General features: G+C 44.7%; 1 protein-coding gene across 1 annotated transcript; it reads left to right on the top strand.

Annotated features, from left to right (window-relative positions):
• The first annotated feature begins 33465 nt into the window (after window positions 1-33465).
• RYBP (RING1 and YY1 binding protein) lies at window positions 33466-109067 on the top strand. Its single transcript, XM_004268021.4, has 5 exons — window positions 33466-33676; window positions 34421-34546; window positions 104216-104392; window positions 104487-104585; window positions 105028-109067. The coding sequence occupies exons 1-5, from the start codon at window positions 33645-33647 to the stop codon at window positions 105278-105280; spliced, it is 687 nt and encodes a 228-aa protein (XP_004268069.1). The 5' UTR covers window positions 33466-33644; the 3' UTR covers window positions 105281-109067.
• Window positions 109068-144179: the final 35112 nt, after the last annotated feature.

Raw genomic sequence — 144179 nt, forward strand, 5'->3', positions numbered from 1 at the left:
TAGAAGAGGAAGGGCTTTTTGGTTTTTTTGGTTTTTTTTTAAATAAGCGTTATCACAGCCTCTGTATTTAGCTCATCATTCTCAAGAAATGCAAGGACATTTGTTGTTTGTCAGCTGCGTCTATTCCTCAGCTAATAGCTCTGCAATGTCCTCCGATTGAATGGTGAGCCAGGTTCCGTCCCTCCCCAGCACACGACTGCCAGCGAGGCCAGTGGGGGCTCCTGCTCGGAAATCTGAATCACGGATTCAGGTCCAAAACAGAGAACAGTTGGAGTATTCTCATTCCAGCCGAGGCAGCTAAGTGAGATTTTTGAGCATTTTCTGCTGCCAAGAACCTTCTGGAGTTGCTGGGTGCCTGATGGCTGCAAGCCTGAGTCTTTAGCCTTCCCTTTGCTCTAGTGTACTCTCCAGTATCCTTCCAAGAAATTCTCTTTTTTGCCTAGATCAGCCAGAGTCCGTTTCTGTTGCTTGCAATCAAAGCACCCTAACAGATAAACTATTTAACCAGCATAAGATTTTGAGTTGTTATTTTGAAATGATATTTCATTTCCTGAGTCTGTGTGTGTGTGTGTGTGTGTGTGTGTGTGTGTGTGTGTGTGCTAACTAGAAGACCACTTCATCACTTAGGCTGAACCCATGGGTGCTGCCTTTACACAGCTTACATTTGGGGTCCACGCTGAGTACTGTGCCTGAGAGAAATGCAGTAGGTGCTTAATGAATGGGCATGGAAAGAATGAGCAGTCACTTCACAGCATCTGCGCTGACCCCTGGCATCTGTCAGCTGCCCCTGTGCCTGGGGACATGTTAGATGGCCACCAAGCACTAAAATAGCAACAGCTTATAGGAAAGCGTGTGCAAGCTTGCAGCAGCACTAGCTAATAAACTGCTGACCTTTCCCTTGGATTTTCTTTCTCCCCGTATTTTTTACAAGCAAAGAGCTACAGAAGGTCAGAATGGAGCGAGGTCTTTGTTCCGTCAATATGTGGTGGTTCGATTAAAATATTCCCATTTAAATGAGTAGCACGCCAGCAGTGGTTAAGAATCCTCCTGCCAATGCAGGGGACACGGGTTCGAGCCCTGATCTGGGAAGATCCCACATGCCGCAGAGCAACTAAGCCCGTGCGCCACAACTACTGAGCCTGTGCTCTAGAGCCCGTGAGCCACAGCTACTGAGCCTGTGTGCCACAACTACTGAAGGCTGCTCACCTAGAGCCCACGCTCCACAACAAGAGAAGCCACTGCAATGAGAAGCCCGTGCACCGCAATGAAAATCCAATGCAGCCAATCAATCAATCAATCAAATAAAACAACAAATGAGTAGCACGCCGGTATTTCCACTGTGGCATTTCCAGTTGTGGCAATTACTGCTAAAAAGAGGCAAACACTGTATACACTATAAAGCCCAGCCTAGCCTGTGGAGGCAAAAAGATTTTCATCCAAGCCCATCCCAACTGTGCTGTGGACTAGCTGTCCTTGGGCAAGTTATGGTCTCAGAGCCTCAGTTTCCTCATCTGTAAAATGGGCACAGATGGTATTAGCATCTTCCTCAATGGTTTGTTATAAGCACTGAACAAGGCAATGCATAAAAGGATTTATGTTCCTTAAGGCAATGCATATAAAGTGCTTGGAATGATGTCAGTACTCTGCAAGTGTAGCTATTATTAAAACACATTTTTCACTAAAACCAGCATGTGTAATCCTTCCCTCCCACTCTTAAATAGAAGTCTTAAAAAAAGTTTTTGATCCAATTATGGTTAAAAAAAATTATCATATACATGGGGAAAAGACAAAGAAAACATACTACCATTTTAATGTTTGTCTATGGGTGTAACATTATATATAATTTTTATTTTCTTCCTTCAGCGTTCTGTGCTTTCCAGGTTCTTTGGCAATGAGCATGTACATTACTTTTATGACCAGAGGAGAAGCCCTGACAAAGGCTGTCTTTAAAAGAGAAGAAAAATACTGAAGTAAAGTGCAACATGATTTTGTAGGAACTGGGTGAAAAAAAAAAAAATTCCCAAGTTAGATGGAGAAATAGATGTTTTCTGGTCAAGAGCTTATTAGGAGGGAAATGACATCAATTTGGGTTCACATCAGCTCGAGTGGCAAATCATATTGCAAAATGAAAGTACATTCAGTGGGGCTGAACCCACGCTGGGATTTTGTCTCGTGAATCACCGAGCTAGAAATGACCTCAGGAGGACATGTGACCCTGCCCCCTCTCCTCACCTTGGGAAAGCCAGCCCTGCAACTTCTCAGGACAGATGAGCAATGGTCCTATTTATAAGCCCTCTAGGAACTAACTCTACATACATTACCTTCCTCCTAAGCTCCAGGCAGTCTTGATGTAGCCTCTGCAGGTGTCCCCAGCTAGCGGTCTCCACCCCAGTTCTCCTCCTGCCTGGGAGAGGCCTGGGAGTTGGCCCAGGTCCTTCCTGTTCACCATGGGTCCTTGCACAAAACCTAGTCCCCCTGGAAGTCCATTTTGACAGCTGTATGGCAGGGATAGGAAGGACTCGAGAAGATAAGGCAGAGCCGGGAGTTAGATATTAAATGGGGGAGGAGCGGGGGGCGTCTCTTCCGGCCTCAGAGCCCATGTGTTTTATCACGTCTCTATTACCCTGGTGGGAAAAGTGACACGTAGCAGAGGTAGCCTGTCTGCAAAAAAGGTGATGGGAATTAGGAGTTGGGGGTTGCGAGCCAGTGAAAAGGAAGTGAGGGGGGCCTGGGGAGGGAGGAAGGGAGAGATTGAGGGGAGAGGGTCCAGAGCGATATAAAAAGCATCTCGGAAGAGCAGTGATCAGCAAGGGCATGTGCAGAGCAAGAGAAACCCTGACAGCCGAGGAACTCAAGGACCAGGCTGCTGGAGATTCCCTTTTAACCGATGCGCTGTGCAGGACTGTCACTCCCCTCCCGTCATCCACAAGCTTTCGGGAACCAGCCTTGTGTCCGTGGTGCTCTGGGAGGCGTGAAGGAAGTGAGGTGGTCCAGGGGTAACAGAGAGCAGGAAAGGGGGCGACAGCCTCAGGAGCAACGGATGATGGTTAAGGACCAGGGAACAGTAGTGACCAAGGCTGCAGCCCTCACTGACCTGAGAAGGTAGATCTTTCTGGAAATCTGTGGAGGTTTTGAAGGAGACTTGTCAAAGCACTACCATGGAGGTTCAAACTGTTTTCCCAGTTTATTCAAGGAAAGGGTGATTACTGAATTCCAAAGAACCTGGGGCTCTCCAAGGGGGAGGTGTCTGGGTGACAAGTATTAGCAGTGCTCATATGAGTAGTAGTGAAGAGTATTACTATTAGCATTGATATTGGTATTGGCATCAGTATCTTTATTCCTTTGCCTCCCTCAAGTCCTCCACTAGCTCCTGCATCCATTTTCCTGAGGCCAAATCAATGAACCACCAAGACTCTGCCTCCAGGCATGCTGATGAGCATTGCGTGTGGTATCAAATTAAAAGCCCTCCTGAGGTCAGAGAAATACACTTACTGCTCTCTCCCACCCCTCCCGTATTCACATGCCAGGTCACTCCATCCCGAAAGTGATGAAATGAAATTGGCTTGGAATGAATTGCCCTTCCCAAAGCCATGCAAGTCCCTAACCTTCCTAGATGGCTGCCAGCTGAAGGGCTGATTACCTCTTGCTGCTGTGATAAGAGATCACCCCACAGTTCAGTAGCTTAGAGTAACAATAAACCCTTAATTCTCTCACACAGTTCCTGTGGGTCAGGAAATAGGCAGCGGCTTAGCTGGGTGGTGGTGGCTTGGGGTTGCTCAGGAGTTTGCCGTCAGGATGTTACCCTGGGCTGGAATCATGGGAAGGTTTGGGGCAGGAGAATCTGCTTCCAAGGTGGCTCGCTTACATGGGTGGCAAGTTGGTGCTGTCAGGTGGCCTCAGTTCCTCGCTCCAAGGCACTCCCCCTAAGCACACTTGTGTGTCCTCAAGACATGGCAGCTGGCTTCCCCCAGAGTGAGTGACCCAAGAGAGAGGAAGGCGGAGCCACAGTGTCTTTTATGACCTAGCCTCAGAAGTCACACTCTGTCATTTCTGCGGTATTCTATTGGTTACACGGGTCAGCCCTACTCAATGGGGGAGAATCCAAGGGCATAAATGCCAGGAAGTGAGAATCACCGAGGCCATCCAGGGCTGGCTACCACTCCCTGGTGTCAACTGAAACTGACTAAGCTACCGTTCACAGATACACTTGTTTCTTTCTACAGGAATGCGAAATTACCCAATTTTCAGTTACATGAAAATGATAATCCCACTTGACATTTGTGCATCATTTCATCTTCTGAGAGCTATTTCTGCTCCATGCTGCAAGTGAGAAAATGAAGGCTCACGGAAGTAAAGTGACTTGCCCAGTGTCCCAAAGTTAGAAGGTTCTAGAAGCCTGGGAACTGAACTTGTGTGTTGTAGCTCCTAATCCAGTGCCCTTGCCATCATACCACACAGCTGCCACCAAGCCTCAAAGACACCACATGTGTCCCTATCTTCCAGGGCAAATGTGAACTGGAGAGCAGTTGTAGTGGAGTGCAGGAAATCTCCTTTTTATTTTTAATTTTTTTTATTACACAGCTGATCCATGCTCATTTGGAAAAGCTACAAAATAAAAAATGATTTTTTAGAAAAGGAAGGAAGAAAAGACATTCCCCCATAATAATACCACCCAGATCTAGCGCTGTTAACATCTTAGTGTATTCCCCTAAGAACAAAGGAAACGGTTTTAAAATGCATTACATTTACGGCATCTCCAGGGCTGACGCTGAAGGAAACCCCATCCACTTGGCTTTGCCCGAGGAGAGGAAGGATGTGAAATATGACCTCGTGAGTGCGGTGGGCTGTGTGTGTGTGTGTGTGTGTGTGTGTGTGTGTGCGCGCGCGCGCGCTCTCTCGAGCGCACTTGTGTACACGCCTGGTACTTCTCTGTCCAGGCCAGGGAGGTTTGGCACACCAACACTTAGCCAAGTTGCTGGGGCATTTGTTACAACCTTAGAGAGTGTTTCTTCAAGCTAGAGGCAGGGCAGCCATGGCTCCGGGCGGCAAAGTGGCTCACCCTCTGGTTTGGTTCAAGTTCCTCCAGGCAGGAGAAGGTTGTTTCAGTTTAATTCTATCCATTTGGCCTTCTACTCTGCCCGCTGAGAGGTTGGGGCCCTATGTGCTCCCAGGGCACCGCAAGGCCCCCTTTCATCATGTTCCTTACGCGTAAAATGTCTTATTTGTGACCCGCTCCCTTGCCCCTCCCCCAACCAGAGGGTCAGCCCCCAGGAGGGGGCCTCATCTGCCTTGTTCACCTGTACCTACCTCCCAGCACCTGCCGCTCTGTCTGGCAGGTTGTCGTACTCAAAACATGTCTGAATTGACTGCAGGGTTTGGGGTATACACAAGAGAGTTGCCAAGGGCATTCACAATTCATATCTACTAGGAACTAGATCCTGCTCAAGGGGGGCAGTCAGTGTCCCAGGCACCTTCTCTACGTCATCTGTTTGTGACACAGACCCACCAAAGTCAGATGGCCACCACCTGGAGACAGAAGAGGCAGGCCTACATTTTTCCTTTGAAGAACTGTAAGAAGTGTTCCAATGTATTATGCACCTGTCTGTCCCCAACTAGAGAGGTGGAATAAAATTGAGTGAGACTGATGAAATGGAGTCAGTCACAGCTTCTGCAGATTCCATCCTCCAAGTACAGCATCTAGGAGGTAGTGAGAAGCAGCGTTACGAGCAGCAGACTTGGAGTCAGATGACCTGGGAATCAAATGCCGTGTCATCTGCATTTCAGCTGTGTGAGTTGAGGGAGTTTTGTCGACCTCTCTGAGCCTCAGTTTCCTCATCTGTGGAATGGGAACAGCAACACTAAATTTTCAGTGTTGAGCTACTCCAGTGAGAGTTGCTGGCGTAGTGCCTCGGCAAACTGTCTGGGTCTGAGTATATATACTTTTCCCTCTGGGAAGATCTCCTTTAACCTTGAAACTCTGAAAGCAGTGCCACCTACACGACTCCTGAAGCTTTTGCATGAGAAGTGCATTGATCAGTTTTGCCCCTGGACAGCTCCCACTAAACTGCATCTCTATTCATGGACGTAGAACCATCTCCTCGTGAGATTAGAAGATGCTGGAGCACAGCTCCAGGCAGTGAGGCTGAGTGGCCCTCCTGGAAGTTCCGGAAACCCTCTCTCAGCATCAGTCAGGACCAGTCAGGGCTGAAGGAGAAAATGAGCGGGCTCTGACTACAGGGATCCCCTTTTTTCTGCTTGGGTTGGGTTGGAGAGTCCCTTCTCTAGCAGAAGTCCAGGTTTGTGGGCTGAAGCTGAAGTCCAAGGTTTCAGACGATAATCCCAGAACCAGGACATTAGGAAGTGCCCTGTGGCTCCCCTGCCGCTGGACTCCTTCCCTCTCTTTGGGCATATTTCCTGTCGAAGGGACTCTGGGTGCTTCAGGCCCTCTCACTGTGGTTTCTTCTCTCCCCATCACAAATTATCGCTACCAAGCATGACTCGCTAAACCTAACTGCTTTGACAATCAGATCCATGTGAAAAAGTTACTGGGTCACAGTTTGCAAGGTGTGACAACTTACAGTTAACTAGGGTCTTCCTGCAGATCCCACCTGAATTCTCCGGGCGGGAGGACTGGAAATCGTGTCCATCCCGCCTCCGGGGTCTTCCCGTCTTTCCACAGCATCTGGAAAAGCAGTCACAAATGTTAAGTAGTTGTCGTCTTTGATCGAGACCGGTGTCCCAGCCCCATTTTATGGATGAGAAGTCTAAGAATTTGAGGGGTGAAGTGACCTCTCCAAAGTCCCTTGGTAACTTTATGGCAGAACGTGGGGTAGGGGTGCGGATACAGATCTCCTGACCCCTTTCCAACTGCCTGTCCCTAGTGCTAGAATCTTTCCACTCAAACTGTGATCTGTAGACCAGCAGCACTGGTGTCACCTGGGAGCCTGTTAACAATGCAGAATCTCAAATCCAACCTGAGACCTATCGAAACAGAATCTGCATTTTAACAAGATCCGCAGTTGATTCATATGCATTTAGACTTTGAAAAGCCCTGGTCCAGAACTCACTTTTTCCCCCTGGTTCCTTTCCCACTATTACTTTAACTCCAAGGGTCTGTGAACCTCCGAGGCTGAATTTAGCACAATCTCAACACACAGCGTTCCAGTCCCGGTGCCATTACATACAGTGCAGTTTTCCAGTGGAAAAGATTTCTACTCTGTGTCCGACATTTTTTCCTTTGCCTTATTTAAAATTCTAAAAAGAAAAGCCTCATTAATGGAGTCCTTTTTAGAATGGGCAGGAGAATCTACCATCTTAAATTTCTAGCAGAAAAGGTATGATAGACACTTAATAAATAATCGTAACTGGGTGGTGAAATGTATGTGAAAGTACTTAGTAAATTATAAAACAGCACACAAATGTTACTGATTATAATTCCTCGGCTGTAGGAGCACAGAATGAGATCCTTCATGAGCCCATTCAGGGTGAAAATGTTTTTCAGGAATATGATGTGAAACTTTAAAGTTTTCTAATTATTTTCATTTTATTAGACATCAGGGAGCTAGACTTGTGGTTCTCAACCCTGGCCATGCATCGGAATAATTTGGGGAGCTTTATTTAAAAACATATGACCCGGGGCTCTGGACCTAGATTCTGTTTCTGGAGGTCTTGAGGGTGGGACTGGGCAAGGGTCTATTTTTAAACTCTCCCAGGTGATTCCAATACACAGTAAGATTGGAGAACCACTGAGCTGGAAAGTTGTTATTTCCAGGTTTATGGTAAATATATTCGAGTGAGCATTTTATCCATAATGATGATATGACTGAAGTCCAAGTTTTCTAATTTCTACATCTTAGTGATAATCAGACCACCAGGAGATATAGCTGGAACTGAAATACTAATGGCTGCTGATTCCAAAGGGTATTAAATTGGTAGTGACCATTTCGTCCATCATTCATTCTTTCACCATTTCATGTCCTCGACCAGTTAACATAACAACATCAAGGACTGAGTGAAATCCTGACAGTCTGTTTGTGTACAGACTTGTACCCCGGCATCAACAAACAAATTCTCAGATTCCATGTGGTCTTTACTCCAACGATTAGAGATTTTGACAACGCAGGTTTGAAAGAATATTGATGAGGATTCAGGAGGCCTAAGTTCGAGGGAAAGTTCCTTCCTGCAGTTGTCTGATGCTGAGTCAGTTTCCTGCTCTGAAAAATGAGGGTGTTGGACCAGTGGTTATAGAAGCTGGCTGACCATCAGATACACCTGGAGAGCTTTGTAAAGCCACAGATTGCAAGATCCTAGAGTTACCGAATCTAGACAGCTTGGGAGGGGAGAGGAGTGTTGTAAAGAAGGAGTTTTAAAAGAATCCTGAAAGCTGATTGGACGATTACCTGTGTTTGGAGCCATTGAACAAGATAAGCTCCTAAGTTCTCGGCTCTGAGAATCTATGACATGACACCTATTTAGCTAAATTCTTTTTTTTTTTTTTTTTTTTTTTTTTTGCGGTACGCGGGCCTCTCACTGTTGTGGCCTCTCCCGTTGCGGAGTACAGGCTCCGGACGCACAGGCTCAGCGGCCATGGCCCACGGGCCCAGCTGCTCCGCGGCATGTGGGATCTTCCCGGACTGGGGCACGAACCCCTGTCCCCTGCATCGGCAGGCGGACTCTCAACCACTGCGCCACCAGGGAAGCCCTAGTTAAATTCTTATATCAGAGGAAACTGGTCTGGGGTTGAGGCCTGGCCAGAGGGCAGGGTCTACAGGGGGATAAAACAGAAAATAAGAAAAACAGTAGGAGGCCTCATCTTTGACTACCTCCTGTGTGTGTCTCAGGATTTTGTGTTCACGAAGCTTCTGTTTAGGTCTTTTCATCATAGTCATATTGCTCAGTGATGAGCGTTCATCTCATCACGTTACCTTTGAAAACTGTTGAAAAGGTGCCCCTTGGGAACAGTGTTCTTGTAGGGAATAGTCGCTTTTCCTGCTACCTACCGCACCTCACTCCTGCTCTAAGTCTGAGTTTCGTTGTGCAAAAGAATCTCCTTGAAAAGCTGGTTTAAAATACAGATCTCTAGGCCCTCCTCTGATTCTCACTCAGGAGATTTGGGTTGGGTCTAGCAATCTGCATTTTCATGAGCATCTGAGACATCCAAACTGCTTTTGATCTCCCTGTAAAACTTAGTTGGCAGCCTTTCTCAAACTTCCCTTCTGATAAGCATCTCTTGGGCCCTTCAACGAATGAATGGATCAATAAAATGTGGTGTATCCATACAATAGAATATTATTCAGCCATAAAGAGAAATGGCGTGGGCTTCCCTGGTGGCGCAGTGGTTGAGAGTCCACCTGCCGATGGGTTCGTGCCCGGGTTCGTGCCCTGGTCCGGGAAGATCCCACATGTCGCGGAGCGGCTGGGCCCGTGAGCCATGGCCACTGAGCCTGCGCGTCCGGAGCCTGTGCTCCGCAACGGGAGAGGCCACAACAGTGAGAGGCCCACGTACCGCAAAAAAAAAAAAAAAAAAGAAAACTAGAAGTACTATCTGATCCAGCAACCCCACTTTTACGTATATATCCAAAAGAATTGGAAGCAGAGTCTTGAAGAGATATTTGCACACTCATGTTCACAACTGCAGTATTCAGAATAGCCAAGGGGTAGAAGCAACCCAAATGCCTATCGATGGATGAATGGATAAAGAAAATGGCGTATGTACATACATTGGAATATTATTCAGCCTTAAAAAAGAAGGAAGTCCTATCACATACTACAACACGGATGAACTTGAAGACCTCCTAGATTAAGTGAAGTAATCTAGTCACAAAAACCAAATAACTGTCAGCTCCACTTATATGAGGTCCTTAGAGCAAATTCAAGTAGAACGGTGGCTGCCATGGGCTGAGGGGAGTAGGAAATGGGGAGCTGTTCAATGAGGATAGAGTGTCAGTTTTGTAAGATGAAAAAGTTTTGGAGATCTGATGCACCACAATGTGAATATACTTGACACTACTGAACTGCACCCTTAGAAATGGTTAAGATGGTTTTTTTAAAAAAAAAAAAAAAAGATTGCAGCTTCCATTTCAGGCTCTCTCACTCCCTCTTGGTGTGCTCACTCTCTGGCTCTGGCTCTCGTTCAAATCATGAGCTGCCATGTTGGGAAGACACTCAGACAGCCTATGGAGAGACCCGTGTGGTGGGGAGTAGAGGCCTGCCAACAACCATCTGGGTGAACTTGGAGGTGAATCTTCTGAGGCCTGCCAACTTGTGAGTAAACTTGAAGTGGATCTTTAACCCCCAAGTCAGGTCTTCATAAGAAACTGTAGCCCCGGCAAACAGCTTGACTGCAACCCCATGAGAGACCGAGGGACACTCAGCTGAGCTGCATGTGATTTGTGGGATAATGGAGTCTTGTAGTTTTAAGCTGCTAAATTTTGGGGGTAATTTGTTATGCAGCAATAGGTGACTAATACACCATCCAATGCATTTTGCTCAGTTAGATTGCAGTGCAGACCCCCCCTTGTTTCTCCAGCTGTAACTCTGCTTTTCAGGATATGAAAGAATATATATACATACACACACACACACACATACATATTTATATGTATATATATAGTGATAGGTCAAATAGTAGGACCCCCAAAATGTCCACATTCTAATCCCTGGAACCTGTGAATATGTTAGGACGCATGGCAAAAGACCATTGCAGATGTAATTAAGGTTACAAACTTTAAAAGTAGAGAAATTATCCTGGATGATCCAGTGGGCCCAGTCGAATCACATGAACCCTTAAAAGCAGAGACCTTTCTCTGGCTGCAGGTAGGAGAGATTTGGCAGAAGTCGAAGTTGGAGAGATTTGAAGTGTGAGAGGGACCCCGCCATTGCTGGAGGGGACAATGTGACCAGCATGAGAATGAATGTGGGCAGCCTCTAGGGGCAAAGACAAGCTCCCAGCTGACAACCAGCAAGGAAGCGGTCCCTGAGCCCTACATCTGTCAGGAACTGAATTCAGCCAGAAACCTGAACGAGCTTGGAAGCAGTTTATCCAGAATGTCTCCAGGAGGGAATGCAGCCCTGCTGACACCTTCATTTTGGCCTTGTGAAACCCAGAACGGAGAAACCAGTCCAGCCAACTGGGACTTTGGATTTACAGAGGTGTGGGATAATAAATTTGTGTTATTTTCAGTTACTTAGTTTGGGGTAATTTGGGCAGCAATAGAAAACGAATGTAATTATATGGCTATGATATTTATTGGTTTTGAGTACTCTCCTATCAGGTATCATAGCTATGCAGATGTTTCCCGATGCTATTTATCATTTTCCACTTATCCCACTGAAGCACTCATTCACTATCTCAGTGCCTCTCTGTACTGCAGGCTTGAGTGTTCCATGCATTGTTTTTCAAGGCTCTCTGGGAAAGACACTCCTTCTTTGGGAGCCCAGCGTCTGGCTGGAGAAAGACTGAGTGCCTGCTGGTTGTTTCTGAGGCTACTAATCAATACTTACCATTAGGACGACAACTCCATGCATCACTAAGCTTTGACCTCTGTGCCCCAGAGCCGTCCCAAGATGCCAATTGATGTACAGGCAATATACATATTCCTCAAATGCAATATCCCTTTCAAAGACTTCCCTGAAATAAATTTTAGAGGCTTTAGCCATGGCAAAATAATGTTGCTAATGTACCAGCAAGCCCAGAATGTTTAGAAAGTGTGCTTGGATGAAAGAAATTGTGTTTATGCTTTCTAAAAAGATGTTTTGGATGGACACTGCCTTTGGACTGATGGCCAGCTGTTCCTGTCTTCTACACAGCTGGGTGGTGCTGGCATAAACTGTCTCTTAAGTCAGCCGTGAAAACAAGTACATACCTGCAAGCCCAAGACCTGAAAGCAAGCAGTTTCCCCCCTCTAGAGATCACAAGGCAGGCCTGAAAGAGCCTGAAATAGCCTTAACTGCACTTTTCTTGTATCTACAACTTTTGGAATTTTATTTCCCCAGGAGTATGCGTTTTTCAAGGAACTCTTCCTAATGGTCTGCTGTCACATAACATTGTGGTGCTCTGAGCAAGAGGGGAGGATCCTCCTGGTTTCCTGGGTCTGTCCAAATGGGATCAATGGCCAAACAGTTGTTTGGATTAAATCCAAATAGTTAATCTAATCAGGCTTTCAAGAGGCAGTTCTTCTGATGAAAGGAGTCATATCTGAATGACCTTTGGCAGCTTTCTATATCTAATCAGTGGGTCCCACACATTTAGCCCTTCTGTGGAACCAGGGGGTGTTGATTGTTCAGGTGAAAAGGGGTTTATCGGAAGAGAAGACTCATGAAACCCTCTTGAAGAAAGGATAGCTGAGCCTCCAAGGCACTGAAATGCCATTAAGAATCCAAAAGGGCTACTGCCTCTGTCTCTTTCTGGAGCCGCCTGGCCTCCCCTCATTGCTTTACTGTGGAATTCTCAGCTTACTAGTTGGTGTGCGCAAGGCTGAGAATTCTGTTAGCCTTGAGTTTACATCACTGTGAGTTCTGTACCCATAACCATCATGATGAACTCCATCCTGAGTCTGAATTCTGATCCACTCAATTTTAAATTCCCAGGAGAGAATCTGATTGGCTTGGTGTGGTCACGTGTCTAGTTCTGGTCCAATCAGCTGTACCCAGGATGAGTCGGGGTCACAAGACATGAAGGCCTGGCTCCTCCAGGTGGTGGATAGGGCAGGGAGAAAATGATGCCTCCAGAATTTTTTCTGAACTGGTAATAGAAGATGCCTCTCTGCTACTTCTTTTCTTAACCAGTCTGCAAACTTTTTAAGGGTAGAGGGGTTTTCTCATCTTTGTCTTCACCACCATACTTAGCTCAGTGCCTTATATAAAGATGATCAATAAGTTAAAAAAAAAAGTTTTTCATGCCAACTTCCAGTCATATGTACTTCTCATAGTCCTTACCATGCGGGTCTTAACACATCTGGGTGTTTAGGCAAGAAAAGCAGGGTCAGATGGGCTGAGCACTCCTGCATTCTTTCTTCTAGCACTGCTTAGATTAATAATAACTGTTATGTATTGTCCATTTTCCATGAGCCTAACATAATGCAAAGTGCTTTATACATCATTATCCCATTTATCTGCTATGATAACCCTATAAGGAAAGTGGAGTTCAGAGACGTTCAGTAAGTTGCCCAAGATCACATAGCTCCAAAGAAGTATGGTCAATTCTAAACCTAGATCTATAGCCCTGTCCTCTTTTTTTCTTTCTTTTACATCTTTAATGGAGTATAATTGCTTTACAATGGTGTGTTAGTTTCTGCTTTATAACAAAGTGAATCAGTTATACATATACATATGTTCCCATATCTCTTCCCTCTTGTGTCTTCCTTCCTCCCACCCTCCCTATCCCACCCCTCTAGGTGGTCACAAAGCACCGAGCTGATCTCCCTGTGCTATGTGGCTGCTTCCCACTAGCTATCTATTTTACGTTTGGTAGTGTATATATGTCCATGCCACTCTCTCACTTTGTCACAGCTTACCCTTCCCCCTCCCCATATCCTCAAGTCCATTCTCTAGTAGGTCTGTGTCTTTATTCCTGTCTTACCCCTAGGTTCTTCATGACATTTTTTTAAATTTATTAAATTCCACATATATGTGTTAGCATACGGTATTTGTCTTTCTCTTTCTGACTTACTTCACTCTGTATGACAAACTCTAGGTCTATCGACCTCATTACAAATAGCTCAATTTCGTTTCTTTTCGTGGCTGAGTAATATTCCATTGTATATATGTGCCACATCTTCTTTATCCATTCATCCGATGATGGACACTTAGGTTGTTTCCATCTCCAGGCTATTGTAAATAGAGCTGCAATGAACATTTTGGTACATGACTCTTTTTGAATTCTGGTTTTCTCAGGGTATATGCCCAGTAGTGGGATTGCTGGGTCAGATGGTAGTTCTATTTGTAGTTTTTTAAGGAACCTCCATACTGTTCTCCATGGTGGCTGTACCAATTCACATTCCCACCAGCAGCCCTGTCCTCTTAAACACTGTCTTTGCCTTCCTCCTGGGATAGGAGGAGTTGTGAATGAGGCTGAGAGATGAAGCTAAGAGGAGAGGTGTTGGCTGAATCAATGCCAATTTTGTGAACAAAACAAAGTTGTTCTGTGCTAACAGGTTTTGAAAGCTTTTTGAACATGGCCTTGTACCTTTCATGGTTCTGAGGTTTTCCTACAACTCTTCTTAATTGAGTCTTTCCAGGCTGAGCTGCAGGATTTCAGTAATTCAACAACAAGAAAAGAGTCCTCAGAATTCTCTTCCTTCCCCTTTAAGCTGGGTGAGAAGGTGTCCCCCAGCTTTCTGCTTTTAACCACTGGAAAACATTCCAGGGAATCCGAGACAAGACCTGGATCAGGGCCGTCATTTTTTATTGTGCTTTGCACAGTGAGGGCTAAAATCCAGGCTGCTCTCCACTCATCAAGTCATGTACCCTGGCACCAGGCTGGCTGTATTGCTTAGAGGGAGAGGTGCCCTACTCTAATTCACATGCTAGGGCACCCTGTGGGTGCACTGTGGTCCAGAGGCAGCCTCGAATGGATTTAACATTGTTTCAGATCCCCCCCTGCTTTAGGTTCGGATTATGATTTGTGATGATGCCATTTCTGGATAATACCTCTAATCTCTGTATTGGTAAGAGGAATCCAAATTCTTTCTCAAGGGAGAGAGGGGTTGACATTGGTGCCTAGAACTGAGTTTTCACATGCTGGTGGGAAGGCGGGGTCATCTCCTTGACACTTCCCAGCTGGTCTCTCCACCCACAACCCTAATCCAAGCCACAGTGGGTAATCTTAGCAGTCTTGGGAATGGTGGGGAAAGAAACGGAAAACTCAGTTAGCAAAACAACGGGTCCCAGCCTTAGAGCAGGCCAGTGTTAACCCCGAGAGAGGCTGGCTTGCCTTAGAGCTCTTTCTTTCTGAGGAATCTGAAAGTCCTTCCACCCAACCCCCAGGACACTACAGGCACAGCTAAAGGGTTACATAGTATTTATGCCCTCTTTACTTCTGTTTCTAGATACTGTTAAGATGCCTTTCCAACATGCTGCCATGATTTAAGTTAGGCATGTGTGCTCATCCTGAAATATACACACTGGAATATATTTGGAACAGAGAGAGGATTTTAAAGAAACAGAGAGATGATGAGTTTCAAGATCCCCTTCCTCCTGCCCCTCCACCAGGCTCATTCGATACCTGAAGATATTTATAACGCGGCATTACCTTGGTAGTAATGCATAGTGGTGAAAAAACAATCAGTCTAAAGGGACAGACCTGGGTGGGTTCAGATCTTATCTCTGCCACTTACTAGCCATATAACCTTAAGCAAACTGCTTAAACACTCTAGGCCTCATTTTCCTCATCTGTAAAACAGAGATAATAAGTTTCTTCTCCATAACCTCATTGTGAGGTTCCATGAGATAATGCATGTAAAACAGTGAGGACAGGGCCGAGAACATAGCACCCGTAAATGCCAGTTCTTCTCACGTCTCGAGATGGGAAGCCAAATGCTGGTTGAGAACTTGAACACCTGAGACAGTGTTTGTCATCTTTTGTTGGAGGACCCCCTGTACTCCGTGTGAATGCTTTCAGAATTCGATCCTAGTTCCCAAAATCTTGTCCGCGTCGTTACTCCCACCAGGAAGAAGTTCTGGTTACCATGACGTGCACTTAGCCGTCAGCATGCCTCTCTGTCTCAGTCTCCAGGCCCCAGAAGTGCAGTGTTAGGCCAGGGAGCTTGTCACCAAGGGTGCAAAGCTGAAAGGAATGGGCCGTCCATTGGACGTACTTTAGTTGCAAAGTTGTGTGGAAAAATGAAATACTGAAAACTCAGGGCACTGGTGGAGAGACAGAGCCCGTGGCAGCAAATTTTCCATTCTTATGCACAACTGCTTCTCTGTCTGGGATAAGACAAAACTTCCCAGTGGCTTCTTTTTAATCTAAGGAGTCAGTCAGTGGATGCCGGGTTGAGGCAGCCCTTGGTTAGCTGCTACTAGGAACCTCTGGCAAGTTATTGAACCGCTATATAGCCCAGTTTTCTCCTCTATAGCATGGAAATATTCATAGCATCCACCTATCTCACTTACGTTTTGAGGATTAATTGGGGTTATGAATGTAAAGTGTCTGGCACACAGTAAGCACTCAGTAGGTATACTTTGTGGCCAGCATCGTCGTAATTATTACCTACATCTTGGTGATACTCAGTATGTGATCTGCAAAGCAACCAGCCTTCTGTCCAAAGTTGGTGAATAGATGGTGGATGTCATATCTCTGTTGTGAATATCAACTATGAAATGTAATCATTCTTTTCAAAGCTCTCTAAGGGCTTGTCCCATTCTGTGAGCTCTCTGGTTTGCTTCCCCACGGCCCATGCTCACCCTATGAAAGGATGCTTTCCTGTGGCAGACACTGCTGCTTACCACCCCAACTGCCTGTCCCCCTTCTTTCTTGTGAATAGAAGACCAATTCTGTTCAGGCAGCCACGTGCCATGTGCCTGGCCCCAGGAGAGGAATCATAATTGGTGTAAGCCATTTCTGGCTGTCCCCTTTGCCTTTATCTTAATCGGTCTAGGAGAAGGCATGTGCTTGAGTTTCCGGTGAGATATAAGGGAAAGTCTCCCACTAAAAGGAGAGAGCAGTGTGGGGTGAGCCTCATTTTGGCCCCTGCTGTCTTCCTTCCTGCTTTAGGTACCGTCAGGTGAGAATGTGATGCTTGGAGGTACAGCTGCCATTTTGTAACCACGTGGTTGTAAGCATGAGGATGACAGAGCAGAAAAATAGCGAGAGGCCAGCTTCTTGATGACACCGCTAAGCTGCCAGGCTGACTCTGGGGATGCTTGCCTCCAAACTTCTGTTTTAGTGTACAATAACTGTTCTTATGATTTGCCCTATTGTGACTCTGATTATCCGCTGCTTAATTGATACCCTCCTTTTCTGTTTGCCAAGTCTGGAAAATGACTGCTGTATAAATTCTGCCCAGATATAAAGACATTCAATTCCCATTTTCTTCCTCTATATTTGGATAATCAAGTGTCTTTAAATAAATTCCACTCACCATTATAGTGAAAAGGCTCTTGAAAAGGTCACCAATGACCTCTTGATTGACGTGTCCAACAGCTTCATCTAATTTCACATCTTGCTGAACCCCTGATCCACTGGACAGCTTGACCACTTTCTTATTCTTAAAGTGAGTCCCTTCCTTGGCAGATGTCACTGTTCCTTCTACATCTCTGGGCCCTCTATTTCCCCTTCTCTTTCTGCCCTTCAACCGGATGAACCCCGACACTTTGCCCTTTGCGTTTTCCTTCTCATCTCTCACTAGGCGCTTTCCCTGAATGCTTTCTCCACTTCTAAGCCGCCACGGGCCCGAGTGATCCCCACATCTGTGTCTCCCATGGAGGTGTTTCCTCAGCATCAGATCCACCTATCTCTCTGTGCACAGAACGTGCCCACTTGGACGTCCCCTCAGCACTATAGACACCATTATTTCTAAACTGAACTATGTCCCCTACAAACTACTTGTCCTTTATGAAACACCTCGCCACTCACACTAGCCCTCAGCTGGAAACCTCAGAGTCATCCTCAGCAATTCCTTCCCTCCCAACATCCAGTTAATCACCACCAAGTATAAGAATGTCTCTATTCTCAGGCGTCTGTGGCAGCTTCCTCATGTTCACGGCCGTGGCCTCTGTTCGTCATCTCTGTATCACAAAAGCCTCTCGTGCACCTCGGATCTCTTCCCTTCCCAATCATCTGCATTGCTGTTAGAGTGGATTTTTTAAAAGCAGATTGAATCAGATTGTTGGATTTGAAATTTTCCAAGCGGATAAATGTGTGTGTGAGAGGTGGATGGGCGGGGAGACTGTATCAGCCCATCATGCCCTCCAAATAAAGTCCACACTTTAAAACCTGGACAGAAGACCCTCTAGTCACTCTGGGAACAGACTGCATTTTGTGTTTCGTCTCCTACCGTCTCCCCTCCACTTTCCCTGCATCCTCAGCTCGACCTCCCAGGGACTCCTCTTTCCCTCTGCTGTGTCCTCTGATTGGGCGCCAGACCCCCATTCCCCAGCATTCTGTACTGCTAGCATCCTCTGGTTCTCACATCAAACTGCACTTCTTCCCCAAAGCATCCCCTGAGCCTCGGACTAAACCGGAGTCTCTCATCCTCGGCACGGTTAACGTTCAGGGTTGGAGAGCTCTTTGCTGTGGGCCGTCCTGGGCACTGCAGGATGTTGTGCAGCATCCCTGGCCTCTGCCTGCTCGATGCCAGGAGCTCCCTTCCCCCACAGCTGCGGCAAGGAAAACACGTCCAGAGACTACAAGATATTCTCTGGGGGACAAAATCGTCCCACCACCCTCCTTGAGAACCATTGAACTAGACTGAGTTCCCTTCTTATCACCCCATAGCTCCCTGTTTTTCCCCGATCATAACACCCATGGCGCAGTTTTAAAATGACTCGTCTGATGGTCTCATCTGTTTCAACCGACTGTCATCTCCAAGAGGGCATCTCCCAGGGCCTGGCACCCACTAGGCATGCAGTGTAGCTTCATGAAAGAGACGGCTCCATGGTGGGAGCAGCCTTGCTTGTCCTCTGCCTAGCGCCCAGCATGGTGCTAGCGCACAGTAGCGCTCATAAATATCTGCTGAGTGAAGGAACGACCGAAGGATCCCATCCAAACACTCGTTTCCTTGTGAAACTTTTAAGTCTCCGAGTGAACGTTACAATCTTTTCTTCTCTTTACCCTGTAATATTTTGGGCATGCCCCTGTCCTCCAGCACTCATTCCACTGAATGATAATTACAACCAACTTGCTAAGAAATGTTGGTAGAAATTAAACCATGCTCTCTCTCTTCAGGCCTTTCTCTAGAAACAGTAAAACTAGGTCCATTCCTGTTTCCAGGGATCGCATGGTCTCCCTTTTCCTTAAACTGCTACACCTGTTCTGCCCCCGGTTGCTCTCAGCCACACCCACCATACACCCTCATCCATCTTCCTCGGCTGACTTCAAAGAGGAGGACGGTCTCAGAGCTGCTGAGAACGAAGCACTGACTTCCGCTTGAAGGCCCCCTTTTGCCCTGCTCGCTCACAGCCTCTCCCGCTGGGAGATGGGATGGGAAAGACCACCTCTTCAGCATGCCCATCCCTGATGACTTGAAATGCAAGAGGCTACAGTGGGCTCCGCGCTGGAAAGGAGCCTTGTACTATTCAGGTGAACAAAGCGGTGGTCAAAAAGGAGAGCAGCCTGCTTGGGAAAAGAGATCAGGAGTCAGAGAAGAGTTGGGTGGCTTTTTCTGCACAGTAGACGGTTAATATGCATTTTTTAGTCGCAAAGGCCTGTAGGGAGAAGATGCCGAAGTTAATATTTATATTTGGCACCCAATCCTCCGTATAAATAGCAGCACGGGGGCCCGGTGTTTGGTTTGAGGTCAGCTCCGTTTAAACAGCCAGGCCAGGTGCAGACCCACACGCTGGACCTTTGAACTCACTGTGTAGCAATCCAGATGTTCAGCGGAGGTGATGAACTTGGGTCACTGATGATGAGAGAGTGTGCAGTGTTCTTCTAGCATCTTCCACGGGGAGCCCTGGACAGTAGACTTGGCCCCGAGCCCATTTTCCTCGCTAGAGTCAAGAAACAGTAGCAGCTGCAGTTGTTGCTAGGGATGAGGGATCATCCACTGGGGAGTTGAAATAGCCAGGCGGGGGAGGTGGGTAGCAGGAAGGAGGTCATGAAATTGACCGTGCTCAGCCGCTGCCCTCGTTCGGATTACTTGGAGCCATTCTGCAATGGGAAAAATATTAGGCTTTAAATGACAGCCCTGACAAACATGATCCGTATGAGCAAATCAGTCTCAAAAGCAACTGCTATCATTTATTAATGGAGGACTTGCCAAACTGCATGGTTCTTCTAGGGTTTTCCAAGTCCCACACTTTGCCTCAAAAATGTGCAGAGTGAGAGGGGTTTGAACTTTTTGAATTTAATGCAAAGCACACATGTTGTTTGGGGTTGGTTTGTTTGTTGTTACAGTTGCAAAATATGTTATATAAAAAAGAACCATATAGCAATAAAATGGTAATGTAAACACAAACCCTCCGAAAGGATGCAACATATTTCTAATGAAAGGAAACAACCACCTTCGCTTGATCCACAAAAAAATAAAAAAGGATGAAGAGGGGCCGTTTCATTCACAGATTGTGGAATCCTACTGTCTACTGCTCTCTGAATGAGTATTTTTGAGGCAAGACTTAAAAAAAACGGGAATTTTCCGAACGAAGCAGCTCCTGGCATAGCGGAAAGGGCGCTGACGTTGGCAGTCACGCAGCTTGAATTCTGGTCTTCACTGCTGACCCCCTGCTTCCTGGCTTCCACCCCCAGCACTCCATTCGAAGTGCTCTTGTCAAGGGTACCAGTGACCTTCTAATTGCTAAATCCGAAGGGCATTTTTCAGTCCACTTCTGACCCGACCTCTCTTCAGCAGATGACATAATTGCCCACTCTTTCCTCCTTGAACTCCTCTCACCCTGAGCCTTCAATGACACCATCCCATCCCGGTTATACTCCAGCTTTCCCTGTCACTCCCTCTTAGACCCTCTCTAGGCTGTTTTCTTTTCCACCAACGGCTACCAGCAGCTGCCGTGTGCCGAGGTCATGCAGGCTCAGGCTCTGTGTGCATTTTCTTGTCAACTCCTCACAGCAACCCTGGGAGGTAGGGCTTAGTGGTTCCACTTTACAGACAAGGAAAGTAAGGCTCTGAGCGATGAAGCAATCCTCACCCCAGGTCACACAGCTGATAAGTAGCTGGACTGGAATTCCCATCTAGGTTTCTTTGAATCCGCAGTCAAATTCTCAGCGACCACAGTGCCGTTTATCTTCCCCAGGTAGCCCCCTAAATAGGCGTGTTCCCTGGAGCTCTGTGTTTGGCCCCTGTTTCTTCTGTCTGCCCCATCCCTGTAGAGGTTCATCTACAGCCTTCCTCTCATAGCCCCTCTATGACAGCTTCAAAATATAGCCAAAATCTGTCCTGTGCTCCACGTTTCCAGCTGTTCCCAAGATTTCTCCATTTGCACGTGCCACAGTCACCTTGTAGAGGTGGTGATGGTGGGCTCACTAACGACCATTCCATTCCCGATGTTTCACCAAAGTCCATGATTGCTTAAGGAGTGGGCGCATGACCTGATTCAGCCAGGAGAGATTGCTGGGAATGTCTAGCGATAAGGGGTTATTCGCTCTCTTAAATAGACACATGAAAAGTGGTTCCTTTTCTCCTTCTAGATGATGTTGTGCCCTGTAATACTGGAGTGGTGACAGCCATCAGCAACCATGAGGGGTAGGTTGAATCCAACAAGAGAAGGAGGGAATCTGGGTCCTTAATGACCAGCTGATTGTATCTTACTGGGACAGGGGCTTCCAGCTATGTTAAATAACACATCTTCTCATTGTTTGGATGGGTTTTTGTTTTTGTTTTGTTGTTGTTTGCAGCCAAAAGCATCCTAAGTGACACATCAAATTCATCATCTCTACGACTCAACTCATCATCTCCACCTCCAAACAGCCTCGCCTCCTATGACTCTATCTCTGTTAATAGCACCATGGTTGACTCATTCACCCAAGTCCGAAACCTGGACATCATCCTTGACTCCTCACTCTGCCTCAGCCCCAAAAGTGCGATCATGAATTACGTCCAGGAGAGTCTACTATTGAAAATCTCTCGTGTTTTCTTTCCATTTACCCTCTCCTTGTTCTTTTCAGTTCTTTGCCATTTTACTGGTTTTCTGCCCCGTTTGTCAGTTTGACTCAAGCCACCACCATCTGTATTGCTCCCAACGAGACTTTTAAAACTCAGTACCAATCCAGCAACTTCCTTGATTAAAATGTGTCGACAGTCCCCTTGTCTTCAAGATGAAATCCATCCAATCCACACGGTTTCTAAGATGCTTCAAGATGGTGCTTACCTCTCTGAACTCTCACTCCCACCGCACCACACATGCTCTAAGTTCTAGCCCACTGATTTTTATGGTCCACGAGCCAAGTGTCGCTGCATGTGTGGTTCCATGGACCTGGGATGTCCTCCCTGACTTGTCTCCCTGGACAATCCTGGTTGGCCGGTAGATTCTTATGCACCTTGGCTTGCCACTCATACAACATAGCAGGTGTGAATTTCAGGCATGCCAGAAATAGCTTGCCTTATTTTCATCTCTCTCCCCTTGGTTTTTATTTTGAACCCCCATCCCAACTCAGTCTTGGTCCATTTGGTGCTTCCCCTTTCTCTGGCATTGTATCCAAGTTCTAGACTCTCCGGCATTGTATCCAAGTGTCAGGGTGCTGAGGGACCTGTCTGCCTGGTCTCAGGGCATCTGTTCATCACAGATTGCCATAGAGACATCCCTGGTTTTCTGTTCATGGCCCCTTCCAGTCCAGGAGTCATCTTGGCAATGCCCACTCCATGCTGGGTCCCTGAAATCTCTACAAGGTGGCTTTTTCTGTGCCCGCGTAGGCACCCCTCTGCCTGCTCTGAGGTCTTGCCACCTTCCTGGGGGTTTGTGGACGGACACCCCTGCTCTCTGGCCCTTGCCCTCTCCATCTCGTTACCTCCTTGCCATCTCTCCCTCCCTCAGCACCTGGGAAGTTTTCTTGTCTCAAAAAAGCACTTCCATCTGCTTTCTTCTTCCGAACATTTGCTTATTCCTTACTTCCCCTAAGCTCCCCTGTGGGAACGTGGAGGGCTTAGAATTAGGGAACGTGAGAGGCAGAGACTGACAGGCCTTATTTGCTTGTACTGTATCACGTCGCTTCCTTCAGACAGAGAATTAACTGCTTGGGAAAGAGGAAAATGCCAGGAGACAGAAGAACACAGAGGGACCATTACAATCACCTGGCCACTGCTGCCCTCCCCACCCTGCTGTCATTATTGGCTTTTGGCCCATTTCTCCCAGCCCGTGCGTTCCAGCGGCCCAGGCCCGCCATGGCCTCCCCTTCCCAGGGGTTGTCAGCACCTGGAAGCTGGCACATGGTAGGTGCCTCGTAAACAGCTGTCAAATCTAAAGCTAAAAAAGTAAGACGAGAGTAGACGTTGGAGCCAGGGAGAGCTGAATGAATCCTGCCAGCTGCCTTCCTGGGGGTGTGACCTGGGGCCAGTTTCCACAGCTCTGTCTGTGGGCAGTAGCCACGGGGAGGCGAGGACTTGAAGAGGAGGTGAGAGACAGTGCTCCTTAAAGCCCTGGCGTTTGTACGTCCCCTCCTCCTCACCTGCCCACATTCTGGCTCAATTTTAATCGTCTCCCCTCACCCTAGTCATGTGGCCCAAACTTCTGTATCAGACGCCTCTCCTTTGCAGATGCATTTGGTGAGCCCAAACGTTTGTGCCCTGACCCTTCCAGGTGGGTCCCTACTCTCCCTCCAGTGAATGACTTTCAGGATTCTTGAGTTCCAGGGATTCAGTGTGTGATAAAGTACAGAGAATTTGGAATTCTGGTTCTGCCATGCCCTGGCTGTGGGAAGTTGGACAGGTTTCTGAGTCTCAGTTTCCTCATCCGGAAGATGGGAGTGATGATAACTAGACGCAGGCTGCCTGGGTTCACATCCCAGCCCTGCCACTTTCCAAATACGCAGCTCAGGGCAAGGGACTTTTGTCTTCATTTCCTGTTTATAAAAGAGGCATCGGGCTTCCCTGGTGGCGCAGTGGTTGAGAGTCCGCCTGCCGATGCAGGGGACACGGGTTCGTGCCCCGGTCCGGGAGGATCCCACATGCCGTGGAGCGGCTGGGCCCGTGAGCCATGGCCGCTGAGCCTGTGCGTCTGGAGCCTGTGCTCCGCAACGGGAGAGACCACAACAGTGAGAGGCCCGCGTACAGCAAAAAGAAAAAAAAAAAGAGGCATCATCATAGAAGCCATCTCACAGGGTTATTGTTAGCGTTCACTGAGTTAACAAACCTAAACTGTTCAGCACCTCGCCTGTAAGCGCTCCACGTACGTTGGCTATCATGATCCCGCGGTGGCCTCTCTTTAGCTACCTATGAACTCATGACACTTTATTAGTCTGCTTGGGCTGCTGTAACAAAATACCACAGACAGGGTGGCTTAAAACAGCAGAAATTCATTGTCTCACAGTGCTGGAGGCTAGAAGTCCATGATCAAGGTGTCTGCCGGTTTGGTTTCTCCTGAGGCCTCTCTCCTTGGCTTGCAGACAGCCACCTTCTGCTGTGTCCTCACGTGATCTTTCCTCAGTGCACATGCATCCCCAGTGTCTCGTCCTCTTCTTATAAGGACACCGGTCAGATTGGATGAGTTCCCACACTAACGGGCTCATTTTAGCTTAATCACTGCTTTAAAAGCTCTCTCTCCAAATAGTCACGTTCTGAGGAATTGGGGGTTAGGGCTTAACATATGAATTTGAGCGGGGGACACAATTCAGTCCATGACAACGTGTAAAGAAACCCCACCATTAGACATCTGTTCTTCGGGGGAGCCTCTTTCTTAACCTAATTCTTGATTAATGAATCCCAGGGTGTTTGGGTTGAGGGGATTTCTTTTGTGGTTTAGTAGAGAGACCCCGCTCTCAGAGAAGCAGGTTTTGAAGCTCCAATTTAAAACCTGCTCATGGGTTTGAGGGTGGCTGTGAGGACCAAGAGTGCAGTGTGGGTGAAACCCTCCACAATCTCCACATCCCCAGGTTTTTGCCTCTGACCTAAAAAGACAGAACTAGATGGATCGTCTTGATTCTCCTTTGCATTCTCAAAACTCTATGACTGTGATTCTAAGGGTGGAAATTCAAGCATCAAGAACAAGCTGCTGGGGAAGCAGTTTCTGGGCCCAAGGCATCAGCAGATATTGTTGAATCAATGAAGGAAACCATGCCCATTAGGGAAGCTCCCACTCCGCACCTTCCCAAGGCCCAAACTGCAGCAGTGCCAGTGTGTATCATTCAGTCCCTGGGTTCTGGCACATGGGGCTTGTCTGCTTTGGCAAGAACTCCCAGTAACATGGGCCCATTAACTAGGTGTGCAAGGGGCAGAAAACCTACTTGTCTTTAAGAGGACCCCGGGATGCTCGGTCAACAAAGACCACTAAAAAGAAAAAAAAAGACCACTTGAACTTCCACGTCCGTCCACCTTCCTCAGGCTCCCTCCAAAACCGACTGGTTCTTTTTCAATGCAAGGTGTGCTCTAGAAGCAGAGATGAAGGGATAGAGTCGGAGAGTCAGACGCCGAGTTTGAATTCAAACCCTGTCCCTGGCTCTGGGCACATCACTGACTCCTGGCTCTGGGCACATCACTGACTCGGTTTCTTCATCTGTCCAATAGGGTCATAATAGTTCTTGTCTCACTGGATCATTTGCAATTTCAATGGGGTAACAGGTGTAAAAGTGCTTCATTCATTCCACCAATTATTTCTGAGCTCCTGCTACGTGTAGGAACATCTCCTACACTGTTCTAGGCACTAAGGATACAGAATGAAACGAAGCAAAGCCATCGTCCCGAGAGAAATTAAATTCTAGTGGAAGAGTCAGGCAAAAACAATGCACCATGCGATGCCAGATCATGATAAGGATGTAAAGAAAAATGAAGCAGGATGAGGGGATGGCACTGACTGGGGGTGATACCACGTAAGATGGCTCAGCCGGAGAGGTCCTCCCTGAGGAGGGAGCATTTAGCAGCCACCTGAACCATGAGAGACACGGAGCCATGGGAATATCTGGGGGAAGAACAGGTAGAAAGGCCCTAAGAGGTGGCTGCACTTGGTAGGAAACTGCAAGAGGCCCGTGTGCCTGGAGCTGAATTGGGAGTGGATGAAGTCAGCGGGCCTTGAAGACTAGGGTCAAGATTCTGGATTTTAGGGAGTTCCCTGGCGGTCCAGTGGTTAGGACTCTGCACTTTCACTACCGAGGGCGGAGGTTTGATCCCTGGTCAGGGAACTAAGACCCCACAAGCCACATGGCGCAGCTGAAAATAAAAAAGGATTCTGGATTTTATAACCTCTAAGCATTATAGGTAATGTTTAGCTATTAATTCCATTTAGCTCGTGAATCTCTCAGGAAAATGTATGATTTATTAATTTTTTATGCACTGTGAGGTTGGAATAAAAACAGAACATTTACTCTGTCATCTCAAAATTGATTAAGAAGAAAAGATCAACATCCTTGATACATTTTATATTGACATAATAAAGAATATTAAATGTAAAGACAGAAGGAAAATGTTAGAGGAAAAAAAGAAAAGATTCTGGATTTTAACCAAAGTGTCATGAGAAGTCATTGGAGGATTTTCAGCAAGGGGAGTGACTTTGTCATCTACATCTTAGAAGGATCCTCTGGTGGCTGTTTGGAGAAGAGACTTTAAGGAATCATGGTAGTCACCAAGCTGATAGCCAAATATTTCCTGCACCTCTCGGGCACATGGTGGGCTGCACTTCCTGTTGCCAACTGACCAGTGAGCTGGGGGCAGAAGTCCACGAGTGTCATTTCCAGGGCAGGCACTCAGTTGCCAGTCCGAGACCCTCCAGAGTTCCTTTTTCCTCTGTGTCGGCAACCAGTAATGTTGGAGGTGAAGCCTGGGTTGCAGGGGGAGGAGACGGAAAAGAGCTGCAGCTGGCCTGCAGTGGGCACATCACTTCAGCAAGAAGTCAACCTTTGTCAGGATAAATCATGAAGATTTGGGAGCTGTACCATAACCTAACCTAACCTATCCTAACAGGTACCAGGAGCAAGAGAGGAAGTAGGGAGCCAGTTAGGAGGCTGGAAGGTGATCGCAGCTTGGACTGGAGTGAAAGCAACAGAGAGGATGAGGAGTGGTCAGGTTCAGGATATACTGAAGGTTAAGTACAAAGGATTTGCTGACGGACGGGAGGTAGGGTATAAGGGAAAGTAAAGAGTCACGGATGACTCCAGGGATTATGGCCTGAGTAACTTACTGAAAAGAGCACCCAGGACAGCACAGGGTTACCCACAGCACTAGGTGCACAGCAGAGCTACAAAATGCTAGCTCTTTGCTTAGTACTATGAAGGGAGCAGGCAATGTAGAATGTAGAGGCTTTGGGACCTTTTCAACCCAAAACGATCAAGAGTCAGGTTTATTGAGGCATAATTTACGTACAGTGAAATGTGCTCTTTGGGGTGACTAGGTATGAATTTTGACAAATTCGTTTTGTCTTGTCACCACCCGCACAGTCAAGATGTAAACTGCTTCCATCACGCCCCCAATTCCCTTTTTGCTGCTCCTCCCTTTGCACCCCTGACGCCTGGCAACCACTGATCTGTTCTCCATCCCTGTCGTTTTGCCTTTTCCAGAATGTCACATGAATTGAATCACACCCTGTGGGACCTTTGGAGGTGGCTTCTTTCACTTAGTTGAATGCATTTGAGATTCACCCGGGCTGCACAGATGTGTCAATAGTTTATTCCTTTTCCTGGCTGAGTGGTATTCCATGGTGTGGAGGTACCTACCACTCTTTGTTTCCCATTCACCAGCTGAAAGACATTTGGGTTGTTTCCAAATTTTGGTGATGATGAATAAATATCTGAGTACAGGTTTTTGTGTGAACATATGTCTTTATTTCCCTTTGTAAATTTCTAGAAGTGGGATTGCTGGCTCATATGGTAAGTGTATGTTTAACTTTGTAAGAAACTGTCAAACCGTTGTTGCAGAGGACTCATACCGTATTGCACTCCCACTGGTGTTGTTTGAAGGCGGCTCCATGTCTTCCCCGGCACTTGGGAATGTCAGGATTTTTTGATTTAAGCCATTTGAATGTGCAGTAGTATCTCACTGTGGTTTAATTTGCATTGCCCTAATGAATAATGATGTGGAGTGTCTCTTCATGTGCTTATTAACCATTCATACCTCTTTTTTGACAAAATGTCCATTCAGATCTTTTCCTCATGTTTCACTAGGTTGCTTGTTTTTTAATTGTATCCTAAGAGTTCTTCATGTATCCTGGATACAATTCCTTTATCAACTATGTGTTTTGCAAATGTTTTCTCCCGGTCTTTGACTTGTTTTTCATTTTCTAAAGTGTCTTTGAAAGAGCAGAAGTTTTTAATTTTGATGAAGTCCAAGCTACCAACTTTTTCTTTTATGGGTCATGTGGTTTTTTTGGTATCATATCTAAGAAATCTTGCTCTATCCAAAGCCACAAAGGTTTCTTCTGTATTTTCTTCTGGAAGTTTTATAGTTTTAGGTTTTACACTTAGGTCTCTGATCTGTTTTGTTTATTTATTTATTTATTTATTAACGGCTGCATTGGTTCTTCGTGGCTGCGCACGGGCTTTCTCTAGTTGCGGCGAGCGGGGGCTACTCTTGGATGCAGTGTGCAGGCTTCTCATTGCGGTGGCTTCTCCTGTTTCGGAGCACAGCCTCTAGGTGTGCGGGCTTCAGTAGTTGTGTCATGCGGGTTCAATAGTTGTGGCTCACAGGCTCTAGAGCGCAGCCTCAGTAGTTGTGGTGCACTGGCTTAGTTGCACCGAGGCATGTGGGATCTTCCCGGACCAGGGCTCGAACCTGTGTCCCCTGCATTGGCAGGTGGATTCTTAATCACTGCGCCACCAGGGAAGCCCTCTGATCTATTTTGAATTAATTTTTGTAAATGGTGTGAGGCATAACCCAGGGCAAATGTGACTTGTGATACTTCCTACTTGCGCAAGAAGCAGATCAATAGAACTTCCTATCTCTGATGAGCACATGCACAGGTGACAGTGTGGCTCATTGCAAAATCTGGTTAAGGTTCAAACACAGACGGTCAGGGAAGCTCCACCTCTTTCTGACTCCGGGGCTGCTTCTTTAGAAGTTAATCCTGTCTTCAGTAACAGCTCCACAGATGTCGCCAGTGATCTCAGCACAGGCCTGGGTTTTTCAGTGAAATGAGCTAGGTTTTCCTCAGTTCCTAAGATACTCCAGGTAGTTAGATGCTTCAAGACACAATGTTCTCTCTTAAACCACTGAAGGAACATTCAGTGCAAAGTAGGGCATTAAAGCTTTGCAATTACGATCAAAATCTTAACCTTCCTAGCTTCCGTCCTTCGTGGGTGACTTTTTCAGTCACTAAGTGATACTGTTTTTTCCTTACTGTTCCCCTCAATAACACCATCTTGAGAAGTTTCATTACAATTATTTAGATCTTGGTACACTTAAAACATCAAGAATAAAACTGGATGAGGAGAGGGGGTTAGGAAGCCAACAGAGAATTGTCCACTTGTGATTTGGTCAACTGAGGACATTCTAAGCAAGGCAAGTACCGTCTACTATTGCCACCGCTCCATTGAAAAAGGAGGATTTAAGTTACCCAACCCTACAAGAAAAGAAAAAACTTGGAAGGACGTAATCTCAGAATAAAAAATAGTCTTTGCTGAGAACCAACTAATTGGTAATTTACTTGAGTGTAGGAAAGTATTCATACATTTCCCCTTTAGTTTTCTCATTTCACTGCAGGTTGGTGAAAACCTCACCCCAAACCACAGTTTGGACTCAGACCATAGGAAGGTGTAACATGGGGGGGGGGGCGGGGCGGAGTAAGCCCTAAGGTATCTGGAGAAAGGCTTTTTTTTCCTCTCACTTGTGCGTAATACCCTTATTGGGTGTTGCTGAAGTTCAGAGCCCCAGTCTTAGTGTTTAGGTTTTCTGCCTGGAGTAGCACTTGCAAATGTAAAGGCAGGAGGAAGCTGAGTTGATAACGTTCCAGACCCTTCCTCTGACAGGCACCAGTAGGTTTTGCTTCTTTCTGGAGTATAAGAAAGGGGGGAAGCTCTTTTCGAACTGCACTTCCCTGTCCAACTCCCAAGCTAATCTAAAGATCCTCCCCCTGCCTCCCTGCTCTAAGGGGTCTGTCTCTCCCAGTCCCTCATTCTTGAAGGCAGACCAAAGACAGTCCCAGGCAGACAGAGAGTCTTGGTAAACTCATCAGTGGTTTCCATGGCACTCAGGATAAAGACCCTGCTCCCATCTCAGCCCACCCTGCCGTTCAGGACGTAGCCAGGGGCTACCTCTCTGGCCGCATCTCTCCTCTCTCACAGGGCTCCTGGCACAGCTGCTCACCTCTGTCTCCTCCAAAGCCCCACATCCCTGAATGCTCTTCCTTTCTCTTCTCCTAGGCAATCTTGCCTTGCTTCCCGTACTTTGTAGCATTTGTCACAATCATAATTAATTACTTTGATGAAGTCTGCCTGCTGAAGTAGAATGTAAACTCCAAAAGATCAGGAATTAAGTCTATCTTGCTTATCTGATCTTCCCATCCCTGGCATGGGGCAAGGCATGGAGTTGCTGTGCAATAAATTACTGTTAAATGAAAGAAATCCTCTTCGATGCATGTTTACCAGGCACTGTTCTAGGCATTTATATATCACAGTGTGTGTGTTTTGGAGGGGGGGTGGGGTGTGGTGAGGAGAAAAAGAGGAAAAAAAATCCTTGCCGTTACAGAGCTTCTATCCTACTGGGTAAAGATCTGCTAAACAAGATAAGCAAACAGCATGGTATGTCAGATGGTGATAAGTGCAAAGGAGACAAAAGAAAGGCAGTTAAGGGACACACAGGGAGCTGGTGGACGGTACTTTTAGATTTGGTGACCAGGAAAAACCTCACGGAGAATGTGACTTTTGAGCAAAGACCTGAAGGAGGCAAGGCAGCTGAAAATGTGGTTATCTGGGAAAAGAGCATTGCCAAGCACAGGGAACAGCAAGTGCAAAGGCCCTGTGGTGGGAGCACGACTTGTTCCTGGAAGAGCCCATGTGACTGAAGTGGAGTGAATGAGAGGGAAGGAGGCAAAATGTCCAAATGTGGTCTTTTAATCTGCCCTGTGTATCCATGGACTCATTTACACCAGACATTTCTTGGGGAGTGCTTCTAACCAGCGTCTGTTCTAAAACCACGGGCTTCTCATAGATTTTAAAGCAGTAGCACCCTTCCTTCCAATGAAATACGAAGTGGAAGTTCAAGATAGGAAACAGAGGAGCAGCAAGGCAGCTCTCTGTCAACTCCCACTCATCCCTTCACCCCACACTGGTTCAAGGTTACGCTGTGGAGGAAGATTTATTCCCCACGCAGCTCAGGTTGAAACCGCCGCTCTAGGATCATCGTCTGAGGCTCTGCCTAGAGTCATGCTGTTCTCCAGCATGAAGGAGTCTTGTCTGGCTCCTGTAACTACAAGGAGACTTCCAGTAGATATTTACGTCCAACATGTGAACGAACTTAGAGCTTCTACAGTTACAACCACATGGTGATGTGTGGGTCTGATATGTTCCTAGAAACTAGTTCTCTATTCTGGAACTTCTTTTTTCTTCAAACCAGTTTTTAAACTTTGTCTTTTTTTGAAGAGATAAAACAGGTCAAACACACACACACACAAATACACTAAAAGAGTCAGTCTCCTATGGATAACTAAGTGACCGTGTATTGGCAATGGAATTTCACACCCTTAAGCAAACAAAAAATGAATTACTGAGATAGCCAACAGTATGGATGAATATCACAAATATTTTGTTGAGCAAAAGGTGCCAGCCAGACACTTCAGTCCATACCGTGTGACCCATGTGTACGATGTTCAGGCAAAGCTAATCTGCAGGGAGAGGAGTAAGTCGCCGGAAAGATGAAAAGATTCTGTATCTTGATCCAGATGGTGCATGCAAAGGTGCAGTGGATACACATAAAAATTCACGGAGCTGCAAAACAATTCGTGCGTTTTACTCTTGGTAAATAGTAATGAAGTCCGTCTCCTTCCCACTACCTGTGGCTTCCAGCTACCCAAGTTTCCGTCCCACAAGGCCACTTCTTCAGCCGGGATTTCTTAATGCCCCTTTTCTCGCAGTACCTTCACGCTAGGGGCAGAATCCTGGGAGCATGCCAGGCAGACATCAGAGGCCAAGGCTGCAGGCACTGTACCATGGCTTGTGTGCATGCCCCTTGCCTTCCTCTGGCCTCTTTGGCCCTCCTCTTCCTCCTTTCCTCCCTGGAGGGTTGCGGGAGGTGGCTGACCCTGGCTGAACAGCGTTGTTCGTGCTGGCCCTCCAGGGTGTGCCTGCCTGGGAAGGACAGCGTGTGCTTATCAAGCTTATCCGTTGACACATTCCCTCCCTCTTTAATTCTCTCCCTTCTGATCCCTGGACTGATCCTAGGACTTCTTGCTCCCTGGGCACTCTGTCTCAGGGAAGTGAGCTTCCCTGGTCTACTGCCCTGGAATGCTTTCCCTTTTATGGGGCAGTCTTGACAGCAACCCACTTTGTGTTTGCATATAAACTGGGGGGAGGGGGGCTGTCTCAGTAGAAGCTGAGGGCCCGTCTTATCTTCCCTCCACACCCCTATCCCCACCCCCCAACTTCTAGCATTATCCCTTGAGCCTGTCCCTTACCCCACCCAGGGCTTTAGCCCAGCCAAGCCTTTTATCTTATCATCTGTGGTTTTCCCCCTACCACGATTCCCCATTGCCTAAGGCCAGAGGGGCCTGAGTCACGTTCAAGTCAATTTGGCAAGCGTCCTTGGAGCAGGGCAGAAAGTAAAGGGTACTACTTGTTCCTCGCCTCTAAGAAGCTTCTGAAGCAGGGGAAATGGTGCACAACCCAGGCCCAGTTATAATCGTTCTCAACCCACTACTTTGTGTTGGTCCTTCCTAAGTGCCAGGCGCTGACCTGCCTGCTTTTCGTGCATTACGTCTCTGAATTTTCCAAAGAACCTATGGAGGATGATTATTAGCCTCATTTTGGAGATGAAGGCGCTGAGACATAAGGCTTAAACTGTTGGCATGTGGCTGCCGGGATCTGTACAGCAGCTTCCCTAGGGGAAACGCCCTATTTAGGCTCTCGGGGGGTTCAAGCAGGAGCTGAGTGTCGGGCCTTGGGGGACACTGAGCTGCGCCACACCCTTTCCGCACGTTCCCTCCGGCGTCAGGGGCCTGGGAAGGGGCTTCGGGGCGGTGTATCGGCTGGAAACAGGGACTTCACGAGAGGCAGATACAAAGGTCCGCGTGGCAGAGGAGCAGAAGGGCGCGGGGGAACCCGGGCCAAAAGAGGCCCTGCCGGCTCCCGGGGCACCGCAAGCCTCGAGGCGTTGCGAGCGTCGCGGCTGTTGCAAGCCCCAGCGGCGCGCGCAAACTGCGCCCAACTACTTCCCCGGGGCGGCTTCGGGGCCCGGGGCCCGGCGACAGTCCCACGAGGCGGCCGCGCGAGGCCAGAAGCCCAGACCCGGCACCCGGGCGCGGCCACGTGCGCCCCGCCGGCCTCGCACGCTCCACCGCGCCGGGCCGCGGGGCCACCGGCAGGCACGCGCGCCCCCAGCGCGCACACACTCCCGGGCACGCACACCAACGGCCCGGCCCACGTCCGCCCCGCCCCGCCCTCCCCCGCGCCCCGCCCCCGCCCTCGCGGCGCCGGCCGCCGCCTTCCCATTGGCCGCCCGGCGCGTGACGCGCGGCGCCCGGCCCCGCCCCTCGTCAGTCACTCGGCGGAGGCGGCGCTGGTGGGGACTAGTCTCGTCCGGAGACTGGCAGCGGCGGCGTCGGCGGCGGCCGGAGCTCGAGCCCCAGCGGCTGAGGGCGGGCGCGGGGGAGGGAGGGGGGCCGGTCCGCGACGACTCCCCGGACGGCGTTTCTCCTCCGAGCAGCGCCGGTTTCGGCTTTGGGGGGGGCGGGGGTACAGCCCATCCATGACCATGGGCGACAAGAAGAGCCCGACCAGGTACCTGCTCCGAGCCGAGGGGGCGGAAGGGGAGGGAGGGCTGGGGGCGGGCGGGGGCCGGCGACGACTAGGCCCCGGAGCCACCCGGGGCGGGGGGAGGCGCTGCTAAGATGGAGATCCGGGGGCGGGGGGAGGCGGCGGCGGCGGGCGGTGGCGGCGGCGGCGGGAGGCGGTGTCGCTCCCGCTCGGGGCCGGCGGCCGTGCGCGCCGCAGCCATGGCGGCTCCTCCTCAGCCGCCCTCCGCCGCCGCCGCCGCCGCCACTCCTCCCAGACAAAGGGAGATTTAACCAGGTGGGGAGGGAGGGAGGACGCGAGCATGGGAGGGGAGAGGGAAGGAGCCGGCCCACTCCCTGCCGCCGGCTTCGGGCTGTCCCTGCGCGCCCCCTCCAGATCCGGCCCGCGGCTCCCCTCCCGGCCCCCCCAGCCCCACTCAAGTCCACAAGTCCGCCCGCTTCCTGCGCCCGCCGCGGCCCTTCCCGGGGCGCCGCCGCCGCCTACTGTGCGAGGCAGCACGGCCCGGGCCCGGAGGCTGCGTGGTGCCGGTGGGGGCGCCCCGTTCCCTCCCCCGGTTCCTCTTCTCGGCCCCGAAAAGGGTGGGTGGGTGGTCGCCAGGGCGAAGTTTCCAGCGCCGGATTCCTGCGAAATTACGACGGCTCACCAGCGCCTGTGTTTTGCTGTCTCTCCCCCTTTTTCCTGCTCCTTGACTCTTCCCTCCCCTTTCCCCCACTCCTCACTCCTCTGAAGGCCAAAAAGACAAGCAAAACCTGCCGCAGACGAAGGCTTTTGGGATTGTAGCGTCTGCACCTTCAGAAACAGCGCGGAAGCCTTTAAATGCAGCATCTGCGATGTGAGGAAAGGCACCTCCACCAGGTACTTGAAGATCTGTGTTACCTTTTGTTATAGGACTTTTTTTTTTAAATTTTTTTAAAGGCGGGGTTATAGGGTTGTGAGCTCTACTTTCTGCTTTCTTTCCAACTTGTTGATTACGGCTTTTTCTGTACGTGCCGGGTGGGGTGGGGGGGATGATGTCGGTTTGGGTTGTGTATATTTCATGTTGGGTGCAAAGCCTCACGTTCACTGATTTATGGGAGGGAATTTTTCCAGGTTTCGTCTTGTTTCAAACAGACGCTGGATTTATTTGACACTTGTATCCATTGGCTTATTGGTATTGGCTCCAAAAGAGAGGAAGCTTTGCTATGGATTGTAGGACATTGGACCTTTTATTTTTGCCATGTGCAGAATGTTTTTAATTTGCCTGTCGTGAATTATTCTTCTCTTCCCTGAGACATTTGGTGGTGGTTGTACAGTAACGCGGTGGTTGTGCTTTTCCTGTCTTGAACTGCAAATGTCTTTTTTTTGTTTTCCTTGCACTTGAAGATAAATGCTGGGGTTTGATAAAGAAAGTGCATTTTTTGGAAGACTGAACTGTCAGTGTGTGTGTGTGTGTGTGTGTGTGTGTGTGTATATGTTTCTGATTAGCTTATGAGACATGGTGATGGAGGACGATTTTTGCAAAATGTAGAATGAATAGCGTGATTATACTGAAGTTTGTGTTTAGAGCTTTATTAAAATGCAAAGAATGTTGAAGGAATTCCTCATTTTAGTGAAGGTGGTAAACTGCGTGGTATCAAAACGAGTTGAACTACTCCAGATTTAACATTTAGATATTCTTGAATGAAATGTGGAAGCTGATTTTGTAGTCTTCCGGTCATCTTTTAACTTGTAACTGGAATTTGTTTCAGTGATTAGAGTTTGAAGTTAAAAACTATTCTTTATGTCATTTAATGGGCAGACATGGGGGGGGGCTGTGTGTGTGTGTGTGTGTGTGTGTGTGTGTGTGTGAGAGAGAGAGAGAGAGAGAGAGAGAGAGAGAGAGAGGGAAAGCAAGACAGAATGAGTGAGTTCCTTGGGGATCTTTAAAGTTGATTGCCAAAAGTCTTATTTCATCAGGTACTTGTTTTTGAATTGGTGGCATTCCAACATGACCGTGTAGTAGCACTGCACAGTTCTAACTGGTTATTGTTCTTTGGCTAAATGAATGTGTCCTCTTAGGGTTTCATTGCTTTATTTATACCTGGGAATAAATAGGATATTGGGCAACTTTGTCCAATTACTGGTGGAACAGTTCTGTGAATTCCACTAACTCTAAATACTGAGACTTTTGAATAAAAGTATTCCAGAACTAAAAAGTACCTATTTCCCCATAGGTACTTTTTAAAGTAAATTCATATCAATATTCTGTATTATCATAGAGCAGATTTAGTTAAAATAAGAAACACTCATTGGGAGCTTAGTAGATTAGTAGATTTAGATTGGGAGCTTAGTAGATTTTGTTTTGCTATCTAAAACAGGGAATTCCATCAAATGCCATGAAAGTTTAGAAATGTATTTGTTATTTAAAGCAATAGTGATTGTATTTTATTTGAGTAATGTTTTTTTACATGTAGAATCCCTCAGAGGCCAAACCTCTTTATTGTGGTTTTGCTTTGAGTGTTACCGTAGATGATGTTAAAGTAAATGACTAGGAAACTCCTAAGAACTTGAGAACTTTACTGGTGAAGAGAAACTTAAAGCAGATTCAGTTTACATCCAGTGTATTGCTGGGAATAATTATCTCATAATAAAGTGCATTTCAGTTTCTACACATATAAAAAAATCTGACTCATCAGCTCTTTGGAAGCACGTGTAAGGTTTTGATTTTAAAAACAATATAGATGTTTAAAATTTTTTCAGAGTCACAGATGACAACATTGGAATTGTTTTTTTAACAAATATATTAAATTACTAATAATGAAAATGTTTCAGGAACAGGATACTCACCTACTATCTTGAAGAGTGTGACTTTTTTAGGTCTGTGGTTGTGTAGAATTTGAACACAGATTTTAGAGATCTGAGGATTTAAATTCTTACCAACTTATGATACTTTTACATAACTTAATTTCATCTTGGTTATTGTCAGTATTTTCATGTGTTAGATCTGGAAGTCTTTATAAAAGATTATGTTCTAGAAGTCATTGATCAAAAGGCAGATAACATTTGGCTTTCTTATGCTGTGGATGGGTTTCATGTGAAAGGGTGAATTTCACAGATTTTCCTCCTGTGTTATCCAGTGTATTAACTGTTGTTAATTTTTCTGTGACACTAGTTACTACTGCTTTGTTTTTTTCCTGGGCCTTTTTTGTGTGTGTGTAATTTTCTTGATACAACAAAGATTTGACATCTGTTGCCTTGTATAGTTTTAATCAGACTTGGTATTGATGACAGTAGAAAACTTGGTGGGTTTTGGATACTGGGTAATAGGCAAAAATCAGTGATTTTTAGAATAAGTTTTAAGTAATAAAAGGACTTCTAGCCTGTTGACTGGCATAGAAATTGGGTTTTATTGCTCTGAGCTGATGTTTTGTATTACAACAGCCTCGCTGGTTGGGTAGCCAGTGGTAATTCTGGAGTTTGTTCATCACTGTTGTCACTGTCGTTGCCATCATCTATCTACCAATCAAGCAAGGAAGTCAGCTTTGAATTAGTGATAGTTCAATAGGACATAGAACTGTATTCTTTGAGAATAGAACTGATACTCCTCAGTTTCATTAGGAAAATATTGCCACTCATCCAAAGAACATTTATTAAATTACTAGGGTGTGAAAGAGTCTGCTGAAGACATTGGGGATAGGAGGAGGGTGTTAAAAGGTTGGTAAGACATGTATAGGAATGGCTGTAATCCAAGTTATAAAGGCTCTGAGAGAGGTATAAATAAAGTGCTGTGGGAGGTCTGAGCAGTCTGGCTTGGGCATCAATTAGAAGAATTCCCCCTCCCCTCAATTCTTCTGGATAAGAAGAATTGATTTCTACAGAATTACCTGCCATCTTTCACTATTATTGCCATGTGTACTAGATAAATTGAATTCTGTGGGTGGAGTCATGAAAGTGTTTCAGAAGGTCTTTTCTTCTTTCTGTAGCAGCTTAGAGCAGAGGGTCAGAAGCTCGAAAGGAACGTGTTAAGGGAAGAAGGAGACAACACTTAATAGGCTACTTGGAGGTTCACGGGGCAGTGGAGAGCTTTATTTTGGATGTATTACCAATTTTGTTTTCGGTCTGTTTATTTCTTAAATACAGTCCTTTTTCCGCCTATACTGTTCCACTTTATACCCTGCTGGTTGTTGTTTTTTAATAGCTTTATCGAGACATAATTTATATACCATACGATGCATCAACTGTATAAGTGTACAATTCAGTGATTTTTGGAAATTTTAAAAAGTTGTACAGCCATCACCACAAACCAGTTTTAGTACATTTCTGTCACATTGAATGGCTTCCTCATGCCTGTTCTGTGATACACTTTTACGAAGTCTTTAACACTAGAGCATGGAGGAGGCACCTGCGGCTGAGAAGTTCGCCTCCCCACCATGCTGATGTACTCTGAGCCTTTCAAGGTAGTAAATAAAGGAGTGTCTATGGAAGGTGGTGGTGAGTGGGAAAGAAACACTACCCCTTCCCTAGGTGATAGCCAAAGTACTATTTCCCAGCCCACTTTGCCTGTCTCATGAAAGAGGATATCAGCTTTTAAAAGGAAGAAAACCAACAAAACCACAAACTCACAAATTTACCTAACCGTTGTTCTGCTAAGTTGAAGTTTTTTAGTATTGGGCAGAGTAACTTCCTAGACATGGTGATAAATGAAGTATATTTTACTTCTGGTTTTGTTATTTCTCTGAATGTAATGATCTGTATTGTAAAATTAAAATTACTGAAATATTGCTGCATTTCTTCTTGATTAGTGGTTCTTCGATAATAGTGCTGCACTGAATACTATTCCCCTGAAAAATGTACCATATTTAGAGTTTTTACAGACAAGTAAAAGTGAAGAATTTGCTTTAGATGTGTAATAAGATTGTGTGGCTTTAAAAAAAAAAAATTCTGGTACTCAGGATATTGAATGGGAAGTTGGTAGTACTCAGTTGTTTGTGTGTAAAATATTTTCCTTGTCCAGGAACTCCCTGATTCTTCGCAGTTGTAACTTTGGACTTTTTCTCCTCTTAAATTCAGATACCCTGATAGTTGAAAGTCTCTTGACTAGTCATGAAGTACTTTAGAAGTTTTAGGGGAAAACACACATATTTAGTGAAACGTGAAAGTTTTGATCTTTGCTGGAAGCTTCAGAAGAGCATCATCCTGTGGTACTTTTCGGATAGGAAGCCTCCCAGGAAGCAGAGGGGTGCCTGACCTAGAGAGGAGCCAGGCCCTTCCCCGCAGTTCTGGGTCACTCGCCACAGTGGTTCTGTTCCTTAGGCCACACTGGCTTTATTGTAGTGTTTGTCTTTTGTAAAATTTCTCCATAAAATACATAGAAAAATTACCGGTCCTCCAAATCATCAAACCTTGTCAAACCTTTCGGCCTCGTAGCTGATACAAAAGCGGGTACAGGTTTAGAGATCACTCTTACCCAGAAACGGAGTGATAATTTATTTTGTGTTTGCTGTTACACTGGACTTAACTGATTTATTAGTACTGACTTGATCTTACGTATACTTGGTGACCTTAAAGTAAATTACCTGGGTAGTTGACAAGTTTTTATTGAGCACACAGACATCTGGGCTCTGGGTGTACAGTGGTGTACAGACAGATGAGATCTTTGTTCCCGTGGAGCTTAAAGTACTATGGCGAGGACAAGAAAATAAACAAGCGAACAGAAGAATAAGATCATTTCAGCTAGAGACCAGTGCTCTGAAGAAATTAGAGCAGAATAGGGAACTACAGAGTGGTGAGTACTGGGCAGAGCGACTGCTTTGTAGGCAGTGTCGAGATACACATTTGCCTTTTTAGGAAACACTAAAGCTGCTTTCTTTTGGAGCAAGGGGATAGTTATTTCTGGAGGTTTACCTGTGCCAGTTAGCTCATTTGGTGGGGGACAGTTTAGAGTTCGAGCCTTTCTGCATAGGCTGCTCAACTTTTAGCTACACATCGTAGACTAAAGTCTGGCCAGCTAACGTGCCAGTATATCCTGTTGCAGTTGACCCTTGAACAACTGGAAGGTGAGGGGCGCTGATACCTACCCCCCTGTGCATAGCTGAAAATCCACGTAACACTTGTCCTTTGGTATCTGAGGGGCATTCGTTCCAGGACCTGTCACGGATTTCCCTGGCTGCTCAAGTCCCATAGTTGGTCTCTATATCTGCAGTTCTGCATCTGTGGATTCAACCAACCACGGACTGTATGGTACTATAGTATGTGTTTATTGAAAAAAATTCGTGTATACGTGGACCTGTGCAGTTCAAACCCATGTTGTTCAAGGGTCAGCTGTTACTAGGATGGGAGGTTTTGAATGGATTCAGTGTGTATTTTTTCATGCGTCATGTATTTATTGTGTGCTTCCGTAGATGCTGAAGAAATTCCAAGTGGCTGTAGCTTATGAAAATACTTATTAGCACTAATTCGGTTCCTTAGTACTTTAGGAAATGGTGGGTCTCCAAAAGTCTCCTTTACAACTTAAAGTAAAACATTTTACAGTCATTGTGGTTCTCATTTGCCCTCTTGTCCCATCGCCAGGGCCTTTTCTCTTTGCGACATCTTCCTTTATACTTCCTAACACTATCTCCTCTCCCGTTTTTTCTTTTTTTCTTTTTGCCTGTTTATTTTATTTTTATTTTTGTGCGGTATGCGGGCCTCTCTCTGCTGTGGCCTCTCCCGCTGCGGAGCACAGGCTCCGAATGCGCAGGCTCAGCGGCCATGGCTCACGGGCCCAGCCGCTCGGCGGCATGTGGGATCCTCCCGGACCGCGGCACGAACCCGCGTCCCCTGCATCGGCAGGCGGACTCCCAACCACTGCGCCACCAGGGAAGCCTTGCCTGTTTATTTTTAAGTAAACTTTTTGAACTGTAGCATACATACAGAGAAGTGCACAAATCATAATTGTAAGGCTTGATGAACTTGCACAAAGTGAGCATACCTGTGTAACCAGTACCCAGATTAAGAAACAGAACATTACCAGGACCCCAGATGCCCCTTGTTCACGCTGCAGTCACTTCCCCTTGAACTTTATTTAAGTGGAGTCATACAGTATGTACACTTCTGGGTCTGGCTTTTTTCACTCATTGTTATGCTTGTGAATATCCATGTTCTGTGTGGTTCTTGTGTAGTCAACCACTGCTGTTTTATCCTAAGAATATCTTAGAGCTTAACTCTACATACAGACCCCTAACACATTCGAGAGATGGGATCTCTCTGCACCTTCTGTTCATTACCTACACAGTTGAACACAGTCATCTCCTCCCAGCAGCAGCATAAAATCCACACATCATTAGGTGAAAGGAATAAAACCTGGTGTGTGGAATTTTCTGGAGTATGCAAATGGAGTAAACTTTTGGCTCTCATGAGTAATATTGTTCATTGGTCATTTATATTTCAAGGCACTGGTTGAATAAACAAGGAACCTAACAAACTTGTTGAAAAGATAAGACCATAAAAAGATAGCCAGTGGTGTGAATACCATGGTAGGCATGGAGTGAACGGGTACCTGGTAGAGACCCTAAGTGCTTTTTAGAGGAGGTAGAGACAGTATATGGGGTGTGTTGGGGAAGGCCTCACTGAATCTGAGGTTTGAACTAGGCCTTTTTCGTTCTTGGATGTAGGGTTTGTTGTACAGGTTGATACAAGTTAGTTAGTTCTTTGCCTCCTCCTACCTCCTTTTTAACTGTTCACTCTCCTTAGATGTCACCCGTACCTTTCCACTTCTGTTCACAGGCTGGTAATTCCCAGATACTATTTATTAACCACCTGTCACCATCCCCATGTACACATACACGTGACAAACAGATCCGACTGGTTCTTGGGCCTCTCCATTTGGACAGCTTAAATTATCTCCTGGTTCTCATTGCTTCTAGGTTAAAGTCCAAATCCTGAGCATCACAAGGGGCTTCATGGTCCTCTACCGTTTCTTTAGAATTTCTGGAAGCAGCCTGCCACCACCCTGTCTGCCCTCCACACACAGCATGTGTGTGTTTCATACCGAACTGCTTGGTGTTTTCCTAGCATGGACCATGATGTCTCATTTCCATACCTTCACACGTTCTTTTCCTCTGGATTTCTTCTAAAATGCTCCTCCTTCCTTGTAGCCTGGCTGACTCTTATTTGTCTCTGGAAGCCTTTTCCAACGCCCTAAGATCATGTATACCTCTTCATAACATTTGAACCGCATTTTTGTTTGATTACCTTTGTTATGTTTCCACCTTTTTTTTGAGGGCACGATCTTTCTTTTCATATCTTTTCCTATGTCTGTTACAGTGCCAGGCACTTGGTAGGGGTTCACTCAATGTATGTAGAATAGATGAAGACTGGAAGTTTGGAGTCGCCTTTAAAACTGTTGCAGCTAAGAGTTCTGATACGTATTGCACTTTAGGGCTTGCGTCTTGTCTGTAAAGTTATTGGATTACGGGAAATTTGTCTTTATAAAGCATGTCCTTAAGAAGTAGTAGTCTCATTTTTCTGATTTTGTTTTCTAAACATGTTCTAGAAATTAAACACAGAGTTTACAACCTTGGAGACCTTGGGCCATGCATTTAAAGTACTTCCTGGAGTGGTTTTGGGCTTCAGAGCTTTAGCACACTTAACTAAATAACAGTGATGACTCTTTTTCCTTTTTTGTTGCCCATTTGGTGATTTAGGCTGCCAAAAGTCATGTCGAAAAGTGTGCTAATAAAGCAGAGGATCAGTCACGTTGTGGAAACCAGTTTTGAGATGTGATAAGGAGCTAGGTGGGTGCACTTGTAAGCTGGCACCTAAAGGGAGTTTAAAAATGGCTACGGAACATCTTGGGTGTTCTTGGAAATGTTTTGCTATGCTGTTCATTGTGTTAAGGTCTGTTGTGTTTTAACATACCCATAACTTGATAGTTGTACCTTATACGTGGTATACATTACTGTTATTTGGATTAATTACTGCTGTTAAGTCTTGACTCATTCTTTATGTGGCTATTTTTTCACTTCTGTGCAGTGATTGACACAGACTGTGGTGCCAAAGATGAATTCTCAGTAAAGGCATTGCAGATAAACTCCCGTGTTACTCAGAAATCATAAGTACGGATTTTTCTTGACTTTAAATGGGGTTGCATCCAGATAACCCGTCATAAGTTGACAATACCTTAAGTCAAAAATGCATTTAATACGTACACCTAACTTGCCAAACATCACAGCTTAGCCTAGCCTACCTCAAACGTGCTGAGAACACTTACAGTACCCTATAGTTGGGCAAAATCACCTAACACAAAGCTGGGTTTTTTTTTTAATTTTTTAAATTAATTTTTGGCTGCATTGGGTCTTCGTTGCTGCGCTTAGGCTTTCTCTAGTTGTGGCGTGAAGCCTTCTCATTGTGATGGCCTCCACCGCTGCAGAGCGCAGGCCCCAGGCACACGGGCTTCAGTAGTTGTGGCTCGCGGAGTCTAGAGCACAGGCTCAGTAGTTGTGGCGCACGGGCTCAGCCGCTCCGCGGCATGTGGGATCTTCCCGGAGCAGGGCTCGAACCCGTGTCCCCTGCATTGGCAGGCGGACTCTTAACCACTGCGCCACCAGGGAAGCCCACAAAGCCTATTTTTAACAAAGTGCTGAATATTTCATATAATGTATCGATACTGTACTGAAAGTGAAAAACAGATTGGTTGTCTGTGTACAGAATGGTTGTAAGTACATTGGTTGTTTGCCCTGCTGATCACGTGGCTGACTGGGAGCTGCGGCCCCTGCCTCTGCCCAGCATCACCAGAGAGTATTGTACCACATATCTCTAGCCCAGGGAAAGATCAAAATTCAAAATTTGAGGTGTGGTTTCTACTGAATGTGTATCACTTTTGCCCCATTGTAAAGTTGAAAAAGCCATCGTAAGTCAGGGACCATCTGTAGTTGAAATCACAAGGTAAAACAGGTGAAATTTTTATTTTTAAATACAATTAGATCTTTATTCCTCCTCTCCTTTCCTCTCTCTGTCAATTTAGAAAATCTATTTAAATTATCCTTTGGCTGGGAAAAGAAACTAGGAAAGGGGGATGTAAAAGAAGCATCTTAAAACTTGCTCAAAACATTTTCTCTGTAATTTCAGATCATAAGCAATACAATTGAAGAGGAAACTTTGATAGCCTTTGGGAGGGACAAGAAATTAAGGGTGATATAGGATGCCAGTTTCATCAGCTTATTGGGTCTTAAACACAAAAGTGCATGGTGGTTACTCAGAGGGCGAAAACAAACCTGGTGACTGTTTTCTAACAACAGATCAGATTTCATATGTAGGCTATGAGTTTTTGATTAAGTAGGTCTGGGGTATCCTGAGAATTTGCATTTCTTACAAGTTCAAGTCCAAGGTGATGTTGATGGCTGCTGGTGTGGGGAGCACACTTTGAAGACTGGTTTAGATGACCTTAAATTCTCCTTTAAAGAGAAGCCAGCCACGCTTCCTCATGAAGGTGAAGATCGTTTTTGATGTCTGTTATGGAAAAATTATGTCTTAGTATTTTGAAGTGAGCTTAAGAGAAGTAAGTGATCAACGTTCTAGGAACCATGTTTTTAATCCAGAGCTGGCATTAGAGGTGATTCCTTAATTAATAAATATGTTGTGTGAAGTATAGGAATTGATAAATTGGGGGACCATATCAACTAAACTATTTTTTACATCCTAAAATCAGCAGTTATCTTGCATTACTAACACTTGGCTTGAATTTCAGACGTTTATTTTAAAAACCTATTTCTTTGCAACGTAAGTTAGAGAGACAGAACCAGGTCTTAAAATCAGTGAACCAACATTCCAGTAAAATGTTGGCAAAGAACATGAACAGGTAATTTATGAAAGAACTGCAAATTAAGTTAGGAGGTGTGGGAAATGTATACAACCTTCCCATTATTCAAATAAATACAAAACAAGGTAACATTTTTTTGCAAGTAAAAAATTAAAGATTAAAAAAAAATTTTTAGTGAGGCTAGGAAATGGGCATTTTTACAGACCCTTGGGTGGGTGGTGTGTAAGTTGATTTAAATTTTCCAAAGGCCAGCACAGCAGTTGGTAGCAAATGCCTTTAAAATATTTGTATCCTCTTCCCCAACAATTTAATTTACAGGAATTTGTGTGATCTGCATGTGAAAACTCTGTGTTATGTATATTAATTGCATCGTTATTTTAACAAAAAATGAAATTACTTATATAGGAATCAACAAGGAATTGTTAGAAACTATCGAATAGCCATAAATACTTTGCACCTCTTAAAAATGGTTTGAGATCTCTATCAAGTGGTGGTGGAAATGTAGAATGGTACAACTACTCTGGAAAACAGTTTGGGCAGTTTTTTATAAAACTTACCATGTGACCTAGGAATTTCACTCCTGGGCGTTTATTCCAGGTAAATGAAAACTGACATTCACACAAAATCTGTTCACAAGTATCCATGGCAACTTTACTTGCAATAGCCTGAAACTGGAAACAAAAATGTCCTTCAGTATGTGAATGGTACATCCATACCATGGACTGCTACTCAGCAGTTAAAAAGGAAGAAACTATCAATGCGTACAACTGGCATGGATCTCAAAGGGCCCTTATGCTGAGGGAAAAAAGTCAATCTCTAAAGGTCACCTACTGTAGGATGCCATTAACATTCTTGAAATGACAAAATTACAGAGAGAACAGATTAGTGGTTGTCAGGGGTCAGGGATGGCGGGAAAAGGAGGGAGATGCATGTGATTGGAAAAGGGTAGCAAGAGGGAGGTCTTTGTGGTGATGGAACAGATCTGAATCTTGATTGTAGTGATGGTTTCATCTATCTACACGTGTGATAAGATGACACAGAACTGTTTACATATAGTATACCGATGTAAATTTCCTGGTTTTGATACTGTACTATAATCAAGAAGATGCAATTTTGGGGAAATTGGGTAAGGGTTATTTGGGACCTTGTACTATTTTTGCCACTTCCTGTGAATCTATAATTATTTCCAAATAAAAATTTAAGAACACATTTAGAAATAATATTTAATATAAGAAAATGCTCTTAATATATTGAAAGAAAGCAAGTTATAAAATGATGAACAATATAATCCCACTTGAAATAATATTTCATACCATTTCACCTAATATACATACCTAGAAGTAATGACTGATCAAAATACTAATTCTGCTTGGTGGGATGATGGGGTTTTTTTGTATGTGTGCTTTTCTGTGATTTCTGTAGTGTGGATGAGTTGGTATCAGTTTTGCGGTTGGAAAAACCAATTTTCACAATAGGAAATTAAAAAAAATCTAATTCTAGAATATTGAAATTTAAGTAAGCAAAATCAAATTTTAGATTAAGGGATTTGAAAGTTTTGTTTATATTGGTTACACTAACTTAGTATTAAAACAGCTGTTATTATTGGAACATATCTGTATACTCTAAAATATGTTGTGTTTGTAAATTTAAAATTGTTTTGTGCTCTTGTATAATACCGCTTATATGTGGAATCCAGAAAAATAATACAGATGAACTTATTTGCAAAGCAGAAATAGAGACAGTGATGTAGAGAACAAATGTATGGATACCAAGGGGGAAATGGGGGTGGGATGAATTGGGAGATTGGGATTGACATATATACGCTACTATGTATAAAATAGGTAACTAATTAGAACCTACTGTATAGCACAGGGATCTCTACTCAGTGCTCTGTGGTGACCAAAATGGGAAAGAAATCCAAATAAGGGGTGGATATATGTGTATATGTATAGCTGATTAACTGTGCTGCACAGCAGGAACTAACAAAACATTGTAAAGCAACTATACTCCAATAAATATGGATAAAAAAATACTAAAACATTTAAGAAAAAAATGTTTTGTGCTCTTTTTTTTTTTTTTTTTTTTGCGGTACGCGGGCCTCTCACTCTTGTGGCCTCTTCCGTTGCGGAGCACAGGCTCTGGACGCGCAGGCTCAGCGGCCATGGCTCACGGGCCCAGACACTCTGCGGCATGGGGGGATCCTGCTGGCACGGGCACAAACCCGTGTCCCCTGCATCGGCAGGCGGACTCTCAACCACTGCGCCACCAGGGAAGCCCTAACTGTATTCTTTTGATTCAGAGTTATTCCGTCATTATTATTAGCCTAATCAGGTTACGTGTGATGTAAAAAGTTAATACAAGTCTGTGTAGATTAGGTGATGTATTTTGCTTGTTGTGAAGTTGAGTGTTTATCTTTCTGTTTCTCGGTTAAATATACCCATAAAAATGGGCTAAGAATATGCTATATACGCCGACTGCCTTAAAATCAGATTATTTGAAGTGCTATTCGTCTGAAGTGCTGTTCGTTGCTTGACTTACTCAGAAAATTAAACAGTTCTTTGAAGGAACATTGCATGCCACCATTGAAAGTCAGTGGTGAGAGGCAGTTTGTGAATGATTGACTCTCCCAGTGCGGTGGTGCAGTGCAAGGCAGTCGTCTCCTGGGCAGAGTCAGGTGCAGCATATATCATCAGGTGTTCATTCTTTGTGTTCTAATATGTAGATTCTCCTTTCAGTGTGTGCATTGCTGACCTTTTTCTGGTTTCTTCTTCAATTAAGAAAATTGAGGAAGTCACAGGACATCCAATTTGTTGCTGGGTACCCTGGGACAGAATGTGTGACAGTAAACTATCAAGTCATCTTGACACAAGTACTTTTGGTGTGCATCGTTGAAGCATATTTATAGAAGGGAAGTTATGTTTTGGTGCTCAGGACCGAGTGATGACAGGGGGAGGTAGGTGGAATGTTCTTTGCCCCTTGGTTTTCTCTCTGCCTTTTCGGATAGTTTTACTTTGGCTCAGCATGATTTGCCTCACAGTGCCTCTCTTCCTGTCTATATAGCCTTTACCCTTACATAGTTAAGGGCTGTAAATCTTACACAAAGAACCCATCAGAACTCCTACGAAAGACTCATCATTTCTGATCTTGGTGATGTCTTACAACATGAAATTCTGCTTTGGTATTTGTTTTTCTTTATTGAAGAGTTGTGAGGTTTGTGGAATGTAGCTATCCTGATTGACTTTGGGGATGAAGTTTGATGTAATCATGTTACAAAGATGTCTACTGTTTTGGCAGGGGCAATCTTAATGCCTAGGATTTCTTAAAAGTTTCACTATACACGATGTCCGCTACTACAATTATATATATTTTAAAAATAATATATTGTAAAATATATATGTACAGATTTGTGAGCTAGGTTGGAATGTAAAACTGTGGGTTGCAGTTAACACTTGAAATTCCCTGAAATTCACAGAACTAGATGATGTCTATGTTTCCTCCAGTTTTGAAACACTGTGATTTATGTCAGTTTTGTTAGCTTTTAATATAATGACTCTTGAATATCATGATGCCAAATAACTTGTCTTAAAATATATAGAAAATAATGTATTTGTAATGTCTTACCCTCCATCCCCAAGATATATCAGTAGATACACATTTCAGAATCTCGAAAAGGAAAACTTTGTTAAAACTTTTTGGCATTGTCAACTTTATGTGTAACTAAATAGTTTCCTATTTAAGTTATAGTTAATCTTTTTATTTTTAAATTCTTCATTTATGGGTTAATAAATCCTTGTCCCTGATTTTCCCAAATAAATTAAGCTCACTGCAGACTGACCAAAACACTAGATTCATTTAATCTCCTATTAAGGATCTTTAAGATAAGGGCTTCGAGACAGAACACCTGGTGTGGAAGATGAATTTTTTTTTTTTTTTTTTAAGTACAGACAGGTGTCCTGCAGCCTTAGGGGTATGCTTATTTGGTCTTTATTATATCGTTTAATTAAAAGAAAGACTCTGTAGAATGGATGAACAGCAAGGTCCTACTGTATAGCACAGGGAACTATATTCTTACCTCTTACTGTTGCCTAGGAAATGCCACCTTCTGCTTCTAGACATAGCTCATGTCAGATCTTTTGGGAATCCTTTCTTGATTCTTTTTTTTCTGTGATCATTGAAGCAGTTTGTATGCATCTCTAGCATAGCATAGCATAATTTTTGTACCGAAACTTCTTGTTTGCGTTTGTTGCCCCAAGTTTACATTTGAAGCCCTCATGGGCAGGTACAGTGACATACTGTTATGTCTTCAGAGGCAGGGTCTTCTGTGCTGCTGCTGTTGTATTCTTCATGAAACCCTTTAGAGTGTAATCCATTCTCCTAATCTCCCTTTTAAGAATCCTGTTTCCTTTTTAAAATGATTGTGCTGTATATTGGTTAACCCTCTCTGCAAATGGGTATGTCCATTTAAAAAAGAAAACACCTTGGTAAATGACTTGGAAATACTGCTAACCCTAATTTACTTCCTCTCTTTAGTTTCTAATTTTACGTTACTCTTTGCATAGTCTGTTGTTACTGTTCTGTTGTTGCTGTTCTGTTGTTACTGTTTAGATAGGTCCCTTGATTATCTCCCTTTCAAGTTGATACCTGCTTTTCTGCTCACAGCTGAGACAACAATTGATTGCAAAATAGAATTCTTCTGAAGCAGTATCTTTTAAAAAGGTGATCCTTCTCAGGAGAACTCCTAAAGAATGACCTCCTCTTAAATTCCATTCTGCTTGAAGGTTTTAGAAACAGAGCTATCTTTAAAGGTTTGTAAAACAGTGACTAGAGGGTCTACTAGGCTCAAGAGTATGGCTTAAGGAGGATTAAAATTGACAAGATCGTGAAGTCTTTATTTTTCTTAGAAATTTTGCAGCTACATAGGACTCAGAATGATTGTAATTCTCTTAGCAAAAGGATGTTCAAGAGGTAGGCTAGAGAATTTTTTGAATTGTTTAATAATTTAGACATGTTGGAATTTTACCTATTATTTTTCAGGAGTGAAGTCCCGGATCTTTCCCTTTCAGCTGGTACTGTTTTATAAACAGAGCCTCTGAATTGTTAGTATTTTCAGAAATCTTTGATCTAATAATGAATTTCATGTGAGTAATGAATTTCATGTGAGAAGATATTTTTCCTGATGAATTGGGATGTTTTGGTAAAAAAGTGAATTTGTTGCTTTTTTTTTTTTTTTTTTTTTTGCGGTACGCGGGCCTCTCACTGTTGTGGCCTCTCCCGTTGCAGAGCACAGGCTCCGGACGCACAGGCTCAGCGGCCATGGCTCACGGGTGCAGCCGCTCCGCGGCATGTGGGATCTTCCCGGACCGGGGCACGAACCCGTGTCCCCTGCATCGGCAGGCAGACTCTCAACCACTGTGCCACCAGGGAAGCCCTGTTGCATTTTAAATAAAACTATTAGCTATTAATAAGCACTTAATAACTATACTGTGAATTTTGAGAATAAACAAATTATCATTGAAAATAGAGACTAAGGTTTCTAAATAGATGTTAATGTAGAAACTTCTGTAAAATCAATACCTAGTTTTAAAGAATATTTACAAGCAAGAAATGTCTTTACAAAATTGAATAAATTTAGTACACAGCAACCAAGCTGTTCAGTAGATTGGGAAGCTTTTGCTAAACTTAGTATTAGAGTTAATCCTAATACTTAATCAATTTATGCTAACTTGACGAGTCATTGTGATCCTCTTGTGGTTTTGAGAGGTGTATTTTCAGAATTAATTTTGTTCGTAACATGCTCACAGAAAATTGGTATAAGGATATTGCTTTGTTTTTCTCAGTGACCAATAGAATCTTTAAAGTGTCCTTTTTAGCTTTGTTTTCCTGTCCCTGGAAGTTTGTTTTATTTCCAGTTCAGTGATTTTGTCAAGTAAACAGGTCCTGATTATCTTTTCCTATTCCCCTTTCCTTTATCCAGGCTCTATAGTTTTCTATGAAATACTGCTTTAGAAATTGTTTGTAACTCTTGTTCAAATGTCTATAAAGTAAAATTCAAATTTACAATAGTTTTTATTCTCCAGCTTCTTAGTAATAGGCAATGTGGTGAAGTGGAAAACCTTTCAAAGTCTGACATAATGACATATATATTTTTGTGTCATTTTAACTTTTCTAACCCTCGTGCTAATGAATGAGAGTTTCGATAGGTCAGAGCTAACTCTAACTTTGACTTCATGGTGCTGTCTGCTACTGTGAATTTCATTTTAAAACACTTTTACCTTTATGTAATTGAGTAAACCTATCCGGATTGTAGAAAGTAAGGTATAGTATGTGGTTTTCTTGTGTTCTTTATATTTTCCTTTAAAGAATAGGCTTTTGGACTTAACTGATTGTTCTTTAGGGTCAGAATATTTGTAGTGTGCAGATAAATCAGACTTTTTCTATAGTTCTGTTCTTGAGGATACAGTTTGACTTTCAGTTTAGCAAATATTTGTGGAATACATTTTATTACCTGTGAATGAACACTTTTTCAATTCTTTCCATTTGGCTGCATTTAGAATCAGAGGAACCAGTTTAGTTGGCCTCCCCTGCTTCTGCTTTATGAGATGAAGCACAGTAAGAGTGATGAATGCAGAACATTAGAGCCAGTTTTCAGTTGTCTTATATGATTTAGAATTTCCTCATCTAACCCCCAAATTCATTTTAGCTTCAACCTTTTTATCATTCCCCTCTCCCCCCCCCAAGAAAAATCCCCAAACAAAACACCAAACAGCAGACCCTGGAATTAGAACACACGAGGCTTCTGGCAAGTGGAAATTGATACATACTTTTCTTTGCTAACCTCTGGCTTTTCAAGACTCATGGATTCAAAAGTAGGGAAAGAAGTCCCAACTCTCCGTGTCCAGCCCCATGAGAAGTTTTAGGTGACGTGAAGCAGGGAAGAGCTAACTAGATAACTGACCGTTCAGTAAATTCAGCCTGGCTGTGTTTCGTTCCTTTCATATCTTTTCTTGTGCTGGACATGAAATTGTTTGGATCAGATACTGGTGTGGAGATAAGAAGAGTAGGATTACTCTACTGTAGGGAGTGTGAGAAATAGCATAGCGACCCCAAATACACGACACGAAGCTGTAAACAAGCTAGATTTATGACCTCTTCCAGTCATCAGGAAAACCACTTTATGCCTTGGTGAAACTCTGGCAGTGCAGATTGTTCCTGAAGAGATGCATGTTATAATTTATAGGATGTGTGTTGTGTGTGTGTGTGTGTGTGTGTGTGTGTGTGTGTAATGGTAATGATGGTATTGATACTAAATTTACAGCTAAAATGTCAGGCTCTATTGCCAGTTAAAATTATTAGGAATGAAGATGGAGTATTTTGAAAATACTTCGAAACTAGCGAGAAGATAACTGCTCTACAAGAGGATCTATTTGTAGCATTTCTGGAATGTGTTGTCAGATAGTACTAAACAGCTAGATTTTTTATCTCCTGATTTTAAAAGATGATAAACAGTAAAACCTGTGTAAATTTTGTACACTAATGTATAATTTCTGTATTAACTCTGTGTTACTTAATCCTTTGTATTATCTAAGAGAAACCAAGAAGTATTACACTGCAGTCAGGGAAAAAAAGCACAGCATCTTGTCATCTGTGTTTCCTTCTCAGTTTTATTAAGGTATAATCGGCATATAAAAAACTTCACATTTGAAGAGTAAACTGGGAAACCACCACAAAGAAGATAATGATCATATCTATCACTCCTAAAAATTTCCTCTTGCCCCTTCGTAATTGCTTTCGCTCCTTTCTGTCTCCAGGCAACCACTAATCTGCTTTCTGTCACTATAGATTAGCTTGCATTTTCTTGAATTTTACACAAATGTAATCATACAGTATGCACCTCTTTGGGTCTGTTTTCTTTCAATCAGCATGCTTATTTTGAGATTCATCCATGTTTATTACTTCTGATTGCTGAGTAATATTCCATTGCATGCATATTCTGCTATTTGTTTATTCTTTCATCTGTTGATGGACCTTTGAGTTTCCATTTTCTGGCTCTTACAAACAAAAAGCTGCTTTGTACTTTGCTGAACAAGTCTTGGTGTAGATGTATACTTTCACTTCTCTGGAGTACATACCTCAGAGTAGAATCAGTGGGTGTGTTTAATAAACTGCCAGACTTTTTTTTCAAAGTGGTTATATTATTTTAAATTTCCAAAGCAGTGTGTGAGAGTTCTAGTTGCTCCACATCTTGCCAGCCTTGATGTGGTCAGTCTTTTTAATGTTAAGAGGGCTTCTGATGGTATCTCATTGCGGTTTTAATTTGTGTTTCCCTAATAACTAATGATGTTGAGCGTGTTTTCATGTGCTTAGTTGCCATCTGTGTATTTTCTTTTTATTATCTTTTTTATATCTTTCCTCCATTTTAAAATATGGTTGCTTATGAATTGTGAGAGTTCTTCTAGATTCAGATACATGTTTTGGAAGTATATTGAAGAGCAGATATACTAATTTTGATGAATTTTAATTTCCTTTTTCTTCTATAATTTTTTGTGTCATTTAAGAAATCTTTGCCAGAGATCACTAAGATTTTCTCAGATCATCTTCTAGAAGTTTTATAGATATAATGCCTACCTTTAGGTCTTTAGTTTATTTTGGGTTAACACTTGTATACAAATTTTGTAAGGGTGAAGTAAGTTGGGTTTTTTTGTTTGTTTGTTTTACATATATGGCTATCCAGTTGTTCTAGCACCATTTATTGAAAAGATTATTCTTTCCTCGTTGAATTGCATTGGCATCTTTGATGAAAATCAATGGACTGTGTATTTGTCACTCTATTTTGTTCCATTGATATGTTTGTCTTTCTTTACTACTATCTTAATTAGTATAGTTTTGTAATGTCTTGGAATCGGGGCATACAGTAGATGCTCACTATCCATGGGGATTGGTTGTAGGACCCCCTTTTGATACCAAAATCCGTAGAAGCACCAGTCCCCTATATAATATGGCGTATTTGCATGTAACCTGTGTACATCCTCTTGTGTACTTTAAATCGTTTCTACAGTAGTTTTACTATTTAACACAATGTAAATGCTATGTAAATAGTTGACGACGTATGGTAAATTCACGTTTTGCTTTGTTGGATTTTTTTTCCCCAAATATTTTTGCTTGGTTGCATCTGTGGATGTGGAGCCCTTGGATACAGAGGCAGGCTGATAAGACTTTTAATTTTGCTTTCAAAGTAATTTTCATTATTTTAGGTCCTTTGCATTATCATATAAAGTTTAGAATCAGCTTGTCGATTTCTACAAAAAAGCCTGCTGGGATTGTTGTTTGGATTTGTTGAATCTATAGATAAACTTGGGAAGAAATGGACATCTTAACATTAGATTCCATATTCCAATCCTTGAACATGGTGTAGCTATCCATTTACTTAAATGTTCTCTCAACAGTGTTTTGTGGTTTTCAGTGTGCAAGTCTTGCATATTTTTGTCAAATTTATCACATTTTTGATGCTGTGTGAATGTTGGTACTTTAAAATTTTCAATTTCTGGTTGTTTGTAGCTAGTTTATAAAAATACAGGGTTTTTGTTTTGTTCTTTTCAGGTTCTGTAGTTTTTTCCATCGATGATCTTGTCTATGAATTAATAGTTTTACTTTTCCAATTTGGATGCCTTGATTTTTTTGTTTGTTTTTTCTGACTTGCCTATTGCACTGGTCATTTGTCCAGTACAATGTTGAATAGAAGTTGTAAGAGTGAAAATCCTTGTATTGTTCCTGATTTTTAAGGAAGTAAAGCATTCAGTCTTTTACCATTAGGTATGGTATTTAGTTGGGTTTTCTTTTGGTTGGTTGAGGAAGTTTCTGTTCTGGTGTGCTGAGAGTTTTTATTGGGGAATAGATGTTGGACTTTGTCAAATATAGTTACCCCCTGGATTTATTAAAACAGTTATACAGGTTTTCATGTGTAATGCTGAATTGCATTGGTTGATTTTTTGAATTTTAAACTAACCTTGTATTTTTGGGATAATCTCATTTTGTCATGATGTATTCTCAGGGCAATAATCCATGTTGGATTATTTTGTTAAGGATATTTGCATCTGTGTTCACGAAGGACATTGGTTTGTAGTTTTCTTACCTTATATTTGTTTGGTTTTACATTCAGGCTAATGTGAGTCTCAGAATGAGTTGGGAAATGTTCCTTCTCTTTAATTGTTTGAAAGAGTTTGTATGGAATTCGTGTTATTTATTCCTTAAATGTTTGGTAGAATTCACCAGTGAAGCCATCTGGGCCTAGAGTCTTCTTTATAGGTAGTTTTTAACTACAAATTATATTTCTTTAAAAGGTGTAAGAATATTGAGATTACTTCTTTCTTCCTGCACAAACTCTGACAGTTTGTGCCTTTCAAGGAATGTAGAACTTTGTCCATTTCACTGAAATAAAGTGGCTTATAATATTCCCATATCATCCTTTTAATATCTATAACATCTGTAGAGATGTCACCTTTTTTTTTTTTTTTTTTGCGGTACGCGGGCCTCTGCTGTGGCCTCTCCTGTTGCGGAGCACATGCTCCGGACGCACAGGCCCAGTGGCCATGGCCCACGGGCCCAGCCGCTGCGCGGCATGTGGGATCTTCCCGGACCGGGGCAGGAACCCGTGTCCCCTGCATCGACAGGCGGACTCTCAACCACTGCGCCACCGGGGAAGCCCGAGTTGTCACCTCTTTTATTCCTTATTGGTGATATGTGTTTTCTCCCTTTTTCCTGGTGTGTCTAGTTGGGCTTACCAGGATTTTATTGATCGCAGTGAGGTTTTGATTTCACTGATTTTTCTTTGTTTCTCTTTTGTATTTTGTTGATTTCTGTTTTAGTCTTTACTATTATTATACCTTTCTAGTTTTTTAAGGTATAAATTGAGGTCAGTGATTTGAGAGCCTTCTTTTTTAAATACAGGCATTTGATGCTATATATTTCTCTCTCAAGTACTATTATAGTTACAACCCATAAAATTTGATAACGTGTTTGCCTTTTCAATCAATCCAAAATACTTTTTTATCCCTTTAATTTCTTTTTGACTGATGCATTATTTAGAATTATGTTACTTAGTTTCCAAGTGTGTGAGGATTTTCTAGGTATCCTTCTCATTGACTTCTGGTTTAATTATCTCAATTTTGTTGTTAGGGTGTCTAAACATTTAGAATAATGTCTTTTTGACGAATTGAGCTCTTTGTCATTGTGAAATGACCCTATTTATCCCTGGTAATTTATTGCTCTGTTACCTACTTTGTCATATATTAATATAGTAATTCCAGCTTTCTTTTGACTAGGGTTAGCGTGGCATACCCTTTCCCATATTTGTATCTTTATTTGACGTGGGTTTCTTACAGACAGTAGGTAGTTGGGTTTAGTTTTTCTGATCAGATATCACAACATTGCCTTTTTAATTGTGGTGTTAAGACCATTTACATTAAATGTGATTATCGATATTATTGGTTTTAAATTTTAAGTACTGTCTTACTATTTGTTTTTTATTTTTCCCACCTATTCTTTTTTTTTTTTTTTTTGAGTTTATTATTTATTTTTGGCTGTGTTGTGTCTTTGTTGCTGCACGCGGGCTTTCTGTAGTTGCACCGAGTGGGGGCTACTTTTCCTTGGTGCGTAGGCTTTTCATTGCAGTGGCTTCTCTTGTTGTGGAGCATGGGCTCTAGGCACAGGCTTGAGTAGTTGTGGTTCACAGGCTCTAGAGTGCAGGCTCAGTAGTTGTGGCACATGGGCTTAGTTGCATGTGGGATCCTCCCGGACCAGGGATCGACACTCCCTGCATTTATTGGCAGGCGGATTCTTAACCACTGTGTCACCAGGGAAGTCCCTTCCCACCTATTCTTGATTCTTCGTTCCCCCTCTTCTTTTGGTTTGAGGTTTTTTTGTTTGCTTGTTTGTTTTTGTTTTTTTATTTCACGTATGTCCTTTCTTACCTTCTCAGCTATTACTCTTCGGTTGTTGTTGCTTTAGTATATATACATCTTTTAACTTAGTTTACCTTTAAGTCATATTACACTTCTTATATATAGTATAAGAACCTTATTGTAGTAGCCCTTTTCCTGCACCTAGCCTTTACACTATTATTGTCATAGGTTTACTTCTGCATGTGCTGTAGTCTCTCACAATTAACTTTTGCTTTAATTTGTCAAGTTACCTTTTAAAGAGATTTTAAAATATAACGAGAAGTTTTATATATTTTCCCAACATATATTTTTGGTGCTGTTCATTCCTTTCTGTAGATCCAGATTTACATGTGGTAATATTTTCCTTCTGCCTGAAGGACTTCCTTTAACATTTCTTGTTAGTGCAGGTCTGCTGGTGATTGATTCATGTTATAGTCCATAAACAGTTATTACGATCTTCGACTTCCAACATTTATGTTGTCTTTGGAAGTCTGTGGTTTGGTGTGCTTGACAGGTAGACTTCTTATTTGAAATGAGGGGGTTCGGGGCGTGAACTTTCTCTTGACATATGTTTCCGTTCTTCAACCCATCTAATTTCCCCCAGTGGGAAGTATGTAAGAGTGATTGGTGTTTTTTTTAAGTTGCCATCTGTATCACATCCATAGCACTTCCTTTCCCTTTGTAAGATGTCCTTTGTTTTTAGAATCAATCCTTTCATATTGATAACTCGTCTTGATGACTTTCTCTATAGATAATTGTGGAGCAGCTGGAATACTTTGACAGAGGTAGAATGCTTTACATGTCTTTTTGAAGCTTATCTGATTGGTTGTACATTTCTGTGCATTAGAAACATACTGTCTAGTGATGTGGAACAGCCAGTCATCTTGTCTTGCAGAGTTGAGGTTTGATGAAGCTGGTTATATGAGGCTCTCAGAAGGCCATCTAGAAGGACATGATGAAAAGAGTTTTTGAATGGAAAACTGAAATGATAAAATATTTTAGAGAAAATACTTAAGAAAATAGATGAGAATTTTTTAAAAATCTGGTTTATTGAGGTATTTGTATATAGTAGTATCAGACCTTTTCATGTATTAGGTCTGAACTTGGTCTTTTAATTACAAACAAGGAAAAGAATATTTCCTCATCCTAAAAGTACCACTTGGCATTCACGTCAGCAGTGTAGGAATTCCATTTCTGTGCATCCTTATCCTTCTCAGTACTTGGTATTGCCAGTTGCCGTTTTGTGTAGTAGGTTGTAGTGGTACCACATTGTAGTTTTTATTTTCATTTCCCTAATGAATAATGATAAGCCTCTTTTCATTTGCTTATGTAACTCACCCATGTATCTTTGGTGAAATGAGTTTAGAGGTTTTTTGCCCATTTTAAAATGTTTTGTTTCTTTGTTATTTAGCTTTTAGAGTTTTTCATGTATCCTGCATAACAGTTCTTTATCAGATATGTGTCTTGCAAATGTTTTTTTCTAGTATGTGGCTTTATATTTTCCTAATAGTGTCCTTCAGCGGGGAGGGAGAATTGGAATGAGTTGGTTAAAAATGTACGAACTTCCAGTTATAAGAGAAATAAGCACTAGGGATGTAGTGTACAACATTATGACTTTAGTTATCACTGCTGCATGATACACGGTAGTCCCCCCTTATCCATGGGACGTACTTTCCAAGACCCCCAAGGGATTCCTAAAATTGTGGATAGTACTGAACCCTATATATACACCATGTTTTTTTCTATACATACATACCCATGATAAAGTTTAATTTATAGATTAGGCACAGTAAGAGATTAACAACAACAGTAATAAAATAGAACAATTATAACAATATACTATAATAAAAGTACCTGAATGTGGTGTCTCTCACACACTCAGAATACCTTATTGTATATATTTAATGCCTTTTTCATCTTGTCTTAGCATGCATGGTGGCCATAACTTGTGTAGTTTGAGGTGTGACAGCAAAACTAGCATAAATTCTCTTCCCCCGACCCCTTTTCACACATTGATGGATAGAAGATGCATTCTTGCGCTAGATCTTAGCAACCTCAGCAGACAATTTTTTTTTTCTTATTGAGTCAAGAACTTTCACTTGTTTACTTAAAGGAAGCACTTTATGGCTTCTCTCTGACACATTCAAATTGCCAGCATCACTACCAGCATCACTATTCTTGTGCTGTGTGGTAGTTACTAAGTAAAATAAGACTTAACTTGAACGTAAGTGCTGGAATACTTTGATATTCTCTCAGACAACCAGGACAGCTACTAAGTGACTCACGGGTGAGATATACTGGACAAAGGGGAGATTAACATGCTGGGTGGGATGGAGTGGACAGCACGAGATTTCATCACATTACTCAGAAGGGGCCACAATTTAAAACTTACAAATTGTTTATTTCTGGAATTTTCCACGTAATATTTTCAGGCCACGGGTGACTGAGACTGTGGAAAGTGAAACCGTGGATAAACGGGGACTCTATTCTATAGGAAAGATAAGAGGGTAGATCTTAAGAGTTCTCATTTTTTTATTGTATCTATATGGTGGATGTGAACTAAACCTGTTGTGGGTACTCATTTCACAATATATGTAAATTAAACCATCATGCTGTACACCTTAAACTTACACAGTGATGTATGTGAATTATTTCTCAATAAAAGGGGGAAAAATAATGTCTTTCAAAGAGCAGACATTTTTAATTTTTATGAAACCCAGTATATCAGTGTTTTTCTTTTATGGCTTATGCTTTTTATGTTTTATCCAAAGAATCTTTGCTTAAACTGGGATCATAAAGATTTTCTTTTATGTTTTATTGGCAGCTTTATAATACGTTCGAGGTTTTACAATTAGGTGTATGATCCATTTTGAGTTAATTCTTACATATGGAGCATGGTATAGATTGAGTCTCTTATTTTTGCATATGCACATCCCAATTTTTTCTGCACCATTTGTTGAAAGACTCTTCTCTGTCGAATTATATCGGTGTCTTTGTTAAAAATCAGACGTGTGGATATATTTCTGCACTCTGTTTTTCCATGGATTCTGTGTGTCTGTCCTTTTGCCAGTACCATACTGTCTATTGCAAGTAGTCAGCGTAAATCGTGAAATTTCAACTTGGTACAGTTGGCGTGAAATCAGGTAACCTTCAGCTTGGTACAGTTGACCTTCTGTGTCCTTAGGGTCCGCATCCATAGAGAACCAAGCATGGATTGAAACAACATTTTTTTAAAAAAACACGATTCCAGACAGTTTCAGAAAAGCAAAACTTGGAGTTTGCTCCTTGTCAGCAGCTATTTGAGTAGCATTTACTTTGTATTAGATACTATAAGTAATCTAGAAATGATTTTAAGTGGGGGTTTCTGGGACCACTCCCCCGCCGACGCCAAGAGACAGCTCTACTTTTTCAAAATTGTTTTGACTTTACTAGGTCCATTGTTTTGTCGTCTAAATTTTAGAATCAGCTTGTCGATTTCTGTGAAACTTTCTGGGATTTTAACGGGATTGCATTGAATCTAGAGATCAGCACTGCCCAACAGCAATAGAACTTTCTGTAATGATAGTCATGCTTTTTATCTACACTGTCGAATACGTGGTAGTCACTAACAACATGTGCCTATTGACTTCTTGAAATGTGGATATTGAGACTGAGGAAATGAATTTTATTTTTTTAAATTTAATTTTATTTTTGGCTGCGTTGGGTCTTCATTGCTGCGCGCGGGATTTTCCCTAGTTGCGGTGAGCGGGGGCTACTCTTCGTTGTGGTGCTCTGGCTTCTCATCGCGGTGGCTTCTCTTGTTGTGGAGCACAGGCTCTAGGTGCGCAGGCTCCGGTAGTTGTGGCGCATGGGCTTAGTTGCATCGCGGCATGTGGGATATTCCTGGACCAGGGATCTGCATTGGCAGGTGGATTCTTAACCACTGCGCCACCAGGGAAGTCCGGAAATGAATTTTAAATTTCATTTGATTTTAATTACATTGAAGTGTAAATAGTCATGTCACTAGTGGCTACTTTATTGGGATAGCTCAACTGTAGATCATTTTGAGGAGAATTGAGTTCTTAAAAATACTGAGTCTTCCAGTCCATGAATGTGGTGTATATCCCCTATTTAGTTGTCTTTGATTCTCTTGTCAGTGTTTTGCAGATTGCAGCATACAGATCTTGCACATATTTTATTAGATACATCTATTGCAGGTGTTTTAATGCTGTTGTAAATGGTACTTTTTCATCTCCAGATTTCCAGTGGTTCATTGCTAATATGTAGAAATAAAATTGGTTTTTGTATTCACTTTTTTTTAAGAATTTTTTTGGTATGTTCCTTGGGATTTTCTGCATACACAGTCATGCAGACTGTGAGTAAAGACAGTTTTATTTTGTCCTTTTAAAAGTCTGTTTGCTTTTTATGTATTTATTTTTCCCCCTTATTCCATGGGCAAGGACCATGGGCAATGTTGAAGAGAACCCGTAGTTTGCTGCCTTTTTGAAAATTATTATGATGAATGGATGTTGAATTTTATTAATGCTTTTTTACTGCATTTATTGAGATACAGTTGTGTTGTTGTTGTTGTTTTGGCCACGCCTCTCAGCTTGTGGGATCTTAGTTCCTGGACCAGTGGATCGAACACAGGCCCTCTGCAGTGAAAGAGAGGAGTCCTAACACTGGACAGCCAGGAAATTCCCGAGATATAGGTTTTTTGTTTGTTTGTTTTTGTTTTTTTTAATCTGTTGACATGGTGAATTATTTTGATGTTTCAAATAGTGAAACAGTTTTGCATTCATGGTATAAGTCCCACGTGGTCATCATATTTTATTATTTTTATGTATTGCTGGATTCAGTTTACCAGGAATTTGTTAACGAGTTTTGGACCCATATTCGTGAGAGAGATTGGTGTGTAGTTTCCTTGTGTTGTCCTTGCCTAGTTTTGGTATTCTAGTAATGCTGGCCTTTGGTATTCTAGTAACACTGAATTGAAAAGTGCTCCTCTTTTTTTTCTGGAGGAGGTTGTGTAGAATTCTTTCTTAAATTTTCGGTAGAAATTCACTAATGAAGTCTTCTTGGCCGGGGAGAGGGAGGTTCTTCTGGTTTTGTTATTTTAATTGCTGAAGGTTTCTAAGTACAAATCAGTTTATTTAGTAGATATAGGTCTATTTATGTTCTCTTTCTTCTTGAGTGAGCTTTGGTTGGAAAAGTTCCTTGACACATAGTTCATCTAAGCAGTCAGCATTAAGCGTAAAGTTGCTTGTAATTTTCCCGTATGCATTTAATGTTCATAAGAGTTGTAGTGATGTCTCTTCTTTCATTCCTGATACAGAGACTTTTTCTCTTCTTTTTTCCTTGGCTAATATGCTAACCCCTTTCAAAACTTAAGAAAAAACATAACCCTACAAGCTAACAGAAAAGTACAAAAGAATAGTAAAAAGTACCTTCGTACTCTCCACCCGTCGTTAATAAATGTTAGCATTTTTTCCTACATTTGCTTTGGGAAATTTTAATTAAAATGTTTAGTGTACATTAGTTGGGATTTAAATGGTGAGTACACCACTGTTACTGAAGCAGATGTATATATCATTCACGTGCATATTTTCCTGTTTTTAGTACGTGTTTGTATGAATTCATTATCAATATAAACCTTTTTTCTTTGTTTGGAAAATCAACCTAAATGGTGTACAGTACCTGTCCTATATCTTATTTTTTTCACTCAGCATTGTTTGAGATACATCCATGTTGATACTAGATCTGACTTGCACATGTTAACTGTTATGTAGTATTTTATTGGGTAAAATAGCTTGTCTATTCTTAGATTTCTTTTCCTTTTGTTTATTACAGGTAGCACTGTTGGAAGCATCTTTGAAATTTTTTCTTGTGATAAGTTTGTGAGTTTCTTTAGATTAGAGATTTTTAAGTGGAATTGATGGATCATAAGATACGAGCTTCTTCAGTATTAAGAATCACTGTCATCCCTGGGTATTACCACGGGATTGTTTCTAGGACCCCCTGCGGATACTCAACTCTGAGGATACTCAGGTCTCTTAAATAAAATGGCATGGTATTTGCATATAACCTACGCACATCCTCACATCCTCCCGTGTACTTTCTAACATCCTCCTGTGTACTTCAGGTCATCTCTTAATACCTAATACAATGTAAATGCTATGTATGTAGTTGCTGTCATGCTACAAATTAAAGTTTTGGGTCTTGGAAGTTTCTAGAAATTTTTTCGTTTTTTTCTAATAGTTTTGGTCAGCAGTTGGTTGAATCCATGGATGTAGAACCTACAGATAGAGGGCTGACTGTCTATTAAATTGTCCTCCAGACTCTTCTTGCCAGCAGCAGAATTCCAGTTTTCCTTTGCGCTTCACAGGTGATGCATTTTACACATGGAATGTTATAGCAATCCTGTGTCAAGCAAGTCTGTTGGCATTATTTTTCCAAAAGCATTTGCTGACTTTGTGTTTCTGTGTCACATTTTGGTAATTCTTGTAATTTCAGACTTTTTCATTATTATATGATGATGATGGTGATCTGTGATCTTTGATGTCACCATTGCAAAAAGCTTACAACGCGCTGAAGACTCTGATAGTTAGCATTTTTTAGCAATATTTTCTAATTAAGGTGTGTATATATTTTTTAAAGACGTTAACACTTAATAGACTACAGTATAGTGTAAACATAATTTTTATATGCACTGGGAAACCAAAAAGTTCCCATGACTCACTTTATTGCTGTGGACTGAACCCAGAATATCTCCAGGTTATGCCTGTAATATCAACACTTGGGTTATCAGATTTAAATTTGAGAAGGGAGAATGGAATCTATAGGATGGGAAAGGATTTTTCATTGTTTTAATTTACATTTCCCTTATCAAGAAGGTTAAACATCTTTTCATATGTTTGTTAGCTATTTGAAATCCTTCTGTATTTGTTCACTGTGTTGGAACATTGAGAGGGTTTAATCTTCTGAACATACTTCTCTGAGTTTGAACTTTGGCATTCCTTTCTTTTAGTTCCTTTAGCATCTCTTCCCATGTTTTGTATCCTTTTGTCTTTAGTTATCTGTTGAGTTCAGGGTGCAAAAGGACTACAGTATGTGCCCATTTTGCTTTTCTTTTTACTGTTATAACTGTCAGGTAATGTTACGGTTTTTCAAATGGCTACTTTACAGCTGCACCTTTCTTTGAAATGGGCAGGAAGGCTTCCCCACCTCTACCTCCTTTTCCTGGCAGCTGTCCATTCCATTTGAAGACTTGATGGTGCCATCAGTACGTCACCAGATTCCAGGGGCTGAGCTTCACAGGCTTTCAGTGAGGGATAGTAGGTGAAGGAAGGTGAAATTAGGCACATAGAAGACAGGTAGAAGCAGAATGGCAGTTTATGGTGATAGTTCTTTCTGCTAACCAGAATGCTCAGATATCCTTATCAGATGCACTTTGTTACATGTCAGGGTGCTAAGGGGAATCCAGGTTAGTGATTTGAACTTGCTTGGTAAACCTGGAATTCATAACAAAAGCTGTGGCTGTTTGTGTGTCTTACAGTTTTTTAAAGACATGGCTTATACCACACTGTAGAAAATACCTTTCTGATTGATAAGATTGTTTTTGTTTTTGGTGAAAATTTTAAGTCTACTTCCAGAGGTGGTTTTATGTTGCTTGGTGTAGAAGTTTTAAGTGCTGAATTTCTTTCATACCTTTTTTTCTCTGGTGTTTAGGAGTCGAAAGTTAATGATTGATTTTGATCACAACTTTTCTTCTGATGAGGCGGTTTATGCCCCATAAAAAAGAATCATACATCGCAAGACTTAAGCATAATGCAGCTTCAGAATATGTGATTTATTGGTGTTCCACAGAAGAAGTAATGCAAATATAGTGCCTTGATTTTTTTTTAACTTAAAAAAAACCTTTATCTTGAAATTCTTATAGGTTCACAGGAAGTTTTAAGAAATACTACCGAGAAATCTGATATATCCTTTTTACCCTGTTTTTCCCAGTGGTAACATCTTGCATGACTAATACCACTTCCAGAAAATTGACACTGATACAACCCACAGACTTTATTTAGATTTCTGTAGTTTTACTCAGACCCATATGGTGGTAGGTGTGAAAGCATGCATATTCGCTTCTTTGTAATGTTGTCACACGTGGTTTGTGTGACCACCATCAAAGTCAAGGTACAGAATTGCCATCACAAGAGCCCCTCAGCTACTCTTCTACAGCCACAATTACCTCCGGCACCCCCAGCCTCTCTGGCAACGACTGATCTGTTCTCCAGCTCTGTAATTTTGTCTTTTCAAAATGTTATATAAATGGAGTCATACATATGTAATTTTTTGAAATTGGATTTTTTTCACTCATCATAATTCCTTTGAGATCCATTCAGGTTGTGTGCATCAATAGTTCATTCCTTTTTATTGCTAAGTGGTATTCCATGGTATGAATATACCACAGTTTTAACGTTCACCCTTTGAAGGACATTTGGGTTATTTACAGTTTTGAATAATGAACAAATAAAACTGGTCTAAATGTTTGTGTACTGGTTTTTATGTGAACATAAGTTTTGTTTCTCTAGGATAAACGCCCAAGAGTACAATTACTGGGCAATGCTTTTTTCTTTTTTTTTTTTGACACTACACATAAGACTAGAATATGTATGCTATGTTAGAATTTTCTAAACATAGTGTCTTAAATGGGAAACTGCTACTATCTTGAGTTTTCTTTAATTCCAATACAATTTATACTTGAAAACAGTCTGTTGTCTAATTGGTAAATAAAGAATAAGGAGTGAGAATATTTTGGAAATTAGCTTCTATATTTAAAAAATTTGGAGGATTGGGTTAAAGTTAACAGCTTTATTGCATTATTTACTATACAGTTCACCCATCAAACAATTCAGTGAGTTTTAGTGAACTTATGCAGCTCTACAGCCATCACTAAAGTCCAGTTTTAGAACACAGCACTTCAGAAACTTCCCTTGGGCCTGTTTCCAGTGAGTCCTTACTCCAGGCAATCATTGATACGTTTTTAGTCTCTGTATAAATGTTATGGCAGTGGAATCATTCACTGTATAGTCTTTTGTGTCTGGTTTCACTTAGTATAATGTTTTTGAGGTTTGTCCACCTTGTTTCATTATTGCTCTGTAGTATTTCGCTTTCTGTATTCACCAGTTAATGGATTTAGGATCGTTTCCAATTGTGGTGGTTATAAATGTTTGTGTGGTTATTATTATTATTTTTTTTTATGTTGTGTCTCTTGAGTAGATAACCTAGGAGTGGATTGCTGACTTGTAGTTGTATATTTAACTCCAAAGAAACAGTCAAAGGGCTTTCCGAAGGGGTTATACCATTTTATATATTCCCACCAACAACATACAGGGGTTCCATTTTCTCCATATCCTCACCAGCACTTGGTTGTATTGTATTTTTTATTATAGCCTTTTTAGTGAATGTGTTGTGGAACGTCATTGTGGTTTTAATTTGTGATTCTGAAATCACTAACGAAGAGCATCTTTTCTTGTGCTTACTAGCCATTTGTGTATCTTCTTTGGTCAGATGTCTATTCACATATTTTAGCCCCTTTTCAAAAATTGGGTTGTCTGTGTTTTTAGAATTGTAAGAGTTCTTTCTATGTTCTGAATGTATGTCCTTTATCAAATATATGTGCCTTTTCATTTTCTTATTGATGTCTTTTGAAGAGCAGAAGTTTTAAATTTATCTTTTTCATCCTCTTATAGAAAAATATTTTTTAAGAAGGCAGTCTTACTAGTGAAAAATGATATATTGTGACCTTTGTTAGTCTGTTTCTAAAATGATACTGGGTTCCTGACTTGATTATTTTCTTGGTTTTTAGCTTTTTTTACCCAACAATGAAACAACAGCTTATAACATCTGTCTATATTTTTGCCCCAGAACCTTCTGAATGTATTATAAATCTTGTGTGAAAAGTTAGGTTTTCATCATTTTACTTTATAGTGAAAAAGCAGTAAGTAATTCTACCCTTGGCATGTTCAAGACAGTTTCTTGAACAACAAGTAATTAAGCTTGATTGAGATACACAATATATATTAAAACTAACACCAAATGGCGTCAGATTATTAGAAATTCAGGGTAGTGGGGAACAGGTGTCTATGTTTGAGCTCTTTTTCTTTATTTTGTTTAGAACTCAGAAGAAATAAAATGGCTTTTTAGTTTCTCCTTTTGTAACTTTTTAATGTATATTTTATTGATGCAGCAAGCTTTTTTGAAATTGCCATCTGGAGATCAATTATACAACAATGTAATTCTGGCTTGAGAGTGTCAAGTTTTTATCATCCTTTTTCCTCTCTGCATATCTCACTTTTGTCTTAGTTTGACGTTGGCTCACTAGTAATAACTTACTAAAGTGCAAGGTAGATCTTGAGTAAATTTTGTTTAAAAAAAAGAGAAAACTTGACGAAGGAATGCAAGCAGTACACCTAATTATGGCATTCGAGTTGAATTTCCTTAGCCACTCATCATCTTCATATGCAGAGGGCAGCAGAATGATAACACTTAACTGAAAGTGAACTTCTCAGGTGGATTTCAAGATGGGTACAAGTTGAAGGTTATTTGAGTACTTTTTCCACTGCTTTGCATCAACCATCTTTTATGAATTTTCCCTGTGCAGAACAGTCCTAGCTTTGGGGCAGTGTGTCATCATGTATGGACAGCAAGCTATATAAGAGACTCTGATAATGAAGATCAGAAACCAGAGGGGACTGAGATCACCTTTCAGATAGGACACATTAGTATGAACTGTGTGTGCACTTCCTACCTCATATGCATATTTTTGCCAGTAAAAGTTAGAATTTTTCTGGGTAAGAAGAAAAATGACACACCGAAAGTTGGTGTAAGATGGGGGAAAAGTTAGTAGGAGTTTAGTTGTTGCTTCACTGAGTGCCTCTTAGAGAATTCGATGAGGGAGAATGTGCCTGGCATCCGGAGTGCTGGCAGAGTAACTTGTTAAGCTCTTGTGCAGGATCATTCCCATGAGAGGATTAGCTGTGCCCTTTTGGAAGTCGTCTACTTTGTTTTTCATTGTACACTGTGCTGTGGAGGTTCATCTTGTAGACATGGAGCACCTGTTTGTTCAAACAATTAACTTGGTGCAGTTTTTCCCAGCATAGTTGATAGCACAAAAGTGAAAATACAGGAAAGTGTTTTAATAAGCATGCTATAATCTTTTAAACATCTACTCTCTTGGAGGTTGCCAGAAATGTATTTCAAGTACGAAATAGTTTTCAAGCCTTCTATGGTGATGGGTCCTGCTGAGTTAACCACAAACTTTCAGTTAGGCTGCAGTTAGCCAAGCAGCAGTTAGCTAGCTATACAGGCAATCTGATCCTGTCCCCTTGTTACCTACCAGGGTTTTTGGCCTCCTTAATCAATAGAAGTTGATCAGAGGCCAGACAAGAAATTCAGGCAAGGCTTTATTGGGGCCCCGGCAGCAGCAGGGGGGAGTGGGAACAAACAGCAGGTTCCCTTGCTTGTTCGCTCCCGGGGGGGAGGGGGGGCAGGGGGTGGTGAGCTTGTTCCTTCTATGGAGTGAGGGTAGGGGTGTGTCCAGGGGTTGGGCCAGAGGGATGGCTTAGGTGTTTTGCCCACCCCTTAGGTGGTGGTATGTGCAGGGGGCATGCGAGCAGCGCCCTGCTTTTGCTCCTGATGCCCTGCTTTTGTTCCAGGCTCTTCAAAAGTGGCAGTTGGGTTTTTTGGTCTCTTTGTATCTTTTGTCCAGAATTTGCCCCAACTGCCAGGCACGCAGTTATTTTTAGTCCCATACAGTTTCTTTGTATTTTTTTGCTGGAGGAGAGGTGTGTCCAGGTGCAAGCATTGCAGCACTGCAGCAAAGGGTCCCAGGTCCCAGCCTGTCTCACCCTTACCAACTTAGTCTAGTAAGCTGAGGGCCCTCCAACCTGGCTTGGATGCCTTCCCTCAATTACAAACCAGGCTGCATGTTTTGCAGACTATTGAGGAAATGTGGAGAGTTAACAAGATGACTGGACTTAACTTCCTGTCTTTAATTCTCTTCCCCAAAGTGATGGTGTTGCTCTGACTGGCTGTGTTTTCACTGTATGACATAATAAGGTTTTCTTCGCAGCATTTAGGGCTGATGATGAGTTTCAGTTTTCTGTTTTTGAAGAATATTCTCTGATACACTTGTTTGTCAGTGTCAGACAAACGCCAGGGAGGGTTTTTGGGGAAGGAATTTTGATTTGACCAGGAAACTTGTACTGGTAGATGTCTAGGCTGCTCTATTCCACTTAAGCACGAACATGCATAAAGAAAGTGAATGTGCTCACAAATAATGGAATCCCATTTGCTGCAATATAGAAAAAATGTTAGATATTTGTCGTCCTTTATTTGCACCATTAGTATAGCTGCAAAAAGGTCGATGGGGACCCTTCTGAATCTCTCGAGTGGCAAGAGTGGCCCATCCTCACTGTCGCCTCCCTGCAGATCTTGGCCTTTAAAGCTGCCAAGGTGCATATGTCATCCTGGTCACCTGTGAAATGATTTCATGGGCTGTGGAGGACCCTCTTTTTACAGTAGGTTCTAGAGGTAAATACTGAGGTGGCTTCTCATCACAGATTTACAAATTGGCTGAATCATCTTAAGTTTTGCTATTCTTCGTTGGTCTAGAATTTGTCATGTGGGCTAAAGTTGATTGATTGCTCATTTCTCTCATATATAAATTATACTTAAGTTTGTGTTCTGAGGTGTCTATATAGTTTAGAATATACTTTAAAGTTTCTAAGTGGATCTTGTCAAAAGTTAAGTAATAACCACTTTTAAAACCCATGGCACCTTGTAAAGCAATTACACTCCAATAAAGATGTTAAAAAAATAAATAAATAAAATAAAATACAGGTTACTGACCAAAAAAAAAAAAACCATGGCACTGTGAAAATAAATGACTTTGGCTTAAGCCAAGTAAATTCAATTTCTATTGAATTTCTTTGATTTTAGGAATATGAAATTGCTGAGTTTATAGAAACAGTTTTTAAGTACCACATAAATTCTATTTATGAAAATAGAATTTGTAAAATATTTTCTTATAGAAGCCTTAAAGATGGAATTTGTATTTTATTTTTACCTTTAATTTTCAAGAATTACTACAAAATTAGATATCTACAGGTTAGAGGGTCTTAGTGTATTTCTCCTGATAGTCAGTTTTTCACTGATGAGAACAACAGTGTCACCAATAAGTAAACAAATCTAAAAGGATTTTCAGACTTTAAAAAGTTGACATTGAAATGCAACCAGACAAGCTTAGTTATTACAATGTGTGTTTCAAGTGAATATAAACGCTGAATTTGGGAAGCATTATAAAGTAATCCTTCTTCTTCCCCGTCGTTGCAATTGCTAATTATCACTCCATTATAAATCCTTTATTTTGAAGTGGTGTATGTCAGCTGTAAAGAGGACGGGTAGTGAACGCAAATGCAGAGTGCCTGCAAAGGCCTGAGCTCCATGCAGCCTCTGCCTGAGCACAGGGTGTGACTCTAAACTTTTCCTGGCTTTTGTTTTCTAACCTATCAGATAAAAGGCTTATATTTAATAGATCTCTGTAGTGCTTTCCAGCTCCAAATCCTCAAATTTCATGGGTTGTAATTTTTTTACCCAGTTTTGTTCTAAATAAAAACATCATCTGATATGCTTAGCAATTAAATTATTTGCAAATACTTTACAGACTGTGGAAACTAGCATATCTTGCTGCCTTTCCCCCTTTCGCCTCTGAGAAAAAACTATAACACCAATGGAAATTCCTTACCATCTACTAACTTTCAGATAAGAGCAGAAGCCTCAGGTTGAGTTTCTATACATTCTGTATTCAGTGTTAGAATGCCTGCACAGAGTTCTTAAACCCAACAGACTTCCTTAAATGGTTCTGAAGAGGATTAATCTCTACTGCTCTAAGGCTTCCATTGGAGATAGTGAATTACCTTCTCTCCAATGCGTTCAGAGCCATACGTGTGTGTGTGTGTGTGTGTGTGTGTGTGTGTGTGTGTATTCCTATCTATATCCTCGGGAGACTTGAGAAAATAATCAATGAAATGACTTTTTGGTGTTCTGTGGTTCAGGTTGAAAAAGGCTGTGGACACTGTGATGTGGTATAATCAATTCTTATGTGAATTTACAAATGCAAAACAAAACCCACAGCAGAGATGTTCTTTGTACTTGAGACTTCACCACCTGGCATATGCTTTTAGTTTTCCAGCAACCCAAACACTTGGTGAACACCTACAGTCCTTTCTGTTACCGGTGATCATGTGCTTTGGCTGCCCAAATTATTCGGCGTTCCCCGCACTTACTTGTTTGTCTCTCCCCTTGCATATATTTCCCCCTCCTCGGAATATTCCCATTGAATATCCCTCGGAATATTCCAATGGTCAGTACCATTCTTGGGCCTCTCATAGTTTTCTCATTTGTGAAATGGTTGTTTTGAGAGAATTGCTTGAGGAGGATGTATGAGCAAGTGTGTTGAAAGTGAGAAAGCAGCAAAATAGAAGTGTGAAGTGTTAGTGAAACCGAACAGATTCTAAGTTTGAATTGTTGAGAGGTTTCTAGGTCTCACCTCTTTTGTCAGTCAAAGAGGTTAATACATAAGGTCTTGCATACAGTGGATGTTCAGTAAATACTTGTTGAGTCAAGGAAACAAGTGAGGCTTGGGGATATAATGAACAAGAATGACACTGTGGCTTGGATTGGGGTGCAGAAGAGTGTTCCAGACAAAAGGATCCTCTGGAGTATGTCTAGAAGTGTCAGTGCTTCCTGGCAATCGATTGTGAAGGTAAGAACTTTAGATCCGGCTCCCAGTGCACGTGGGAACTCGTGCTGATACTTTGAGGAAGGGAGTGGTGTAAATCAGTGACAGAGAAAGAATGAACTTTGACACTCTTGTGGTAAACTAAAGAAAGGACAATACTAGAGGCCTGGAGGTTTGTAGTAGAAGTAGCTCAGGTGAGCTGTACTTTGATCCACAGTGGGAGGTGGAATAATAACCATTTATTGAGGGACCCATGATATGCCAGGTCTGGTACGAGGCATGTACTTTTATCTTTACAGCAGCCCTGGAGACACCTAGTGTTACTTCCATTTTAAAGATGAGGATAGACATAAGCCATCCAGAACGTACGTGGTGTTAGTATGATGTACTAACTCGAGTTGCAGAGAAAGGCGTTACACGGCAGAGAAAAGCGCGGGTCAGGTGGAAGCTGGGGCGGGGTGAAATACTGCCTTTAACGTGTGGGCGTCTTGAGGCGTTGCCTTTACAGATTTGGTGGAGAACTACCACCCAAGCTGGTGCTGGCAGCTTGGTGAAGCTCGTTTTGATTTCTTTGGAAACATTATGTGTTTTTGTTCAAGTTGTTTACTAATTATTATTTAAAAGTCAGACCTTTATATGTTTGTTCTGTTATCCTGAACATTAGCCTTACTGTGAGGAAGGATCTTTAACCACTTTGGAAATGCATACTCCCTGTTTTAAAGAGATCATTTGATGAATGAATGATGGTACCGTATTGTAAAAATTTTGAATTGGGGGAGAAAAATAACAATTACTACATATGTTTGAAAGTAAACCGAAGAGCTCTGTCCGGTAACTAACTTGACACTTGAGTAACTTAACTACATTAACCACCCGAAGAAGAAATGAAAGTAAAATTTTTATCATTCAAATATTTGGCTGTGTCCACTGTTTCTGTTGTTTTATATGCCAAAGCCCCTTCCTTGGACAGATGACGTTTCCCCCTCTGATGTCGTCACACTTCTTTGCCTTATATAGATCTTACAGGTTTATACACAGCAGTCCACTTCATTTAAGCTTTCTGTTCCTGTCTGCAAGCCTCCTTTCTAATTGCATTTCTTTCTGAAATGCCTTATATCAGCTTATCAGCTTCCTCCCCTCAGTAACGTTACCCCAGAGATTTGAATCAAGTAGATTCCTATAATATCAGGAGGTGCAGCTATGCTATAGGGAGTCATAATGATTTATTGCAGCTTGCTGCTAGTACTCCTTTGCCTATTTTATTCACCAGTCTACCGAATGCACTGTTTAGCTTGATAAGATATTTTCGTTTTTTTACTGTGTATGTTCTGAATGTTTTTATTTATAGGTCTAGACCATAATGTCCAAAAGGGAACTGTGAAGTCTTTCATTTGTACGGCATTGAGCTTAGTCTAGTGTGAACAGGCTCATTTCTTCAAAGAAACAAACAAACAAACAAACAAAAGGTTTTAGTAAGAAAAAAATTTAGTGTTTTTTGTGTGTTTTAAACTACACCAATTGGGTGAAATATAAAGGTATAGAATATGATTTTAGGAATATGAAATTGCTGAGTTTATAGAAACAGTTTTTAAGTACCACATGAAAAGTATTGTATTTGTAAAAGATGCCTGATGTATTATAAAATAATTTTGACTTATTTCTGCCAGTCCAAAGATTTATATTAAGTTAACGTTCTAAACACAAAGACATACTGTTGCCTTAGTGGTGGTGATGATGAAATAGGACACATTTCCAAGAATGCAGCCATCGTTAAAAGAAGGACTTCCATTGGATGGCATTTTTAAGTCATCTCTTTTCTTCGACGTGTAATTTTCGGGAAGGAAATAAAAATCTGAATGAAAAGTGTTTTTTATTATGTCATCAAAAAGGTGGAATGAAATATTCTTGTTCCTGGATTTAAAGAATAAACATTTCATGTATGTTTGAAACTTAGAAGTTTGGAGGTGAGAGGCATTTTGCTGAGCAGACCTTTTTTTTTATTTCATTAATTCCTTCAGGACTCACCTCAAGACACTTGATGTTAGGCTGACAGTTCAATGTTAGTTCAGGCACAGTGCCCAGGGTTCAGCCTGTAGCTAACAAAAGTAAAGGCATTAAGAATCCCAGTAATCCACTGTCACTCACGTCAGCTCTGTATGTTCTGGCCAGTGGAACTGGGGAGAAATTGGGGGCATTAAGTGGGCTAGACAACGAAAGGCACTTCTGCCATTGATGTGAGACTCTTTAAATGGAAAATGACTTCAAATAATGGTGCCAGGATGGTGTCGTTTACAGTTGGCCCAGGTTCATCTTAGAATGGAAAGTTCTTGGAGAGAGCTAATTTTTCTCATTGTGTCACCTGTAATTGTTCTTAAAATGGCTTCACTTTTAAAATAGAGAAGGTGAAAATTGCATCGCATCTTTTGAGATAATTTTCAGCAAATTCTGATTTTTTTTTCCTTTGTAAAACTGCTTACTTAAAATCTTTATGCTTTGTGCATCATCCTCATACTCAGAAGATACGCACGGAAAATCCAAAGTTGCCAGTGAAATCTAAAATTACTCATAAGTTGCATTTAATTTTGAATTATTATAAACATTATCTTTGTATATAACCAGAATTCGGGGATAGAATCCTATTATTACAGATAACATCGACAAGCAATTTTCTTATATAACAAACATAAGCTATAGGCAAAGTCTCTCTGCTTAAACTCTGGCAATTTTAATAGCTCAAGGGTTGACCTACATTGACTTGTGTTTGAGTTCCTAAGACTGTTTTGATGCTTGCAGCTTCAGGAGCAGGTTTGAATGCCCTCCTCCTCCTGTTCTTGGCATCCTGCTGTCTAATATTCTCTGTTGGTTTCTCAGACCTTTTTGCCTGAGACAGCAAGCAGACACGAATCCAGTGGTTTCCCTTTCCCTGTTCTTTTTCCTTTTTTTTTTCTGCTGGTGTTGTGGGTTGGGGGGAAGCTTCTCTTGGACAGAAGTCACCCTTCTTGTTTTGTCTGCCACCTTAGGGATTTTACTCCTTTCCCACAGACAAGAGTTTTGAGTAGAGTATTCAAGACTGAACTTACTTTCAGGGTGTTTTTTTTTATTCCAGCTTAGCACGTCACTCCATCCCCACCTCATTTTTTATACCAACTTGCTTGTTTGAAAGGGTGTGGAAAGAATGAGTGTGGTTCCTGCGACTTAGCTCCTCAGATATGTCTGGGGACCCCAGCAGTTGGGTTAAGTCTAGGAGGAATCGGGGGCAGTGTCTAGCAGTTAAGGAAGGGCTATGAGAAACACAAGGCTATTTCTGAGAGGCTTGTTAGGAGAGTATCCCTAAGAAAGATGGTTCTCCATGCAGACGTCACGTTAGTCTCCTGGGGAGCACAAAACCTTTGCATAGGTGGGCCCCATCTCGGACCCATTAAATCATTGTCTCTGTTGGTGGGACCAGAGCCTCATTCTTCTTTAAAGCCTCCCCTGTTGATTCTAATGTGCAGTCAGTTCTGAGAGTCACTGATCTAGTGGTAAACATAGTTGGCTATCAGTGATATGAATCTGGTAGGATTGCCTACCAAGCTGTTCATTTCTTTAGCAACTTTTGTGTCTCTTGGTATTTCAGCATATTCCTGTTGTTGAATTTAACTTTTCATTCAGCTAGTGAATTTTACCTTTCTGGTTAAATAGCACTATAGTAGACAGTACAGAGGGTTTACAGTAGCTGAGCACATGCTCCCTAAATAATAGTGTTGATCTGGCTCCCTGCCTGTCCTTCTGGCCTCATCTTCTGGTGCCCAGTCTCTGCAAATCTGCCACCTTGCTCTTCGCATTACCATACTATCTTCCTTCCAACTACAGGGCCATTTTCCATACTTTGCCTATCTGAGACTGTCTGTCTGCCTATCTGAGACTGCCTGTCCTTGACTCTTCCCTCCCCCCATTCTGATTAACTCCCTCACCGCCCCCCCAAAGCCACTTTTCTTTGAATGTGCCCTTCATGTTCCTGTCTTTTGGAATGCTTTCCTCAGTTGTAATTTCCTATGTGTATGTGTGATTATTTGCTAGTTTGACTCACTATTTAGACCTAGCTCTTTAAGAGCAGGGATCAGCCTGTTTTTACTCACCATGGAGTATTTCTAGCACCTAGCACAGTGCTTGAGATAACAGCGTGTGTTGAATGAATGAATAAAATGCAAGGTAACTGGACACAAATTCCATTAGCTTGTATATGTCTATAGAACCAAATAAATAGGAGAGTTGATAGGAACTCAGAGACTTCTGAGGCTGGAGATACTGAGCAGCATACGGGCTTTATCTTAAAGCCTTCAGGAGTGTTGTTTTGAGGATTCTAGAGCCCCATTTGGGCTCTGCTATGTTTGCTCTGGGTTTGGAAGGGAGAGAAATTGTGCTGGTTATGTGTCCTCCATGGGCTTTGCAGGATGGACGCTAAAGGGTCACTGTGGAGAAATAGTGGTTTATAAAGAGTGGTTATTTTTAGAGAAATTGTTACTCAGTGGTAGCAAAATTTATGGACGTAAGTTAAGTAGTTACGACTTTTCTGGGCACCTTTTTTTTCCAAGGAAATGGGGATAATTCATACCTTTTTAAGTTTAAAATTGGCAAGCAAACCAGTTGTTCATTAAATCACCTGCTTATTAATTGCAGATGAGTCTTGGGATACATGTCTAATATTTAGGAGTGTATTTTCACATATCTATGAATATTACTTTCAGAATATTTACATGAATTTTATAAGGAAGGCAATGTTATGGGATAAAAGGATCAAGACCACTGTACCCAGGAGTCAGAAGACACTACATAACAGTAAAGCCTTTGGCAGACCGCTAGGTATCTGCACTTCATTTGTGTCATCTGTAAAACAGAAGAAATCGAGCTAAGTATTTTCTCACAGGGAAGAACCAAGAGAACATGGTTAACTACTACTCTTTTTTGTCTGGACTTAACTTCACAGCTTAAAAGAAAACGCCTCGTAATACATAAACCAAGGAAAAAAAGGTAATCATAGATGGCTCCCCACCCCCCATTAATTCCTGCTTTTAATTGTCCAGGGAATAAAATACATGGGGATTCACCACTGTTTTTTTCGCTAATGACCAGCCTTGCAGGAAGCCTAAGGCTTAAGCTCACTGGAAAGCATTAGCAAAGCCACAGTATTCATGGCAGTAAAATGAAGGCCTTTCTGTGATCTTGGTGGGCAGCTCTTCTGAAAAGTTTCCAGGCAAAAATCACCCTCCATCGCCTATCATGTAGAACTTTAGGGGGGTCAGTTTGGTACCTGTACATGTGGTGAGGTGGGCTCTCTAAATAACAAAAAACGAGACTGCCTGCAGCTGCCTCTGCTTGTTCACTTGACAAGGGGGTCGTTGGCCTGGTTTAAGTGCCGCAGTTGTCATGCCTTAGGACTTAACCTCTGTATCTGGTTGCTGGCACCCAGGCCCTCATCAGAAAATTCCTCCTCCAGCTCATTTTGTTCAGCTTCTCCCAAAAATTGCTCCCCCCCCCAAAAAAAAATTACTGATAACAAAAGATTAGAGAGACTGAACAGTCCATTTGTCCCTAAATTCTCTCCCTTAAGGATCTAGTGGCCCTAAGTGGAGACTGTTGCCCATTGGTTTTTAGAAGTACCAGGGAGCCATGGGAAACTCAGCCAAAATTTGAATTTCGAGTAACTAGAGTGACAGTGTCAATGCTGTATATTCTTTTTCCTGGTCCTAATTTTCTGCTCTGGTTTTCATTAGTATTGATTTTTTTAGATATATAAATATTTAATCTGTGGTTAAGAAAATTTATAATCCACTGCCTCCTTTGTGGTATACAGTGGAGGTAGAATAATGGTTAGAGTTTTGAGAAAATGTAAGTTTTCTTAAAGCATTGGATTTCTCTAATGTACTTAATATTTTTCAGTTTTTAAAGAATTTTACTTCAGTATGGACTCTAAATACATTCACAGCTTTATGCTAAGTATGTCTAAAATATTGAAGGCTTTAAACAATATCTCAATACGTAGTATACTTGGATTCAAACTGGATCCTTACCTGTCACTAGATGTCAAAGATAGGATAATGAGGTCTTCCTTAAATGCTCTCAGCCACCAAGCAGGAAAACTGCGTTAACCAAGTGAGTGCAAGACTTTATGTATAATTTCCCAGTGAGTACCTGGCTACCCAGTTGTGGCAGATGGATCTTGATCCTGTTATTTTTCCTATGGGGGTTTTCAGGGTCATTGATTGGCCCACGAGACCGATTGCAAGCACTGTCAGTGATATTTCCACTTAAGAGAGGACATTTAACAGGAGACCTTTACTGGGGGAAAAAGATTTCTACTGAGAAGATTAATGGGTCTATAATTTTAGAGACAGAGACAAAACACTGTCTTAAGGCAAATTAAACAATGAAATTGGCATTCCCTTTAGAAAACATTTCACTGGCTTCTTAGAAAATTTTCATAATACAAGAACATAAGCAAATGGTGTACCTTCCAGCCCTTAATTTTTTTCATTGTTGTTCTCCCTTTTTTTTTTTTTAACTATAAGAACACCTGCTTACCGCCTAATAGCAGTTAAGTAGACAGAATTAAGTTATTTTAGGCTTTCTCATAATTGTTTTAAATATAAGAATCATGGTCTTTTGTCATTCAGAGGATTCAGATGTAATAAACTTGAGCTCCATCATGTAGAATCTGAATCTCAGAGAATGCAAATGACTGGGAAAGGTTTGAACAGCTAGTCACAGAGTATAAGGACTAGACTTGGGAGTCTCCTGACTATTATATTGTTACAAGGGCTAATTTAATAGGATTAACCTCATTTTAGGCATCCAGTGGCCCAAATATGTTGAGTTTGCAGAGCTGCACGCTCTTTTTTAAAAAAATAAATTAGGAAACCTGTCACTTGAGGAATTTTAAAACGAGAGGATGTGATAATGGCAATAGTTGAAGGTGAATTGTATGATTCCTTGTTGTATTGGTTAACTAGTATGTCATTTTTAGTACTCAAACCCCTTACTTGTTTAATGATAAATTTATTTTCTGGGAACATTACCACCATCGTTCTCTTGCCCTTAATATCCTGACTGAAACAAATTTACATTTTTTCCAGTTTGACAGGAATGTGTGTGTCTTTGTTCTTAGAGCTCTGGTGTTGATGTTGTTTTAACTTTGGAATGGCAAGTCTTGTTCTCTTATGAAAAAGCAGCTATTCTAGTTTCTGTTGCTTTTTTATTAAGACTTGCATAACATGCAACCTATGGGGAAGTCCTTTGACATACAGACACTGAAAGCTTTGGATTTGCTTTAGTGTGAGAAACCGTATGCTCTCTGTAGTCTAGACTTGTAATCGGCAAACTGGCCCACCACCTGTATTCTGAGCCTGGGAGCTCAGAATGGTTTTACGTTTTTAAATGGTGGTGGTTTAAGTGTATACATAATCGTCTTGATTTTGCCTCTTGGCCTGTAAAACCTAAAATAGTTACTGTTTGGCCTCTTACAGAAAAAGTTTGACCCCTGGCCTAAAAGAATGCAATAAATATTATTGATAATATTTAACTGAGTATCTGAAGAGTTGACTAGGAGGTCAGAGCTGAGTTACTTATATTAATTAAGATTCACTTCTGGCTTCCTTGAATTAACCATTATTCCCTCTAGAGTAGATCTGATCAGAATGTATAACGGTAAAGGTTTTGTAGAAAATCAATGTGTTTAACATGGAACATGCATCCTCTTTCATAGGCATTTTTCTTTACTTTTAAACTGTTGTCTGTTTGAGAAATGTGGGAAGCAGGTGTCTGTTTGAACTATCTATTGCTGTGTAACAAATTATCCCCAAAGTAGCAACTTAAAACAAATGTTATCTCACACCTTTTTCTCTTCAGTTTTATTGATATATAATTGACACCTGAATATACACACACACGTATATATAGCACTGTATATGTTTAAGGTGTATAGCATCCCTTGACTTACATATATTGTGAAATGATAACCACAGTAAGTTTTGTTAGCATCCATTGCCTCAGATACCAAACAAAAGGAGACAAAAAATTTTTTCCTTATGATGGGAACTTTAAGATTTACTCTCTTAGCACCTTTCAAATTACCATAGAGCAGCAGTGTTAACTGTAGGCATCATGTTGTATATTACATACTCAGTACTTATTTAATTTTATAACTGGAATTTTGTACCTTGTCAGCACCTTTATCCAAATTCACACACCTTTTAAAAGGGTTAGGAATCTGAGGGTGGCTTAGCTGGGTGTTCTGGCTAATGAGGTTGTATCAAGGTGTTGGATGGGGCTGCAGTCATCTGAAGGCTTGACTGGGGCCAGAGGATCTGCTTTTCAAGATAACTAGTCCTTACATGACTTGGCTGAAAGCCTCAGTTCCTTGCTGGCTGTTGGCAGGCAAGGCAGGAGGTCTTAGCTGCTCACCACATGAACCTCTCCTTAAGGCTTTGTAAGCGTCCTCAACACATGACTTCTGGCTTCTCTCAGTGGTCCAAGAGAGAATGAGGAGGAAGCTGCACTCCCTCTTTATTCTCAGCTCAGATCACTTAAGTCATATTCTGTTTGTTACATGCATGTCATCAAGTGAAGTGACAGAAGGAAGGTACAGGAGTATGTATCTTTTGGGTGGAATTAGGAGCACTGGTTTATTTGGGTGGTGTATTTGTGTTTATTTCGTTGGTGTCATGGTGTGTGTGTTTGAAGACCATGTGCTTTTGGGGGGTGTGGAACTTGTGTGGGGTGGATTTCGGGGATTGCTCAAGGGGCGTGGGTGGGCATGTGTATGTGTCTGTCTGAAGAGGGGTATGGTGTGTCTGAGATGAAATTGAGACAAGGTAACACTGGGATGCTGTTTTTATCAGGAAAGAAGGCTGACTGGTGGGAAAAGGTAGGCTCTTCACTTTCCCAGGCGGGTTGAGATTTCATTTGGAGGCCTCCAAGAGAGGCTACGTTTCTGCTTTTGGAAGCTGCCTTTGCCATCCATGAACTGGGATTATTTCATTACACACACACATAAATATATGTATGTATATACATGGATTTTTATATGGATGGCTTTTCTACACAAGCCTGTGGAATTTGCCTCACCCAAGCTACCCCATTTTAGTCTGCCCCGATCAATTCAGTCAGGGATCTGTTTGAGGTATCACCAGTACATTTTCAAACTGGGCCATTGGATTCAGTTATGAAGGAGATCGAATAAATCTTTTTATAAAGTCTTATTCCCTCATGTTGAAACATATTCCAAAACATTTCTATTTTGAGAGGACTTTAAAGTGCAGATTTTGAATTCAGGGCTATTGTCCAAGGTGTCACAGGAGAAAAGAAACACAACATCCTGTAATACTAGACATTGGTGATTTTTCTTAATCTTCAAGATAATATTTTACAGAGGCTTATATTTCAAGAAAGAATAAAAACTATTCTTGGGTCACAAAATGCTTACCATTTATTAGTTATGGAAATTAATACACAAGCAAAAACTCAATTGAAGAATAGATAAGCAAGTTTAAACCTATACTCTGTGTTAATTCTTCTCTAATAAATGGTAATGATGGGACCAGGGTGGAGAGGGAAAGATGAGATGATTCTTGGATGTGGGTGTTCTGTCCGCACCGTACTGCGAATAATGTCGGTGACTGTATCTATAGAAAAAAGGTAGGATGGCATTTATGTGTGGCCATGTTCAGTCATTTCCATTTAGCTAAGTTTATGGATACTGTTCAAGGACTGATTCAACTTAAATTCAGCATTTGCAATTTTCATAGTTGATAAAGGAAAAGTCAGACAGCTTCAGCAGTAACATCCTGAGATTCTGAAAGTCCCAGATGGAATCTTAGCCAGTCATCCCTGTTGTTCTTGTTTGTTTTTATACAAACTGGTATTTGCCGGACCAGTTGTAACTGTGGGATCTACAAATCTGAAATTGCACGCAGACGTTTACTTGTTTGTGCTTTTTTCTGAGTAGGTTAATAGTTAGCATATTTGCAGAAGTTTCCAAGAGGTACCCATGTACTCACCCAAGTTAAGAACTACTGAAGAATATATTTGCGATACACGTAGTGTTCTTTATCTCTGTTTCCTCAGCACTTAGCACAGTGACTAAATATGTCCCAGGGATACAAGCTGGTATTTTTCTGGGAAAATTTTATTACTATAGATGTCTCATGATTCCCTTTATTAACCCATGTTTTGCTTCCTTTCTCTTCTTGGGCCCCAGGACCTTTTAAGGAGAGCACTTCTCTTGGATCATTTGGAGAATTTTTATTTTAAAGGCACTAGATAGACATGTGGTCTGAAGCTTTTAGGGGATAAGTATTAATGAAATACTTAAATATTTTGGATTAAGTGGGAGTAGAGGGGAAGAAATCAAAGCAGACCTCAAAACGAGAATATTAAGAGTATTTAAAAATTGATTCAGTTTTTTTAATCCAGTTTTATTGTTAAGCACGATGTCTTTTTACTGCAGTGGTAGCAGTGACTATGGACAGGCATAGAGTGGTCCAGAGGAGTAAATCACGTCACACCCTGTTTTGCCTGCTCTGTCACATTCCCATATTTTAACCTTTCTGACATGGTGGCACATATTAATATTGTTGACATCTCAGTTGGCGTTGGAAAGTAGAGGTGTAAAAATTTCCCTTTGACCTCTGGTAAGATTAAGAAAACGTGACATCAGTTGGGGCTTGGAGTAGATGCATAAGAGTTTTAGTTATGCACTGACCCTTCTGCTAAAAACTGGGAAAATTTTTTAGGAGTCTTGGTTAGGCACTTACCACTGTGTGGAGAGGCAAATTAAACCCAAATTCTTGAGAAGAGATTACTAGCTTTCCCTAAGCCTATTGCTCATCTATAAAATAAAGGAAATTTTTCATTATTATTAAAAAACAATTACTTTGAAACTAAGCAAAGGAGAGAGAGTAGCCAGTGTACTCCAGCAGCCTCTGCAGGTGTTCTCCAGTCTCTGCATTCTTGGATGGCAGTTATGATCATGCAACCACAATAAGATTACCCTGGGAATTGTAATGTGTGAAATGCATAAACTCATTACCCTATTGGTTGCTAACTCAAACTTTTATCACAGACACATAGCACTTTGGGGAATTAACTTTTATTACTAGAAAAAAGGAGAAAACAGTGAACCACATCTTCCTTTAGGATAACAGAAAATACTACCCCCATCCCGCTCTCCTCAAAAAAAAAAAAAAAAGAGCACCAATCCTCATACTTTAATTTAGTTCGATGGTAAGACAGATGGAACATGAAAAGGACACCGTATGAAAGTTAGAAATTCAATGAATGTAATAGGGAAAATAGCAAAACCAAAGAAGGTTCTGTGATCAAAGCAATGTGGGATCATTGGGTAAAAACAATGCTATGCAGATTCAGTGTAGAGCTTTTTGGTCTTCAGTGTTTACCGTCTGTTGTGAACTCTAAAGGGGATACTAGGACGTATAGTTCTCAAATTTATTTCGTCAAGAAACACCTATTTCTACCTCACCAAATACTACTTAGCAACTGCTCTAGGTCACATTATGACTACAAGTCCAAGGTCTTCAAAAGCTTGAAAATCCTGTTTATTCCCTACATTTCACTTGAAACCTCCTCCCCCTTAAGCATATTTTTCATCACACCAACTGGATGTATTTTCCCCTTTGAACAAAATTCTGATACACTTCGTACCTTTTGGGGTATTTATCCTGCTGAATCTCATTATGGCCTCCCTGTCTTTTTCACCTTTATTTTCTTGTAACATCTAGTTTGGGGCCAGTTTTGCATTTACTAGACCCTTAAGGTACGCGCTTGAACCCCATCCTCCCTGATAAGGAACAAAAGTGAGAGACAGGCTTCTGGTTTTTTCGAAGCACCATTGATTTCCTCTCTTGGCGTCTCGCTGTGCACCGGCAGTGCTGGGGCTTCAGGCAAGATCCTGTTGACCAAGAGATGGGGTTTTCAGGAACTTAGAAAGAGTGTGGCTCTCAGCCCCCTTGTCCAGTCTAGTCTCTGCAGCCTGTGGATCTTGAACTGTGGGTAACTAACTTTTCACAACTCAAAAATTGAGTGGAGGTGTCGCTGTATGCTGTGCCTCCCCCCACGATTGACCCTCTTGCTCTCCTTATCACTTCTTCTATTTTAAACATGTTCATATTTTTGTTAACTCTGTGGCAGAGTATGTATAGTTTTGCCAAAACATGATCAGCAAGCTGTTCATCATATTCTTCAGTAGTTGAGAAGGTTGAATGAAGCTAGTTCTGTTAAAAGTACAATAGAGAAGATAAATTGGTAGTATTATTTAGAGTTTTGTGCTTTTCTAAAAGTTCTGAATTGAATTTGCTAGCTCTTTAGGAGTCATTTGTTGGGTAGGAAACACCTCTACCCTGATGAAGATTTTAATGGTTAGTCCTGATGTCCTCACCCGTATCCCTGCCAATCAAGAGTATTATTTTCTAGCTCCTGTTTGAAGGGAAGGGTTTTGGTCTTGATTTACTATTTTCTTGTTCCCAGGAGTTAACATTTTCTCCTTATAACATGAGTATGACTACTGATGAGTTTTTGTCTTCCTGAAGTTTTCCTTACTAGATTTTAAGTTTGGCATGTGCATGCATATTGAGATTACATGGCTGTGGTTTATTTGTTAAGAACTGTTAGGTATGGGAGGAAGTTTTAAATGTATTTTTTATGATTGATGGATTTGATGCAGTAGTAACTTATGTAAGAGAACAAGTTCCTTCAAAAGACACTTGGAGGGCTTCCCTGGTGGCACAGTAGTTAAGAGTCCGCCTGCAGATGCAGGGGACACGGGTTCGTGCCCTGGTCCGGGAAGATCCCACATGCCGCGGAGCGGCTGGGCCCGTGAGCCATGGCCGCTGAGCCTGCACGTCTGGAGCCTGTGCTTCGCAATGGGAGAGGCCACAACGGTGAGAGGCCTACATAGCGCAAAAAAAAAAAAAAGACACTTGGACAAGGCCCTGAATTAGTGGTCAGAAATTGAATACATTGTAATCTCCTTCTGAAAGAATTGTGTTCTCAATTCTAGCATGTTATTTTACGTGCATTCCAGTTTCCCAGAATGAGGTCTGGGTATGGGTGTGGATGGCTCTTAACAGGAGGAACAGTGGACAGCTGCTAGGTAACAGAGATGGCATGAGTATAGGACACTATCATTGATCGACACCGTGAAAACAGCTGTATGGGCTTTACAGGGCTAGAGCAGGTCTGCCCTTCTCCAGGGAATTTCAGTTTAATAGCCTAAAGTAACCAGAAGAAGGTTAAATTAAATTGTTTTCCATGTAGTCTTTAATAATACAAGGAATTGGGAATACAGTTTTTAAAAACCTTTAAAAAAAGAACTATTTGGCAAATTCGCTCATGACTGGTGGTGCTCAGTAAATGTAGTGTGGCAATTAAGGCTTGTCTTTTTTTCTTATTGAATGATTTTTTTATGTAGTATCACCTCTCTGAGGCATATATTGGTATGAAACTTGGGGAAGCATTCTTCTGTTTTTACTAAAACCAAAGTTTTGAAAACTTGCATTTGCTTTGTGACTGCATACAAAAGTGTGTGTGTGTGAATGTGAAAACCAAAATAGCTCTGCTATACTTGCCCCCTCCAAGTGTATGTTTTGCTGGTTCCAACATTTTATCTCGCCTGTACTGGGAAGAAAGTAGGAGAGGTATTGGTTGGCCAAAATGTTCATTTGTGTTTTTCTGTAAGGTGGCTCTAGTAGTGCTTAGTTGTCTTTAACTTGGTTTGAAACAATTTTGTTAGATTGAATTGTGACAGCTGTCATATCAGCGTGCATTAAAAAAAAAACTTATCAAAATTGGTGAATTTTTGTGTAGTCATTTTAATATTGAAGATGGAAGAAAAGCAACCTTTTCGGCATATTATGCTTTATTATTTCGAGAGAGGTAAAAACGCAACTGAAACACCCAGAAAGATTTGTGCAGTGTATGGAGAAGGTGCTGTGACTGATCGAATGTGTCAAAAGAGGTTTGGGAAGTTTTGTGCTAGAGATTTCTTGCTGGACGATGTTCCACAGTCAGGTAGACCAGCTGAAGTTGATAGCGATCAAATCGAGACATTCATTGAGAACAATCAACATTATATACCACGTGGGAGATAGCTGACATACTCAAAATATCCAAATCAAATATTGAAAATCATTTGCACCAGCTTGTCTGTGTTAATCGCTTTGATGTTTGGGTTCCACATAAATTAAGCAAAAAAAACCTTCTTGACCGTATTTCCACGTGTGATTCTCTGAAATCAACTGAAACGTAACAGAAATGTTCCACTTTTAAAACAAATTGTGATGGCGATGAAAAGTGGTTGCTGTACAATAATGTGGAACGGGAGAGGTCGTGGGGCAAGCGGAATGAACCACCACCAACCACGCCAAGGGCCGGTCGTCAGCCAAAGAAGGTGATGTTGTGTATATGGTGGGATTGGAAGGGAGTCCTCTATTACGAGCTCCTTCCAGAAAGCCAAAGATTAATTCCAACAAGTACTGCTCCCAGTTAGACCAACTGAAAGTGGCACTGGGTGAAAAGCATCCAGAATTAGTCACCAGAAAACGCATAATCTTCCATCAGGATAACGCAAGACCGCACGTTTCTTTGATGACCAGGCAAAAACTGTTACAGCTTGGCTGGGAAGTTCTGATTCATCTGCTGTATTCACCAGACATTGCACCTTCAGATTTCCATTGATTTCGGTCTTTACCTCTCAATGGAAAAAAGTTTCAGTTCCCTGGAAGACTGTAAAAGGCACCTTGGAACACTTCTTTGCTCAAAAAGATAAAAAGTTTTGGGAAGGTGGAATTATGAAGTTGTCTGAAAATGGCAGAAGGTAGTGGAACAAAAGGGTGAATACATTCAATAAAGTTATTGGTGAAAATGAAAAATGTGTCTTATGTTTTTACTTAAAAACCAAAGGCACTTTTTGGCCAACCCAATATTTTCTCTCTTAACGGGAAAACTGAGGCTGAAGGCTGTAGTTCTTATAAATCATTCTGCAAATTGGTAAGAGAACCAGCAGTAAAATTCCATTTTCTTAACATCTATGACTCTTTTCACTAGACCAGTTACATTCAGATTAAGAAATGCAGCAAGCAGATTACCTCTGTAAATATTGCTTTCCTGTGACATCCTATTGTCTGATATCAAATCCATTATTCCAGTTCACTGAACCCTTTCAGATTTCCATTGTGTCATCCAAGGTGGCAGGTATCCATGCAGCTCACCTTTCTAGTCTTGCCACGTGTCTCCATCTAATGCATTGATTTGTACAGACCTTTATATCGTATATACACTCTTACTCGTCTGGATCAGCTGGGTAATTTTTAAGAATTAGTTGATAGTAGGTTCTTGAAAAGCTGTTTATAGCTCAGAGTCAAAATGCTTTTATTCCATTACTCTCTACCTAAAGTAGACAAGTAGTTGTCTTTACTTTCATTCTCTTCTTTCTGAATCCTTGTACCTCAGTTAAGACCTCAATTGAGGTCTTAACTGAGGTATCTCAGTAAGATATTCTCAGTAAGATTATTGAGAATTATTGTACCTCAGTAATTATTGTACCTCAATAAGATGTTCTCTGGGCAGGCAACCCAGCAGGCTTCTGGTTTATTTTTAACTTTTTTTCAGTGGACACAATTTAAACACAAAAGTAGAGACATCAGCCTCTCTGCCCATCACTCAGCTTCCACACTTATCGTATTGGCAAGCTTCTCGATCTTCACAAATACTATAAAAGCTTATTGTTTCCGGGAAACCATCAACTGCATTTGTGTAAAAGTGCATCCTGGACAAAAAGTTGGCTCAGCATCTTTAGTCATTGGGGAATTGCAAGTTAAAGTCACATTGAGACGCTACTGTACATGCACTAGAGGGACTCAAAGAGACTGACAGTAGCAAGTGCTGTTGAGGATATGGAGCAGTTGGAATGTCCATACTTTGCTGGAGGAAGTGTAAGACGGTACGGTCACTTTTGAAAAAGAGTTTGGAAGTTTCTTGTAAAGTTAAATATATACTTGCCATAGGTTTTTTTAGCCAAGAGAAATGAAAACAGGTCCACACTAAGACTTGTATGTGAATCTGCATGGCAGTTTTATTCATGAGAGCTGAAAACTGCAAACAGCCCAAATGTCCATCAGTAGGAGCCTAGGTAAACAAAACACACAGCAACAGGGATGAATGTCAGAAAATACTTTGATCACTGAAAGTAGCCATACGAAACAACGAATATATACTGTATAATTCCATTTGTGTGAAACTCGAGGAAAGACTCATTCAGTCCACAGTGAGGGAAAACAAATCCGTGGTCTCTTAGAGCTGGGAGTGAGGCTTGTTTGGAAAAGGACACTAAAGAACTTCGGTTGGGGGTGGTGATTACACTGCTCTATATATTTGTCAAAACAAACTGTACCCTTAAAACCACGTGCGTTTTGTTGTGTAAATTGTATCTCCTTAAGATTTGTCCCAGGCAAAGATTGTCCAAGTCAACAGAGCTCAGCAGCAGTTGCTATTTCTAGCAACCACACCCCCAACCCTACCCTTTTTGGGATGTTTGGATGGCAGGTGATTAGGCATCTGTAAGCAAGCAGGGAGTAATTTTTGAGATCCCACTCTTCTTTAGTGCTTTTGGAGCCGTGGAGAGGGCGCGATAAAGTCAAAAGGAACAGTGTTGTCGTTGCTTCCCTCCACCACAGGCTGTTTACTCTTTGGAACATGCACTCAGCCTTGGCTCTTGTACCCTTATTCCTTATTCCAGAGTCTGAAATCTTTTCCCTTTCCCTCCACAGAATGCCAGAAAAATACATTGTGTGTTTTTAGAGGACACTTGTCTAACTAACTGGAATCTTATTCCACCTGGAATTTTCACCTCTCGCCACAAAATGTTTGATGATGAAGTATGTCTTTAGAACACAAAAGTTTTCTGTTAGTAGAGGCAATAGATAAGGGATTACATTCTGAGAAAGTGTACTCCTTATGATATCCAGAGCTCTCACTTGCTTAGCTATCACCCAACTTTTGTTAGTGGTTATGCTGTGTGGAATATAACGCTGATAGTGATAATATGTAAATGATTCATCACTTCGAATGATTGTTTTGTTCCTTCTCTAGCTGGACTGTAAGGGTTTTCTTTGAGTATAGTGCTTAGGAATGTAAAATAGTCCAAGGAACATTGGATCCTAAAAACTTCTGGACTTTTTGGGATCAAGGAAGGGTGGGGGCTTGTCAAAAGAACTCAGCCTGAAGGAAGAGCTCCTAATGGCCAAAGCTGGAACAATTTAAGCAACAAGATAAATTACGATAGAATTGGATTTTAACCCATAAGATAAGATAAATAGCCATGAATTCATACTGATAAAAATAATTGAATAAATGAATGAATTTGAAGAGACAGCTCTTACTTAAAGAAGAATTCCAGTTAATAAATGTGGAAGACCAAATCACCATGGGGCCAAAACAAAACAATGGCAGTTTTGCGCAGTCCACGTTTGAATGCTGAAGTTAGTGGGTGAAAGTTTGAGAAGAAATAGCATATTGGTATATAGAGTCTCAAGGTAACTCTTTTAAAGTCTTTTATTTAATAGATAATAACTTTAAAGTGGAGAAACCTGACAGACACTACCTTAGTCACCTGGTCATGGTTAACATCGGGGATAAGACCTGGAAGCATCCGGGACCCCTTACTGTGATGCAGTCAGGAGAACGCACGTCTTTGCTTTGGAATCGTCAGAATGTATAACCTCATTCTGGTCATGAAATAAACCCAAGTTGAGGGACATTTCTCCAGAACAACTGACTAGTGCTCATCAGAAGTGTCCAGGCCGTCAAAGACAAAGAAGCTGAGGAGCTGTCAGAGATAGGAGGAGACTAAACGTGAGGAAAAACAAACTGCAGTGTGGATGCCTAGATGGGAGGCTGACGGAGACAAGGACTTTCGTGGGGAAACGAGTGCGAATCCAAAAAAGTGTCCGGTTTAGTTAAGAGTATTGTATCAGTGTTAACTTTTCTGGTTTTGATAATTATCCTTTGTTTATATAAGATGTTAACATTAGGAGAAGCTGAGTGAGGGGTATGTGGGAAGAACTCTGTGCCATTTTGCAACTCTAGCTTAAGATGAAACATTTAAAATTTTGTTTTAGACTTTAAAAAAGAAACCTTGCAAAATCTCCATTGTACTTCTGCAAATTAGTGAATCAGATGTTCAGCAGATCTTTGATGACAGTGCACTTGCAGCAATGTAGTTTAAGAAGAAAAAAGTCCCTTTCAGACAAAGACATTTCAGAGTCATTTTTGGCACACACAGGCCTTACCTTGTTGGAAACTTACTACAAGGCATGCAAATTCGCTTACTTTGATGCCAAAGGGAGATGCTTCAGAGTGGAATACCAACTTGAAAAAAAGTGCCTGTAACAGAATGATGATGCAGATACGTGTGTGTATGCAGTATACCATCGTCCCAGTTTAAGTATCCCTTTTTATAAGCTAAGGATTTAGATACATCTGTGTAACTGGAGAGCTTGCTGGTAGTGTGAGAATCCCACTTGATTCCACAGTACTTACTCTGGTAATAATGTGGTTTCTCTAAGGTTAAGTAAGCAGACTTATTAATTATGTCATGCTCTGTGAAGTCAGTTGTTACTACCCATAGATGTTTTTTACTTTGATAGAGAAACAGAAGACCAAGAGCATTCCTGAAGGACTTAGGCTTGACTTCCTAAGAATTTTGTCCTAATTCCCTAGCCCTAGATATTTAAAAATACAGGCACTGCAGTACAGAATGTCATAGTCTGCATTTTTCATACCTGTATGGTTGTGAGTATAGGTGGGGTATGTTGAAGTAGTTGAGATATTTGAGGTAAGAGGAAAGGTGGAAGGGTGAAGGGGCACATATGTGATCTAGTGAAGGAATGGAAGAGAAACACTTCGTTTGGAAGGGCACCTCCTTGACTGGCAGATTCAGAGACCTGTTTTCAAGTTCTCATTTGCTGCAGTTTTCAGTATTACTGACTACTTCATGAAAACTTTCTCCGGCTCTCTTTTTAGTGTTTTCCTTTGTTTTCCTCACTTTCACTGGCTCCAGTTGGATTCCCTTTCTTCTCAAGGTTCTTTGGGTTGGACCATGTGGCTTAGTGGAAGGAGCATAAACTTAGTGTAAACTGCTCTAGCCTATTGGCTCTAGGACCTTTGAGTTTTGATTCCACCAAAAACATCAAAAACTTGTGAGAATTATGAGGTGATACATGTAAACACTCAACACAGTGCCGCCTCATAGGACGCATTTCATCATCTGTTAATTTTCTTCTTCACCTCTTACAAACTGGGAGCTGTTCTATCTCTGGGATAGATAGTTATTATATTCATTGAGAACCTCTCATGTGTGAGGCTTTTTGCTTGGTCTTGGCAGTATAAAAGAAGAGTTATACAAAGTCTCCCAGTTCTGAGGCCCAGAGAAACTGTTTAGTATTAGAATACAACGTAATGTTACATGCTGATACAGCATCTGCTGTCTGCACCACATTGTTAGACCGTACTGTCAGGGAAACAAGTAACTATTTTGAAGCAAGTTTGGAGAGTATAGCATAAAATGTAAAAGGTGGGGACTGCCTCAGAGATGTATATAATCTTGTGGAAAGAGACAGATAAATAGGGTAATATTATAATGTAGAACATTAAGTGGTAGAGGTATGTCACGGTCGTTTGGGAACCCTGAAAATCTGACCACCAACTATTATTTGCCAGGAGAAGTTGGGAAAGCAGTGGCATATGAGCTGGGTCTTAAAGTAGGTATGAGTTTAGCAGATGAAGTATGAGAACTGACATTTCAGAAGCTAAGGGGTGAGCAGATAGGCAAATACAGCCATTGGTTTTGATATCCCCAGAGGTCCTGGAACCAGTCCCCCTCGGATACCGAGGGACAATTGTATTGATGGCATACCTCAAAATATTCTCATATTTATTTAAGTTTCTATTCCTATCCAAAAAATTCTAATTATTTTCTGGAATCCTGAGAAATGTTTCATCCATAAGTAGCAAATATGACCAACATTTAATTCAAAGATTTACTGTATTGTTTAAATTGGTATATGGATTCCCATCTTCAAGCTGTGCCACACTGTCCCCCTGTCCCAGCACAACAAAGTCATGTATACTGAGTTGAAGGAATTCTCCAAGCCAGTGCTCATGCCTCTAGCCAGTAGCTACTGGTGGTTTCAGAGTCATCACCTTCATTTACATCTAATTTTTCAACCATTTGAAGTAAATAAAATACCCTAAAATTTTCCTTCCCTTGCTTCAAATAAAGACTATGATTAACCTGAAATGCCTGAAGTATAAGATGATATTGTCAGAGTCGTAAATTGTGTAGAGACCATTAGATAGTCTTCCCTCAAGCATCTGTTTGGTGATTGAACTGACTGGTCTTATGGTATTATACACAGAAGTTGTTTTACATTTTACCTTGGGTTTTTCCCCTAGAAAAGGCTCTGCGTATTAAAATAATGTTACATAAGATCTTGAGAGAATGATATGTTCCTGACCAAATGTGTGATGCTTAGCTATGTAGAATTACCAAAGACATCCTGTTTAATCATTGTAACTGATCTATCTTATGATGGGTATATCTCCGTGCTGCTATGCAGTGTACAACTTTAATAAAACTTGCAAAATGTTTGAGAGGAGTGATCATACAACTTTATTTAAAAAAACAACAACAGGGCTTCCCTGGTGGCGTGGTGATTGCGAGTCCGCCTGCCGATGCAGGGGACACGGGTTCGTGCCCCGGTCTGGGAAGATCCCACATGCCGCGGAGTGGCTGGGCCCGTAAGCCATGGCCACTGAGCCTGTGCGTCCGGAGCCTGTGCTCCGCAACGGGAGAGGCCACGGCGGTAAGAGGCCTGCGTACCGCAAAAAATAAAATAAAATAAAATAAAATAAATAAACAACAACAACAACACAGTATCAGCATATTAAAAGCTCTCAGGATTCTTCTTTCCAAATCCTCCCCTCTTATGACCCCAACCAGTTAGAATGATGAATATATTATATATGTTTTTGGTAGATATCTTTGGATAAAATTCTGATGGGTCAAGTGCTATTTTTTGCTGCGCTGCCTTCCCATGTTTGTAAATGTTTCTACTCCTTTATATTATATTCTTCTATAGACCAGTGTTTCTCACCTGGGACTGATTTTGCCACCCAGGGGATATTTGGCAGTGTCTGTCAGAACTTGGGGATGGGGGCGCCACTGGCATGTGGTGGGTAGAGGCCAGGGATGCTGCTAAACATCCCACACTGCATTAAGCACAGCCCCACAGCAAAGAATTACGAGTTCTAACATGCCACCAGCGCTGTGGTTGAGAGACCATGCAGTAGACATCCTTCCAAAGTGATGATAGGCTTTTAGAAAGTTTTGACTACCAGCGATTTAGGAAACCCATTATAATTTGACCGTGAACTAGCCTGTTTGTTATAACTCTTATTTTCTAGTACATGTTTTTGTTTCGTTTTAAGGATTAGGTTTGAGGGAATCTTAAGATTACCTTAATTTAGTCCAACCCTCTAATTTTACAGGTGAGAAAACCAAGACCTGAAGAGGGCAACTGGTTTGTTAGATCTTGGATTTCTTTAAATTATCTAAATAGTGTTTTTTTTGGGGGGGGTTCCCTCTGAAGAATTACAAATTCTTCTGTGTGCTTTGTAGGTGCCCAGTTTTGTGACATGAACTGTAATTTCAAAATGGTTACGTGCATTTTAAATGGGATCTCTGACAGCTATAAAGGAATTTTCAGAGCAGATTGGGTTGCTTTAGTATAGTTTCTTGGAGAAAGACTTGATACATCATCAAGTTTATTTGCATCTGAAGATATATGGTTTGCGAAGAGATTTGTAGTGTCTTGTGATCCTTCTTAAAATCATTTGCATGATTTATAAGGTAATTTTGTGTATCTTCTGGGGAGATTGGGAGAGGTCATATCAAAGTCACTAAACCAGCAGTGTAGTTTGTAGAATGTACTTAACGCAAACTTGCCTGTATGTTAAGAACAAATAACTCTATTGTTTTTATTAAATATTGAATACAAGTATCTGAGCTGAAGGAGCCATAGAGATTGCTTACTTACTCTATTCTGATCTCTTTTATCAATGAGGAAACTGCAGTCTGGAGAGAGTATGTAATTCATCCAAGGTCATGGAGTTAGATTCTAAAATAAATACAGAAAGCAGAGGAGAGAGCTGAGGCACCTCAGCCTGCTAAGTCCTATGATCCAACTTGTGTGACAGGGAGCAGCCCAGAAAACACAAGGGACCCTCAACAGAGATCTTGGCCGTTGAAATCTAAAGCGTCATATTTTATCAGCTTCTTGGAAAAGAAGCATACACCCGTACTCAGAGTGCAGAGCGCCTGCCTTGGCATAGAGTAGACACCAGGAAAAGTCTGTTTGATGAATTTGGAAACATAAGCCCAAATGCCGGAGGTGAAACCAGGACAAGAGACAGCACGAGGAATGTTACATCTCTCTCTGCTCCTTTACTCAGATGGGCTTCCGGAAGTAGGGATGCTGGCCCAGAGAGTTGGGATTTGGTAACCTACATGGACTTCTCCTCCTCAAGGAGGCGGGCGAGGGGAGGTGTGTCTCCACCACTTCTGTAGTCACAATACAGCAGCTACTGTAATTCTCACACTGCCTCAAGCGTGGCAGCGATCCTAACACTGCTCAGAAGAAATCCTCAGCCAGCAAAACACCTTTCCAGTCTTAACACCAAAGTCTTTTACTGTAGAATAAAATTTGTATTGAAAATTTGGAATGGCAGGTATCGGAAAGAAATCGCAGTTAGCCATCTTGAAAGAAGGTCCATTTTGAAAACAATTTAGGAAACATTTTTCTTCACATGATGTCAACTAGTCCATTCTTTGTCAGTGGATTTACTTTGGGAGAAATGCTGTGAGAGATCTAAAGGGCATATTTATTATGGGACATTTACTTTAAATATTTGAATGACCACAATGAAATTCTGTTATTTTAGGCACCACAGGGGAGAGGAAATGGAAGGAAGCCAGATTTATAGTCTGTGGTTGAAATACTTTTAAGCCTTGTTCTTGAAAGTTGTGCTTGTGTTTAGGAAGTTGAAAATTTTTTCTTTTTCTTTTTCTTTGAAATGTTTTCTTAAGCTGCGTTTGGAGGTGATGCTGCTTTTCATGGTGGTGGGGTTTTTTTGTTGTTTTTTGTTTGGTTTTTTTGCAGTTTTGCTGAGCAAGAATTTAAGCTTGAGTTGTTTTAGAAGTTGTCTTCTGAAGAAAACCTCTTCTTTCTTTACCTGTGATGAAGCAGCAGACTTGCACAGTAAAATATTTGTCATGGTCCTAGGGTAGCAGCTCTCCAGCTTTTTGGTCAGAGGATCTCTTGCACTGTTTAAAATTATTATGGACCCCAAGTAGCTTTTGCTCATGTTGGCTATACCTGTAGATACTTTCCACATCAGAACTTAAAACTGAGCAATGTTTAGAACACAGGAATATACAAACATACATTTCATTAGCTCTCAGAGCAGTGATGTCACGTGTCATTTAGTCTTTGGAAAATGAAAAGGCAAGTATTACTGTGGAGGTAATTATTATAGAAATAGTTTTCGCCTTGTGGACCCTCCTCAAAGGTTCTTGAATACCCCCAGGAGTCTCTGGGCCACACTTTGAGAACCAACCTGGACTAGGCTCTCTCTCCATTGCTGCCAGCTTCATTTATAAAATAAGGGTTTTGTTTTCAAGAGCCTCAACCACTTGTAGCTCCTTTTACTTTCTGAACATATGTTCCAGAGTTGCAGAAAAGTTACAGTGCCGACAGTTACTGGTGCTCAAGTACTTTTTAAGTAAGTGTGTTTTCAGAGCATAAGAGACATTTGAATACATTGATAATTTTGAATCTGTAGTAGAACATTTCAGATTGTGCTGTTAAGGATGCTTGTGTTAGTTCTCTTGGAGCCAGTTGTTTCTAACCAAGTTGTATCTGGTGAGTTTGTGCAATACCACGTATAGTATTGTAAAATTGAAGTCCGGTAGCCTCCCCTAAAGGCATTCTCTTTTAAAAGGAATATCTGCAAAACCAAAATTCTGTCTGAAGTAATGCAGAAAAACTGACAGCTAAGTCAATGAGGATCCTTAGTGCTGCCTCTGCTCCCAGCCAGCATGATTAACTTAGGACACTAAGCTATGTGAGGGATTTCTGTCTCTAGAGCCATTTCCATAGGGCAGAGCTTAGCAGCTTCTTTTATTTGTAAATATTTCCATTGCCCTCCCTGTGTCTGTGGAAGGGTAGTAGATGCATCTACAGCTGGAAAAGTTAGTGCTTTGAAACGTAGATATTACTTTTAAGGGGAATTATTTTGTGGAATATCTGCATGTTCTGTGTACATGTACTATGACGAGCTAAGAGAACTTTACCTCCTTTAATCTTGATTTCAGCCCTGATATATTAGGTGTGGTCCCATTTCCATTTTGAGTAATTTACCCAAGCTCAATAGCAGAGTCTGGATAAAGTCCAAAGGCTGTCCTAACTCCAAAGTCTGTACTCGCCCTATTTACCTGTGAAGGTGAGGATGGAGAGATAAGTGGAATAAAGGGGATGGCTTGACGGTTTTTTCTTTTCTTTTTTTTAATTTGATAGTTGGAGTCCGAATTAAGGGGGAAATTTTAGTTTTCTGGTACAAGGCAGAGTGGTTCTCCTGAGTCCAGGATGTATATTGGCAGCAAAGAGTAACCTAGAAGATGAACTCAGACCCCTTCAGGCCACCCAGTGGCTCATTGTAGAAGATTTGAGAAATTTCATGAAAACAGGTGTTTACATGAGAGGCCAAAGAACTATTTAGGAGAGAAAAGAACAGCAAGAAAAGATACTATTTGGGGAGCAGAGAGAATTTAATAATGCCACGCAGTGTATGATTGTAGCAGTGAAGGTCACAGGGTCATAGAAGTTTCGTATTACCCTGGTGTAGTGTGGCCTGACTCTGTGGCAACAGCAGCTCTGGGGAAGGAAGGCCATGAGTATTCATCTTTCCAAAGCAAAGCCAGCTAGGTCTGAGTAATGTTGAAGTGAGCCTAAATCAGCAAGCTGAAAGAGCATCCTAGTCACTGGGACTGACAACTAGTACAAGGTCTTATGTTTCCTGCGTCAGGGAAGAATCTGACTGGAGCTCTTTTTGTGGTTTCATCCCATAACTGAACAGATGAATATTTGTCCATTGGTCTCTTAAGATGATCAGCCCTTTAAAATAGTGGCAAAGTAAGTGCTTACCTAGAAACTCCCTGGGAACTTATTTACGAAACTAGATTATCTGCCATATTTCCTCATCTGTTATTCTTCATTGGGCTGGATTGACTCACCTGGGTGATTCTTAGTAATAACTGTACTATAACAGTGAATCAAATATGAAAAGGTACAGAAATTTTCATGAGATTAAAACCCTTTGTTACACAAAACTCTCAGCCTAGCATGGTACACCTGAAAGACTACCAGACTAATTGTCTCTGGTGTAGTTGTAAATCCTCTCTCTCTTTTTAAACTGAGAATACTAGTGGTTGTGTAACATACCTTTTAGAATTTTGAGGATAAAGTGAGGCAGTAGTTGCTAAAATATAAGTATAGGTGGAGGGGAAAGAGCCCTAAAGTAGCCTAATTACTTCAAATCTGTTCTACCTGTGCATGTCTAGAGTTTAAAAGAAGTCTTGTGTCACCCTTTGAGATCTCATGGTCATTGATGTTGGAGCCAGAATCCTGACTTCTGTGTTCACAGCATTTCTCCTCTGCTTTATCTTTGGTATGTAACTTACAATGGGTCAGCAGCGGGTGGGTAAAATGAACAGAAAGCGAGTTGCTCTTGTAGGGCCTCTTTTCTGTTGCGCTCACCGAAGCCAGGAGCCAGTAGTGTGTGGTTGGCAGTGTTGCTGGGACAGACCCTGAATCTTAACGCTTACATGGCCTTGGAGCTAAATACAGGCAATAGCTGGCGTGAAAATGGATTCGCAGCTTCTTTTAACTTGGAATACATATTGTATGCAGACAGAGATCAGATTTATTTACCCTAATTATGGCTTTAACAGGTACTTCTGCAAAGAAAAACAGTTGTGCAGTTTATAACGCATTTTACACATTTGGCCCACCCGCTTCCCTGAGGTTGTATTTTCTATTCCCATTTCATTTTCAAAATATTTTAGTCGGTAACGGCTGTGCAGAGTACTCTGCTGTGTTCCCAGCTGGTGTGTGTTTGTGTGCGTGCGTGCGCACGTGTATCGGGGGCTCAGTAATACAGAAGTTCAGTCATTGGTGGGGAGGTAAGATGCATCCTAGTTAGTCCAATGCGCACGTGTAGAATAACCTTTTGACTGGAGGGACGGGGAAATGGGTCATGTGGAGAAGCCTCCTTTTAATTACAGAGCCATGATGTGATCTCAAAGACTCGTGGGCTCCTGGTCTGCAAAGAAAAACAGTTGTGCAGTTTATAACGCATTTTACACATTTGGCCCACCCGCTTCCCTGAGGTTGTATTTTCTATTCCCATTTCATTTTCAAAATATTTTAGTCGGTAACGGCTGTGCAGAGTACTCTGCTGTGTTCCCAGCTGGTGTGTGTTTGTGTGCGTGCGTGCGCACGTGTATCGGGGGCTCAGTAATACAGAAGTTCAGTCATTGGTGGGGAGGTAAGATGCATCCTAGTTAGTCCAATGCGCACGTGTAGAATAACCTTTTGACTGGAGGGACGGGGAAATGGGTCATGTGGAGAAGCCTCCTTTTAATTACAGAGCCATGATGTGATCTCAAAGACTCGTGGGCTCCTGGTAGAGTGAGCTAAATGGACAGGCATTTTCAGAGTAGTTCAGTCCTGGAAATTGCTAATTTTTCAACCAACAGATTGCCAAGGCGAGGAAGGGCTTGGTGGGGGAGGTAAGGGCGATGGCAGAACTCAAGGGCAGTGTCAGTTAACTTGGCAAAGATGTTTTGTAAGTTGCAGGGTACTTTTTTTTTTTTTAATGGATAAGTTGATTGTGTGATTTCAGAGCCTTTAGGGTATTTTAACTGAAAATGGAATTCCATAAGTGGACAAAACACACAAATGTTAGTTTAGGAAGAGCTGGACATAATCAAGGAAAAAAAAGATTTGTTATTGCTCTTTGTTGCCTGAACTACGAGAAGATGGCTTTGTCCTGTTTCTCTTTGTGGGAGCTGAGATACAGAAAAGCACGTGAGAAATGATCACAGATTTCAGGTTCCCCTGAGCACACAGTGGAGAAGGAAAGTGTTGTATGGGGGAAACATATGGTTTGCCCATGTTCCCCCAGAGCAATCCAGGAAGATAGCTTGTTTTTTGCTCTCATTTGTGTTTGTGTGAAATTTTTCGTTTTCAAAAATTAAGGATGTCCCTTGATAAAGATTTGCTTCACTTTGTGGAATCAGTTCTTCTCTGAAATATTAGCTGTTCAAATGCAAATAAATAGACAAGATTTCCTGATGATGTCTATTACTGAAATGTCACAGCAGATTTTCCTTTGTAAACTCTATTGGAAAAGCAACAATAAAGGTATGAAACAATTTTCAGAAGCCTAAAAATTTTCTATTAAAAAAATACAGTTTTGAAGAAGATAGCAAAAAACTTTTGTTGGCAAACGTACTTATAAAGGAAACCAGGCCCCATGTTACATACTGTATAGTATTTCTGGTCAAATAGGGCTTTTTGTTTGTCTGTTTTAGTTGGTGGTGATTAATGGGCTTTGAGGTGTAGTCACCAGAAGCAATAAGCCATGTTCTTTGATCTAATGTTTTCCCCTGTATTGGGAAAGCTGTTAATTGCTAGTTTAAGATTTGTTAGTTGGGAAACTTAGGTAATTTTGGAGAACCCCAGACTCTCAGCTCCGTATTGAAGAATTGACGTCCTGCAATATGCTGGAAATTCTGCCCATTAAGTGAGCTATATACAGTGTGTTGTATGACACTTAAAAGACTGCACTGAGCAGTGTAAATCTGTGGGAAGTAACTATTTCTCACTGATCAGCAGTGTTAAATATCATGATAAGGGTTCTTTCCTTACAGGAAATGTTAAAAGACATTGGAAAACATACTTTGCCATCTCCTCTCCCCGTGCCCTTTTCTCTCCCCTTAAGGACAACCAAGTAGTCCTCTTCTTACCCCAGTGAAGATGGTGGGGCTAACGAGAGTGCTGGAATTCTTGGGCAGGTATCTGTTGAAACCGTAGCCTGAGTTGACCTGGGTCTTCCATCCCTAGTACCCTGTGCCCCCTCCCCGCCCCCCGACACACACAAACGGTGGGGAGACTCATTTGAAGTTACTTTCATAAGAGGAGTCTTTGGGAACTTCCCTGGTGGCGCAGTGGTTAAGAATCCACCTGCCAGTGCAGGGGTCACGGGTTCGATCCCTGGTCCGGGAAGGTCCCACACGCCACCAAGCAGCTAAGCCCGTGCACCACAACTACTGAGCCTGCGCTCTAGAGCCCGTGAGCCACAACTACTGAGCCCGTGTGCCACAACTACTGAAGCCCATGCGCCTAGAGCCCGTGCTCTGCAATGAGAAGCCCGCACACTGCAACAGAGTAGCCCTTGCTCGCCGCAACTAGAAAAAGCCTGTGTGCAGCAATGAAGACCCAACACAGCCATAAATAAATAAATAAATAAATAAGAGGAGGCTTTGAAAAGTTCAGGTGGATCTGGGTTAAAAAAATCCCAGTTTAGCCACTTACTGTGAACCTTAGACAAGGTTCTTGATCTTTCTGCTTTCAGTCTCCTTAATTGGTAAAACAGAGACAATCAGTTGTGCTCTGGAGGATGCTGTGCTGACTCTGGCTCCATAGTGTGCCTGTCCTGTTTTGGCTGTGAGGTGGTCCTGGCCTGCTGCTCGACGGCAGTTCACAGCATCTAACCTGGAGAACGCGGCCAGCTGGGGTGCGGCGTGCGTGGCTCTCCGTGGAGGTGGCACGTTCCCATCCTCATGCCGTCAGAATGCTCCGGCCTGGGAATAAGTAGGGGACGGATGGCAGGAGCTGCCACAGCAGTTCTGGCAGGGTGGCACCTTTGGAGGGTCTCCCACCGACGACCCTTCTCACTTCTTCACCTTCTTCAAAGGTACGCATTGTGTTCAGCAGCAGTGCACCATTTCAAAATGAATTCGGTGCGTTTCCCCACCTCACCCCGTTCCCTGATCCGAGAAGGACTGTGGGGTTTGTTGGGGGAACTAGTTTGAAAAAACCACTCTAATAATTAAAATAATAGATTCCCACCTGTTGGTGAGGGTTTTTGTGGGGAAGGAGCAAGTGATGATGGAAGAATTACTAGGTTGTTATTTGAGGACGCTGAGAACACAGACTTACTTGTGAAACAAAACAGGTGCTTTTAGCAGACATCCCATATTTCTTGGTAATAATCTGATCCCAGTGAGCCTTGGGTCCTTTTCATTTGTGAAGTTTCAGTTTGGTTGCCCATTAGAGAGGAGGCACACTTCTTTCACTATTCTAGTCAGACATCATTTTCTTAGGAACAAGTGAGGACATCCGTGCGGTTGTGCACACGTGCTGCATTTGAGGTGCAGTTTATGTCACCGTGTGTGTGTATACATACTGTCCTACAGATGCTGGATTGTGGTGCGTGCACTGAAAAATTCTGAGGGTTTGCTTGCCCTGCTGAAATGTTAGAGAGTGGTCGTCCACGGGAGGAGTACGAGACAGGCACCTGGCCTGTTGCCCATGCTTTGCCCATGGCCTCGGCAAGCCGCCTGTGAGGGGATAATCCATCTTGGATCAGCACGGCGTCTGGGTGGTTGAGAGCCGCTTGCAGGTGCATCAGGTGCCTGCCATTAGGGGCTGTTTGTGAGACGAGGGTGACTTCCTTTCCTCTTTGCTCTCCCCTAGCTCTCTGTTCTGCTGGTAGTGCCAGCTGCTCACCAACCCAGGTACCACTTCTGATGTCCATTGCTTCAGGATCTCTCCTCTGATCTCTCATTCCCATATTCTGCCAATATTCTGCCAATAATCCCCCAGTACCTAGCATCCCTCCCATCTCAGAAGAAAGTCTCTGTTCCTTTCCCAGTGCTTTGCTTTTTTTTTAATTTTCATTTTATTTATTTTTTTATACAGCAGATTCTTATTAGTCATCAGTTTTTTACACATCAGTGTATACATGTCAATCCCAATCCCAGCACTTGTTCTTTTTTTTTTTTTGCGGTACGCGGGCCTCTCACCGTTGTGGCCTCTCCCGTTGCGGAGCACAGGCTCTGGACGCGCAGGCTCAGCGGCCATGGCTCACGGGCCCAGCCGCTCCGCGGCATGTGGGATCTTCCCGGACCGGGGCACGAACCCGCGTCCCCTGCATCGGCAGGCGGACTCTCAACCACTGCGCCACCAGGGAAGCCCCCAGTGCTTTTCTTGATTGTATGCTTTCTCTCCTTTGCCCCATGGCTAACCCCTCTCTTCTGCCTGCCTTCAGTCTTTCTCCCTCTTCAGTGTACAACATGATTTAAGCCTCCTGTTCCCAAGGAAATATCCTCAAACCCTGCTGACCCCTTTCTGCAGTGGCAGGGCTGTCCTTTATCTCAGCACCACAGTTCTCAAAAGGGTTCCTGTTGGCCGCCTCTAGATTATTCCTCTGACATCCTGTAGTTCCTTCCTCTTTGCAGCCCTGATAGTGTGTGGCTTGCTCTCCTGAAAGTCGGCAGTTGACTTCTTGATCACCAAAGCTTGGGCCCTTTCCTCAGTCCTTATCCTGCTTTGTCTTTCTCTGAAATTTTCGTTTATCCTTTATTCATCCAGTAGGTAATTTTATTGGGTACCTGGTACTGTGCTGAATGCCATAGAGAAGGCTGATTAAGACACGGTCATGCCATTCAGGAGTGTACATTTGATTGACAGTTACAGTGCGGCGTGCTAACTGACATCATAGAACTCTGTAGGACATGCTGGAGTGAGGCAGGCCCCCCTAACTCAGACTGGGTGGGCCTGGTGATGGGGCCGGGGGTGGTTTCTCTGGGGCAAGCGTCTGGTGTGCCACGTGCCGTTGGTTCTTCTCGCTGTTGCAGGTGGTCTTGGACTGGTGTCCAGTTGTCTTCTCTTGTCAGACTTCCATGCAGTGAAGTACACATACTGGCTTAATTGAAAGTCTCCCTCAAGGTGTAGTTTTTCATAAAGTTTTATTTATTTATTTATTTAGTTTTCACTTGGCTGAGTTATTTCATTTTGACACCTGAGTATTGGTTAGTATATGACAGTTTGTTTAAACTCTGATTTAAACTGCTTGGTAATCCCTGTAGACAGCTGGTCTGTTTGTGTTCCCTGTGAATACTTGTGAAATAGTTTGTAGTGGTGATTATCTTCTCTGTAAGTATTAACAGATACACTTCCTCTTTGAAAGAGAAGAATGTGTTAGAATGGCTGCTGCTGCCTTTGTTAGAACCTGTGAAAAAAGAATGTTACCTTTCACCTTTCACTTGAGGGGCGGGAGTTTAGAGTATTAAGTACCTTCCTCCCTTTATCTCGGGGCACTTCACATGTTTGAATCCCTTGCTCCGTGGCATGTGAGGCTGCTTGTGGTCCAGCCTGAGGTGACCGTACCCGTTGTGGGCTTAGTCGTATGCCGCCGTAACCAAGGCCTGTGTTTGCTGGAGACCAATAGGAAACTTGCTCTGGGATTGCTCCTTTGTTGGTGTGTTTCCTGCAAAGCCACACTATTGTGGAGCCAGCACTGAGACACTCAGAACAAACCCAGTGTCTTCCCCTAGCAGGCTGGCCTTGATGAAGTCAAGGAGTAGGTGTCTGTCCCCTCCTCGTCCTGTATTTCTTCTTCGCCACATCACACCTCCTCCCAAGAGGTGCTTCAGTAACTGTGCTTAATTTAGGAGCCAGAGTGTCCTGTACCTAGCAACTCTTTTTGTTTTCTTGAAAAAAAAAATGGCGGAATTATTTAAGAAAGAAACTTGTTTTGTTTTTCGTAGGCTTTTTTTTTTAATTTTTTTCTATTTCCATTCTTCCACCGCTGGCTCTCTCATTGATGAGGCAGACCTTGTCTGTCCAGTTATTTTTCTCTGGCCAGTGCCTTCATCGTTGGGAACAGAGGGGGACGTGGGGCCTGAAGGGGATCATTACATCATGGCAGGTGGTTGCTTCACCTCATTAATAACCCACTTAGATATGTGTTTTCTACCTTGTACTTGGAGAATTTATTATATTGTAAGTGTCGATCTAGATGCTAACGTCTTTGAAAATTAATATTGTATAGAAATAGCGCCTAGGTTTTCCTTTCTCCCTTTGCCATTTGCGTCCGAATGGTCATGCACTGTGAGAAGCGTTTGGCACCGTTTAGAATTTGTAAACAATAGTGCTAAGAGCCAGTGTCAGTTGGAGACTGGTGCAGACATAATGGTTTATGGCACAATGAATGTATCACTTGTCTAAGATGTTTTTATAGTGACTTTGTCTTCACCCCCTTGGAAGCTCGTATGAACCACAGTTACCTTTTATTGCTCGATACGTGTTGTCTGTGCCAGTCACAGAGCAGCAGGGGAGCAGACCAAGTCGGAATAATTAGATTGAGGAGTGAATGTCACACTTCTAATTTCATTCTCTTTTCAAGGGATTACCAGTGTCCATTTAATAAAATGAGATTAACCCTCTGCGGCAGAAGTATTTGAAAGCTGTCAGTCAGTATAATCTTGACAGCTCAAAAGAAGTAGTGTTCTCAGAAGCTGCTTCTCTTAGAAGCAGCGTCATGTTTTAATTGGCTGAAAGTCTTGACTGCACAGGGATATGTATGTTTGTGTGAGCGCGTGTGTTTATGTCATTAAAGGTGGATGTACGGAGAGTGGATTTGAAAGAGGAAAAGTTTTATGGACTTAACCATACTATCTGGAAATAATAAAACACCATATAATTTAGTTTGAGTTGCTGGATACCAGTAATAGAATACCTAAAAATTATGAGACCAAAATTTTAAAATTAAAGAAACAGTTAAAAAGCAAATAATGAGACATCTTTTCTTGATTGTTTTAGAAAACCTCGGATCAATTCTCAGCTGGTGGCCCAGCAAGTGGCCCAACAGTATGCCACTCCACCACCCCCTAAAAAGGAGAAGAAGGAGAAGGTTGAAAAGCAAGACAAAGAGAAACCCGAGAAAGATAAAGAAATTAGTCCTAGTGTTACCAAGAAAAATACCAACAAAAAAACAAAGTAAGTTCTTCGGTAACTCAGTACAGTACTATGTTATTTTGCAGGTGAATCAAAGATGTCTTTTAAATGCCTCTTTTTCTGTCTCCCCATTTAGACCAAAGTCCGATATTCTGAAAGATCCTCCTAGTGAAGCGAACAGTATACAGTCTGCAAATGCTACAACAAAGACCAGTGAAACGAATCACACCTCAAGGTATTTGAAACTAGAGTGAAATACCACGTCGCTGCCCTGATTCACCTGCTCATAATCAAGAGTCAGGGGTGGTTTTGTGCCTGTGGGTTTGTAGGCTAAGAAGGGGTGGGGTGAAGAGCTGGGGCAGTGGGACTGTTAACTTTCAAAGTACATGCACATAGATATGAGCTGCTTTTATATCACTGAGTCCAAAACAGGAGAAAGATAAATTGATCATAATTTTGCAGTGATCCGAAGCTTTGCTAACTGATTGGCGGTTTCGTTTCTTGCTACGCTTCTTAGTCGGCAGATATGGTAGTAAGCGCTGGTATCCGTGCTGGCGTTTTAGATTCATTGCCACAGCGTCATGCAGTCTGTGTGTGTGGCGGGGTGATGTTGGGCCAGAAGTCCTTTGCATCCGTAGCCGATTTCATGGGCTCTTCCCCTGTGGTGTTGCTTTCAGGCCCCGGCTGAAAAACGTGGACAGGAGCACCGCACAGCAGTTGGCAGTAACTGTGGGCAACGTCACCGTCATTATCACAGACTTTAAGGAAAAGACTCGCTCCTCCTCGACCTCCTCATCCACAGTGACCTCCAGTGCAGGGTCAGAACAGCAGAACCAGAGCAGCTCGGGGTCGGAGAGCACAGACAAGGGTTCCTCCCGTTCCTCCACGCCAAAGGGCGACATGTCAGCCGTAAATGATGAATCTTTCTGAAATTGCACATGGAGTTGTGAAAACTATGAATCAGGGTATGAAATTCACATCCTCCACCTGCCCATGCCGCTTGCACCCCTGGAGAATCTTCTGTGGACATCGACCTCTTAGTGATGCTGCCAGGATAATTTCTGCTTGCCATGGGCATCTGGCCCCCAAGGAATTTCGCACCCTGACGATTACTCTTGACACTTTTATGTATTCCATTGTTTTATATGATTTTCCTAACAATCATTTATAATTGGATGTGCTCCTGAATCTACTTTTTATATAAAAAAAAACCTGCTGTGCACAATTTTCCATGTACATTACAACTGGTTTTTGTTTTTGTTTTGTTGGGGGGGAGTGGGGTGGGAGGGGGAGGGAGCTTTTATTTATTGTGTTCACAGACTCCATCCTTTCAGCATATCCTTTTAAGTTTAGTTCTTTCTTCCAGTTATACTATGTACTATCAGTTTTGATATAACTATATATATATAAATATAAAATTATATATAAAGGGTTATTTGAAACCAATCCATGGCAACGCTGGTGCTTGATACACTGTGAAGTGAATACAACATTGAACAGTTACAGATCTGGGACGGTCCCTTCTATGAAAGTGCTGAAATTAAGTTAAAATCAGTCTTACGTGAAGTATGTTCCAACCCACGTGGGAACTTGACTTTCTCATCTGTCTAAAGAGTACTGGACGATAGAAAAATATATATTTTTTAAACAATGTGATCTCAAATTAAAGACTGCTCCAGATAGCCTGCATTTGCGATGGAATAACTGACAAATCACAAGTGGTTTAGTTGGGAGGGCTTTGATCAGTCAAAAGTAACGAAACTAGCTCCAGAATGCCAAGTATTTGTGTAAATTACGGTTACATGTTAACATTGCTGTTCTTACATAAGCATTCATGAAAATATGGTATTCTGTAACTCGAATTCCATCCATTTTCCAGACCTCTACTCATGTCTGAGGTAAATTGATAAATTGTCTCTTAGTTTTAGGATTCAAACTGTGTAACCTGTATTTTTCGTCCATACAAGAAGCAAATCCTTGTCTCCACTTTGCATGTGGTGTTTTGTTTAATGGAACTTTGTTTGCCTCACTTCCCCTCGTTTCCCTTACCCTACCCCTTCAGTTGTGAGAATTCTTTTTCTTTCTTAAAATCTAGTCTTGTTGTTTTACTGAACAAAGGTTATCAACCAGTACATCCAGTCCCCACATGGAGCTTTTCAGTGTTGGGAGACATGTCTCAATTCCCTGCTGTGGGAAGGAACTCAGTGGTGAATAAATGGTTGAAGTGCTGGCAGCCAGAGTTGCAGGGAAAGCTCCTACTTCCTGCGAGCCTGTGATCTTTTTCTTCCTCAACATAAAGATGGCTTGAGTAAAACTCTCTTTTAAAAAAGATTCTTTTCACTCTCTCTTTTTAAAAACTGTCTTGCAAAAACAAACAAAAACGGGGAAAAAAAAAAGACCGCTAATACGAATCCACCCCTCCTCATTTTAAAAATGTTCTGTTTTGCTTTGTTTAGGTTTAGGGTCTGTCTTCTCTTTGACTCTTACATTCATATCTGCAGAGTTCATAGACTTGAGAGTCATTTCAAGCATGGGAACTTGATGTCACCTTCCTTTATTTGACGGTACTTCTGGGAGGGCAGCAGATTAGTAATGAAACGCCACATTTTGGTGTGAAAAACCTGGTTTGCTTAAGAATAGAAGTAACTTCTGTCTGTGGAGGCAACAAGTAAACAGAAAAATTAACAGCTTGATTTGAGTAGCCAACAGGAAGGCTCCTTTCACATTTACATTAAAACTATTCCTTAGTCACTAATGTACCATCGTTTAAATTCTGCTCTCAAAGGTATAGATGATAAAGCAGTGCCACTTGTTGCTGTGGTCCTGTACTCAGATGCACGGACAGTGCGCCCCCTCTTTTCAAAATACTGCTTTCATCTGGGATGCAAGCTATACTTACCTTTTTAAATACATTTTTAAAGTATTTATTAATGAACCAAAGGAAATCAGATGCTTTCTGTAAGCATCAGGATATAGAATACATAGTGATTTGACTATGAATTTTAAATCCACATTTTAATATTAGTGGGGTATTGCAAAGACATTCCTTCTAAAGTTTTAATATTCCTTTTATTAAGGGTCTCAGGGAGGGTGAATTAGTCAGCCATATTTATTTTCCAGAGGTGTAAGGAATTGCTAAGTTTTTTAATTAACTTTTTAAAAAAATTTAAAAGTCACCAAACTCATGTGGGTTGCACTGCTTTTGAAACCAGTAAGTGTTGGTTTGCACTTTGTTCAGAAACACTGTGTACTTTTTCAAAATTAGTTTCATGTAAAGTGATTGGACCCCGAGATTAGTGGGAAAAGCTGGTTCACCAGCTACTCAGAGGCTGCTAATTGAGTCATTGCCAATGTCTTGGTTTTTCAGTTTTGCCTCCGTGATAAAGAATAAATTAAAGAATGGGGAGGGGTGAAGGAAGGGGGAGGATTGCTTTAGAACAGGTGAGAGGATGAAATGGCCATTTTGGTAGAAACTGCAGCGCACGGTGGGACTGCTCTCAGCAATCAGATGTTCTTGGGCCCATCCTTTAGCTGCTGTTGTGTGATTCTGTTACGGTAGCGAGGTGGTAGGTACTTTAGGCTTTTAATTTCTGAAATTGATGACGTCCCTCAGGCATGTATTCTGGAAATGGAATTCCTGTAACTTTCTGCATTTGCAGTTTGCCCTACAATTAGTAGGCAGTGTGTAAAAACACTAGTGTAGGTGATAAAGATACATATTAAAAGAGGACCAGAAATACTTGGTATTCAGCGGCACAGTAAGCAGGTTATAAAAACAAACAAAAGCACAGTGTTATGCTTGCAAGTTTCCATTTGTTTTAATACCACACAATCCTTCACACTCGTGCGTGCGCGCACAGAGCTTATCTGACCTGCTCTGCTTGAGTCATGCAGTTCAAAAAATAATAATAGTAATATTAAGGTAAAGACATCTTGACACCCACAAAAAATTTTAATCAAAATCTTTCAGTTTCAATCTGGATATTCAAAACATTGGCAGAAGCTTCTGTGAGTTTAGTTCCACTAAGATGTTTCACCTGCCTTATCAAGACCATTCTCAGTCTACTTTTTTAAGCTACCGTATCTTAAATTATTGAAAATTTATTAATTGCTGACTATATAATAACCTTTGCTTGTATGTAACCGAAAATGGTTTAAGAGCCAACATTTAGAGTATGACAATGGAGCTGAACAGTTTTTAATGCGCAAGCAGTTCTGTTCTTGTGTATGACTTGTAACCTTAATTTACTGTGTAAAGATGGTTACATTATTTCCTTAGCTTTGTTTGTTGGAGACAAATAGAGAATGCTTGTTAAGTATGTCAAAACATAATCTTACCTTGTGAATTTTTGTTAATGTATTATACGAGCTATATTTTTCATTTGCTCAGAAAGACAGCTTGTATAACGCTTTTGGAAGTTCCTGCTCTGTAATGTCTTTAGAGCTGACAGTCTGTTAGGTTTGTTTTTTTTCTTCATGCTAAAGTGTTGGTGGTTTTGTGAACTGGTCAGAAATTCACAGGTCTTAAATGTTTGGGGGAAATTTATATTGGACACTGCTCTTTGTCTAGCAAATAAAAGATGTTAATATATTCCTGTTACTGGCATGTGCACGACTATGTTATTAGAAGCCACTTTATCGTTTTCCTGCTTTAAATAGAAATGTCTATTTATGAATTCTGCTTGTAGTTTTTTCACAAATAAAATAGTAAAATTTACATTGAAATCTTTATTTTTGTCTGTGTAGACTTTAGCCCGTAGGAAAACAGTTAACTTTTGTACTCAAATTCTTCATTTGTGTAATATTCCCCGTAGAACAGGAGGCCAAGAACTTGAGTTTATCATATGCTGAAGTTAATTTGGGTGTCTCAGTGCACGGCTCAGAGCTGCAGCAGAAAATATAATGGAACCAAAGAATGGCCGAACTTTGGAAGAAAGCGAGCTAGTGTCTGTAAATGCATCCTTTGAGGTAGGTTGCAGTGATTTAAGGAAGGAAGTGGAGATGATGGGTAACGATGATTAATTCAGTGCATGACTGAAAACCCTCAGAAGACAACCCATTTCTGGCCAACTGCAGTTAGGTAAGTTGTGACTCTGATGTAAAGGAAATGCAGTGTCAAACCTAAAAGCCCCACAAACAAACCGGCTTATTGCCCGGGGCTAGGGAGACTGCTGCTGAGACAGTCACTTCCAAAGAATGTGGAAGTCACTTACAGCACTCGTAAGAGTCATCTGTGATTACTGTTCTTTGGCCTGAGTCTGCACTTGAACTAGCACGGAGAGGAGGAGAGTATAAATGGTGCAGGACTGTAATTGGAAAATGGGTTTGTCCTGGTAAAAGAAAACTTAGCAAACTTCATTCTTTTTTGTCTTTGCTCCTGGCTCCTCGGGAATCTTGGAAAGGATCTGGAAGGATCGAAGAGCAGGGAGCAAGTGGTGTGTCTTTGATGTTTCCCAGTGCTCTCAGATAAGTGATGGGCTGTACCCTGACCGGTCAGCTTTCCTTGAAACCTGAGGAGTCCTTTTTGAGGGTCCCTGCTGCCGCAGCACCTTTTGAGGAGAACGGAGGCTGCTTCCCACACCAGATGGAGGTGTACCGCAAGATGTTGGTCCCTACAGTGAAAGTGCAAGGATGTCTTTTAGGAAGAGTGGATTCCTTCCGGTTGTGAAGATGAGAAGAGAGGGGAAGGCTTCTTCCCTCCTGTCTTTAGCTAAACCCCAGCCTTGATACCGCATGTCCAGACCCCTACTGAGGAATACCGTGGCCGGGGTGTGACACCATCGAGGTAAGAAGCTCTTGCTGAATTAATCTTGGTCAAGGGTAGGATGATGTCTTCAGCCAGGAAGTGACCAGGCCGTGCTCTGCTTTCCTTGTCCTGTAACATGGAAACAAGGGCAGCGAGGAGAAGAGGGCTGTCAGGGAGGCCCTGCATCTGTTTCATCCTTGACCTCCCAGCAGTTCTGAAGAGCTCCTCTGAAATTTTAACATCATAGCAAGGAAAGCTTCAGAGCCATTGTCGTGTTAGGCTTAAACGCTCTTGATCAAGGTCTTGTTTGTTAATCGTCAAGAGAAGCCAGGTTCTAATCTGGCTGCCCTTAATGACGTTTGTCAGGAAAGGACAGTCTTCATCCCGGCAGCCTGGGCTCTGTAAGCACAGTGGAAACGAACTACTGAATACTGCAGGGAAGGCTCTGATTTCTCTAGAAGAGATCGTAGGCCATGTCTAGAGAGATTGAAGGGAGGGGGCTCAGGTCTGGGTAGACCCTAGAGTGAAAGTAGGCATCCAGCTGTTGTGTTCTGCCTGGTCAACCTGCCTTCTCTCCAGGCATAAACCGCAAGGCTGGGGCGGAAGCCAAGCTGTAAGGCATCCAGTGCCCGGTTACACATCCACCGTGGTTCTGAAATACAGCGAATAGGGCAGAGTGTGGAGACAAGGGCACGGGCTGAAATTGGTGCACGGGTGCTTTTGACCTGGACCACCCACCCTGTTCTCCCCACCTCGAGCTTGTGCCAGGCATCACAGATTGATCACGGTACTGTTTTTCAGCTGAGTTCAGCCTCTGAAACCTCAACACAGCTCTCAGGCATCCTTAGCCACAGCAATCGGGGAACCCTACAAGGCAGTTTGGAATCAACCGTTCAGTTGTGGAGCACTTGCCGGAGCCATAGGGATTCCAAGCAGAAGGCAGCCGAGAGGCTTGAAGGAGTCCAGAAAGAAGAGAACAAAATACCCAGCACCGACTCTTTTTTTTTTTTTTTGCGGTACGCGGGCCTCTCACTGTTGCGGCCTCTCCCGTTGCGGAGCACAGGCTCCGAACGCGCAGGCTCAGCGGCCATGGCTCACGGGCCCAGCCGCTCCGCGGCATGTGGAATCTTCCCGGACCGGGGCACGAACTCGCGTCCCCTGCATCGGCAGGCGGACTCTCAACCACTGCACCACCAGGGAAGCCCCAACACCAACTCTTAACACAGTTCACAACGGGACCAGAGGAGGAGGCCGACGTTGAGCACTGTCGCTTTGAGTGCCAGACCAGCGGCCCGCCATGGAGGCTGGACCAGGACCTGCCCAGGCTGTCACACCGGTTCTGCCAACTCGGGGACTCTCAGATGACAGGGCAGAACACCAAACGGGTGTGATTCCTGGAAGCAACAGGATACACCTTTGGAGCCAGAACTGGGTGAGACTCCCACCTCCACCTGACTGGGTGACCTTGGGCAAGTCAGCTTACTCAGGCTCATTTTCCTCACCTCTGAAGCAAATTTCTCCTGCCCTGTTCTCGGCTCCGAGGGGCCACGGCCCAGCGACCCAGTCGTTGCTTGTATTTTGTTATGTTTCTAATAATGGAGAGCAAAACTTTTCCCGAACGTTCATTATAATGCTTCATGATGTTAACACCAGGAATGAATGAGAAGGGTTTGTTTTGTTTTGTGATTGTCTTATCTTGTTTTTAAATATCTCCTTTATCTATCTGTCTGTCTCTCTCTCTATCTGCCACTTCCCACCATGGAGGCCACATTTGGAGCCACGGTAGCTTTGCAAGGGGATCGCTCGTCTCACCTTCAGGTACCAATTAGTTGCAGAGATAGGAGCATTCAGAGCTGTAAACCGGAACTCCCACCACAGAAGAGGGAAGGTTCTGGCGCTGTAATTGCAGATGGGGAAATCCTCCTGCAACATCTGCGTGCCAGCATTGTGGCCTTGGCGGGGTGCCGGCTCTCTCCCTGTGGGTTTGTCCACCGTCACTTAACCAGGGAGGATTTAACAGTCTGCTCCGGCTGTCAGCCGTGCTCTTGAATCCTCTCTCATCTTAGTCACACTCCTGCTTAAGTGAGTCGTTCTTGACTCCCTGGACACCAGAAGCCTTTCTTCCTGACAGCAGGTGAGATGCTGGCAACCTCTCGACGGGGACCATCCACTTCAGTGCCTGCGAAAATCCCCACCGCCCGGCGACCCAGACATCTGAAGATTTTGCTTAAGAGAGTCGGCCGCCACTGGAGGGAGGTGTGCCGGGCTGGCGGGCCCAGCATGAGCCCCGCTCCGCCTGAGCCGGGCCCCCCCTCGCCCCCCCTCTCCCGGGCACCGCTGCCTGGGAAAGGCTGGTGCTGCTGGAGGGGAGTGAGGGGCGGGGGCAGGCCGCTTGGCGCACAGGAGGAGCGAAATTCACAAGACCAAATCCGGAAGTCTGGGGTTTGATGACGTACTACTTCAGCGTGAATTTTCACAGTAAAAGCAGGACCTCAAAGAAATTTCACATTCTCCGTATACTCTGCTGCCTTGACGGGTGCTTCTGTTGAAAAGTTTGAGGAAGCCAGCTATTCTGCTCCCAACCGCACAGAGCCTAGCCTGAAGAGGGGAGGGAGAAGGCGGTAAATATATATTTGACAAGGCGTGGGCTCCAAGGCCCAGCTACGGGCGTTTTCTGGTCTCCGGCAGTCGGCAGATAGAGCCAGGGCCTTCTCTCACACATCTGCCTGAGTGCCTCTAAAAAGCCTGGCACTCAACCACGTGAAAGCCGGCCTGTAACTTCCCTCTGTTCTTAGCTGGTCTCTCCCGCTATGAAGCCATCCCCCCCTCTCAAAGCCCAGCGTTGACTCTGCTGCTGTTTGGTGGTAAAGGACACAGTTCCAGGACAGCGGCTAGCCGATACCCTCCCCCCCCCTTCCCCACTCCTCCCCACAAGGAAGGTTCTGGCTTCGCCTTACAGTTCTGGAGAACAGGCTCTCCCACTCCAGGGCCACCAGTCCTGCCGAGAGCTCGCATCCCAAGAAGCCACAGGCCCTGTGGGAAGAGCGGGATGGTGGCCAGCCTCCCGCCGTCATGTTGAAAGACTTAACATTTTATTTCCTGAGTTTTGTTTGGATGGCTTGGCTTCTTTTCTCTTTGTCAGATGTCAGCCCACCCTGGAAATGACAGTCTGATCTGGCCTCCCGCTAAACCACTGCTGTGGACCGTACACAAACAGAACTGTCCTTACGTCTTGACAACACTCACTCAGTGTCACAAAGGGCACAGCCAGCCTGAGCCCAGGCCTGTCTGATCAGAAGGGCCAGAAGTGCGTATAAGAACAATAACATCTGCCAGTTATGCAGGAGAGACCCTTAATGTCCTTGAATGATGAGAGGGAGGCAAACGTCCTTGAGCTTTGCCTGATTCCTCAAGCTTTCAGCTTGGAACTTGAATGTGATGGCTGGTCCTCGGTCATCTCGGCCTATGAGGTCAGCTTAAGGATGGAAGCTACACAGTAAGGATAACAAGAGCTGAAAGACAGCAGCCTGGATGCCCTGCCCAGCTCCTGACCTCTCACAGGTGAGACCTCAACTTTTATTTAAGCCATTCTGTATTGGTTAGGCTTCTCCAGAGTAACAGAACCAACAGGAGATGTACAAGTTGACCCTTGAACAACACGGGAGGGTTAGGGATGCAGGCCTCCTCCCCATGCAGTAAAAAATCCAAGTATAACTCACAGTCGGTCCTCTGTATCTATGGTTCTGCAAATGCAGATTCAACCGACCGGAGATTCAACCAATCGCAGATTGTGTAGTGTTGCCGTATCTATTTATTGAAAAAAATCGGCATATAAGTGCGCCCGACTAGTTCAAACCGTGTTGTTCAAGGGTCAACTGTAGATAGATAGATCGATGACAGATATGTATATCTATATATATCTACCTATCTAGAGAGATTTTTTATAGAAATTGGGTCACGTGGTTATGGAGACCAAGAAGTCCCACAGTCTGCTACCTGCCAGCTGGAGAAACAGGAAAACTGGTGACTTGATTCAGTCTGAGTCTAAAGGCCTGAGAATTCGGGGTCTGATTGTGTAAATCACCTCAGTCTTCCTTTTCTTGCTTTACTCCCTCATTTTGGCGGAGCTCATCCTCCAGCAGCTTCCTGAGAAAGAGTGTATGTGCAGGAGGCATATTCTTTGAGTCCTTTCCAGACCAATGACATGTTTATTCTTCCTTCACACCTGCCTGGCACAATCTCTGGGTTGGAAGTCATTTTCCTCCCTCACAGCTGGTGACGCTCATGAGAAGCCCAAAACCGGCTGGTTCCTGACCTGTGCGCAGGACCGATTTTTTCTCTCTAGACACTTACAGAACTTTCCTGTGTCCCCAGTGTGCTGATATTTCATGGCTGTGCTCTTTGTGTGGGTCTCTCTTCACCCCTCTCCCGAATGCCCAGTGGACCCTTTGAAACCCCACATTCGAGTCATTCAGTGTTCAGAGATTTCCTTGAAATATTTTGCTTATGACTTCCCTTCATTTACTCTCCGTTTTCTTGCTAGAACCCCTGTTATTCAGATATTCAGAGAATCACCTCCTCTGATTTTCTTGTGATTTCTCTTTTGTGTTCTATCTTTTTATGTTCTTGTTTTTCTTAGAAAGAAACATCCTCATGCTATGGGTTGAATTATGTCCCCACAAAAGATGTGGATGTCCTAACCCCGGTGTCTGTGAATGTGGCCTTGTCTGGAAATAGGGTCCTTGCAGAGGATTGGGTTAAAATGAGGTCAGTAGTATGGGCCATAATCCAATATGACTGGTGTCTTTATAAAGGGGGAAATTTGGACGTAGAGACAGACATGCACGTAGGGAGAATGCCACGTGGAAATGAAGGCAGAGATTGGAGTGATGCTTCTACAAGCCAGGAAATGCCAAAGGTTGCCAGCAAACCAGCAGAGGCGAGGAGAGAGGCAAGAAACAGACTCTCCCTTGACAGTCCCCAGAAAGACCCAACCCTCGCCAGCGTCTTCATTTTGGACTTACAGCCTCCAGAACTGTGAGACAATACGTTTACGTTGCTTTAAGCCACCCAGTTTGTGGTACTTTATTACAGCAGCTCCCAGAGACTAACACACCTCCTCTTTGCCTTCCAGTTCTTCTATGAAGCTCATTTCTTCTGTCATGTTTCCGATTTCCAAGAGCCTTTTGTTGTTGTGTTTTTTCTCTGTATATTTACTTTGTCACATCCTCTTCTTATATCATGCCTGTAGTATATTCTCTCGTCTCTCTGAGAAAATTAATGATGATTTAAAGCTTTTTTTCCCCAGAAGTAGTCTCTGTTGTTCAGGTCCTTGTTCTATGCCCTGTTAAAGGCTTTCCTCAGGTGTCTCCTATTGAAGAGGGGCGGGCTGAAAAGCTGAAACACCAAGCCCAGAGCAGAGCTTGTTATCTGTCGAGGGATGTGCTGGCGCTGTTTTTGGGGAAACGCTGAATGTAAATGTCTTTGGGTCTGCCCACCTCAGGAGTCTCAGACCCTTCCAAACTCCCGTCTGGAAGTAAAGACCGACCGGGAACAGTCTGGGGCCTCAGTCCTCATCAGGTAAGGCCATGCATCATCTGCTTCACCTTCTTGGGGGAATAAACCTTCATGCTAGGGTGGAGTTGGGGAGGAGAGGGCACCCTGCCTCCAGGAGTGAGAGGTGGGCCCAGCGAGCCCATCTGGGAAACCATCCACTTCTTTAACAACTTGAACCGGTTCTCCTTATTATAAAGTCAGCCCTACCCTTCACCTCGACTTCTAGAATTACATGAGGAACAAATTCCTGACCTTTGGAAGGATTTGGTTGATTGCTGGTTTGCAACTTGGCCTAAGATTTGGCTTTCTTAAGGCGGTGGCCACCTACCCATCTATTTCCCAGCTTAAAACCTTTTCTTATCGTTGTCTCCTCTTCATTCTCCCAGACTTGTGTGTGTTTGTTTTGTTTTTCGGGTTTTGGTTTTGGTTTTTTTGCTGAAACAAAACAAAAAGCCAGCCAAACAAACAAAAAATACCCCCCGCCCCCAAACCCTAACCAAAAAACCTCGACTCTAGTTTAGATGGTATGCCAAGAGGGAACAAAATGATACGTGTGTACAGTTTTTTGGGAAACGCTGAATGTAAATGGAGATGGAGATCTTTATGCGAAAGCCTCAAGGTCTCTCTTCTTTTTTTTTTATAAATTTATTTATTCATTTATTTATTTTTGGCTGTGTTGGGTCTTCGTTTCTGTGCGAGGGCTCTCTCTAGTTGTGGCAAGCGGGGGCTACTCTTCATCGCGGTGCGCGGGCCTCTCACTGTCGCGGCCTCTCTTGCTGCGGAGCACAGGCTCCAGACGCACAGAGCGCTCAGTATTTGTGGCTCACGGGCCCAGTTGCTCCGTGGCACGTGGGATCTTCCCAGACCAGGGCTCGAACCCGTGTCCCCTGCATTGGCAGGCAGATTCTCAACCACTGCACCACCAGGGAAGCCCCTCAAGGTCTCTTTTTAAAACTAACTTTTACCTTCATGATGAAAACACTCAACAAACTAGGAGAAGAAGACAACTTCCTCAACCTGATGAGTCTCAGTTCTGGCCAGGGAGAGAGTCTAGGCGGTGGCTGGGACTACCCCACCTGCTACAAGGAGATTTCCAGGCGCGGCTGGAGAGAAGTGAATCTGGGATGGCTGCCAAGGGATCATGGTGCGCAGGGGAGCTCACTGGCACAGCTAATGGTGGGGAAGGGCTGAGCCTTGGTGCTGGGGGCCTACTCCCTACTGCACCGTTCCAGTTCTCGCTAGGAAAATGAGGCCTCTCCGGCTTCCTCGAGGCTGAGGAATGCCATGTGGTACGCATTACCCTCCAAGTAACAGGGCATTTACCTTCCCCAAGGCCGGGAGCAAACAGACCTAATTGATGTAGCCACTGGGATATTGTATGTCTCTCACTGTGGTCCCAGGACTGGAGACCCTCTTCCTTTTGCAACCAGGATAACATGTTGAAAACATGGTGGTCTTCAGTCTCAATGGAAAAAGCAACAAAACCACATTTTAGACAGTTTGGGGGGGGGTTTGAAGTGGTTTCTGGTTAATCCCAGCTGCATCAGGCCATCTGAGAGGTTGGCTACAGCTGGGGGCTGCTAGAATGAGGAAACGATTTCACTAAGCTGGCCTGCGTCTACATTCCCAAACGTGGAGTTCAAGGATTCATCTTGGAGAAAATGAAACAGAAGCTTCCAACAAAGGGTTCTTGGAAGTCGGTGTGTAATTAACCTTTCTGTGTAACGTGAGATTTCTCAACTAAATGGAGGGGAGAAAAAATAGATTCGATTTTAATAATTAACAGATACTTGTAAACAAGTTCCAGTGTGCTTTATAGAGTATTGATTACCGTATGCTGGGGGTACTGGTTGAGAGGCACGTCTCTGATCCAGTCTGTCTCTTCCCTTTAATTCGGGTTTTCTCCTGTACTTTACAAGCAGGTTGGGCCGGGCCTGGCTCTGTGTGGGAGCGTCCGCTCGGCTTCTGGAGCCTGGGGCCCGGTTCCAGTGTCTGGCCTCATTTCATCTGTGACCTCGGGGACTTGTCTCCAAGCCATAACTGAACTCCCATTTGACCTCAGTTTCCCCCGGAGCCAATTCCCTGGGGACAGTGTGCTCTGGGGACCCGACAGGCTGTAGGAGTTGCCACCTGCGCCCTCCTGGGCAGAACGCGGCCTCCGGACAAGTCTTATTGGGCCCCCAGGAGTTGCAAAGTGTTGCTGCGTGTGGATGTCATTTGTGCTATAATAGCTTTGCTGGGGCTGCCGTAATAAAGTACCCCAGACCGGGTGGATTAACAACAGAAATCTCCCAGTTCCTCGGGGTTGCAAAACCAAGGTCAAGGTATTGACAGCGTTTCCTCCAAGGTCTGTGAGGGAAGGGCCTGTTCCTGGCCTGTCTCCTTGCCTTGCAGGTGGCCGTCTTCTCCCAGTGTCTCTTTGTATCATCTTCCCTCAATGTGTGTCAGTCCCTCTGTGTCCAAATTCCCCCTTCTTATAAAGACACCAGTCACACTGGGTTAGGACCACCCTAACAACTTCATTTTAACTCCATCATCTGCAAGGACTCTGTTTCCTAATAAGGTCACATTCTGAGGTCCTGGGGGTACAATTCAACACATGAATTTTGAGCGGACACAGTTCAGCTCCTAAGGACGCCATGGTGCTTCATTTGCCGTGGCCCTGTCTATCCACTGGTGCCTCTTACTGGGTGCCTCTCACTAAGTACATTCCCTCCTGGCTTCTGTACGCTTTTGGGTTTTGTGCCCCTGCCCTCATTTAGAAGTTCGTTCGTTCATTCATGTGTTTAATCGAACACAACAGTGCTTGCTTTGAAAGATTGCTCAGGGAATTCCTTGGCAGTCCATCGGTTAGGACTTGGCGCTTTCACAGCCAGGGCCTGGGCTCGATCCCTGGTCGGGGAGCTAAGATCCCACAAGCCATGTGGCGTGACCAAAAAAAAAAAAAGATTCCTGAGAAAATGAAATACCATATTTACATTTTTCGCTTCATGTCTGACACATAGTAGGTACTCAACCGCACTGATTCATCCATGCACTTACCAATATTTATTAAGCAGCCCTAAGGCCAGAAATGGGGCTGGGCTGAGCCCGGAAAGCCAGGCAAGTTACCTGCCCCGATGAGCTTAGAGGAGGGCAGACTGGATCCCGTAGCCCCAGGAGAAGTGTGTGAACCAACACTGGTGAGTGTTCTGTTCAGCTGGGTGTCCCAGGGAACCTGGGGCTGGAGCAGAAAGAGAGGGGCAGGAAGGCACAGGTGGGCGCACAGGGCAGGCCTGCAGAGCCTGTGGCCCACGGGAAGGCAGCTGAGCTTCCTCCCCGTGTCCCGGGTGATGCTCTTGGTAGTGTTTCAGCAGAGGTTGACAGAATCAACGTTGTGCTGAGGGGATCAGGTTGGACTGGGGCAAGAAGAGATTCCAGGAGAGGTCCTGGCAAGCTGCAGGAGGCGCCCCGAGGAGAGAGATGGGAGCTGGGCCTGGAGGGTGGTGGTAGAGACAGGGAGGGGCGGTCGGCTTTGAGAGGTCAGGGGTAGAGTTGGCAGGACGTGGGGATGGGTGGGTGGGCGTGGGAGGGAGGAACCAAGGAGGGACTGGCTTGCAGAGCCGGTGGGGGCAGGGGGGTGGCTTCCCTCTGAGAGAAGCAAGAGGGTCTGCTTGGTGGTGAGCTGTTGCATTTTAGGCAGAGGAGTCTAGACTCAGTAAAGCATGAAGTTATTGTCAACCGTGTGCTCGCTCATTCCACAGCTATTTATGGAGTACTTGTCCAGGGCAAGAGCAGTGCTGGTTGTCAGGGATACCGCAGTAAACAAGGCAGAGCTTTATCCAGTGGACGTTCTAATGCGGAGATAGACAACAAGCATGGGAGCACATAGATAATAAGGTCCTTCCAGACTGTGATAAGGAAATGCAGCCAGGCGAGGTGATGGGAGAGGTGAGGGGCTACCTAAGTTGGAATGGACAGGAAAGGCCTCTCTGAAGAGGTGATATTTGAGCTGAAGCCTGCATGGTGAGAATGAGTCAGCTATGGACGAATCTGGGGAAGTTCTTGGTGGGCACAGCATGTGCAAAGGCCCGGAGGAGGGAGACGAAGCCTCAAAATGAGGTTGGAGTGAAAACCAGGGGCCAGGTTGCTCAGGGAATTACAGGCTAAAGGAAGGCACTCATAATTTCCCTGGGACTGTGGAAAGCCAAGAAGCCTTTAAGGAAGAGAGGGCCAAGTTTAAGAAAGCCAAAGAGGAATTCTAGGGACCCTGCCTCTACGTTTCTCTTTTTGCTCAACTTGGTTTGAATCGTTTGTGTCACTTGCAAAACTGTCTTGATGAACACATCTGGTAAGAAAAATCTTTCTTGGGGGGCATGTGTCAGGATCTGAGAAACACAGAATGGCAGAGCTGAATGGAGCCACAGAGCTGAGCTGGGATAGTCGAGTGCAGACAGCTCCCCTAGAGACTGAGGGGCGCCAAGACCCAGGCCTCTATTATCTGCAACAGCTGCTCTTTCATCGGCTTTTCATGTGGGGGTCTGCGTGCTCGTTCAGTCGTGCTGTCCTTGCCTGAAAGAGTTTGGAAACCACTGAGCCAAGTGTGTGATGGGGAAACTTTTACAGATGGGGAAACTGAGGCTCGGGGAGATTAGTGAGTGCCTGAGCAACACAGCTGGGAAGAGGTCGTTCCAAGAATGGGAAGCAGGTATGCAGCCCCTTATTCCAGGGCTCTTTGCAGTGGAGAAGGCCGACTGCCACAGAAGCCCGGGGTGGGGCCTTTTGCTCTGAGGGCACAAGGCTGTAGCTTGGAGGATGCCCTTCCTGGATGTGGCCAGCCAGGGGCTTGGAGGAGCTGCAGCTTTGGCTACATCCCTCCTCAAAGAGGGCCAGGACCATACACCCAGGACCAGGCAGTGCAGCCTAAAATAGGGATTTGGGGCATAAGCTTCGGAATCAGGGCTGAGTTCAAGTCCTGGAACTGCCCCTGGCTTTCTGTGGGATGCGGGCACATGACCTAAAATCTCTGAGTCTCAGTCTCCTCATCTGGGATAAAATGTGCAGCAGCCCGGCAGGATGTGGTGAGAACAAAGTGAGCCTGCACACCGAGCATGTAATGTGGCACCTGGCAAGCCCTGAATTAGCTCGTGCTCAGCTACCACCACTTCACCACCTGCATTCCAAGGCTCACACTGCAGGGCTGGGGACAGGAGGCCCCCAGAGGCAGAGCCTGAAGAGGGCTGGACCAAGGCTGGTCTGTCAATTGCATGAAAATCCCACATCACGGGAAATTTCCGTTGGAAAGGAAGCGTGGGAGCTCAATGTTTTCCCACTGAAAGGAATTGTGACTTCTCCTCCTGGCGTGGCTCTTTCTCATGGATCAGAGTTGCAGCAAATGCTGTCGCTGTTCTCAAGGATTTGTTTTATTTTTATTTGTGTGATGAACGATCAAAATAAATAGACTGTGTGATTTCAAGGAACTAAAACAAAAAGAGAAAAACCTGCCTTGTCATGTTCTAGATTCTTCTTCTGCCAGGTTTCAGGCACCTGGGGGCTTCTTGTTAGGGGCGCAGACATGCTTATTGCATGATGTTCCCAAGGCTCAGAGGAGCAGACTCAACATTCAAACGCATCTTTACTCCTGTTGTAATTTAAGAATAAAGTAAATAGAATGCTAACATTTACTGAGCTATTTCTATGCACCAGGAACTGTGTTTTATATATATCCTCTTGATCAGCTCCCCTCCAAAGCTAAGGATTAGTCTTATTCCCATTTACAGATTTGACAGTTAAGGCTAAGAGAGGGCAAATGACTTGTCCAAGGTCATGCAGAGACCCTGGAGGGAGGGTAGGGCAGCTGCAGGGCTCCAAAAAAGATGCTGAAACTCTTTCTGGCCTTTGTGCCAGTTGAAATATGATGTTGTGTTAAAATCTGGTGGCTGTGCCTTTCTGGGTTCCCAGGGCATCTTGGCAGAATACCGACTGGCTACAGCCCAGAGTACTAAGGCCCTGAAAAACTGTTTACTTCAAAGAATAGTGGTCTTCCTCAACATAAAACCTCCTAAACTTTCAAAGTGTGATAGTCAGATTTTGCTATGATAATGCTGCATGACAAACAACTCCCTTCAAATGTCAAGAGCTTACAGCAATAGCCACACATGGATCTTGCTCTTGGGTCTGTGGCCTTCTGGGGTAGCTCTGCTTTAGGCTCTGGGTCTATTGTCAGGTATGTTCCAGGTGTTTCTTTGTTCTGGAATAAGTGGTTACCCAGAGGATGTCTCATGGTAAATGGCAGAAGCACAGAAGACCAAGTGAAATGAAGCAAAGACATTTAAAACCTCTACTCACACACACTCACTTACACTGTGCTGACCAAAGGCAGTCAAATGGCCACACACACCATCAATGTGGGGAGATGTACAATGTACTTCTTCTACCAATCCCATCTGCCATTCAAAGGCGACTGACACCAAGGCCATCTCGCCTTGCTGCAGTGGGCAAAGGCTTTGCCTCTTCTTTCTATGAGGATAAGGCTGGAGATTTCCCAAAGGAAATTTACCGAAGACTGAAGGAGGAAACAGAGAGGCTATAGTGGATGTCTGTTGGTTCTACGTGCCAAGAATCCATTCTGCTAGTAAGTGGTTCTCAATTTCGCTTTGGTGAGTCCCTTGCCTCATTCTCAGTCTCTGTGATTTGGGGGTAGGGATACTGTCCTCACCTGCCAACTTCAGGGGTGGACACCTGATCCATTTCTGGCCAGTGGGAACACTGCATCCCCTTAACCAAATGATTGGTTCTGGGCTGGTCATGTGACCCAAGCTGGGTCAATGAAACTGATACTCAGGACTCGTGCTAGAACTATTAGAACAGAGTGTCATGTTTTCAGAGATTCCGTGAAGTAGAGTAGAAGACTGAAGCCTTGGGTAGTCATCTTTGTACCTCTGGTACTGTAAGGTGAAGCTGACACCGAGGAAAAGAAGGCCAAAGGATGAGACAGAATTGCGAGAACATCATTTGAGCATCTGGATCCAGCTGTGCCTGAAAGCCCTAAACTCTACAACAAATTCTTTTGGGGAATGGAAGTGGGCTTAAGCCATTTTGAATTGGACCATTGTCCCTTGCAACTGAAAACACCTTACTAGTTCAGAACTAGAGCTAAATGTGGTAGAGTGAGATGGCTAAGACCAGCCTTGGGTTCAGATGCTAGCCTTGCCCCTGAGAGCTGCGTGGCCTTGGTGAGCCTCAGCCTCCTTATCTGTAAAATGGGAATAGTAACAATCGGTTTGATGATCGTTGTGCTGCTAAACTATATAAAACAGGTTGTCTGGGTTTGGCAAGTTGTAGGTACTCAGTGAATGGTCGATGTTGTTAAAACCAGAGGATTCAGAAGTAGGCTTCCTGTCCTCCCTGGGCCAGCGTCCAGCCTCACGGTTTGTTTGTCCGCAGATCCCGCAAGTCACACGACAGCCCTTCCTGTCGCCTGTGGGAGGATGGGGTTGGCACGGGCTCTGAGCTGTGGCAGCTGCACCCTCTCTCCGAGAACCTCCCTCTCGCCCGTCCTCCCGACCCATCCTCCCAACCCATCCTTCCGGCCCGTCCTCCTGGCCCACAGGGCTCAGCATCTTGGAAATTCTGCTGTCCCAGCCCCACAGACCCGCCCTGGCTCTGTGCCTGGTGGGGAGGCCTCTCCCTCTCCAGAACCACAGGCTCTTAGAGACGGGGAACTAGGGAGCCTGGGAAGTCCTGCTCTGGTGGAGGGAAGATGGAGGCCCTCAAGGCTCTTCTAGAGCCAGGAAGCGCACACCCAGAATCTGGACCCTGTTCTCCGTCACCGCCCTGCCCCCCCCCCCCCAGCTCCTTCCCTGAGAGGGAAGGTGTGGGACTTCGTCAGCACGTGCCCACACAGGGGTCACTGACAATTTTAGGGCACATGCCAGTGAAGGTTTTTAATATCAGCAGCTTTGTATTTCTTGGGGTAATGATCCCCACCTGCCCCTTCCACAGGAGAAAGCCAGTTCGACAGGAGAGCGGTTCCTGTCTGCTTCATCCCTGCTGTGTTTCCAGAGCCTTGAATACTGCCCAAGACACAGTCAGCGCTTCATGAATGTTTTGTTGACTGAATCAGGGAGTAACAGGGTAGAGCGAATACATGGCCAGCGGTTCTGGTTCTCCCCACTCAGAGCTCAAGTTCTCTGTGGAAATCCATCTGAGTAGGACGATCTTAGGTCGGTTTGAAGATAAATATTAAGGGATGAGCGGCAGCGTGTGTGTGGAGGTGGAAACAGCGGTCAGGTGGAGACTGGCTGCCTGGAGCCAAGCGATGCCAGATGACTCAGACCCCATGTCCCTTCTAGCAAAATACTCTGTGATTCTTTGTGGGCTGAAGCCAGAAGTGGGCCCGCCTCTCCCAGGTGTATTAGTTTGCTGTGGCTGTCTTAACCAATTAACCACAACCTGGCTGGCTTACAGCTACCGAAATGTATTTTCTCACAGTTCTGGGGGCTGGATATCTGAAATCAAGGTGTAGGCAGGGCCACACTCCCTTTGAAGGTTCAGGGGAGGCTGCTTCCTCACCTCTTTCAGCTTCTGGGGCATGTGGCCACGGCACTCCAATCCCGGCCTCTGTCTTCACATGGCCTTCTCCTCTGTGTGTGTGTTTTCCTCTCTGCTGTCTCTGAAAAGGATACTTGCCATGGGATTTAGGACCTACCCTGGTAATCTGGGGTGATCCCATCTTGAGATCCTTCCTTACGTCTGCAAACACCCTTTCCGCCAAGGTTCCGGGGGTTAGGACTTGGACTTATCTCTTTGGCGGCCACTGTCCAGCCTATGACACCTGGGGTCTGGACCCTGTCGAGCACCCACTGCAGTCCTGCAGTGTCACCTCCTCCAGGGAAGCCCAGCTATGTCCCAGAGCCTCTCAGGGGTGACCATCTTGGGGACATTTGGTAGGGTCTGAGTGAGGAGTAGCAGACTCCTTCCTGGGGCGGGGCTACCCGGGGGCAGCCAGCATGGGCCCCTCTTCCCTGGCCAGCAGTTCTGAAGAAGGGGGAAGGGAGCTGGGCTGGGGGAGGATTTAGTCCCCGGGGCTTCACTGAGGCACGGATCTGTTCATCCACCTCTCTGGAGTCGCCTCGCCCCTCTGCAGACGTTTGTGAATGTGGCTTTCTGAGTGCTCGTGGGAAGGCAGAAGGGATGGGAGCATCTGCGTGAGGAACGTGGCTCGGGAGCCCCACAGGCCTGGACGCTAACATGTCTGTGCTGCTGTCACTCAGCAAACATTCGTAGATCACCTGCTAGGTGCCAGGCAGTGGAGAGAGAACACTGAAGCACACAGAGGCCAGCCCTTGCGGGGCTGGCAGCCGGCCAAAATGAGAGTGAAAGGGAACCTATAGCTAAAATGATGACGAACCTGTATCACTGCTAGCCAGGAAACAGACTGAGTGTGGAGATGGAGCATGAGTAGAGGGGAGGCCTTTCAGAGGAAATGGAATTTGAACTAAGACTTAAAGCTGGGAAAAAGCATTCCAGACAAGGGAACAGCATGTGCAAACGTCCTGAGATTAGAAAGAGCCCGGCACATTAGATAAACGGAAAACTGTCCAGTAGGTTGGAGTGTAACCTGTGGGGGTGAGAGGGGAGGAGGTTAGCAGGAGACAAATCCTGCTGGGCCTGTGGGAGGAAATTTGGATTTTATTCAAAAGATTTTAAACAGGTTGTGTCGTGACGAGTGAGCTTTCTGAAGGATCCCTCTGGGGAACGGGCAGAGAATAGATCACAGGGTGGGGGTTGGTAACCGTTCTCTGTAAAGGTCCAGAGAGTAAATATTTTGGACTTTGGGGGTCATCAGATCTCTGTCATGACTTATCGGCTCTGCTGTCCTATAGCACGGAAGCAGCCGGAAGCAGCTTGTAAGCAACCAGGTGTGGCTGTGTTCCAATAAAGCTTGACAGGAACAGGCAGCAGGGCTTCCCTGGTGGCGCAGTGGTTAAGAATCCGCCTGCCAATGCAGGGGACACGGGTTCGAGCCCTGGTCTGGGAAGATCCCACATGTCACGGGCCAGCTAAGCCCGTGTGCCACAACTACCGAGCCCTGCGCTCTAGAGCCCGCGAGCCACAACTACTGAGCCCGCGAGCCACAACTACTGAAGCCCATGCGCCTAGAGCCCGTGCTCCGCAACAAGAAAAGCCACTGCAATGAGGAGCCTGTGCAACACAACGAAGAGTAGCCCCCGCTCACCGCGACTAGAGAAAGCCCACGCGCAGCAATGAAGACCCAACGCAGCCAAAAATAAATAAATAAATAATCAATTTATTTTTTTAAAAAAACAGGCAACAGTTGGACTGGCCTGCAGGCAGTGGTTTGCTGATTCCTGTTGCAGGGGGACCGGCGTGGAAACGAGAAGAGCACTGTGGCTCTGAGCAAGTGACCTAACCTCCCCGAGCCTTAGTTGTCTCATCTGTAGAATGGGCACACCTTACTTCAAAGAAACATTTGTGAAATATCTGAGTATTAATGGAGAGAAAGGGCTGAGCGCAGAGCCCGGGCTCGTGGTCGGAGGTGGACACATGGTGGCCCCACACCGGCGGCTGCTCTCTTACCGCATGGAACCAGAGTGGTTGACTGTGTAAAGCGAAGGCTTGAAAGCATGGGGTCAGTAGCGTTAACCACCTGCTGGTCGTCGTGGTGCTTCAGTGGCTGATTGAAATGCTTGAGCATGGAATTGCATGAAGCTGGCGGTGCCGTGGGTCAGAGCCTCTTCTTCAGTGGGGACGACATTCCTTCTGCATGTTTTCCTCCCTTTCCCGCAGTTTGGCATCACTCACCTGCCATGGCCAGCTCCTGCATTCTCTTCCCCCTTTGGGGAGATATCTTTGTAGCCACAGCTGCCACTATGCTGCCCCTCTGGGCTGCAGATGGGGTTTAACTACATAATCCTTGTTCATACCTTCCCGTGCCTTTTTTTCCCCCTCTCTCATCATGGGAGATTTCTCGACTTCTCTTTCTGGCAGCTTGGTTGGAAAGAAACTATGGAGAAAGGTAAGGGTCTGTTTTCCTTGAAAATCCTGGCTGGGGAAGGGGGAGGTAAGACAGAAAAGTGTATGGGAGGGTCTGGGAGAGCCCCTTTACCTTATGCTCTGGCCGATCCGGGGGGACGGTTCAGGAGAGACAGGGAGGCTCATGTGGGGCCTTTACCAGCATGTTTCCCCTTGCTGTTGGGGGTCATTACCATGGGCACTGACATCGGAGAACACGTACTTCAGGGGAGGGCGGGGCTCCTCCTGAGGTACTGCTGGGGGGGACCCTGTCGTGAAACTCAGAGAGGCAGAGGCGAGGAGGATGCCCGGAGAGACAAGGAGTGTGGCCAGGACATCAGGGCAGAAAAATGGGTGGTCCCCAAACGCAGAGAGAGAGAGATGACAGATGGATGAATAGAGCGATAGATGATAGATAGATAGATGATAGATAGGTAATCGACACGTAGATCCTTAGATACAGAGCACGTCTTCTCTGTGCAATCAAGTGACAGCCATTCATTCGACAGCAAAGACGACTCGAGCACCAGCCATGTTCCGGGCACTGTCTGGCATGAGGACGCTGCGCCGGGTGAAACAGGCGTGCTCCCTGCTCTCACGGTACCCTCAGTCTGTTGTGAAATCTAATGCCCTGGGCCAACAGAAACTATTTTTATTCCTCTGGTTATTTCCTAGGGTGAATCACCCAGCAGCCCACAATTACCCCATCATCAACCAGAAGAAGGCAGAGGGCAGGGCCTGATGGCCTGGTATCTACGTAAGCGAATTTTAAGAGGCTGACAGGCATCCTTGAGCCAAACCAGGAAGGTATGGAAGCCAGACCCACCTAGGTTCAGATCCCTAGCTCTGCCCCTTAGTAGCTGTGTGATCTTGGGCAAGTCACTTGACCTCTCTGAACTTCAGGTGCCCCATTTGTTTATTGGTTATTGCAGGTGTTGAGGATATAGCAGTGAACAGGGCAGACAAAAATCCCAGTCTCTGTGCGGTTTACATTCTCGTTGGAGGAGACGATAAACAAAGACGTGAATTTCTAAGACACCAGCTGGTGATGAGTGGAATGGAGAAAAGTAAGGCAGGGTAGAGGAATGAGGAGTACCAGGGTGTGGGTGAGGCGTTTCACCCGAGCGCGTGAGGGCGGTGCGGGAATGAGGCCAACGGCTGTCGGGGGAAGCATGCCAAGCAGTGAAAAAAGCAAAAGCGCAGAGGCCCTGGGGCCACCAGAGGCTTTCAAGTGTGATTAGCTTAATGACTTGGAGACGGGGGATTCCCCAGGTGAGGCCAGCGTAATCACGAGGGTCGCCATTAAGAGGGAGGCAGGAGATTGGCGGGATAGAAGGCAGCGTGCAAAGGGGAGCGAGAGGTTCGCGTGATGGAAGGAAGGGCCACAGCTGGGGAAGGTAGCTGGCCTCTAGAAACGAGAAAAGACGAAGAACCAATTTCTCCACTGAGGACTGCAGAAGGAGCTCAGGCCTGCTGATACCTTGGTTTCCTTTCGACCTCGGACCTCCAGAACTGTAAGAGAGTACGTTTGTGTTGTTTTAAACGATCACGTTTGTGGCAATTTCTAACAGCGTCCCGAGGAGATGAATCTAAGAAGTAGCTCCCTTTTCCTTTGGTCAAATGGAACAGTGGTAGCTCCTGCCTGAGAGGCCGTAGAATTGGGGGTGCGGGGAACCCAGCAGCCCCCTCCTCAGGCAGGGGAGCTGCTCAGAGATTGCCTGTTGACCTGGCCACTGCCGGAAAGATCCCTCCCCTGGTGTTTCTGAGGGCCAGGAGTGAGGTCCTTCACTCTGCCCGTATCCCTCCCCAGCCACAGACCTAGGGCTTCTTTTCCTGCCCCGTCCCCCTGGAACTCCAGGTCCGGCTCCACTAGCTGGTCCGGGTGGTCCCAGATGTCCTGCTCTCTGCAGCCTCCAGGCCTTTCACAGGGCGTCCCCTCTGCCGAAGCCCCCCAGCTGGCATAGCCTGTGCCTCGGGTTAGCCCTACATGTCTGTGACCCGTCTAGTCCTTCCTCATTCCCTCCTCTGTTAAGTGGGGGCATGTTCACCCTCCTTAACTCAGCCCTTAGCACACCCTTGGTATTTAAAGGCTTATCTCCTTCTTTGCTTTCCCCTCTGAGGGGAAGACAAACAGCCTTTATTGTGTGCAGTCAGGGTCACTGTGAAGAGCTGCAGAGGCCGTGGCTGATCGAGTAGGCTGTGAATAGTACCGTCTGGAGCTGTGCAAGGTGGTGGCCACTGTGCTAAGCGACCACCTACTCATCGCAGTGACCTGCAGGGTGAGGTTAAGCCCATTTTGCAGACGAGGGAGCTGGTGTGGGGGAGAAGGGACAGACTCTCAGCTCCCTCAGCCTTACGTTTGTAAAGCATTGACGGAGCATCTTGTCCAGTCCTCTCCGGGACTCGGTGAGATTGATGCTACAGTCACCCCCATTTTAAGATGGGAAAAGTGAGACTCAGGGGAGAGCCGCTGGCTGAGCTGCCAGATTCAGACATGCGGGTCTGCCCAGCTCCCGAGTCGGAGGTCTTAAGCCTCAGGAAGAAATGACTGAGGAAGGAAAGAGTCAGGAGGGGAACTTGAGTTCCTTGGCTGTGCCCTGGAGGCTGTTTGATCCTGCTTGGTTGGAATTCGCAGCTACAGGTGGCTCTGAAGATCCAGTGAGGCCGCGTCGGCAGCACTTTGAGAACAGGGCAGCAGCATGGGGGTGGGGAGTGGGTGTTTCTGGGTTCACACCCCGCTGCTCAGCCTCCTGGCGAAATCCCACCCCTCGGTCTGCCCTGGCTCTGAGGCAAGCCTGGCGTTTTCTCCTGGCGCTGGAGGGCCTGAGACCCTGGGCCTTTCTGGAAGAAACCCCTGCCCTACCACGGCTACTCAAAACCCCCGGGCCCTTGCCTCTTCCCAGGAGAACCCCTGAGAATTTCCTCCTGTTTTTACCTCCCTGTCCCTCGGGGGCCAGGCCCAGTAGCTGCAGTGGCAGCAGCAGCTGGTGTCCACAGAGAGTCTGTTGGATCCTTTGGGGGCCCAGGGGGCATCTCAGGGCCGCCAGCGAGGGCCTGGCTGGGCTCCGTCAAGGGTCTGTCGCCAGGCTGAGGGGCTGCTCCCAGCGCTTTGGGGCTGAGCTTCCCGGCTTCCCTTCAAAGATCTTCACTGATCCCAGTATCTCTCCTGTGATAGGAATGCGCCTAATCCTGAAAGCTCACGTTCTCGGGTGTTTACTGGGTGCCAGGCCCTGAGCTGCAGTCTTCATCTGGATTGGTTTTTTTTTTCTCTCATGAGAAGCTTATAGAGTAAGAGCCATGATTGATATTATTCCCTTGGTGGGCGAGGAAACCACGTATTCAGTAAGTAGCAGAGGCCTCTGTGAGCCCGATCGAGGTTCTACCGAACGGCCTCCGACTAGAAATACCTGTTTAACAGATGAGGAAGCTGGGGCTCAGGAAGGTAGAGTGCCTTGGCCAAGGTCATGAACTTTGCCCCTGAAAACCTGCGGTCCAGTGCCTTGCGGGAGAGTGAGGGGGCCTGGGGTTCACTGTTTCCCTGGGCTCCCGTGGCCCCAGGAGGGCTGTGCTCTGGGAAATGCCCTGGGCCCGGGCTTCAGTTTCCTCAGCTGTAGAATGGCCTCGGTAACAGAGGTGCGCCTGGCAGACTCGCGCTCTTTCCTAAGCTTTCCCCAGCCCTGTGCTACGAGGCCTGCGTTTTCTAGGGCCGTGTGTGGCCCCCGTCCAAGCCCTGTATATAACCGGCAGCCCGGGGGCCCAGCTGGCTTTCCTCCTTCCCCTCCCCGCAACGAGCTCCTGTAATGGGTGTCCTCTGGGGGGGTTATCGGCTCAGCATTTTTACAGGTTCCCCCCAGTTCCCCTGCCCCTAATAAAGGAGCTGTAAGACTCCAGACACACAGCTCAGAGCACGTGTGCCTGTGGCCCAGCCCCGGTGAGGCGGCTAAGTAACATGCAGAACTTTCCACCTGGGCCCAGCCCTGGGCAGGGCCTGTTCTCTTCTCCCGCTGTTCCACAGGAGCCGCTGGGTACCCTGGGCTGGGCCGGCTCCCTGTAGGGCCCCTGACGGTTCTGGGACAAGTAGGGACTGTGTCTGCAGGCGGTCTGTGTGTCACAGCCCCCGACGCACAACCAGGGCCGCACGGTGAGGCAGGGCCCCTCAGGACTCCAGTTACAGCTGCGCTCAGCCGGGCGCCTGGCTAGCCTCCACCGGGCGGGCCGTGACTCACAGACGGACTTGGCTACACCCAGTCACCGCTGTTGGCCCAGCCGGTGTCAGTCGGCCAGTCCGTTGCTGCTTTCTGTACAGCCAGGGCTGCCCCGGGCAGACACGGCCGCTCACACTGTGGGTCACAGCCGTGGTCAGCGGGCCTCCTGCCAACCAGTCGGTCAGTCAAGGCCAGGTCGGTCAGCCCACCTCCAACAGCCCGCCGATCACCTGCGTCACCTCATCCTCTGTCTTCCAACAGCCCATCGAAGTCAGTCAGCCAGCGAGCACGTTCCCGTCAGTCAGCTGGTAGGACGTTGTCTCACGGCCGGGCTCAGCTGTACAGGCAGGCAGGCATCCGTCTGTCCGGTCCATCTCAGGCCGCCCACGGCCGTCAAGGCGGCTGGACGGCCACTTTTCAGTGACTGAGGCAGGTAGTCGGTCCACTCAGCCAGACCAGTCAGTTGGGCACAGTTTCTATCCATTGAACATTGAGTCACCGGCAGCCATCGTCCATGGCCAGGTCGGTTCCAGCCCCAAGGAAACACCAGCCAGCCGGTCGGTCAGTCTCCAAGAGTCAGGGGTGCAAGCAGGAGCGCCAGCCAAGGCCCTGGGGTCGCAGGCAGACATCCAGTCGTCTAGTCAGTCCGGAAGAGACGACCCCTCCCCCAGCCAGAGTCCTTCAGGCAAGATGACCGATCAAGGCTGTTGGGTAAGGGGTCGCAGTCGGTCACCCAGCCACCTGGTCTGGACCAGCCACCAGCCGCACTGAACTAGTCAGCCACGGGACTCAGGCAGTCAAAACAGTAAGTCCCAGGAAGTTCTTAATTATCCATTCAGTCTGATTAGGCAACCGACCCGCCAACTACCCAGCACCAGGCCCGTCGTTAGGAGCCAGTCAGTCACGGAGTCCATGAGTCAGTGCGCTGGTCACCCCGCGCCTTGGCCAGTCAGGCTCCATCCATCAGCCCAACTGCGGGCAGCCCAGTCAGTTGTGGCTCGTTGCAGGCTCCCACGGTCTGAGGCCAGGTCCATCCCAATCCCAGCCAGCTGGCCACCATCAGTCAGTCACTTAACCTCGTCCACACCAAGGTGTAGGCCGGCTTCTCACAGAACCAAATGAATCACTAGCAAATCCGAGAGAAATCCTAAATCAAACCCAAAACCCCCTTCAACAGTGCCCAGAAATAATGGTCCCAAATCAGCCTTTGTTCCTGATTTCAGGAAGGGGGGCGGTGAGGGGCAAGGAAGCTGACTTTGGACTCCAGTGGAACCCACTTGTCAGGCAGAGAGGCTGAAGGCCAGTGGGAAAGGGCAGGAGACCCTAGGACATGTTTCGACCCACACCACCTCTATGCTCTGGGGGGTTTTCTCAGAGCAGGGACCACCCCAGTGCTCTTCCCAGAGGAAGGGGGCGGGGAACAATGGGAACAGGAGATGCCCCTGAAATCCCTGGCGCCCTCCTTTCCCTCGTGCCTCTCCCCACCTCTTGTTCGCCACTCGCTCCTCCATCCTCACCTCCCTCCTGCTCTGCCCAGATCAACGCCCACCCCTCTCCCATTTTCAGATCCTGTCCTTGACATGGTGCCACTCACCTCCCCCCCCCCCCACACACACACAGAGGCATGCACACCTCTCTCCTTTGCTTGCCTCCAAGTAGCCCGCGGTGGAGGACACTCAGACCCCCGCTGCGCCCTGTCCCTCCCTTTCTGCTGTCATGGATTCTCCTGCCCGGTGATGCCCTTATGAGACCCACTCCTGGCATGAGCCTCGGCGCCAGGTTGCAGCTTTTCCTGCTGCAAAGCCTCGTCCTCCCAGCTCTCCTGGAGGAGAGGGATGAAAAGGAAAAGCCCGGGATGGTGGTGTCCCGCTCCCTGAGCTCCTGTGCTGGCCTCAGGCTTTCCCTGGAGCCAGGCAGCGGTGCTCATTACTGGGCAAACGCTGGCTCCAGTCCAGCTGGGGCGTTAACCAGGATTTCTCAGCCTGAGGGGAGGAGTGTTCATCTCCGAGGCACGGAGGCTGCTTCCTGCTGTAGTGGAGCGTGCTCCTGGCAGGGCGGCTCTGGACCCCTTCTAGCACCTGGGCTCGCCCACTTACTGGCTTGTGACAACACTGGGCACAGTAGTTGGTTTTCAGAGATCAGATACTACCTCCTAGGGTCTGGGTGGGGATGAAATTAAGAAAACATGGAAAGGGATTAGGTCCCTGCTGACTTGGGACTAATGTTTTCCAAGCAGGCAAACTGACGGACCAGGCCAAAGGGGCTCCTGAAAGATTCTTCCCATGATCCTTCTCAACCTGGTTCCACACACCACACAGTGGGCCCTGTCATCAGTTCTAGTCGCTGAGGGCTTCCTGTGTGCCCAGCGCCGCTGGATGGGCTGTCAACCTTTTACTCGCAAAGTAACCCCATGAAGGCCGTGCTTTTGCTGTGCCCATTTTACAGAAGAAGAAACTGAGTTTCCATGAGCTGGAGTAATTTGCCCAAAGCCACAGTGGTGAGCGGCAGAGCCAGGACTGTCCGACTCCTAAGGCCCAGGGGACGCCTCCCCCTGTACTGAGAGCCACATGCGCACCCCATGCCCTGGCCCCCAACATTTCATTCTGGTCTTTCCTCCCCGGAGAAGCCTCGCTGTCAGCCTCCCTTTCTTCCTGACTCCCCTTTCTGGCTCACACTCCCCGGGGCTCTGCTCTCTGCTTCATGTTCTTCAATATTTGTTCTTTTTAAGAAATGGAACCTCCAAATACTAGGTGGGCACATGACGCCCTGGGATCGAGATGACATTCCCCAGCTGCCCTTGCAGTGCAGTGTGTAGCCTGTGTTAGGGCTGATAGGATGCAAAGTCGGCCTGCTCCTTGACTTCAGGATGGCTTTTCTGTGAATCAGAAAAAGCCTTTGGTTGTCTCGGCCTGGGCTCCGGTGGCCCAGGGCTGGGCCAGTGGCTGGCTCTGTGTAGATTGGAAAGTGCAGCCCCGGGACCTGACTGTGGACTGGGGTTTCAGTCTCCACTCCCACCGTGTAAACCAGTCCTGGCGCCGGGGGCAGCAGGGGGATCAGTCCTCAGGCCCAGCCCCAGGCACAGTGTGAGGGGACTGTGGAGTGCTTGCCCGGGAGCTCTGGGGCCTGGGACTGTCCTTACTCAGCTTCTCTCCCCTGCCCCTCGGCCTTTCTTCCCCGGCCCTCCCCAGCTCCCTTCCCTGCCTCTCAGCTCTCCCCCCTCTTCCTTCCTTCCTTCCCTCCTCCTCTGGTGAATTCAGGTGTGCAGGAGCCGCCCTCACGTCCACATGTTCTGTAAGATAACCTAACGCCGACTCCAAGCCCCAGGCTGCATGCTCGTGGGACGGGAGGATCGTCTCCTCGGTCTCAGTCCCCATGGAGCCTTCCCAGTATCTTTCCTGCAGGGTTTGTCTGCACGATAGGGCCGCCTCCAGCCTTTCCCCACCCTGGCCGCCTCATCGCCAAGTCCAGCCCATCCTTTGAAGTCTCCCAGGGCTGTTCCTTCTAAGCCACAGTCAGGTCTGGCATTTGTTGGTATCAGATCTGGGGGATCAGTGTCCTTAGGGACCCCACGGAGAGGCCATCATCTGCTCACTCCAGCCCCGCCCACCACCCTGGGGGTGCCCGGAGCACTTTCCCATTCCCTCCCCTTCCTAGGCAGTGTTCCCCTCTCTTCCCTCGGGGGAGCCCAGCCTCATCTTCTAGATTTCACAGCAGCCAGAGGCTGTCTCCAAGCCCTGCAGTCACCCCGAAGGGCCTGGCTGCCTTCTGGAGCCACTGTGAACCAGCACAAACAGCTCTCCTCCCTTCTGGTCCTTCCCGGCAGCAGAGACAAAACAAACATACATAAACAGAGGTCTCAGTTAAACATCTCCCCACCCGCTTCCTTCTCTCTGCTCCCAAGTCCCTGTTTTGCACGCCCTTGATCTCCGTTGAGCCTTGCCCCCCGTCTGGGTGTAGGTGTGGGAGGCAGCCCCTGTGTCCCGCAGGGGATGTGCAGCGGGCCCACGTGGGAGCACCGTTCAACCAGGTTCCCGCCAGGACCACCACCCAGCCGTCTAGGCTCTCCTGACAGCCTCCACTTGGACAGTCTCCCGGTTTAAAGACAACTCAAGCTTTTCTTAGGAAAGAGCGCTAGGGGCCTTTGCGGAGGGGCTGGGTGTTTGTTTTCCTTAGCCCAGCGACGCCTCCCTCCCCCACCCCCCACCAGCTTCTGCTCCATCTCGTAGGTGCCTGGTAGGATGTTTGCTGACGAGATTTGCTGACCTGGGGTGGGTGAACAGTTGAGCAGATATCAGTGGAGACAGAAGGCCCTCGGGAGACTGGGAAGGGGAACATGGCAGCCCCAGGGACACTTCAGAAACTCTGGACTGGCGGAGGAATTTGGATATGAAAGGAATGTAGGCAAAGACTGGGAGACACAGAGGAGCTGTCCTCTGGGTGTGCAGGAGGTGGTAGGAGAAAGGCTTCCGGCGTCCACATCTCCACATCATGTGAGCCTTGGTCCAGACAACAGGAATCTTAACAGCAGCTCTTCACAGGCCCCAGCTTTGCAGGGGGTGAGGGTTGTGTCTTAATCTGTAAACTTGCCCATTAGCAATAAGGGCCTAGGATCCCACCCAGTGCCCCCTGAGATGGGGCTGCCCTGTAGGAGAGATTTCTCGAAGGGACCCTCTGGTGGCCTCCCAGCAACGTTGCTCCCCTTCCCGTCCCCAGCAGCTCCGTGGAGGCCTTTATTTCGATTCACACTTGGCAGTGATGAGACGTTTTGCAGGGCCTGCAGGGTGGAAGGCAGCGTCAGAAGCCCTTAATTCCGAGAGGAGGGGGCTTTGCAAAGACGGTTCCTCCCCTGCTGAGTGCAAACCCACCATTTCCCTCGCTTCCAGGTTCCAAGTAGGAGGGCCAGGCCACAGTGTGAAATGCTCTTAGAGGAATCCTGCGGCGGTGACAAGGTAGAAGGAAAAGGCAGAGGGCTCCCCACTGCCCTCGGGATGACATCCAAATGGCCTGCCTGCTGGATCCACAAAGGCCATCCACATCCCGCCCCTGGGCACTGCTCCAGCCTGTGCCCTTGTCACATGCAGCCTATTCCAGCCACTAGAACTTCTTCAGTCCTTGGAACAGGTCTCCTGGCACCCCAAGCTACCCCGTCTTTAGAGAACACTCTTCCCTCCCATTAGCTTTTAGCCAACTCCTATGCAGCCCTCAGGACCGAGACGTCACTTCCTCCAAGAAACCTTCCCAGAATGCTTCAGGGGAGGGGCAGTAGTTTATAACTGCTAGGAGTTCAGGCACAGTTGGGTTAGACTCCCACTTACTGGCTGTATTAGTTGCCTAGGGCTGCTGTAACAAAGTACCGTAAGCTGGGTGATTCAAAGAACTGAAATTTATTGTCACATAATTCTGGGTTCTTGAAGTCCAAAATCAAGGCATCAGCCCAGTTGATTCTTCTGAGGGCTGTGAGCTGTTCCGTGCCTCTCCCCTAGCTTGTGGGAGCCCCAGGCATTCCTTGCCTTGTAAATGCCCTTCTCCCGGTGTCTTTGCACTGTCTCCCTTCTGTGTGGTCTCTCTGTGTCCAAATGTCCTGTTTTTATAAGGACAACAGCCATATTGAATTAGAGCTCAGCTTAATGACCTCATCTTAGCTTAATCACCTCTGTAAAAAGCCTATCTCTAATTAAGGTTGTATGTGTTCTGAAGTACTGGGGCTTAGGATTTCAAGGTATCTTTTGGGGCAGACACAGTTCAACCCCTAAAATTACTCTGTGACCTTGGGTGTGTTACCTAATTTCTCTGAACCCTGTTTTTCCCACGTGTTAAACGAGGGTTGTGAAAGGGAAAAGCATTGCTCCAGGATGCTGGGGAATTTGGTTCAAGGCTTATTCCACTGACCAGCTTTGTGACCTTGGGCAAGTCCCTTCACCTCCTCTGAGTCCGTGATCTACTGCAGCCAACAAAGCACTCCCAAGTCTAGGGGCTTAAAACAACCACCATCATACGTTTTGTTCACAAATCTGCAATTCGGGCAGGGCTCGGTGGGGAGAGCTTTTCTCGGTTCCATGTGACGAATGCTGAAGCGGCTTGACTGACGCTGGAGTTAAGGTGACTCATTTGTGTGCCCAGCAAGTAGATGCCGGCTGGGAGCTCAGCCAGGGCTGTGAGCCAGGGGCCTTGGTTTCTCACGTGACTCTCTCCATGGGGCTGCTTGGTCTTCCTCACAGCATGGTGACCGGCTTCCAAGAGTGTAGCTTGGTGAGCACGTCAAGCTCCCACAGACTCAGGATTCCCACAGACCTCGCTCGTGCCACTTACTTGTCGTGTCCCCTTGGGAAAACACTTAACCTCCCCGAGGGCTCAATTCCCTGTGTGAAAACGGAGTCTGAGAATGGGTGCTTCACTGCGGGTAGGGAAGGAGATGGTGCGTGTGGAGGTCTTTGCTCAGGACCACCCCCGGCACACGTGACACCCTCTGTAAAGGTGTCTACTTTTATGCGTATCCATTGCCTCCCAGGCACCTGAAACGGAGTTGGGTCAGAGGCGGGGCCCACGGAGGGGCTCCTTGAAATCACGGTTTATGGCCATACAAAGGCAGAAATGCCAGGAGGACCTGTGACATACACGAATGAATGAACGAATGTTTTCTGTCTTAGGCTGGGGTCCTTTCAGAAGCAGACTCTGATGCCAAGATTGGGGAGGACCCCAGAAAACAGAGGTAGGGGTGTGGAGAAACGAGACAGGGAAGGGAAGCAGCCTAGACAGGGTACGTTAACGAACAGGTCACTGCTGTGGGCAACTGGGACTCAGTGCCATTGGTTCCCCGGGAGAATTGTCCCTCGTGAGGTGTGAGAAAGCTGGGTATTTGATCCGCACCTCCCGACTGTTTGGCTTGAGGCTGCTCCTGGGGACGTTAAGGGCATAAACTCTGCACGGCCAGGCTCACTCCAGAGGCCAGGGGCTCCCATGGACAGGGAGCCCAGGTGTTTGCCTGAGAAGCCTTTGGGTGGCAGAGCAGGGAGGTAGGTGAAGCACCTATGGGTGCAGTATGGGCTCTCAGGGCTCCCTGGTTCTGGACGTCCTTCAAAGGCAACACATGATTCTGTAATGGTCACCCTGTGGTCTTCCGCCCTCCCTTACACTCTGAATGTCCCCACAGAACGATGGGTATCTGTCTGAGCACACCTTCCTCCTGCTGCCATCTTCTCCGGCGTTTTCTCCCCATAGCCTCTGACCCAGGTCATCCCACCGGAGCCTCTGCAGATTTGGGGCCGGCTGGGAAATTGGCGGACAGGTCTGGGAGGAGCCGGTTTGGACGAGAGCATTTAAAACATTTTTGGCTACAGGAGAGGGAGGTTTCCTACACGGGTGTCTGGAGGTGGGGCACGAACCACTGGCCTGTTGTTGGCGTTCCCCAGCTCCTCCCTGCAGCCCCACATGTGGCTCTGGGTCCTTCGCAGCAAGGGGCTACAAGCAGAAACCAAGGTCACCCTTCTCTGTGGGATGAGGCGAGAAGCTGTCTGCTTAGCACAGGATGGGGCCTGACCTCGGCACTGCACTTGATGTCAGGCTTGGATTCTAAGCCTGGCTGAGCTACCTTCTGGCCGTGACCTTGGACAAGTTACTTTCTTCTCCAGGCTCATCCTTCTGCATCTGTAAAACGGGGCCAGTTCTTCACCTCTACCCCGCAGGGCTAACGTGAGCATGGCACTAGATCTGCATGCGTTTGGTAAATGATGCAGTGGGCTGAAGAGTGTCCCCCACTGCAGCCTGGAACCGAGGCTTCTAGGGGTGTGTTCCTGGAGGATTTGAGCCTTTGAGGATCCAGAGAGGCACACACGCTATTGGCCATCTTGGCAATGGGGACATGATTGAGGACCCCCTCCCGAGACTCCAGGCAATGCAGATTGATGGAGGAGGAGCTGCAGAGGGGAGGGTGTCCGTGGCAAACTCTGGAGGCAGCAGGTTCATAAGACTGTGTGAAACTCACCACACGCAGGGAAAACAGGGCAGAGTAGGAGGGGTCCTGGTGGTGCCGTGGGGATGGAGCTACACGATGCTTGCTGTGTTTTTTTTTTTAATTAATAGAGTAGTTTTGTTTTGTTTTTTTAATATCAGAATTTTTTTTTTTTTAAAGAAGGCATTGGGCCTCTTTTAAAAAATTTATTTTATTTTTGGCCACGTTGGGTCTTTGTTGCTGCGTGTGGGCTTTCTCTAGTTGCGGCGAGCGGGGGCTACTCTTCCTTGCGGTGTGCAGTCTTCTCATTGCGGTGGCTTCTCTTGTTGCAGAGCACGGGCTCTAGGCGCCCAGGCGCCCAGGCTTCAGTAGTTGTGGCTCGCGGGCTCTAGAGCACAGGCTCAGTAGTTGTGACACACGGGCGGCTTACTTGCTCCGCGGCATGTGGGATCTTCCTGGACCAGGGCTTAAACCCATGTCCCGTGCATTGGCAGGCGTATTCTAAACCAGTGTGCCACCAGGGAAGCCCTAATAGGATAGTTTTTTTAAAAAATTAATTTTATTTATTTTTTGGCTACGTTGGGTGTTTGTTGCTGCGCGCTGCCTTTCTCTAGTTGCGGCGAGTGGGGGCTACTCTTCGTTGCGGTGTACGGGCTTCTCACTGCGGTGGTTTCTCTTGTTGCGGAGCACGGGCTCTAGGTGCTCAGGCTTCATTAGTTGTGGCACGTGGGCTTCAGTGATTGTGGCACACGAGCTCAGTAGTTGTGGCTCGTGGGCTCTAGAGCGCAGGCTCAGTAGTTGTGGCGCACGGGCTTAGTTGCTCCGCGGCACGTGGGATCTTCCCGGACCAGGGCTGGAACCCGTGTCCCCTGCCTTGGCAGGCAGATTCTTAACCACTGCGCCACCAGGGAAGTCCCAATGCTTTGCTGTTTTACTCACAAAAACTAGTCTTGACTGAGTGTCTACTACGTGCTCGGCACGATGCTGAGTGCTTACCACAAAAAATCATATTTTATCCATGCAGCAATGAAATGAGGTAGGGACTATTACTGCCTTTGTTTTATAGATGAGGAAACTGAGGCTTAGAAAGGAGAAGCAGGTTCCCGGGGGGACACACAGCTAATAAGTGGCAGAGTTTGGGCTTGAACCCATGTCTGGGGGGGTGACTCTACAATATGGATCTTCTCCACAACTGCAATGAAAAGAAAGTCTTGCTATATTCTGAACAGGAGGAAAAACCAAGCGATGAACTCGTCTAGCACGCAGCTCAGAGGAATTTGCAAAGAGGGCAGGAGAATTCTCCAGCGGGACTGCTTACATAATTTGCTGGACTCCATAATTTGCAAACTGAAGATATGGGGCCCCTGGTTACAAAACGATGGAGAATTTCAAGATGGCGACAGCACAGCATTAAACTGAATGCGTGGCCCTTCTAAGTGCAGGACCTGTGTGACCGCTTGGGTCACACACCTGTAAGGTCATTGGCTCTGCACTCCTGCTTTGAACAGATGGACTTCTCTGTGGCAGGATGAGTACAGGGCAAGCTCTAGGGTCAAGTGGACTGCGTTTGAATCCTGAATTCCCAGTTTCCTAGTTAATGACCCTGAGTAACTTCTTTAACCCCTCTGAACCTCAGTTTCCTCATCTGCAAAGTGGGATGTTGTTAGCTCTTATTTTCTAGGAGTATTGTGAGGTGGAAATAGTATGATGCAGGTAAAGTGTTGAGCCCGGTGCCTGGTCCACAGTTCATAGCAGCAGTAGCAGGTACTAGAGTTAATCGTCCCTCCCCCACCCACCTCCCCAGGGCACAGATGCCAAGGAAATGCCAGCTCCCAGCTGTCATTCCCTCTGTGCTGCTCAGCCTGGACCAGAAGCTTGCAGGTTGCAATTTCTCTGCTCCAGCAGCCCCTCCTCCCGTCCCCACCCCCCAGGCTTTTAATGAGTTTAGTATTTTCATCAAATCATTCTTCCTACAACGCAGGGCTGGGGGAGGCTAAAAATAGCTCCCCGAGTCACATGACAGCTCCAAATGCGGAGGCTCCCAGCAAAGGTACAAGTGCGACTCCCTGTTTCCTAGGAAATGAGAGTCATTCCGCCAACGCAGCCAGGGTGCTAGCAAAAGCACATTGTTTCCTGTGACATCCCCGTGTGTGACAGGCAGAGGGTGAGGGCACGGGGGAGGCAGAGGCCCTACAGCTGTCAGATCCACAGCCTGGTGCCCTTGGGTCTGAGCCGGAAGCCGCCCCTCGCCTTCAGGAGTAGGGGGACCCCAAGGCAAGAGCTTCCCCACGTGTGGACCCTCTGACCCCATCCTTCCACCTGGGAGCAGGCAGGGAATTGCTTTGCCAGCAGGAAAGATGTTTGGTTTTTTTCTGTTACCTACACTTTCTACCCCTTGTTCTCCTGTCAACAGCTTGCAACTAAAGGTATTCTGTTGTTTGGTAATGAAAGTAAACCTGTGGACAAATATTCTCCCATGGAAAGCTTGCTGGGCTCCCCCCACCTCCGCCCCTCCTCCTCCCAGTATAACTCCCATTCCGCTAGAGCAGTCTCCAGACTCCCAAACTTGAGTACCTCACAGTTACCTGGAGGGTTTATGAATCACTGGTCCCTGCCCCAGAGTTTGTCATCCAGGCTCTGGTGTGGGGTTGGAATCAAGGATTCGCATTTCTAGTTAATTCCCACAAGATGCGGACACTGTGCTCCAGGAAGCAAACTTTGAGAACCGCTGCCCTAGATGCTGTGGCCCATATTTTCCCCGAGTCGCTCCTTCCCTTCCTTCTCCGTTCGCATCACCTCTTGTAGCCGCCCTACATCACTGTTAGTCCACAGTGCCCTGGCCTTGCCGTCGATAAGACTTTCTGGCCTGGATCTGGGTCTTGCTGCCTCGCCTCCCCCCACTTCCACCAGTTAGCAGTGGCTCACTGCTACTCACGTTTTAAGTGTAGGTAGTAAGAATGACTGCTTAGTGATGAATAACCGTATAGGCCTCCCTCTCCCCAATGCTATGTGGTAGGCACTGTTATTATTTACATTCTATCCACTGTCACTAACTCAATTCTGTGATGAGAAAACTGACACTCAGATGGCAAGTCATAACCCCAAGTCACAGAGCTAGAGAACAGCTGGGATTTAAGGTGGTCTGAATTTCAAGCCCGTAGGTAAGTCACAGCTCACCTGACTCCCCTGGAAGCCTCCCCTGCAGGTTCCACACTGGATTCCACACTACACTCCATGTGTGTCTTTATCAGTGTACTGGCAGCCTTGTAGAATAGCTATCTTTTGATGGGTCTGTCTGCGGGCTTAGAATGTTTATTGCTTAAAGGCATGGACTTTGTCCTAACTCATAGCATTGCAAGTGCCCGGAACAGGGTCTGGCATTAGTAAGTGCTCAATTAATGCTTGCTAGCTGGCTGGCTGACTGAATAATTGTTACTTAAATGTTTGTTGAGTGAATGAATAAATGGTTGTTGCCTGATCACTCTTAAGTGAATGCATAAAGAGCAGGTGCTCATTGCTGGAATAAATGAATGAGATAGTAAGTTCTCTAGACGTGTTGGTTGAATGAATGAATAGATGGTAGCTACTAATAAAGGCTTGCTGGATATATTAATGAATACCTGAATGGCCAGTTGGTGCTCATTAAGTGTTTCTTGCCTGGCTGGGTGAATAAATGACTTGGCTGGTAGATGGCTGGATGGGTTGGGCTGTAGGTGGATGGATGGGTGATTGGATGGTAGAGTGGCTGGTTGGGTAGGTTGGTGGATGGGTGAGTAGATGAAGAGACGGGTGGGTGGGTGAGTACCTGGGTGGATGGGTGGGAGTATAGGTGGATGAGTGGATGGATGGATGGATGGGTAGTTTGGTGTATAATTGGATGGATAGGTGAATAGATAGAGAAATGGTTGGGTGGGTCGGTGGGTGTATGATTAGATAAGCAGCTGGGTGGGTGGGAGACAGGTCCGTGACTTTGGCCTTGTTAGCATGGGCACTCTGTGTGTGACGCCACTTCTGCCAGGTAGACGACAAAGGGTGAGGTATGTACGGAAGCCCAGGGCACATGGAGTCTGCAGCCAGCAGGGCAGCCTGAGGGTTCTCTGGGCCACCAGCCATGACTTGGGAAGCCAGGTGGGTGACGCATCGTGTGTCGAGAGGGGGCTGTGGAACTGTTTTAAATGTCAGGATGTCACCCAGCTGGGAGACTGGGTCTTGACGTTTGTCATGTTCCTGAAGCACTTGTTTTAATGACTAATTATTTTTCCCCTTCTCACATGGTTCCTTGAGGGAGAGCGGGGGAGGTTGGCTGGAAGCCTGGCACCTATGCTCGGCAACTGAATTCACTAACAAGCCGGAAGTGAATTAACCTCGATCTGCCAGGTGTACAGCAGAACCTGGAGGGCCCAACTCCCAGGCCCAGCCAGGTGCCACTCAGCTGCGGCGTTCTTCCAGGGCTGACAGGCACCTGCAAAGAATTCAGAGCATCTTAGCCAGAACCTAGGTGGGTGCCTGAAAAATCTAGGAAAAGGCAGGTTGTTGGCTTGAAAGTTAATTGGTTTTGATCTGAATGAAATGATTAACCATGTGTTTTTTTAAAAAAAGTACTTGCTATGTATGGGGCCTTGTATAAATCCTTCACCTGAAATATCTCATTTCATCCTTGCGATAGCTCTTTGAGGTTGACTGGTATTATCATCATCTTCTCCACTTTACAGACGGGGAAATTGAGGGACAGAAGTTGTTAGAGTGGTTTTATTAACTTTCTTCTTTTTTTTTTTTTGGTTGCGTTGGGTCTTTGTTGCTGTGCGCGGGCTTTCTCTAGTTGCGGCGAGTGGGGGCTACTCTTTGTTGTGGTGCGCAGGCTTCTCATGGCGGTGGCTTCTCTTCTTGTGGAGCATGGCCTCTAGGCGTGCGGGCTTCAGTAGTTGTGGCACGCAGGCCCTAGAGCGCAGGCTCAGTAGTTGTGGCTCACGGGCCCAGTTGCTCCGCGGCATGTGGGATCTTCCCGGACCAGGGCTCGAACCTGTGTCCCCTGCATTGGCAGGCAGATTCTTAACCACAGCACCACCAGGAAAGTCCTAGAATGGTTTTAAAACATGCCTGAAAATCCTCTGATACTCCCTTCAAGAGATGAAGTCTGATTCTCTTTCCCTTAAATATGAGCTGGGATTAACAACTGGATTCTGAAGAGTAGAATGAGATAGAGATGGCCGATGTGACCTCTGAGACTAGATCAGGATGGCGGTACAGCTTCCTCCTGGCTCTGCCTTTCTTGAGCCATGTGCCTCTGAAGCCTTGAACCTTCATTAAGGAAGTCGGGCTGCCTTGAAGCCGCCATGCTCTCTTCCTCTCCCATCACCC

Source organism: Orcinus orca, chromosome 10, assembly GCF_937001465.1.
Source record: "Orcinus orca chromosome 10, mOrcOrc1.1, whole genome shotgun sequence".
Lineage (NCBI taxonomy): Eukaryota > Metazoa > Chordata > Mammalia > Artiodactyla > Delphinidae > Orcinus > Orcinus orca.

Excerpts from the sequence above, each read along its gene's own strand:
- RYBP (XM_004268021.4), top strand. The coding sequence starts at position 33,645 with ATGACCATGGGCGACAAGAAGAGCCCGACCAG. Across the intron at positions 33,677-34,420 it reads GACAAGAAGAGCCCGACCAG|GCCAAAAAGACAAGCAAAAC; the intron begins GTACCTGCTCCG and ends ACTCCTCTGAAG. Across the intron at positions 34,547-104,215 it reads AGGAAAGGCACCTCCACCAG|AAAACCTCGGATCAATTCTC; the intron begins GTACTTGAAGAT and ends TGATTGTTTTAG.